Raw genomic sequence first — 126923 nt, 5'->3', positions numbered from 1 at the left:
AACAGTTTCTTTTCTCTGTAAGGCATAGGAAAATGTTACAAGTTGTACATTGTGTTCTTGTTCTTTCTCTGCTTTCCCTTTTTCGCCAGTCTTCAACATCAGAAATTGCTGACATGTGTGCAGATTTTGATTTTCTAACATTTTCGTGAGGAAGTGGAACAGGCACTTTTCTTCATTTTTTTACTTGACTGTTCTTCTTCATCTTGTTCACTGACTTCTGCATTGCTTGTTACTTCCTCAATATCAATGTACAGAAGTGCTTCTCTGAGCATAAGTTTGCACTTTCTATCTTGAGGAATATTTTTTCAAGGTACCCTCTCTTGAATTTGGTCCGTTCTGAACTGTATCCCAGAATTAACTACTGACATGTCAATCAAATGAAATATAGTTATAATAGTCCATTTCTTGGTTCTGGCTCTCATGGGACAATATGAGAGCATTCTGTCGACAAGGTCCACTCCCCCCCCCCCCATTTTGTATGCTTGGATGGCTACTGGTCTGGTGACTTCAATCTGAGTCTTATCTTTTTTGCTGTACTGTAAGCACTTGTCTGTTGGGTCCACACCATCAGCAGAAGACATCACCATTACATTCTTTCTGGCCATCCATTTAACTAAACATGTATTTGCATCATAATGGACAAGCATATCTGATGACCCTCCGCCTTCCATAGTAAGCTCCTTGTCTGTTTTCAGTCTTGCCCCCTTCGATTTCCTGTTTTTCTGGATAGTGCCACTTGAAGTGAAACCTCTTTTCAGTAGCTCACATACCAGCATCAGACTGGTAAAAATATGTCATGAGAGACTGAATGTCCAGGGGCAAGACTTTTGATCAACTGGAGTACAGTCAATTCACCTAAGCCAAATCCTTGGTATGTGGTCTTACCCTGATAAAATGTAAAGTCTATCACAAGTTCATTGTTATTTGCAAGAACAAACTCTTTCAGACCAACTGGATTTAGCTTGTTTGGGCAGTACTGCCACAGACTACTTGCACCGGAAAATGGTACCATCAGCTCATCTACTGCCACATCTGCCTCTTTTTCTTGCTTCAGACACACTTCTCTAATTTTTGTGATCAGTGGGTGTAATTTCCAAAGCCTGTCCTTTTTTCTTTCTTTTTCTTTGACATCATCATCAAACACTACTTTCAAACTGGTCCTAATGATAAATAATCCGTTCCTAGTCATGTTATCACTTATCACAGATATTCTCCATTTGTTATCCCAATACATGTGGATAATAGGATATTGTAAGCAGCTCATGATCAGACATATGGCAATAAACATCTCCAATTCAGTCAAATCTAAACCTAAAGGCCTTCCATTCACTTAAGTGTAAGTTTGACAGGTTTTCTAAACTGTTAGTTGCAATATAACATCCTTCAGGTACTGTCTACAATAGTCAATGTATTTATAGTTGCTAGTATCTGTTGGAGGCAGTGTTGGTTGCGAAATTGTTACTGAAGCTGGGTTGAAAGATCTTCTTCACCAGTGGCACCTCAGTGCAATCAGAAGAGAAACCTAGAATTTGAAATAGATTAATTTAATTTATTTGAATACATGTTAATTCTTTGTTATCTGTTCATACATTAGCACTTATTAAAGAAAGGGGCAAATCCTTGCGAATCTTTGCAGAATTTTGGGGCAGTAGAATTATTGTTTAATTGCCATTCTATAAATATGTTACCTCAAATTCCTCCACTGATTCTTCACTGTCAGTTTCGATTTCATTTATATTCTGTATCAGTGGTGGAGTCATTGTTGCACTGGTGTTACCATTTTATGACACATTATCATCGTCAGAAATATCTCCTTCAGACTCATCGCAGTGATCTAGAAATTCCTCCAGATATGATAAAATTTCATAATCTAAAATAAAAGTTATTACCGCTATTATATTTATATATTTTAATTTAATGTTCACTATTATGATTATTAACAATATTAACAACATATTATAAATTAAACAAACAGTTTTTGCATATGAAACATTAATGTAAAATTTTACTAATGAGATCACTACAGGACACTGAATCTCTCGATTGGTGAAGGTCAATACCTCAAGTAAAACTGAACACAAAATTATTTCTTTCTTCTTAAAATAATCCTCAGACATTTATAAATAAATCTAACTTTGTCACATGTGCTAAAACTAAAGTGATAACTTGTAATTCATACTTACCTCAAAGAATGTTTCTTTCACAGCGGGAACTGGTTGCTGCTATTTTCTAGAATGATGGTTTAGAGAGACACTGTGAACAGAAGATCAGGTTCAAGTACACAAAATGCTTCCTAGATGTCAGCTGCAACTGTTGTGCAGGGAGAGAAAGACTATTTCATGCTGCCATCTGGCGGAGAATTTTTTAAACTTGAAGTACAGAATACTGTTCCAGGGTCCCAGGAGGTTATTTCATGTCTACACGGTACTACTGCCATCTGTGTATGTGCTTATCGCTATCCCACGACTTTTGTCACTTCAGTGTAATTTAGCTGTAAGAATTTGAATACATGTGCTTCATTTTAGATTTCTCTGCAGATGTTTTCCTAGGAATTCCACATCATCAATAAATTTTAAACTTTTGTTATTAATTTTAAATGTGTGGCCATTTTGCTGCTTTTCATGGGATGTATGAAAGTTTATGGCAGCAGTTTTTTTCAGTAATTCTCAGTAGTTTACAGAGTGTTTTAGCTCCATCAGTGATATGTCTGCTGGCGACTGAAGGTGTTTTCGGTCCACCCCTGCAAGCAAAACGCAGGTGTCATGAACAAATACAGATTTCTGTTTTCAATGAATAGTTTTAGTCGGATCATTGATATGCAAGGGAAACAATATTGTCATAGTACTGACCCTCGTGTCACATCATATTTGAGTGACCTTTTTCTGATGACTATGTTGCATTATGATGACAAAATCTATGTCATTGTGAGATGAGGGCTGCTACTGTTAGTGTTGAACTCGCACCCGAACTGATTATCAACTACATTTTATATTAATTGTGTTAATGCTGACTTCTCCTTTACTATACATTCGAACACTCACACAGTTCAACGCAATTAATGTGATGCCACAGCTTCCAAATACAGACGTAAACAATCTGGTGGATGAAAACTCTTCAGAAGGCATCAATACAGACTGGCAAGAAGTGAGAAACAAGCGAGGAGGCAGAAGAAATTCGACTGTAGCGAAACAAGAAAATGAACTGGCCAAAACAACTGAAGACACAGAAAAAGAAAAAAAAGGCCTTACAAGACTGGTGAACAGTGTTTGAGGCCCACTATACAAACTTTTGTGAATGCTAGTACTAAAAACAGAAATAAAGCCATAATAGGTATTGGCGATGAAAACGAATGCTGTATGGTGACAAAAAAGCCTGGTTCCACCTAAGCAAACTAAGAGGTGGCACCACAACTGAAACTGTAACTAACTTCTTATAGAACACTTTCCCAAATCACATCAATTTTACAGTTGAAAAATTGGAAACAAAGGTAATAAATAATAGCTTCAAAATTGGTGCTGATTTCGACCTAAAAGATAAAATAATGGACAACAGTATATGGCCGAAGAACATTGTGATAAAACATTACGGAGGGTTCCCAGTGCACCAGTGGTATAAACTAACAAGTCCAAGAACATTCCAGTGAAAAAGGAAATTATATCATTGAAGAAAATGCTGTCTTCGTTATAGCGAGTGTAAATGCTCAGTGCCTCAGAACAGAACGTGATACATTATCACTGTCCATTGACGAAGTGAGACCTGATGTATTGTGTATATGTGAACACTGGCTAGCCCAACCAGAAACAGCATACTACAGAAACATTGAATATTTACAAATGTTGAATGCATGGTGTAGAAAAATTACTATCCATGGTGGTGTAGCTGTGTATGTAAATAGGAAACTCAGTGCCAATAAAATTGACTTAAGTAAATTTTGTGTAGAATTATACCTAGAATTAGCTGCTTTGTGACTGTCAGATGCCAACTTAATTGTTGTTTCAGTGTACCGTTCACCAGATGGAAATTTTGAAAATTTCCTCATCCAGTTGGAAAACTGCCTGTGTTACCTAGTGCAGTTAGGGAAAAAAATTGCTTTATGTGGAGACTTCAACATTCATATCAGAGAAGGTAATGATAAAGAAAGAGCTTTCATGAACTTAGTAAGCAGCAATGGGCTATTCTCTCTACAAACAAGAGGAGCTATTTGTCTTGACACAATTGTGACAACTAACTAGTTGGGACTACAAAGTACGTGTGGTAGACCCTATTCTAGCAGATCACCCTGTAGTAATCATGAAGTTAACGACAAACACAGTAAGTACACAACAAATTCCCAGCTGACATTCAAATTATGTATTCAGAAATAGAGTTATTACAAAGAAAAGCTTAGATGATTTCAGAAGTACATTGTCTTCTATAGATTGGCACCAAATAATTGATGAACTGCCACTAAATTCTGCATTCAATCACATGTTCCAGACTCTTAAACTGAAATTTGATAAACATTTGCCTTTAAAACCCAAGAGATATTCAAATGCTAAATCAAAATGTAGACAAAAAACTATCAAAGTAAAGAGGTGATATACTTCTAGACTAGCCAAAGTAAAATGTATTGTCCAAATACTAAATGACAAGGTCAAAGCTGCTAAAGATAGAGATATTAAGGATAGACTGTACTCCAGTTATTTACATACCAAAAGTAGATACGGAGAGGAAGTGGAAACAGCAAGGTAGGAAAGCAATGCCAGATTTATTGAAGAAGCTCACAATCCTTGTAAAGCAGCATGGGATCTGGTTAATGAGCACAGGAAAAAGCCCATCTCTTGCTCTAATTCTTGCAGTCCAAATGAGTTTAATGACTATTTTATAAAAATAGTGGAAAACACAGTAGATGAAATTACTGACTCTGGAATAGATCCTGCAGTTGTTGTGAAATTTGAAAATAAATGCAGCATGGTAATGTGGAAGAGAGTGTATCCAAAAGAAATAATAAAACTTGTAAAAGAGCTACAAATCTTCATGGAGCACTGATATTTATGGCATGTCATATACTATGTTAAAAATAATAATCAGTGAAATTGCACAGACATTAACAGTAGTAATAAATAAAAGCCTCCATGCAGGGGTATTTCCAGACTATCTGAAAGTGGAACGCACAGTGCCTGTTTACAAAAAAGTCAGTCCACATGAAGTGACAAGCTACAGGCCCATATCTATAATACCAATACTATCGAAGGTGATGGGGTCGATAATGAAAGAACAACTATTACATTACACTACTGGTCATTAAAATTGCTACTCCACGTGCTACATACACGAAATTTAACCGCCAGGAAGAAGACGCTGTAATATTGAAATGATTAGCTTTTCAGAGCATTCATACAAGGTTGGCGCCTGTGGCGACACCTACAACGTGCTGACATGAGGAAAGTTCCCAACCGATTTCTCATACATAAACAGCAGTTGACCAGCATTGCCTGGTGAAACGTTGTTGTGATGCCTCGTGTAAGAAGGAGAAATGCTTACCATCACATTTTCGACTTTGATAAAGGTCGGATTGTACCCTATCGCGATTGCGGTTTATCGTATCGCGACATTGCTGCTCGCGTTGGTCGAGATCCAATGACTGTTAGCAGAATATGGAATCGGTGCGTTCAGGAGGGTGATACGGAGCACCGTGCTGGATCCCAATGGCCTTGTATCACTAGCAGTCGAGATGACAGGCATCTTATCCGCATGGCTGTAACGGATCGTGCAGCCACGTCTCGATCCCTGAGTCAACAGATGGGGACGTTTTCAAGACAACAACCATCTGCACGAACAGTTCGACGACATTTTCAGCAGCATGGACTATCAGCTCGGAGACCATGGCTGCGGTTACCCTTGACACTGCATCACAGACAGGAGCGCCTGTGATGGTGTACTCAACGACGAACCTGGGTGCACGAATGGCAAAACGTCATTTTTGTGGATGAATCCAGGTTCTGTTTATAGCGTCATGATGGTCACATCCATGTTTGGTGACATCACGGTGAACGCACATTGGAAGCGTGTATTCGTCACTGCAATACTGGCGTATCACACAGCGTGATGGTATGGGGTGCCATTGGTTAGATGTCTCGGTCACCTCTTGGTCCCATTGATGGCACTTTGAACAGTGGACGTTACATTTCAGATGTGTTATGACCCGTGGCTCTACCCTTCATTCGATCCCTGCAAAACTCTACATTTCAGCAGGATAATGCACGACCGCATGTTGCCGGTCCTGTACGAGCCTTTCTGGATACAGAAAATGTTCGAATGCTGCCCTGGCCAGCACATTCTCCAGATCTCTCACCAATTGAAAACGTCTGGTCAATGGTGGCCGAGCAACTGGCTCGTCACAATACACCAGTCACTACTCTTGAGGAACTGTGGTATGGTGTTGAAGCTGCATGGGCAGCTGTACCTGTACACGCCATCCAAGCTCTGTTTGACTCAATGCCCAGGCGTATCAAGGCCGTTATTATTGCCAGAGGTAATTGTTCTGGGTGCTGATTTCTCAGGATGTATGCACCCAAATTGCGTGAAAATGTAATCAGATGTCAGTTCTAGTATACTGTATCTGTCCAATGAATACCCATTTATCATCTGCATTTCTTCTTGGTGTAGCAATTTTAATGGTCAGTGATGTACTTTAACGAAAATAGTCTCTTTTATGATGCGCAACATTGCTTTCGGAAGGGCAGGTCAACAAAAACAGCTGTACTTGACTTAGTTACATACATAAGTCAGGGTTTTGAAGACAAAGCGTCTATAGCCCTAGTACTCTGTGACCTTAATAAGGCATTTGACTGCATCCCACATAAGGCCCTGCTCAGAAAGCTAAAAACATATGGTATAGGGGGATCTGTCCTCCAAGCTCTTGAATCCTACCTGAGAAACAGATGACAAATTGTCTCCATGCAAGGAGCTGAATCATGTGAGAAGAAGCTACAGCTTGGGGTGCCACAATGATCGGTAATAGGGCCCCTGCTGTTCCTTATCTTTGTAAATGACATAGGCTCCAATAGACACACCTTGCAGTTTGTGGATGGTATAACCTTATTCTCAAAAGGAGAGAATATTGTACAGGCAGTCCAACAAGCAGAAGTCTTGTTCAATGAAGCTAAGGCCTGGTTTATCATGAACAAAACGAAAATTAATGAAGAAAAAACTCAGAGGATGATATGCAACCTCAGCAATACTGGAGCACTGGGTAACGCAGCAGATGTTAAACTTCTGTTTTTCTCATTGATACCAAATCAACCTGTTCAAAAAAATGGTTCAAATGGCTCTGAGCACTATGGGACTTAACATCTTAGGTCATCAGTCCCCTAGAACTTAGAAATACTTAAACCTAACTAACCTAAGGACATCACACACATCCATGCCCGAGGCAGGATTCAAACCTGCGACCATAGCAGTCCCGCGGCTCCGGACTGCAGCGCCCAGAACTGCACGGCCACAGCGGCCGGCGATACCAAATTAACCTGTCAACAGCACACAAAACATGTATGTTCCAAATTTTCATGGGTCGTGTACCTCTTGAGGAAACTGAAAAGTATAGTACCAGAACAGTAGCTGCTAACTGTGAACTGTGGAATGTTTCACAGCCACATCAGTTATGGGCTGTTGTTTTGGGGCCATTCTGCAGGCTGCAAGAATGTGCTTTTACTGCAAAAGAAAGCAATGAGGATCATTACTTCAAGCAAAAAAAAAACATTTTTTTTTTACCATAGGAGCAGTATAAAATGAGTATTTTGTGTAAGCTAAATAGCAACCCTTCTACAATATTGAATAATTCTTCTCTAGTAATAGCATAGTGTTTACTTGAGCTGCAAGCTCAGTTCCATAACTCCAGCAGCAACAGTTATTTTTAATTTCATTACACACCTGTATCTATTTTATTGGTGTGAAATTATTATAATCTATTTGATAACTTAAATATGTCTTGTGGTATTAAATTACTATCATAGTACAGTTGTATTCATGTATTTTAATAATGTATCTTGACGCTGTCTGTCCAGCTGTGGCTGGTGAATGACATAGAATTGGTAGTAAAGGTAAGAATAATATCAGCGAGTATTGATGTTAAAGTGCAGGTTACGGCATTAGAGCTGTGACAAGAGTTAAATAGAAGACAGATGAAATACAAATGTTACATTCGAAAATAGATATTGCACAAGGATAAATCAGGAGCCACAAAGACATTTACAAAAGACTCGAAGACGAAAATGCTGCCTGCTATGGTAAACTAACCAACAGCTGGCGTGTACAAATATCCTCTGCAGCCATGCCACTCTTACAAGATGTTAGTATTCGTTGATCCAGGCATGTCTAACAATTAATTTGTAGTTTAACAGCTGCCACATGACACTCCAGGACTATTTCCCACATATAACCCATAATTTATTCAATGTTTGGTCCCACAAATCACAAAGTTTATGTGACTCCCTTTTTAGTTACGCATTAAGTTTTTTAAAATTATTTATCCAAAAACTCTTTCGACGAGATTGTGGCATAGACCTACAACACACACACACACACACACACACACACACTACAGATTGTTATTGGTGTAGTTCTAGAAGCTGTGAAAGTGTAACTGCTGACCACTATTCTGACTTTTTGTCAGCGCTAAAATGAAAACACATTGGAATTCAATAGAGTACACCAGCAGTTGCTCCACGACAACTGCAACAGAATTCTCGTGTTTCGAAATACAGCCCCTAGGCAGCAGTGATGGAAGTGGCTTAAAAAAGTACAGCCAAGTTGAATTTTTTTGCGCCATGATGAAGTTGCATATCTTAAGTTACTCCACTAAAAACTTAGCGATGGCGCATGAAACTTCATTGCAAATGCAGTGTTCCACTAGCTGTAGCTACACTTTTGTTGACTGTGTGAACCCGGCTGGTAGTAAACTGATTTACTGGACCAAAATATATACACAAATAAAACTACATGAATTTATACAGATTTGATGTAATAAGTGTGAAATGTGGAATTGGTAACTGTTTTGAAGGGAACGTTGAATGGCAAAAGGAGAGTACGGAGAAAGTATCAGATGAGGGATAGTATTAGAAAATGACATAATTACTAGTAAACGAAGAAGGTAGCAAATGACAGGAATGCATGGAGAGCTGCACATGAAAACCTACCCTCTAGGGCGGAACACAGATGATGATGACCTCGAAGTCCCTTTTATGGAGATATTAATTCATTGCTGGGCGATAAAGATCTAGTAATGCCTTTTAATTTATGATATGTTGTTCTATATTACAGAAGATAACTATTTCTTTTAAAACAGTAAGTTTTTGAGTATTAATGCCGTGCTTCTTGTGTTATAGGCATGGAGGTAAAATATTTTTACCTCTATTGTTATAGGTCGATCTGTCGACGTGAATAACATCTGTGAACACTGCACGGATTCAGGATTGTATGTTTGTGTTTTGAAGTGGTGTAAGGGTTTGTTGACTTGTTGTCTTGCCGAGAAAAACGCGTGCGGAAAGTTGTGTATGACCTACATAAATAAAACAAATTTACCGGCATGTTTGGTGTAATAGTTTCTGGAAGACTGGTGAGATATTTCATAGTGTATGACCATATCTTATTCGATAGTGTTCTGAACATATATGAACTTGCACACTGTTTTCAAAACTTAATAGACAATACGAACACTCGAGAAGGTGTCTTAATTAAGTGTTTTTTTTTATTCTTAGGCAATATGTTGAAAACAGGAAGCAAAACTGAATACACGACATAGTCATCGAATTTTAATGCTATTGTATTGGGAAACGCCTATCAATGGTTAAACTTCTGTTGTTGTTAATAGCGCATCCACATTTTATATGTCATGATTAAAAATGTAATGCACCTCGACGAAAAAAGTGACAGGTCTAGTTTTTGATATGTTGTGTAAAACGGGGAATGATAAACAATTGAGCAGCAGAAACCACTAACACCGGCAGGTGATGATAAATTGATATGTTTGTATTAGAACCCTCGTGTATAGGAGCAGGATTCAAATCTGCATTGTGCAGTGGAATTAATTACTGTTTCCACATCGCTTGAGACAAATGCCTAGATGATGTCTTCAACAAGAACTCAGCCATTTTTTTTTTTCCCTCCTGATCTTCCACAATTACGTTCGCCATGTATGTTAGAACATCGACGGAAATCTGATGAATGTGGTAGCAGGCTGACCTGGCGATCCCACCTCATCTTATTGCCCTTGCTTCACTGGAGAATCAGTAATAGACTGAAAATATTAAAAAGTGTGAATGATTTCCTCTCTTAGTGATTGGGAACAACATAAATGTTCATCCGAAATTGAATCTAATACTAACATATACACTCCACTTGCAGAGTTCAGCATTAAAATATACTTATTCGTGCTTTCAAGTGCATTTGTGGGGTGTAACCTACCTTATGGCTGCCATCCGGAAACCACAGGTTGCATATTGCAACATCTGTTATTAAATAAATTTCTCAACACGAATGTAATTATTTATTTATTTGTATCATCTTGAGAAGTCAACATTCTGTTTTCATGATTTTTCTTACATTTTCGGTGATAGCATTGTGAAGCCATCACAGAATTTCAGTTATCTGTATACAGATTTTGCGTCTGAAAATGTGTGTTTTTATCAGTCAGAGAAATAATTTGATGTGAAGTAAGAGTAGAGTGGTTTACACAAGTTGTTACTGGTATTACTCTTCTTTCTCTCTGAGAATTAGCACAGGAGGAAATAAAAAGTATAGCATCAACTGAGCAGCAACAAAATCGGCACCATATATAGTGCTCGAATATTTCTTTATTAGAGTACAGTGTAATAAAATTGTGTTTGTCTGAGCTAAGTATGAATATTTTGTGGGTCCATATGAAAGAAGCACCTCTGTGTGTGCGTGCATATGTGCTAAACTGTCGGTGAATAATAATATACTCTTCAAGTGTCTTTCCATTAGGGACACTTTGCTCCACGACTACATTAATGAGATCCAATATAGGAGGTAGGGCAGCATCGGTTGTAAATTTTTAATCTCTTTATTGCAGATCGATTACAGCTTCTATGTAGCTATCTTCATTGCTACATGAACAAAAGAGCATAATGAGAATCAGACATTAAAATATCAATTAAAACCTGATCACAAATACAGCAGCTTGCAAACCATAAATTTACATGTACCATTTATATTCAAGTCATGACAACTCATCATAAACAAAATCGCATGTGTACCACATTGCCATTACAAATAACAAACAGTTAAATGAGTTTGCTGCTTACATTTCCCTCCAGCTAACCTTGGTGTGTGACGTCAGTAGTAACTAGCACCCTCTTTATAACTGTCATTTGTATACAATATTTATTAAAATATATTTAAAAAATTAAATGTAGTAGCTTTACATAAAATTACAATGCCATCCTTAAATACTGTACTAATATCATTGGTTTTTGTATGAAACCTATAATCATTACCAACATTAAAACAAGTTATACGTTATGGATACATATCACACACTGAGTGCATAAGTCTCTCTTCCAATTTGGCTTAAATAACAAAAACTAACTTATATGGTTGTCAAGTATGAACCAGTGTTATGATTTCAAGGAGGTACAATATTCAAATTTACTTATAAAAATTTATCAATCTTTATTATACAATAACAGTGTTAATAATAATGCAGGTGCATGCACTGTATGTGGCTGCTGGAAAATGGCTTGGTTCATGAGCTATGAATTTTGTTGTCACTTAATGAGCCATCACACGGCACTACGTAAAGCTGTATTTACGAGGTATTGTGTGTCTTTCTTTGAACCTCTGAAAGCCCCTTGTTTTTATTAGTTAGGGGCCTCTCGAAAATCTCCCATAATTGGTTGCTTCTCATTGCTACCTGCTCATTCAGCAAGGTGGGAAATTCTCTGATAACAAAATATCTCCATTTCCTCCAGGAGGTCCAAAAATCTGCCCATATCCCCTCTATGTAGCAGCTTCAGTTGCGACATCAGACCAGGAGGATCATTCCAATGTCAACAAGATGAGCAGTAAAATTTGGTTTTTTGTACTATATCCCTCCCCTCTAATGCCACACACTCACAAAATTTCATCTCGAGCCTTCTCCCAGTTCGCCGTATGTAACAGGCATTGCGATTAGGACATTGTAATTTATATACTCCTAATTCGTGCTGAAGAAAATTTGTTTTATGTCTATTATTAGCTTTCAGACACACAGTCTAACTTCAGTTGAAAAAGAAATGATAATTTTTTTTCTTTTCTTTTTTTCTTTTAAAATATCTGCTGTCCTTGTGCTCATAGTCCCATAATATGTCAACATAATGAACATGTTGTTGCCATCAGTATATTCTTGGCAAGAGGCTATAATCGATCTGCAATAAAGAGATGAAAAATCTATGAATTGAATGTGTTTTCGATAAGCAAATGTATATTTCTGTGCTATTATTCTGAGCATACTTACTTGAATGTTTCAAGTTGTTCTACGTTATTTTTGATTTGTTCCAGTACAAACTTTTGTATTCATCTCTCTTTCTTTCTTTCTTTCAACAGCATCTATTGCTGATGTTCTAATTCGTAGTACATATTCCACTTTGACAGTTTGGTTTGATGAGTACATCAGACAGTCACTCCACTGCTAGCCGTTTTTGTTGGTGCCAGTTCCATATGTTAAGAGTTCTTAATGTATATTTTGACTAAGTGAGCAGAAGGCATGTAGTAATTATTTTTGATACTTCTGTAATACCTGGTGTGGGGGTGTACAACTGTAATTTTGTTTGTGATACACATCTACACTGAGTGTTCATAAAGAATTGTTACTAAATCAGTCATGACTGAGAGGTGCAGCTGCATTTTATGATTCTGTTCAACATAATCACTGCTAGTATGCACAGAGTTGCTCAGCTTGTTGTAGTACGGTATAAACTCACAGAGTGCTCATTTATCTTGTAGTTCATAGTGAAGCAGTTTCAGCTGAGTGGTAGTTCAAAGTATACTAAGAAAGTATTGTAACACAGCCCAATTTATTTTATTTTGCAATGTAATTGCCAGTAAACTCAGTGCATCTCTTCTTCATCCATAGTGACCATTAAATTGTTTTTACCAAGTGTGTTCATGGAGATGGTATATACTTGTGGGGGTTTCACTCATCCCTCTGTAGTAGTCTGTTGCTGACTTCCATGGTTTGCAAATGCGTTTCCATTATAATTGTGATATTAATAAAGTACATATAACTGTATCTTGTAATTGTACTGTAAAGTACATATAACTGTATTGGAGTTTTATTCAGTTCACTTCTCACATGGTAGACCCACACAAACATTTTTAAACAACCTCCTTATCCATGGTAAAGCACCATGCTATCATTAGAGTCTTTGCACACGAGCAATATCTGCAGTGAGTGTGTTCAAGAAATGTGAAGTCTACTTCAACTTAACAATCTTGGCTGCCCATCAGCACTAGCAGTCCATTATTAGAGCTAGTGTAAGATCAAGTGGCCTGTGTACAGAAGTCACATTCTTGCCCAGAGCATTGAGCAAGCCCTTCTTGTTCTATTGGTATAGCCCACTCGGCTGACTGTTGGCCAGTATGCTTTGAGGTACTGTTGGTAATATCTCTATCGAACATATTGTGTACAGTGTGAGAAGAATCTACTTCATTGCCAGAAAAGCAGCTAAACCAGCTGTAAACAAATAAGACACCAGACCCTAATTCAGCTGAAATTTGGTTTTACAGAGACTACTCTGCTTACTGGCTCCTTTCTTAACTCATATTTATTGTGGATCTCTTCCATGGTGAATAGTCCCAACAGACTGGAATAAAGTGCTAGTTGCACCTGTCTATAAGAAGAAAAAAGAGAATGACTTGAGTCTACAAGCTTTATATTGTGTTCAGTTTCCAAACACCCACATCTTATTCTTTTAATTGTTTGGAAGAAGTATCCTAGTAATGAAACTAGATTTCATTTAATGTCCTGATAGTCTTTTGTGAGTGCATGCCTGAAGAAAATCTTCTCTGTATTCAAGCCACAACATGTCAGATAACTACTAACTGTTGGGCTGGTACAATGGACTGCATATATAGGCGAGACAGCAGCCTGATGTCCTCTTTGTTGTGTGAGAGTTGCACTCTATTCCACTAATGTCATTCAATATTGGCAGTCATTGCATGGCTGAAGAAAAATTAAAGCCTTTGCTCATTGATGATACAGAACTGTTATCCAGTTCTTGTCTGGTACTCTTGTATCACAATGGATATTATGAGGTTACAGTTGGATCAGCAGTGGGACTCCCACTGCTACTGGCTACTGTGTCACAGTACAAATGAACGCTGAACAGTGAACTTTTTTTATTGAATCAAACACAAGATGACGCAGAATAAAACAACAAGAAAGCAACAGCCAGAGGCGATACAAGGTCCATAACAAAGTTCTAGTCCAGCGTCGCCTTGCAGATATCTGTAGAACAACCAAACAGCATAGCATTTCAAAATCTTGGGTGTGGCACAGTATTATGACAACAGAGAATTGAGTCTTGGAAGCTGATGTTGGCCTAGATATATGCTATCATAGTGGTCACCAGCATTGATGGTGGTAGTGTTGAGTAGATGCACGCATCCAGTGTCATAAACTCACGCCTGGTTGGGGGGGGGGGGGGGGTGATGGTGGATTGGTGGATCCTAAGGTGTCAGGCCCCAATTCTGCAGCTAGCTAGCCTCAGCTCAGTGCAAGGGGCCAAAACAGTGGTGTGCTGGAACAGAGGACCACTCTTGAATTGTGCTGGGCGCCAAATGGTAGTGGTAAATGGGCATTACAACACTCCTCCCCTCTGGATGGGGGGCGGCCCCATCCCGGTGCATGACCTCCATATCATCTGCAGTACCTTTCCCCTTGAGACCTCAGGCACCAGGAGCCTCCTGATCTGACCCAAGTGTAGTGCTGAAAGTGGCCTGGGTGGCAGCATTGGCTGGACTGCTGGGCAGTGGCGGGGATATGGGTGTGACAGCTGAAGCGGAGGTGAGATCATGACAACGTCTAGGCTCCCGAGTTGTGGCCATCCCTTAGTTGTGCCCTCTGTTGATGTCCTCGGCTGAGGTACCTCAACTTCAAGCATCTGTCTTTCCTGTAATGGGGAAGCCGGAGGGAAGGCTGGATGCTCCACCTGTTGCCGTGGTGGTCTGGAACAGCTAACAGTAGGATAAGAAGGGAGCAGGTGGAGGAGGATAGGGGGAGTGGACTCAAGGTTGAGCTCCTCTTCAGCCAAAGAGTGGGAAATCGAAGAGCAGTAAATGGTTGGTGAAAAGAGAAATGCAGACTGAAGTTGCATAATCAGAGCTGGCTGTGGTGTTGGAGATAGTTTGCTCTCCAGTATCTAGTGTGAAGACCCTTCATCCTCGTTGCTGACTAATGTTGGCAGCTAAACACCGATCTTGTCGGCTAAACCCCTGGGCCCATACCTGTGTGCCAGGCTAGAACTCGTTGTAGGAGGAGTGATTGGGGGACTGTGTGCAGGCATTAGCACAGGCAGTAGAAAGCTAATTCGTTGTCCTTTTAAAAGGTGCTGATGACCGCACAGTTGAGTGCCCCACAAGCCAAAACCGTTTAATTGCTCCAGCAGGCTCTTCTCCAAACGGTGTCACTCTATATGAACTTAAGAGAAGTGTCAGAGTGTGTTCCATGGGTGCATCTTGTATGTACTTCTCTACTTGCTGTTTGAATGTCAGAACCACATCTTACTTCTCCATGGATTGGGGATGAGTGCAAAGTGAACAGATTTGCTTTACTCCATTCTTAGTTCAAAAATTTTCAAAGACCTGTGCCTGAAATTGCTGACTGTTGTCAGTGACTTAAATCTGTGGCATTCCCTCAGTGCCAAAAATCCTAGACAGCACCATGACTGTGTATTGCACTGTGGTTGTGCAGCAGTTGCCATGCATGAGAACATGGAGAAGGCATGTATTATGATGAGTCATTTGGTATTCAGGAAGGGTCCAGCAAAATAGAATAGCACCCATTCCCATGGTTAGAGGGGTGCTGGCCATGGTAAAAAAACATGATACTGGCTGCTTGCTGTTCCGCACATCTGTGCATTGATGAACTAGGCACTCTATTTCCTGGTCGATGCCTGGCCAATAAGTGTAGTGCTGAACCAGTAGCTTGGTTCTGGAAGCTCCCGAATGTCTTTGATGAAGCAACTGTAGGATCTGTTGGCGTAATGATTTTGAAATTACCGCTTGTGGCGAATTGTATCCCATAGTTAAAAGGACCACACCATCTACCAGCATATATTACATAGCACATAGTAATGTCAAAGTGGATTAGATTTTTTGTTGGCCAGTTGTTCTGGCTGCCACTTCAAGGTGCTAACTTCTTGGAGAATGGCGTCTGCTCTCGTGATTTCAGGCTCCTGTAATTGGAAAATCATTCATGGCTTGTTGAGCCTCGTTGTCCAAGACAAAGAAAGGAATTCCTACTAATCAAACTTGTAGTCTGATCCCATGGGTAAGCAGGAAAGATCATCTACACATGAAGGCATGCTGTTATGTGTTGGATCTCATATCTTGATAGTGGCAATGTCCAGCATTGAAACTGATGAGCTGTACGATCTGGTAAATGAGCTGCTGGGTTGAACAACATTGTGAATTAGCTGTCCCAAAAATCTCTTGAAAATTGCAGTTCATGGTTCAGAGTAGTTTCAGGGGTACAACAAGGATGCAACCTGTCTCCACTGTTGTTCATATTATATATGGATCATATGTTGAAAACAAGAGACTGGCTGGGTGAGATTAAGATAGGTGAACACAAAATAAGCAGTCTTGCATATTCGGATGACTTAGTTGTGATGGCAGATTCGATTGAAAGTTTGCAAAGTAATATTTCAGAGCTAGATCAGAAATGTTAGGACTATGGTATGAAGATTAGCATCTCCAAAACGAAAGTAATGTCAATGGGAAAGAGATATAAAGGGATTGAGTGCCAAATAGGAGGAACTAAGTTAGAACAGGTGGACAGTTTCAAGTATTTAGGATAGTGAAAGAACTGGAAGCGAGGTGTAGCGAAGCTAACGCAGTGACCGCTCAGCTACGATCTACTCTCTTCTGCAAGAAGGAAATCGGTACCAAGACTAAGTTATCTGTGCACCTTTCAATCTTTCGACCAACTTTGTTGTATGGGAGCGAAAGCTGGGTGGATTCAGGTTACCTTATCAACAAGGTTGAGGTTACGGATATGAAAGTAGCTAGGATGATTGCAGGTACTAGTAGATGGGAACAATGGCAGGAGGGTGTCCACAATGAGGAAATCAAAGAAAAACTGGGAATGAACCCTATAGATGTAGCAGTCAGGGCGAATAGGCTTAGATGGTGGGGTCATGTTACACGCATGGGAGAAGCAAGATTACCCAAGAGACTCGAGGGTTCAGGAATAGAGGGTAGGAGGAGTCGGGGCAGACCAAGGAGAAGGTACATGGGTTTGGTTAAGAATGATTTTGAAGTAATAGGCTTAACATCAGAAGAGGCAGCAATGTTAGCACGGAATATTTTGAAGTAATAGGCTTAACATCAGAAGAGGCAGCAATGTTAGCACGGAATAGGGGATCATGGAGGAATTTTGTAAGGTGGTCTATGCTCCAGACTGAATGCTGAAAGGCATAATCAGTCTTAAATGATGATGATGATGATACTGGAGACCCCAAAGACCAACCACTTAAATATGTGTACACCGTACATTGTGTTGATTTCTAAAATCTTGAGAGAACTTGAGTCTAATGGGAGCTTTAACTATGCCTTGGCGAGCTCAACTTTGGAGAAGTAGCGTCCGCCTGCCAACTTTGTATATGTCATCAGGCTTCGGGGTTGCGTATATGTCCATTTCAGTGTGAGAATTCACCATGACCTTGAAATCCTATCAAAGCCTGAGTTTGTTGGATGGCTTCTTGACGATAACCTGGCAAATTGCCCACTGACTTGATGAGATAGGTAAGATCACATCTGTTTCCTGCAGCCGGTAATTCCTCCTTGACTTTGCTACATATTACCAGTGAAATCACATTGGGACAACAAATTGAGGTTGTGCTGTAGGTCTTTGCAAAATATAAGTTTCGAAATTCTTTGCCTTTCCCAAACCAAAAGGAAAAAGTCGTGGAATTCTGCCAAGAGTTCGTCCAGTTATTGATAAGGTGCATTCTTGGGTCCCAGATCGACTGCGCCATTGCATTGCAGAAAATAAACTAACGCTAAATCACAGTAAGACTCAGTTTTTACAGTTTCTATCAAACAATTCTCCAAACGTCGATTTTCAATTTCACAGAATGGACATAGGATTAGTGAAACTAAACAGTTCAAATTTTTATGCGTTCAGGTACATAGTTAACTGTCGTGGAAAGCCCACATTCAGGACCTTGTTCAAAGGCTTAATGCTGCCATTTTTACTATTCAAACAATATCTGAAGTAAGTGATAGTTTGATACAAAAAGTAGTCTACTTTGCTTATTTTCATTCACTTCTGACATATGGTGTTATATTTTGGGATAACTCTTCCCATTCTCAAAGGATATTTTTCGCTCTGGAATGGGTGATTCGGGCAATAAATGGTGTAAGTTTGCAAACACCTATTCACTAGTCTGGGTATTCTGATATTGACTTCTTAATGTATGTATTCTTTAATATTGTTTCTTGTTAACAATATCAGCTCATTCCCAAGACTTAGCAGCTTTCACTCAGTTAATACTAGGCAGAAATCTAATCTGGATTTGGATCCCACTTCCTAGACTCTTGTGCAGAAAGGTGTGCAGTGTACTGCTGCATCCATTTTCAATAAGCTACCTCAAGAATTTAAAAATATTTGCAGTAATCCATGCACTTTCAAATCAAAACTGGAGAGTTTCAGCATGGGTCACCCCTTCTATTCTGTCGAGGAGTTGCTTGAAAAATTAAGATGATGCCTGTGTTATATTGTTGATTGTGTTTACATGAACTTACGGCTTGTCTTTTTTTGTTTCATAAACATTTTATTTTTATCTGTTATTACTTCTATGTTGTATTTTCATGTAGTGACACATTCCATGAGTTGGAGATTTTGGTCCTATGGAATTAGACGTGTAAAATAAAATAATTTGATGGAAAATACAAAAAACGTATATGTGTTGAGGCATAAATGGTTCTCCATATTAGCACTGTTTACACCTGAGATAATTATTTCTCTTGTCACAGTTTTGTAAGTGGGTTCTGTGTTCAATGACTGTTCAACAAAATTTGTTGCTGGTTATAATTGCCAACTGTCAAGATGACAGAATTGTGGATTATTCATCTCATGACATACATTTGGAATCCATTTGGTTTGCAAAGTTAGTGCAGGTGCTCATAATTGTAAATATAGTTGAAAATTGATGAGACTTGTAGTGGCACCCATATCAACTTGGAAGTTTACTGATTTGCCAGATACTCTCAGTGAAGTGAGTAGTTTACTGGGCAATCTTTCATGGGTTGATGGGCTTCTAACTGATAACATTTATGTCCATTTGATCTTGTGATGGTGAAGGCAGAACGTCTGCCCTACAGACAGATAACTGGTGACCGTGTCTTGCTTATTTAGTACAGTCTGCTTGTCTGTGTGGACAGCCTTCTGCCTCTGAAAACATTCCTCGCAGGAAGGATATGCCCGTCTAAATGTGGTTCATCTTGGGACCCAATGTTTATGTGCAGAGGATGAGTGTGCTGCTGTTTGTGGACTACAGTAATTTCCCTATTGGCCGCCAAATTGTAAACTTTGCCAGGTTCGCTGTTTACTGGGACAATATCCACTTGGGAAACTGAGTGATGACATGCTACTTGTGTGACCTTGTATGACTGTGCTGTACGCAATACGTCATCAAAAGAAGTGCATCAAACTGTAAAGCCTTTCAGTGAAAACCTTTATCAGGTGATGCACAGATGAGTGCATCTCTAATCATCACTTCTGCATACAATTCTTTCTTTCATGGAATGAGAAGCTTGAATCTGTGACTTAGCCCCCAGAGTTCTGCTGCCCAAGCTTGATAAGGTTGACTCATATGCTTGCACCCTTGGTAAAACTTGAGGTGAGCAGAATTCAAATTAACGGTGCCATTGGTAGTGATAACTTAATTAGGAACACATTTCCTCAAATGTCAGTTTAGCACCTTCTGTCAGAGGGTCTAGCTTGCATAGTAATCAATAAGTTTGCAGCTGAATTCAAGAAAAGAAAAGATATTTAGCTGTATCGTTATCCTTTACCTGAAGCGGCATAAAGTGCTGTCACAGCTGTTTTTTATATATGAGTCCCAGTCTTCCGAATGCTCTTCCCATGATGGGAATGGCAAAGGATTGGCTGCCTATTGCTGAATCGGTACCCAGGGCAGGAGCTCTTCAATATGTTTTTGACTTCCCACCTGTTGAGCCATCAGCTGCTGTGGAATGGCTGCCAAAAATGGTTTTTCCATGGCGACTGGAAAGAAAGAAATCCATGCACTGTTCACCTCTCAAAGCACCGAGAACCAAGGTCCCTGGTGCACAGAAACATTCACATTCCAAACACCAGTGCTTGAAAGAATCCATGTTCATAGACCACAAGTAAATTTCACAGTTTCAAAAATTTCCTAAAAATTGCCACAGCCCAAGTGATAGAGCACATGCAAAGTTCAAAGTTCTGTCCCCCCTGCGGGTCCGGGGGTTAGAATAGGACCGAAGTATTCCTGCCTGTCGTAAGAGACGACTAAAAGGAATCTCACATGTTTCAGCCTTTATGTGATGGTCCCCTGTGGAGTTTGACCTACATTTTTCAAAATTTTCCCGAAGAGCAAGCCAATTGGGGAAGGGTGTCTTACATGGTGCATAGTGTCCATCATGCGCTGAGACCTCTTGCATTCTTCATCAACATGGATCTGCACTTCCACTCATTCCCCAGTTGTTGGGCGAGGTTGGCCTCCTGGGTGTGTTTTCCCCCATCCTCTGTGCAGTATCGCTTTCTGCGCTGTTGACGATAATGAACTCCTTAGCTCGTTTGCGCCTGACATCCAGCCCATGAGGCCACCATGTACCATGTTGGTTGTAGCCCCCTGAACACATAGGGACCACTCTGCTGATGCCTGTGCCGTTAACTCCCCACGTATGCCAAGGAGTAGATGCCTGTCAACCTGGGGCATCGGGACTCCCGGCAATGGCCATCCTGCTAGATGGCCTTTGCTGCAGCTTGGTGGCGCCCATGAGGAGGCCCCCTGGTCAGAGTGGGTGGCATCAGGGTGGATGACACGCCAGGAAGTGTAGTACGTCATGTCTTGCTGGTGGTCAAACACCAGCAGTCTCGAAGCAATCAAGGTCTAACTTCAATGCTACAAAATACGATTCCAAATTGTCCCCCCTCCCCCTGGCCACACCATGGGAGGAATGCCTGGCTGAGGATGGCAGTGAAGCTTATTCACCGCAGTACCTCCTATGTACGAGAGTTGTTGGGAAATCTTTCTTGTCAATGAAACCTTGGGTTGTTTTTTTATTTTTTTAAGGAGCATTTAGAAGACAAGTTTCGGGAGGTGGAGGGCTTGTCCAAAATGCGGTCAAGTTTGGTCTTGATAAAAAAAAAAAAAAAGCATCCTCTGGCCAGTCACGGGCACTACTTGCCGGTGACAAGCTGGGGGATATTTCTGTTTCCATCACACCCCATGAGAGCTTAAGTATGGTCCAGGGTATCATATTTCATACGGGCCTTCTCTTGCAGTTCAACGGTGAGCTGCACACCAATTTAGAGTGCTGAGGTGTCCATTTTGTCAGGCACATCTGCCGGGGCCCGAGGGATAATCAGGTTGCAACTGGTGCCTTCATCTTGGCCTTCAAGAGTGACACATTACCTGAAATGGTTAAGGTGATGGTCTACTGCTGTGACGTAAAGCCATATATCCCCTCCCCAATGTGGTGCTTTAAGTGCTGGAAGTTCGGCCATATGTCTTCCATCTGTACGTCCAGTGTCACCTGTTGGGATTGTGGACGTCCTTCACATCCTAATACTCCCTGTGCTCCGCCTCCCATCCGTGTCATCTGTGGAGAGCACCATTTACCTTGCTCACCAGACTGCAGGATTCTACAGAAAGAAAGAAAAATAATTGAATACAAGACCCTGGGCCGACTGACCTACAATGAGGCTAAGAGAAAATATGAGAGGCTACATCCTGTGCATATGACGTCAACCTATGCTGTCGCTACGACAACGGTTCTACCATTTTCCGTTATGCAGCATACAGTTGGCTCTAAGAACTGTCAGACTCCACCTGCCCCCTTAATGGTGGGGGGCACTTCCCTCTCTGTTGCTCCTGCACAACCTACTTCAGGAACAACACCCCTCTCCCCCCTTCTAACCATCGGGGACGTCAGTCCTCACTTCTCAGCTGGAGAAGTGTAAGTCTTCTTCGGCTCCTCTCGCCAGGAAGGGATCCCTTGTGTCATTCCCTTCCCAGGTCCTACCCGTGGCAAAGTTGACACCTGCCAGTGGCTGAAGCAATGACGGGTACCTAGTCTTAGGGCTTCACGGTCATCCTCAGTCCATGAGACTGACTCAGTGAAGCCCTCCCAGCCCTAAGTAGCAGCGAGAGAAACCTAAAATGAAAAAGACCCCCAAGAACCAAGGCACTGCAGTCGCACCTGCACCTCCACTACCTACATGTTCTGTGTTTGAGGATGAGGTGAAGATTGCTTTCTGCATTGCCCTCCAGGAAACCTGGTTCCCGGCAACTATAATAGAATGTCAGACGGATTTTATGTCTATGTCCTGAACTCAGTATGTAGTGAACCTCGTTCTTTCAAACCCCTCTTGAAACTGTGGGTGTCAGGATAAGGACGATGCAGGAAATAACTGTCTGCAATGTATATCTTCATCCCGATGCTCAGTACCCCTGAACATATTGGCTGCACTGATTGATCAACTCCCTAAACCTTTCCTACTTTTGGAAGAGTTTAACGTTCATAATCCCTTGTGTGTGCCGAGGCAGAGATGTTGAAAATTTACTGTCACATCTTGACCTCTGCCTGATAAATACAGGTGCTCCCACACATTTCAGTGTGGCACATGGCACATATTCGCCCATTGATCTCTCGGTTTGCAGTCCTTGAGTTCTCCCATCTATGCACTGGAGAGCACATGACGACCTGTGCAGTAGTGACCGCTTCCCCATCTTCCTGTCACTCCCCCGGAATCATGCCCAAGAACGCCTATCCAGATGGGCTTTAAACAAGGCAGACTGTGGGAATCTTTCACCTCTGCTGTCACCACTGAATCTCTCCCACACGGTTCCATTGATGTTGTTGTTGAGCAGGTCACTGCAATGATCGTTTCTCCACAATCCCTCATTCTTTAGGGTGCCCCCGGCGAAAGACAGTCCCTTGGTGCTCACCGGAAGTCGCTGAGGCAATGAAAGAGTGTCGGTGAGCTCTACAGGGACATAAGCGGCGCCCTTCCGTAGAGCACCCAATAGCTTTTAAGCGGCTCCATGCTCACTTTCGCCAGCTTATAAAATGACGGAAACAGGAGTGTTGGGAGAGGTATGTGTCGACCATTGGGTGCCATATGTCACCTTCCCAAGTCTGGACGAAGATCAGATGCCTTTTTAATACCAGACCCCAACAGGTGTCCCTGGCATTAATATCAATGGCGTGCTATCTACCGACGCAAATGCGATTGCTGAGCACTATGCTCGAGCCTCTGCATCGGAGAACTACCACCCCCCAGCCTTTCGCACCCTCAAGCGACGGATGGAAAGGAAAGTCCTCTCGCTCACTACTTGCCACAGTAAACCCTATAATGCCCCCTTTACAGAGTGGGAGCTCCTTAGCGCCCTTGCACATTGCCCCGACACAGCGCCTGGGCTGGATCGGTTCCACAGTCAGATGATTAAACATCTCTCGTCTGACTACAAGCAACATACCCGCGTCATCTTCAACCAAATCTGGTGCGAAGGTGTCTTTCCATTGCAATGATGGGAGATCACCATCATTCCGAAGCTCAAACCCAGTCAAATCCCACTTGATGTGGATAGCTGCCGGCCCATCAGCCTCACCAACTTTCTTTCTAAGCTACTGGGACATATGGTGTGTCAGAGATTGGGTTGCGTCCTGGAGTCACGTGGCCTACTGGCACTATGTGAGGGTGGCTTGCGCCAGGGTCACTCTATCAATGATAAGCTTGTCCCTTGGTCTTCCATCCGAACAGCCTTTTCCAGATTCCAACATCTGGTTTCCATCTTTTTTTATTTACGTAAAGCATACGACATGACCTGGTGACATCATATCCTTGCAACATTGTATGAGTGGGGTCTCCAGAGCCCGCTCCCGATTTTTATCCAAAACTTTCTGTCGTTCTGTACTTTCCGTGTCCAAGTCAGTGCCTCCCATAGTTCCTCCATATTCAGGAGAATGGCATTCCGCAGAGCTCTGTATTGAGTGTCTCTGTATTTTTAGTGGCTATTAACGACTTAGCAGCAGCTGCAGGACCGTTGGTCTCACCTTCTCTGTATGCAGATGGCTTCTACATTTCATACTGCTCCTCCAGTACTGGTGTTGCTGAGCAGTGCCTACAGGGAGCCATTCACAAGGCGCAGTCATGGGCTGTCGCCCACAGCTTCCAGTTTTCAGCCACTAAGTCGTGTGTCATGCATTTCTGTCAGTGTCACACTATTCATCCAGAAACAGAACTGTACCTTGATGACAATCCACTGACTGCAGTGGAGACATATCGATTCTTAGGACTGGTTTTCGATGCTCGATTGACTTGGCTTCCTCACCTTCATCAGCTTAAGCGGAAGTGCTGGCAGCACCTCAATGCCCTCCGCTGCCTGAGCAACACCAGCTGGGGTGCAGATTGCTCTATGCTTCTGCAGCTCTGCAGAGCCCTTGTTCATTCTCACCTTGACTATGGGAGTCTGGTTTACAATTCGGTGGCACCCTCAACATTGTGTTTACTCTACCCAGTGCACCACTGTGGCATTTGCCTAGCGACGGGAGCTTTTAGAACGAGTCCAGTGAGCAGTGTCCTGGTGGAGGCCGAAGTCCCTCCAGTGTATGTTAGGTGTACACAACTGCTTGCCAGTTATGTTGCACACGTTCGTAGTTCTCCTGCGCATCCAAATTACCATCTCCTTTTCCCAACCTCGGCGGTTCATCTCCCGCATCGGCGGACTTGGTCAGGACTTATGATTATATTTAGCATCCGGTCCTTTCTGTCTGAACTGGAGTCCTTCCCATTATCACCTTTCCTCGAGGTCCATTCACATATACCTCTATGGTGTACACCTAGGCCGCAGATTCTTCTGGACCTTTTGCGTGACCCTAAGGTTTACATTAACCCTGTGACTTTCCGCTATCACTTCCTCTCGATTCTCGACATGTACTGGGCCCATGAAGTGGTTTACACCGACAGCTCGATTGCTGATGGTCACATAGGCTTTGCATATGTTCATGGAGGACATATTAAACAGCACTCCTTGCCAGATGGCTGCAGTGTTTTCACTGCAGAGCTGGCGGCGATATCTCTTGCTCTTGATCACATCTGCTCATGCCCTGGCGAGTCATTTGTCCTGTGTACCGACTCCTTAAGCAGCCTACAAGCTATCAACCAGTGCTACCCTTGCCATCCTTTGGTAGTGTCCATTCTGGAGTCCATCTGTGTCCTGGAATGGTCCCATCTTTCAGTGGTGTTTGTGTGGACCCCAGGACATGTCAGAATCCCAGGCAACGAACTTGCCGACAGTCTGGCCAAACAGGCTATGCGAAAACCACATCTGGAGATTGGCATCTCCGAAACTGACCTGCATTCTGTCTTACGCCGCAGGGTTTTTCGGCTTTGGTTGACGGAATGGCATAACAGTGCGCACAACAAACTGCATGTCATTAAGGAGACAAAGAATGTGTGGAAGTCTTTCATGCGGTCCTCTCAGAGGAAATCAGTTGTCCTCTGCCGGCTCCACATTGGCTATACATGGCTATCACATGGTTACCTCCTCTGTCGCGAGGACCCACCTTGGTGTCGCTGTGGCTCACAAATGATGGTCATCCACCTCTTATTGGACTGCCCACTTTTAGCCGCTCTGCGGCAGACTTTTAACTTTCCCAGCACCCTCCCTTCGGTGTCGATATTTGATTTAATTTTAACAGGGAAGCTAAAACAGCTTAGGTCTAGCCCACCATTGCCCGCACTGAAACTAAGTTTATTGTGTGGTATCACTCCCTGTATATCTAGTAAAGCCAACCAATGCCCTTAAATAGTGCAAGGAGTCCCTCTACCAGTTTTTTGTTAGACTCAATTTCTTCAGATTCCACTGTCCCGAAGATTCTGTATCTTTTACCCTCCAGTGCCATGCATTAAAAGATTAGGTGTGATGCAGTTTCTTCACCCTCATCACAGATTCTACATTTGGGGTCCTGCTCCATTACACCCATTGTGTGTAGGTGTTTTTTGAAATTCCCATGGCTGGTCATCAGTTCACTCATGAGTTTGATCTCTTTCCTTTTCAATCCCAGGATTACAGAGCTTCTTTTAAAACATGGCTTGAGTATCATTACCTTACCATGTTTTTGTTTATGGACCTTGGTCCAATTTCCTACGTGCTGTTTCCTAAGCCAGTTCCATAGTTCTAATTTGATCATAGCTTTGGTGATTGTCAGGGCAGGTTCTGGTCCAATAAATGGAGTTGTTGCCCGCATCCTAGCCAATCTGTCAGCTTTTTCATTGCCACAGATACCTGAGTGGCCAGGGACCAACACTAGGTTTACCCTATTGCTTCCCCCCTAGCTCCACCAGAGCCCTATGGCATTCTGCAACAATCTTAGATCTTGTTGCAGGAGCTGCCTGACTGTCTGAATAGATGTAGATGCTACGGTCCTTGTAGCACCTACACATATTCTCCTCCATAAATGCCCTGATTGCAGTAATTTCAGCTTGAAATATAGAGGCCAGTTTTCCTAGAGAGATGCCCTCCAGTCTTGGCTGAACCCCGTACACCCCTGCCCCAATGCCTTGATCTATTTTTGATCCATCGATGTAGAGCTCTTTTTTCCCACTGCTCCCTGCTTCCAGTTATTATATTGTAAGGCTTGTTGAAGCAGTTGGGAGTTATTGTATAGGCGGCAGGCATTTCCCCAGCCATTCCTATATTTACCTCACTCACTATGTTAGTGTGTGACTCTGGATATCCGAATGAGAGCCAGTTTTGTCAGTTTTAAGACTGTGTGCCCCAGCTGCTGCCTCCATCTTGACCCACAGGTGTAGTGGAGGCATGACCAGCATGGCTTCCATTCCAACAGTTGGTGTGCAGCTAATTCTGCCTGTTATGGCTAAGCAGGCCAATCTCTTGACCTTAGCAAGCTCCTTAACTGCAACCTGCTGTTCTACCTTCTTCCACCACACTACGGCCCTGTAGGAAATCCTTGGTCTAACCACAGTGGTGTATATCCAGTGCGTACCCCTGGGGGCTTAGGCCCCAGTTTTTGCCACAAGCCCTTCCAGTACTCACTAGAGTACTTTTTGCCTTGAAGCAGATGCTCTTAATGTGAGGGGTCCACGTTAGCTTCTCGTCTAAGGTTAACCCTAGGTATTTCACTATCCCCATCACAGGTAGAGTTTCATCGAGGAGCTTTAGATTCCAACTTGAGTGTTGAAAGTGTGTCTTCATAAATGGCACCACAACAGTCTTCTTAGGATTAACCCTCAGATCCTGTGGATTGCACCAATTTTGCACAGTGTCAAATCCTCCTTGTGCTATATTTCTAAATGTGTCAGTAAATGTGCCAAGTATTATGATGACAAGGTCATCTGTGTATCATTGACAAAGACATTGTCTGGAATGTAGTTCCTCAATAAGTTTGTTCACCACTAGATTCCACAATAGAGGGGACAGAACTATGACCTCTAGTGGTGTTAATTACCATCTTTTCATTCATCATGGTAGCCTCTACCTTCCTTCCACTAAGCATGGCGCTGGTTGATGTGTGTCTTGGTTTGAATGTAGAGGGGACCTACTTAGCCGCCTCTCCCCAACATATACATTAACCAGTTCTTCCAATGTTTTGAGAATGGAGGAGGATAGACTGATTGGTCTCATATCCTTGGCCTTGGTATGATCAATTCTCCCTGGCTTTGGGATGAATACAACCCTCACTCCCCTCCCAGCAATGGGCATGATTCCTTCTGCTAGGCACACCCTGAATAGCTTGCATAGGACTCTTATGAGCTTCTCACCTGGCTGTTGCAGCAGAGCTGGAATAATTCCATCTGGGCCAGGTGACTTGAACGGTTGGAATGTTCCCACCACCCATTGGATTTTATTAAACTTCACACACTCCTTAGCCGATTCCCAGTCCTCTCTTCGAGTGCCTGAGAACCACTGTCTCTCCGTGATCACATTCTGGTCTGTGTTGTCCAGCAGAGCATATTGAGGAAAGTGAGTTTTGAGGAGCATTTCCACTGTCTCATGTGCTGTCTTTGTATATTCCCCATCCTCCTCCCTCTACCTCCTGGATTGGTTGGTACTCTAGTGAGAATCATGTGAAGTCTGACTTGTGCAGCCGTGCTCTCCACTTCCTCACAGAATGCCTTCCAGGATGCCTTCTTTGCTTGTCTGATTGCAAGATTGTGATTAACAAGGGCCTCATGATATTTAGTCCATTGTCCTTTACATCTTGCAATAGTAAACAATCTCCGTACCTGTTTTCTTTGCATTTCCAAATTGTTGTTCCACCAAGGCTCACTCCTATTTGTGCACTTCTGGGTGATTGTGCAGTTGTTGTGATATGAGGTCCTCTGCTACTTCCTCAAATTCTACTGGATTCCTTATCAAGGTTTTAATTTCCGATAAGCCCAAATCAAGGTCCCTCCTATATGTCTCCCAGTCTGTTTTCCTGGGATTCCTATAGGTCATGGTCGGTCTGATTCCCATTTCAATGTTGAATTTAATGTACATATGGTCCAATGAGGGTGGCTTCATCACCACATGCTATTGTTTGACATAGCTGCCCATCATCGTGGAACCAAAGGTTATGTCAATTACTTCCTCCCTTCTGATATTCCTGAATGTAGGTTCATTGCCCCTATTCAGGACCTCTAAGTTGTTAGCTAAAAGAAATTGAAGAAGGTACTCACCTCTACTGGTGGTGTCCTTGCTGCCCCACACTAGGTTGTGGGTATTGGCGTCGCATCCCACCAGCAGTTGGTCACCTTGTTGATGGCAAGTCTCTACCAGTCTCCTCAGCTCCAAGGGAGGTGGAGAGCTGTCTTCGTAAGCAAGGTATACTGAGGCCAAAACAATTTCCCTTGGGATACCTTCCTCACATTGCTGCGTTTTAATGGTCACCAAGACCCTGGAGCAGAAATCCATCACTGGAATGAAAGAAATTCCATCTCTTACATAGATGCATGTTCTGGAGTTTCTTAAATTTATAGCATAAATCAGCTTACCTACAGTGCCATCAAGGCCCAATACACCCCCTATATATAAATAGGGTTCTTGTATCAGGGCCATGTCCACTTCCTGCCTCCCCAGGAAGCGACTCAGGGGCCCCTTTACTCTGCTGCAGATTAATCTGCAGTATCTTCAGTCTCTATGTTGCTGCCATCTTTAAGGTCTCTGTGAACCCTGACGGTGACCCGCGAGAACCCGAAAAACAATTTCAGGTCCTGCTCCCACGTTGCCTTCAGGGACTTCTCTCCGACCTTCACCACCAGGGTTCGTCCTTCTGGTTGATCACTCTCCAGTCTCCTGTCGAGACTTTTGGGTTCTGGGCCTCTATTTCCCCAAACAGAATCTTAGGAGAGACTTCCTTAAGAATCAGTAGTCCCATATTGATATCTTTGCAGTCTTAAGACGCTTAGCTGCCATCTTAACCAGCAACTTCGCATCTTCCCAGGGGGATATCATGGGCACCTTGTCCTTGAGCCATTCCACCGTGTGCACCCCTTCACAGACAAAAATGAGGCCACCACGATCTAGATAGACCCTCCTGAAGTTGGATCCTGGGCCATCGTCCCCCCCCCCCCCCCCTCGCAAATCTTTTTAAAGAGGGCCATCTGTACCAATTCCTCCTGCTGTGAGGTGATGGCCACCAGTGGATAGCCTTCCTGGATAACTGCCATCCTAAAAACCGAGACTGCAGTAATATAGGTCTGTTTTCCTATTTCTTGCCTCTGTTGGTTTTTTTTGGACTCACGTATCCAGGGGGAGGAAGCCTTTGATTCCTCCCTTATTCTTTTGCTACCTGTCCCTAAATAAAAGCCTTATGCTGGGATCAGATTGACCTAATGCCAATAATGTTTTTAGACTTTTAAATAGTGATGTTCAGGAAACCTGAGGCAGAGAATTTATAAAAATCAGAACTTGCAAGATGTGTACTATGCATAGTGTCAATTTAAAGGCTATGGAGTGATTATGTGAAGAAGCATCTGAATATCTTGTCAATATTTACCATTATGTGGACAACCTGTTCGCTGGGAAAAATTTGATGGCATTCAGTGTAAGTTTAACATTCCGCATCACAAGTTTTGGAGGCATACAGCCACAAGGTGACTTTGTTTCGGACCTTTGGCCATCAAAATTTTGAAACAGTGAAATGGTACACAGTATTACTTTCCTAGACGTATACCTCTAAAAAAAAATTTAAAAAATTCTGCGGCTCTTGAATCCAAATCCTACAATTGTGCATGCTTTAAAAAGCCTTAGCGAAATCAGGACTTTATTTCACCTGCAGAACTATTAAGTAAGTTCACACTACTTTTTCAAAGCCAAACACCCTTAATTCACAACATACACAAATACAAAACATACTTCAAATATTTTTGGCTCATGTTGTGGAGTTTTCTGCTTTGAGAAAACTTGAGAGTATTTCTGAAGTTCTTCATAATAAACCACGGAGTCCTTACATAGGATAATCTGCTTACTCATGAACAACTAGTGTTTATCAAGGAAGTAACAGAATAACTTAGTAAACTGGAAGCTGCTGACAAATTGTAGTTTCTAAAGAAGGTCCAAAAACATCGAATCACAATTGGCAAACATGTGATGGAAAATACACACTTATCAAGTGCTCCACCGAAAGGGTTTACATTTTTAGATCTGAATCAAAGAATAAAAAAACAGAAGATGCAATGACATGGTAAATGTTGCAAAAAAGATGCCATGTGATGTCTAGCAAGATCACTTATTAATTGAATGGAAAGTTCTACAGTTTTAAAAAGATGACCCACTTTTCAATAACAAAGGAATTGACAATTAGTAGCAGTAAAACATTTCAAAAAGAGACTCATCACCCTTTAAGTATCCAAATGTTTCAAAATTTAAGAACCTTCAACATCACAGCGCGTCAGCAATCATTACTTAATATATTAAAAAACTAGAAAAAAAGGTCTTCTTAGGCACTTGTGGGTTTTATTGTTCTGAAGAAGGTGTAGTTATCTACGCCGAAACCTAAGTTAACACTAGGTGCTTTTTTACGCAATTGAGGCGGGTTTCTAGTTTTTTAATGTTTCAAGATTTGTTAAGGTTCCTCTTACATTGTTGCATGGAAATGCAGACATAGAGGGAAGATATTCCTTTTCAAAACACACATAAGGAGAAGACAAGGCACCAATGACTAAAAGATTTTTTACAGTGCTTTGACTGTGAGGGATGCTTTGGGACAATACCTCCAGTTGCTTTCTGTGCTCATTGACTCGCAGCTCATTAGATATCGACAGCAAGCACTTGCAAATTATACTGCATATAAGGAAGAATGTGATTGAAAGATAAAATGTAAGTTAGAAGAAAAAACAGAAAGAAGAACAAAACCAAAGGCATCTTGAAGAGCAGATTAAAAAGATGGATAACATGAAAAACATCAACTGACTCTGAGACAGGTGCTTTGAAAGAAAAGAAAAAAGAATGCCAACTTTCTAAAGAGGAGCAAGAAGAACTTCTCAACTAAGCTGAAGAAAGCACTTGAAAAAATGATTTAAAGGCAGCAAAATTGGCCCAGGGAGTGCTTGAGGATGCACAAATCATGAAGGTAGAAGAAAGGGTGAAAGAAAGAAAAGTATAGACTATGGAGGAAAATTTTGAGAAAATAAAATCTACTTCATTTTTTGCCAAGATTTGTAAGGAACCATACTCTAAAAATATTTTGTTGATCTTTTTCAAATATTTACGTGTAGAATGTAATTAGTCATAAAAATGTGATTCAGGTGGCGTTTATGAATTACAATTACCAATATCAAATTACCATTGTACATGCATATATTAATAAATGTGTGCAAAAGAAATAAATAACCATACCCCAGCCAGGATCACAATAGTGAAATTTATTAGTGCTTTAACCAGCATTTTTGGGAGGGATTATCAAAAATTGAAAGAGTTCATGTGTGACATATCTGTTTATTGAAATAATTTGTCACTTTTTCATTATCTTTTTATAAAATATTTTATCACCTTTCTCGAATATTTTGTCATCTTGCTCACCTTTTTCAAGTGCCACAATGCCTCGTCACCCTGCGTGAACACACAAGCTCAGTCTACTGTTGCTAATTCTGTTGTGGCACACAATACAAGTGAATACTGAACAGTTAACTTGTTTATTAAACCAAACACACGATGGTCCAGAATACAGTAACAGGGAAGTGACATCTGGTGGTGATACCAAGTCCATAGCAAAATTCTAGTCCAGCATAGCATTGCAGATCTGTAGAGTAATCAGGAGCAACGTCTAAACAGTGTAGCATGTCCAAATCTTAGGTGTTTCATGGTATGATGACAGTAAACAGCACAACAAAGAATGAGTCTTGGAAATGGCGTCAGTCTTAGATGTAGGCCAGCATAGTGGTCACCTTTGTTTTTGGCACTAGTGTTGAATCAGCAAGCACATGTGGCATTATAGACTTACACCAGTGTGGGTTCCAAATCTACAGCTAGTGAACCTTAGCTCAGTGGAAGGATCCATGACTGTGGTGTGCTGGCGTGACAAACTGATCTTGTGGCTGGCATAGAGTACTGCTATGGAAGCATGATGAATGGTAAATGCAGATTTACCACTCTGGCGACCACTATTTCATGGAACATTTTGAAGAACAGATTCTGAACTCTGTAATTCTTTGCTCATCTTGTTTCCACCAATGTGTCACAGTTCCTTCTTGATGTTGCAACATCCCCTCACGATACCAAACCTCCATAAAAGTTTCTTAATTTAGCCTTGAATCTGTAGAAAGTGTTGTAGGTGACATACAGTAAAACTGATCATGCCCTCCAACCTGAGACTGCACGAGTTAAGCTAACCCTTTCTCGGATTACTTTAATGAATCAGCATGTAGGTTTTCCTCCCACCAGTCTGTGCCTCTGTCATTGTTGATGTCCCTCAAATCAGTTCTTGAGTCTGAAACAGTTCACCTCAAAATGTTAGTAAAATTTAGGAGCATGGTGAAACCGATTGTCACAGAGGGACAGGCTCTAAGTACGTCCTATCAGTGACTGGTGAGATAGACAAGCAGCTGAGATCTCTTGCTTACATTGTAAAACTTTGTAGCCTTTTCTATGTCTTCACTGATTTAACAACGTTCATTTCTCCACTGAATTAACTGATTTACGTCATAGTAGTATCATTGTATCAAAGTTTTGACAACCTCTAGGCCCTTCCTAGTGTTTGCTATGCCAAAAGTGGATTTTGATGATTAATATTTAATAAAGAAAACACACCAGAACACTTTGGTTTCCTATGTATTGATTGCCAAGCAAGATTCATTCTCAAGACTCATCATTTATCTCCATGATTCACTGCAGTGCCATATGGTTCATTCATCACCCATACCTATGTGGGAACCAGCTTCCTACTGGGTGCTATTGTATTCTGCTCACTGCTTAAGACAACGAATTACTTATGCTATCTTCAGAGTCCAGCAAAATGTAACATTTGGAAAATAAAATACAGTGCAAAACAGGAGGAACTCTACGATGTGGCCTCTCGATAAAAGTATACTGCAGATGTCCGTGCATCCCAAAATTAATTTTTCGTCAAGTTTGAGGAGGATGACAGCTTACCTTTCTGGATGTGTTAGTCTAACAGAAGGAATGTGGCTAGCTTGGTCATTAGGTGTGCAAGAAACCTACCCACACCAACTGCATGAGAATGAAAATAGGCTTCACTATCCTGTGCATGAAAAGTCAATCTTGAACATAGTGGTATACAGAGCTAAGATTTTTTCGTGTGACGCTCATCTACAGTTTAAACTTCAGCATTTGAAACCTGTGTTCAGAGAAAAGAAAAAGTTATAGCAAAATAGAAATTGCAGATTATTTCAGGTACCAGTGAAGAAGGGACACTTCCTGACTTGCCAGAATAGGCCAAACTGGCAGCCTATATTCTGTAGTTTCTAAAAAAGCATTCCTTAGCCCTGTGACACAATGTAGAGCAGTGTGGTCTCCGTGGAGATTCTAACTACTACATATTTGGGTTTTCATTTAGAATGATATTAATTGCAGATGCAGGCATGCCCAAGACACTATCCTTATGATGGTATCACACACATCTTGCTTCAGTACTGCAGGAATATTCTTTTCATTAACTAGTGGAGGTTGTCTATGTGATTTGGTCGAATTTACCATTCTGAGGACTAAGTAAGCCATCTGAATAATGTAGAGGTCTTATGGATGGTCTTCATCTATGCTGCACATACATCTAGATTTCACACTCCACCATAATGTGTGGTGCTGTGAGGGTATTTGGTGTAAATAACTAGATGGTTCAATAGTTAAGATACTTTTTCCACATACAACCAAGATTATCTAATTTTACTGTCATTATCGTTATTCAGTATGCTTGCCAGAGGAAGTAATAAGTTTATTGATTCTTACTGAATCACACTCCAAAAATTTTGATCGTGTGAATCCTCATATTGTGTAAAATTTATTTTCTGAAATGGTTCTCACTGGTGACTGTTTAGCATTTCTGTGCAGCGATACCAAATTTTGTGACAAATTGAGCATCTGATCTTTGAATTCTCCCTCTATCCTCTGTCCTTCCCCTCAGAAATTAGTTACACAGGTTAGCTTTGTACACTGTTCAGCATCCAGTGTCTAGGGTTGTGAATGTTTTTTGCCACAGTGAATAAATACCTTCATTTCAGTACCTATATTGGAAAGAGGACAGAAACCTCAATCTGAAAAGGAACAACACATCAACTGCTTATATGCTTTTATTGTAACTGAAGTTATTGTTTGTGGTGTCATTGGTAGGAATGTGAGCATGTGTGTGATTACAACAACCATGTTTACTTCTGATCGTGTCAGGTACATTTGATTAGCTTTGCCAAAGTGCAACGGTCTTTTCTTTATGATACAACAATATTTATTAAACTGAAAATACTGGAAATGACAGTGTTTGAATATTCTGGTGCATGCTGTATTTGAGCTGTTAACACAGTATATTACTCAAAGTACATACAAATATATTTCTTTTATTTGCTTTTTTATTTTTTTATTCTTATTCCATTGAACCACTTTTGCAGTGACAACTTTTGCAGTGACAACTTTTGCAGTGACACATAATCATCAGTGGTGCCAGTACACATCTGTAACTTACTAAAAGCAAAAGATCAGAATAGTAATATGCTGAATAATGAGACACTAACATGCCAATAACAATTAAAATAATAATAATAATAATAATAGTAGTAGTAGTAGTAGTAGTAGTAATAATAATAATAATAATAATAATAATAAATACAAAGCAAAAGAATTTACTTCTGTTTTCTCTTCCTTTTCCATTACCTTTATCTAGCAAGCAGGAGATTGGGAGTGGTATGTTTCTTCTCCAGATTTGCAGAGAGGCAACCATACCATAGGCTGTTACTGTGATGGGGTCGCCTCTCCTAAAGGCATTTTAGAGCTACTGCAAGTTCCCCACCCTCTCTATGGGGAGAAATCTGTGTATGCCTTCTGTTTGTTTGTACTGTTATCATATGACCAAATGTGAAATTGTGTTTCCAAGCATTTGCGCATCATGTGTCTGAGGTGAGACATGGGAACTATACAGTATTTACATCAGCAGATGTGGAAAACTGCCTAAAAACCACATACATGCTATCAGGCACACTGGCTCCCATTGTTAATCCATGAGGTGCATTGAATCCAGGGCCAGCCACCCTATCCAACACCCCACCCCACCCCACCCCCCTCTCCCAGAAGTGGGCACTTTGTGCTGGCCTATCCGGATGGATTTGCTTTTCTTCATCAAAGTTAGTAACAGGTAAGGAGAAGAGAAGGTGTCAGCCATGGCCTGTTGGTAGGGACAACATGCCTGAAGTGATATCTAAAAACCCAAACCTAGGTGGCATGATTACAGTAAGAACTTTTCTGCTCATTTCAGTGAATTACATTTAAGTAATTCAGTTAAGTGTATGCAGTAGCAGAGGCTTTAAGCACCTGGGGAAGGCCCATAATATGATAAACCATAACAGCATATAAAAGATAGAAAAGTAGTGCTAGCAACAGAAGAGAAGATTTTTCCTCCGTCATGTTCACTGAATAGTAATACCTATTAAAACAAAATTCATACTGTCAACCAGAAATTTTACAAGCAACCCGATGTACTGTGATGTTGGTTTGAGATTCCTCAGCTTATTTGATGCTGTGAGTAAGTTTTTTTAATTAACACCCATGTATGGCATTGATAAACACGAGAAGATACCTGGTAGTAAGTATATATATATCACTGCCCCATGTCAGAAGGAAAGTATGCCAGGTCAACTGATGAGCCTTCCTTAAAGCTTCAATGTGAATCTGTTGAGTTTGCTCAGAGAAAGTGCAGCTACTGTGATCTACATTGCAGTTTTTCTGTCATCATCATCATCATCATGCCATTTTCCTATTTGTAGTCTTCTGGCATACATTGCACCTGAGACATCTTGATCCCAGCTCCTCCTAGTTTGAGAGATCAGTGGCCTTTGTGGTCTGGTCCCTTCAAACCCCACAAACCAACCATCCTTCTAGTTTGCTCACACTTTCTTCTTCCCACTGGAGTCCACTGCCAAACTTTCTTGGACCATCAGGTATCGTCCATCCCTTGTAGATGGTCATACCATTTTAAACATTTTTCCTTTAAATTTCTAATAACATAGACCTCTACTTACAATCATCTTTTCCCCTTTCCTGTTTCAATGCTTCACCATAGGATTTTTAAGCTTGTCTGGGATAAGACCAATCTGAAAAGACAATCCAAAGTAAATAACTATGATGGGAACATAAAATGTGGAAATCTTCAGTATCTTACTTGATACCTTGATCATAAAAGAATGTTTTGTAAACGCAATTTTACACAAGCTAACAGGGCTCACTACTGTTTATTTACAACAAGAAATTCAGGATACTCCTCAGAAACAGTGGAAGTTAATGAAGCCCATATTCCAAAGTGAAGTCCTTTCTATGCCATATCAAAGTTCTGCCTATGACAGAGTCCACGATAGTAGCACGTAAATCACGCTGGTTGCACACTCTGCTGATCACATCACTGCTGATTAAGGCTGGCTTATATTCTGGATTCTGGTGAAGTTTTGTCAAACAGGGCTTTTCATGACAAGCACATTCTGGGTAGTGGAGTTCAGGCGGAAGGGGGGGGGGGGGGGTGGCAGCACGTCCAGGAGGGTGCAGAGATGAGTTGCCATGAAGCCACTCTGCAAGGCTTTGGCCTTCAGTCGGGATGGCCCTTCAAGTTAATATAAAACCAGAGAACATGGCAGGTGCAGTGTTAAGCATCATTTCCATATGGTGATGTATACCTTCATTGACACAGATCCATTTGTCCGAGGCTGAAATCCCAAATATAACAAGAATGAATGCATGAAATAACACTTGTGTTGGTTGCATTTGAGTCCATTTTCTGCAAACCTCTGAAACAAAAGCTCAAGATTGCAGAGGCAGTCATACGGAGTTATACCTGTGACTAAACTGCCGACAGTGTAATACATTGAATACTGAAATATGACAAGGCTGAAGCAATTCCAAAAGCTAACGTATTATAACTGTAAAGGCCATATAGTGTATTTATCACAAGGTAAGGCTGTGATACTGCATCCAAGGGGACCTGAAAATCAATTTTACTGAATAAAATGCCACGGCCTAATTTTACAAAGAGTTCATCTAGGTTCCATGAAGGGTAAGTTTCCACTTCTACCTCTGTGTTGGTCACTACTTTGAAATCACCATGAAGTCTCAAGGTGCCATCAGGTTTGCATATGCATACTGTTACTGCACCAGAGGAGTGGCCATTGACTATGGGGTATGGGCATTACAGAAGTCATCATGACCGAGTCTGCCTAGCTCTGTTTTGAGGGGGTCCTTTAGAGCCAAGGGCACCGGATGAGATTTGAAAAAACGTGGGGCAGCTATTGCTTTCAGATTGATGTGAGCTTCAAAATCAGTTGTCTTGCCTAATCTGGTTGAGAATGTTTGAACTTGTCAATCACAGAGTGTCTTTCAGGTGGCACAAGGCCTTTGTATTGTGTGGTGTGCTTTGTTTCTCGAATCTTAAATCCAAAAGTGTCAAAAGAATCTATCCCGAAAACATTGTATACCTTGGGATCAGCTATCTAAAGGAAATATTCTGAGCGAGTAATATGTTAGTGAGTGAAACTGGAAGTTTCCCCAGCAAGTATACTTGTTTACATCCATAGGCCCAAAAGGTTTGTCCTGGCTGCCTGCAAAGGTTGCAACCCTAAAGTTAACTTAATTTGCTTAGCAAGGACACAAATACTCTAGTGTCTAGATCACAGGATGTTTTCCAATGAAAGTATCTTAAGTACATTTGCTGGATTGTCTCCCAAAAAAGCTGCACTACCATTATCATCACTCACTTGGTACACTTCCATAGGTTGGGGCATATCTGCATTGGAACTGCTACAAAATATCTCTTGCTAGTTTCCCTTTTTTCCGAACCCATGGCATTGAGGCACACACTTTGTACCTGGCGAAGGAAATAGTGTTTACAGCCAGGCAACACCACCGCCACAAACATGGTGGCCCATCACCACAGGTGTGGTTGTTTATGTTGTTGTCTGGGTGTCTGTTGAGCAGGTGTGGGCCCTGTTGGAGGTGCCATGACATCCCACATGGCCAGAGAGCTGAATGTTGCAACATCTTCTTCTACCATAGACAAACTCATGTCGGCATTAGTAGTTTATAAGCTTGAAATATTCACATTACTTCCATCAGAGAGGGATCAAATTTCTTCAGTGTGTGGTTCATCACTTCCAGGGTGGGAGTAAAATGCTCTGTAACTTCTCTGTTTAGAGAGCCCACTTAATTCCGTCTGCACAAACATTTAAAGTGCAATTTCTACTTAATCCCCATACATTGGTGGTCCAGCCTGCATATGATTGATTGGACCCCTTACTAAAATGACTGTAATAATGTGTTTCTTTGTTGAAAAGTGTTCTTGTAATAAATGAAATATTCTAGACAATTCAAGTTCTGCCAGATTCATTAATGTTTCAATTTTTTGTATTCAGTGGTGCAGTTTGGGGTTTCCTGACAAGGACAAGGCCTCTTGTCTTTTGGAATCAGAAATTTAACAAATTGCAAAATATAGCTGTGATTGTTGGCAGTAAGCATCCCACTTGAAATGTTGTTCATTAAATGGTGGAAAAATTGTAAACTTGGGTAGCACAGGAGACATTCCTGCTATATTCCCTAATGCTTTCACTGAAGACAATATAGCTATTGTTGGCTTCTGATAACTGTGAGCAGATTGTGTTAGTAGTTGCTGTAGTTCCTCCATGGTTGGAAAACGCACATGTTCACGTAATCATAAAAATGTTCAGAGTCGATTTGCAAGTGTCACAGGTCCCAAACGTAGCCGCTTTTGTAAAGGCAAGCTACAGACAAGTTAATGGGGCTCATCCTGGTGTATCAACAGCAAGAGATGTATATATGGCGTACTCTTTCCATCCTGTATCGAAGTTCTGTCTGTGGCAGAGTGCATGGTGGTAGCACCAAAGCCAAACTGGCAGCACAACTGCTGTACACTGCACAGGTTTGATAGTTATTTGTCTACAGTAGCTATACCTCCTATCTTTCTCTAAGAAATTGGTGTAGTTTTGATTTAGTGTATGCGCAACAGAGAAGAATTTACCTTTGAAAATTTTACATATCTTAGTAATACCCATGACGTCTTCATTTTCCAGTTCAATTAATTTGTTAACAGGATCTTTCTTTTGCCTCCATGGCACTGTCTTTGCTGAATCCCACAATGTTTTATCTTTTATATATTGGATGTATTCTGCATGCAAAACTCATGCTCTTGGCCTCTTTCATAATATTTTTTCAAGACCTTGCTGTATTTTCTGTAAAAATCTGCAGGTGGCTCTTGATTATGCTTTAAGTGTTGATAAATTCTCAAATTCTTTTACATGAGATTCTGATTTTTTTGTGTTACTCACACTGGCTACTTGTTATGAATCTGTGTGAATCCATTGTATTTATCATTTTAGCTTTAAGGGCTATTCACCATTGACACTGGCAGTTTCTCTAGAACTGAATAAATAACTCTACTGCAGATAGGTTAGGTTCTTTTTTTTCTTGATTATTAGTGTACTAATTTCCTTCTCAACATTAAACTCAGTGTCTCATGGACTGATAACCCATTAACAATAATTTACACAGTGAGATTATCCTCTTACGTGGTGTCAGTGAATGTATACTATATTTCTATGCTACTACTTCCGGTTATTCTTTTTTAGAAATGTTACAGTTAAATAAATTAAATGAAACAAGAAATATTCTATTTTTTCTCATCTGTAGACTGTCCAATAAATTTTATGTTGACGTCCACAGTATTGCTATAATAGCATTTGTGAATAGAAGTTAACAAAATTTGAAGTTAGCTCAGAAGGATTCTGAGATTAGAACTGGATGATCTGTAAATAACAATCAAAAAATGATGCTAATAAATTCAAATATTGCAGCAGAGCCCTCTAGCTATCACTATACAGTATTTCACAACACCAATCTGCTCAAATGGAATGTTATCTTTGGTGAAATAACAACTTGTCCTATCTGCAAGGAATATCTGGGGAAGAAATTGTATGTCATATGTCCCCAAATGAGGGAGTCACTCTTCACTTGAAAGATGATGTTCCGAGAAACAGGTAAGATCAGATTCAAGTTCTACTTCTAGCTCATTAACTTTTCCCTGCAGTCACTTATTGTTTTGATAAAAACAGCTGCAATTATCTGCAGTTGCTCTTTTCTGTAATCACTGAATGAACTTCCTGAATTACAGAGGCTGCAAGTGTATATTAGCCAAATGAGCTGCATTCTTATGAAATATGAACTGTGGCTCATTTACAATACATCTGGAAACCCCCACATGGAAACATGCAGATGTGGTGGCTAACCCAAAAACCAGCAAGGACCCATGTCAAGCAGATAGCTACAGGCCCATCAGCTTGCTCTCGTCTCTCTCGAACGTGTTCAGGAGGCTATACATGAGGAGGCTTACGCAACACATTACATGAGAGAGCATCATACCTGACAAACAGTTTTTGATTTTGGAGCAGTCACTCCACCTCTCACTAGCTGCTGTGGCTGGTGGATGCTGAGGGTGCTGAGGAGTACCGTGGGGTGGCATGATGGCTTCATGTGCAAACTCTTTGTAATTGGGATACCAATTTTGCACGTGGTCCTTCTTCAGTCCTACCTTGCTGGGAGGAGCTTCTGTGAGAGGGCAGACAATGGGTCGTCCACAGAGCAGCAGATACTCGCAGAGGTCGGTGCCCGGCCCATTACTATGGTCTCTCTGCGCTGCCAATGCACCACTGGTGGCGTGCATAGAACTGGTGCTTTACCCTGTTGATACAGCACTTTTTACCCATAGCATGGATGTCCAGACAGATGCCACCTGCTAGTCGGTTGCAACACACTGGGAGCATGGGCAACAAAGTGGCAGCTTAAATTCAGTACTGCCAAGAGCCAAACAGCAGTCTTTAGCCGAAGGGTTCTGACACCAGATCTCTCACCTGTCAAAATCATGGGAAGTCCCATCCTAAGGACAAAGACTGCAAAATACCACTGAGTGACTCTCGAACCAGAGGCTCATGAGGGTCTAGCGTATACTTGAAGCAGAGCAGTAGGGCACCCTGTATCCTGTGTTTAACCCCTGGTCATCACTGCCTCTATACCCGACATTATACTGTACCTAACACTGGTCAGACCAGTGCTAGGGTATGCAGCTGTGGTATGGGGAAAGGCCGCTCTCTCTCACACTGCAGTGCGGCAGAGGGTGCAGAACCGAGCTCTGAAACTCACTGTGTGCCTCTCGAGCCTATGTTCAACTCGTCTTCTGCACAAAGAAACAGGCATCCTGCTGCTGCAGGACAGAATCTGGCAGACAGGTCAGTTCCGTGATCAGCTCGTCCTGGAACTGGGCTACCAGTAACACTGCAGGCTGACAACATGTTTGCTGGATCTGCTGCGAGAATAACTTCCTCCGCAGCAGCCTGAGGACGAATCCCCTCCAGATCAACAGAAGGCAGTCTTACTGCGAGAATAATTTTTTCCCACAGCTGCTTCAGGACAAGCATCTCCAAATTACCTGAGGCCAATCCAACAGGTCAGGTAATAACAACACCACATCGAGAGCTTCAGCAGGAATAACATTCTGATATTTAGCCTGCTCACATGTCGAGCAAAGAGTGCTCACCAGATAAGCAACTAGTGACTGTGTTACTGAAAGTGACATGTACTTACATAAAAACAAAAGAAACTGAGATTTCGTTAGCACGAAGCAAATACAGGATATTTTTTAAAGTGTCTCATAGTCTTACAGGAAGCTTTATGTTGCGACCCCTCATTGTTACACATCCCTCAACCTTCCTTCTCAAAGAATCATGGTCTCATGTTAACACACCTGGCTTTCCTTGGATTTCATCTCATGCATGAGTCACAGGCTCTTGCATTGTGTGCACATTGTTTATGGTGTGGGATACACCAGCCTCTGCAAATGTCCCCATAGCTGGATTAATGTTAGGTGAACAGGGAGACCATGATGCTGGACTTGACCATTCCATCATTCATTAAACTGTGGGCTAGATACTGTTTTACAACGTGTAGAAAACTGGGCAGTGGCCAGCCATGCATAAACCACATCTGCTGTCTTTCTTCAAGGTAATAGATCTCCAGTAATCTGAATAATATGTAGTGCAGGAATTAATGGCAAACAACAGTACCTGTTTATTTGTCTAGTCAAGTGTATGACCTTTTAAGTTTATCATCTACAGTTCCTGGCCACATATTGTTATAGAACAAACGTGAGGCTTTCTTCCCATTATTACTCAGTGATTTGCATGTGCTCACATCTGATAATTTATCATCCCACTCTGTGAATCCCACCTCATTTGCAAATAAAATTCAAGTTGTGAATTGTGAATCTTCAGTGCTCCAGCTTCAGATCCATTATTAAAACTGTACTCTAACACAGGGGCCTTGAAAGCTTGTACACACACTGTAAGTGACGTGCAGAATTGACCATTCAAGAGCATGATTTATGCCTTCTGCAGCTCCAGTTTGTTCACTTTTTCAGGATCATCTTTTAATTGTTGCACCGTTTGTTTATCCATATCCGACATGCAAGTTCAACTGCAATTTCTTGCCCTTGTTGCAAATGACTGTATGTCTACAAGTTGCGAATCAGGCTATTGGACTTTTTTTTAAACCATAACAGACTACCATGTATGTCATTTCTTGGATGGAATATTCACCCTCCACAAAATCACTAATCTTGTTCTGATTCCAGCACAATCTCAAAATGATATGTATGGAATGTCTGATATGAGTGATATGTTTGACAACAGCATCACAGTCAGAGGGTTAATTACAGAGACAAGCACAACCTTGAAAAGAGTAGAATGTCAATGCTACTGAGAATTGGCCATTCTTCACACAGGTAAAATGGCCCATATCTCAACCAGTATTTACTTGCAGACATATATTTATAGAATTTTTCTTTCTAGCGTCGACCTGTACAAATCTGGAATACTTCTTTTCTTTTCCAAACACTTTGTATAATCTAAAGCAAAGGTAAATAATGGTCCAAACATCCTTATGAAATGCATGGCGTCAGTTAAAAAGTAATAATAAAATTGTGACTGACTAATTAAGTAATTCATTTTGTAGTTAAGGTACCATTTATAAATGAAATAAGAGAGCCCCAGTGGTAACCGTTATACCTTAACTACTTACTGAACAATTTCATTTTGGAGTGAGACTCTGTAAAGTTCATTGACGAGAGAAACACTTCAAGAAATTGAATTTAAAAGACTTAATTGTATGTTCAATCCAAGATGGCTTTTAAGACTTTAAGATAATGCATAAGTACGTCATTTGCATTTACACTCATGAAACCTGCTATAGGAACCAGTGTCTAAACCTAGCCAGAAGCAACCTATGCTACACCGAAGCACGGAAAAAACTGCTATAGGCATGCAAATTCAATTACAGGAATATGTAAACAGGCAGAATACGGAGCTGCGGTCGGCAATGCCTATGTAAGACAACAAGTGTCTGGTGCAGTTGTTAGATGGTTACTGCTGCTACAATGACAGGTTATCAAGATTTAAGAGAGTCTGAACATTGTGTAATATTCGGTGCATGAGCGATGGGACACAGCATCTCCGAGATAAAGGTGAAGTGGGGATTTTCCCTTACCGCCATTTCACAAGTGTACTGTGAATATCAGGAATCTGGTAAAACATCAAATCTCTGACATTGCTGTGGCCGGAAAAAGATCCTGCGAGAATCGGACCAATGATGACTGAAGAGAATCGTTCAGTGTGACGGAAGTGCAACCCTTCCACAAATTGCTGCAGATTTCAATGCCGGGCCATTGACAAGTATCAACGTATGAACGTGTACCATTCAACGGAACATCATTGATATGGGCTTTCAGAGCTGAAGGCCCACTCGTGTACCCTTGATGACTACACGACACAAAGTTTTACAACTCACCTGGCCCCATCGACACTGACATTGGACTGTTGATGACTAGCAACTGTTGCCTAGTTGGATGAGTCTCATTTAAAATTGTATCGAGTGGATGGACGTCTACGGGTATGGAGACAACCTCATGAATCTATGGACCCTGCATGTCAGCAACTGGTGGAGGCTCTGTAATGGTGTTGGTCATGTGCAATTGGAGTGACATGGGACTCCTGGTACGCTATATATAACTCTGACAGGTGACACATACGTAAGCGTCCTGTCTGATCACCTGCATCCATTCATGTCCATTGTGTATTCCGACATACTTGAGCAATTCCAGCAGGACAATGCAACACCCCATTTGTCCAGAATTGGTACAGTGTGGCTCCAGGAACACTCCTCTGAATTTAAACACTTCCGCTGACCTCCAAACTCCCCAGACATGGGCATTATTGAACATACCTGGGATGCCTTGCAACATGCTGTTCAGAAGAGATCTCCACTGCCTCATTCTCTTACGGATTTATGGACAGCCCTGCAGGATTCGTGGTGTCAGTTCCCTCCAGCACTACTTCAGACATTAGTCAAGTCCATGCTATGTCATGTCGCAGTACTTCTGCATACTCACGGGGGCCCTACATGATATTAGGCAGGTGTACCAGTTTCTGTGGCTCTTCAGTGTATAACCAACAGTTCCACATGCATTTGCACATGTGAGGCAGAATGTAGGAGATGAGGGGGGAATCTGGGTGTCCTATAATCTGATTCAAGCAACTAATGACATCTATGAATCATAGGTGGCCAAACAGGAGTTAATATAGATAGTGCATTTCCCTCTGCTCTTTTGCATCCACTCACCACAGAGGGAGGGAAAGTAAACGGAAACAGAATATCAAGAGAGTAAAGCCAAATCTATAAAAGTCACAAACCTCTTATACTGCTGACAAAAGAATGAACTTAGAGGCATTAGTAACAGACCATTTGCTTTGTGTCTCCTTTCATGCATCTGATCCATCTATATACACTCCTGGAAATTGAAATAAGAACACCGTGAATTCATTGTCCCAGGAAGGGGAAACTTTATTGAGACATTCCTGGGGTCACATACATCACATGATCACACTGACAGAACCACAGGCACATAGACACAGGCAACAGAGCATGCACAATGTCGGCACTAGTACAGTGTATATCCACCTTTCGCAACAATGCAGGCTGCTATTCTCCCATGGAGACGATCGTAGAGATGCTGGATGTAGTCCTGTGGAACGGCTTGCCATGCCATTTCCACCTGGCGCCTCAGTTGGACCAGCGTTCGTGCTGGACGTGCAGACCGTGTGAGACGACGCTTCATCCAGTCCCAAACATGCTCAATGGGGGACAGATCCGGAGATCTTGATGGCCAGGGTAGTTGACTTACACCTTGTAGAGCACGTTGGGTGGCACGGGATACATGCGGACGTGCATTGTTCTATTGGAACAGCAAGTTCCCTTGCCGATCTAGGAATGGTAGAACGATGGGTTCGATGACGGTTTGGATGTACCGTGCACTATTCAGTGTCCCCTCGACGATCACCAGAGGTGTACGGCCAGTGTAGGAGATCGCTCCCCACACCATGATGCCGGGTGTTGGCCCTGTGTGCCTCGGTCGTATGCAGTCCTGATTGTGGCGCTCACCTGCACGGCGCCAAACACGCATACGACCATCATTGGCACCAAGGCAGAAGCGACTCTCATCGCTGAAGACGACACGTCTCCATTCGTCCCTCCATTCACGCCTGTCGCGACACCACTGGAGGTGGGCTGCACGATGTTAGGGCGTGAGCGGAAGACGGCCTAACGGTGTGCGGGACCGTAGCCCAGCTTCATGGAGACGGTTGCGAATGGTCCTCGCAGATACCCCAGGAGCAACAGTGTCCCTAATTTGCTGGGAAGTGGCGGTGCGTTCCCCTACGGCACTGCGTAGGATCCTACGGTCTTGGCGTGCATCCGTGCGTCACTGCGGTCCGGTCCCAGGTCGACGGGCACGTGCTCCTTCCGCCGACCACTGGCGACAACATTGATGTACTGTGGAGACCTCACGCCCCACGTGTTGAGCAATTTGGCGGTACGTCCACCCGGCCTCCCGCATGCCCACTATACGCCCTCGCTCAAAGTCCGTCAACTGCACATACGGTTCACGTCCACGCTGTCGCGGCATGATACCAGTGTTAAAGACTGCGATGGAGCTCCGTATGCCACGGCAAACTGGCTGACACTGACGCCGGCGGTGCACAAATGCTGCGCAGCTAGCGCCATTCGACGGCCAACACCGCGGTTCCTGGTGTGTCCGCTGTGCCGTGCGTATGATCATTGCTTGTACAGCCCTCTCGCAGTGTCCGGAGCAAGTATGGTGGGTCTGACACACCGGTGTGAATGTGTTCTTTTTTCCATTTCCAGGAGTGTAGTTGGTGTAGCTACCATAAAACTGCATTGTTTACTGTAGGGCAATCCAGTGTACACTTGGTTAATAAAGTGTCTGTCAACATAGTTTGCATTATTCACTAACAAATCTATCATTATGTTTCATGGTTATTAATTACTTTATTTTACAAATAAGATATTTAAAAATACAGTTAAATACAGGTGCATTATTTAAAGTTTGTTTTAAAATTGCAGACATATTTTTTATATAAACAGTACTGCTAACCTCTGATTTTTCTAAAGGGAGATACCAACTGGATCGAAATTTGTCATTTATTAAAAGTTGTATTCATTTTACACCTTGCTTGCATTTATAACTAAACATATATATTTATTGTGAATCACTTGCTTTTGGCTTTGACCTATTTTGAAGTAGTTCTGTGTGGAGAGCATGTAGTATATCAGCTGTGTGTAGCACTAATGAACTGTGAAGCTCGTATTCAGCAGTAAATACTCATTTTGTTAAACATGATGTTTTACTTCCATAGAATATGTAAACGTAATATTTAATAAAGTTTTAGTACACTTACTTAAACAGTAACAAATATGCATACTTTGATTTTTGAGCCATTGTATGACCGTCACAATAAACATTACTGAAGACACTAAAATTACATTTCATAGTTGACTTTTATGAGCTTCATTAAGATAGCAACAAGAACTACTGTTTAGACAAGTAAATAGTTACATACCATCCCATTTTTTTTATCCCTTTCGAATAAGAAAGTTGTTAATCCATTGAAGTGACTATATAGCATCAAGTCAAAACTGGCAGATCATGAGGCAAGTGCCATAGACTACCCTGTAGATTTAACTATTAGTCATTCTGTTTAGACAGAACATCCACAGAAGGGCATTTATACAAAAAATATGCTGTACACCCCGAGAAAGGATATGTTTGGATTTTGCATCAGTGCAATTTGTGTCATGTTTCAGCACTCTCATAAGGATTGGAATAGTATATTCTGCTGCTGTTCTCGCTTTCCGAGTGTCTGGTCCCAGGTTTGAATCCCAGCGGGGTCAGGGATTTTCACCTGCTTAGAGGTGACTAGGTGTTTTTGTTGTCCTCATCGTTTCATCATCATTCATGAAAGTGGCTAGATTGGACTGAGCAGAGCTTGGAAATATGTACGGCCGCTGATAACCGTGAAGTTGAGTGCCACACAATCCGAAACATCATCATCTTTATCTGCTGCTGTTCGCCCTAGTCCCTTCCCAGAATTAGGACTTAAAATTTTAAAGCCATTTATTGAACAAGCATCCATGTCATTTATATCGTACGACAATACTCACCAAAGACTTGTAGTTCAGTCTTTATTGCCGACTAACAATTCTTTTTAATTTAGAAACGGAACATTCACCACGGCAGTTAGTAACCATAAGAGCAAGAAAAATCTTGAGTGCCCTCTCCACCTTGGGAAAACTAGTGCCAAGTGAATAACATGATATACCCTCAATTTATTAATGTCATGATGACATTCAGATATAGTTTCAGGTGACTTAAGTTTTCAAAAGTTCAGTGAACTGGTGTACTTCAGAATCAAGTTAGATGTACCAACCTCGATTTGGTCTGATCTAAGTGTTGGTACATACTCACCTCATTTTCTTGATAAAATGCAGTACAGTGTAAATAATTATGAGGAAAATTTCAGTTCTGAATTTTTCAGATGAACTAAAATTTTTTGCAGTATTATCATTCAAAGTAACCTATTGAGGACTGCCAAGCTTTCAGTTTTGTTGCTTTTACTGTGAGGTCTTTTTCACAATAGTGATGATAGTCGGTAATGTCTTTTACCTTATTCTCAAAATTAGCACATATTGATCTGACAGCTTCAGTGTATCCATCCAAACATTTGTATAATGAACATATGAAATTCAAATCTGTGTCTGACAGCAGTAAAGAATTACATATTGTCTGCAACTATTGTAATATCTTGTCACACAGTAGAACCATAATACCTGTTTCCATTATTTTTATGGTGTGCTAGAGCCCTTTACACAATTTTCTGATTTCTGCCTTAAAATCAGTATCCCTGGAAATATCTTATTCAAAATACATTGTGGCAGGATATTCCTCATTGAGGGCTGAAGAGCTTCTGCTTGAGTACCCAAGCAGATCTTCTAGTAGTGCACAATCTTTTGAGCAGAGGAGTGTGATATTCACAATTTGATAGTTTACTTGCTGGAAGTTCTTTCAGTGTGTGGAAGCAGAGATGAATATGTAAAGACTACACTAAATTACAAAAAGTTATTGTTGTCTATTTTTTTAGGAAATAACTTCTGGTGATATAATGCTGCAAATATGGACAATAGTAACAGTGACCCATTTATGCAAATTAAAGGTAGAATAACAATGAAGTGTTGAGCGGCAGTGATTCTGAATGAAACAAAATTGATGTTAGTAGTGAATACAACATAGATACTTCTGCAGTCCCATCAAGTCCTGCACTGAAGTGGAGCCAGGAAAGAATGAAATATGTATCCTATTTCAGGCCAATTTTTGTACTACACAGACTGATAAAAAAATGTTATCCATAATGCATGTAAACTGAACAACATAAGGAAAAGGATAGATTGCTTCTCACCATAAAGATGACATGTCGAGCTGCAGATGGGCACAACTAAAAGGCTTTTGCACATTTAGCTTTCTGGCAAAGCCTTCTCCAGGAAAAGAAACACACACACACACACACACACACACACACACACACACACACACACACACACACACCTCTACCTTCATTCACACAAGCAAACACACCGCACCTACACATGACTGCATGAATGCATTCCAATGTTGCGTGTAAAAAAAAAAAGACGTACAATAGGAAATGATTTGTACAGCGACGTTTCCTCAAAGCCAAATTAAAAGATCGCTTGAGGTGAGAACCCAACCTTGAACCGAAGTATATTTCTAGGCAAATAAGTGTGAAACTGTTCAATTTTTTGTTCAGGCATTTCTATCTGAATGAAATTACTGTTTCAGTTCTTGCTCATCTGGAATGGCTGGTATGTGTGTGTGTGTGTGGGGGGGGGGGGGGGGGGCGCATTGTTCATGTTGAGGGAAATAATGCTCCTTGACAAAAAATGATTGTCCAACTGCATTGAGTGACAAGCAGGTGGCACCATGAAAATTCAAAATCAACGTGTCTGCCAAAAATGTAGCTGGATTTTGGAGTGCAAGAGCTGAAACTAGTAAGATTATGAAGTCGACACTATGGATTGAGTATCAGAACCATATAAGCCATTCCACATCATCATCAAACTCTAACAATCTTTTGAAAATATTTCAGGATGATTTATGAAAAGTATGATTATTTTGACTCATTTCTGGCAAAGGATATAGTTCAGCTAATGACAGAACACTCTATCAAATATACCAGCTCAACTAACTATGGTTACACATTTTGTCTGCAGTTTGAAGCTGTAGAGAGGAAATTGCTGAATTTTATTTAGAAGAAAGGGAGATTAGGATTTAATGTCATGTTGACAATGTGATCATTAAAGAAGTAGTAGCCGGCCGCGGTGGTCTAGTGGTTCTAGGCGCTCAGTCAGGAACCGCGCGACTGCTGCGGTCGCAGGTTCGAATCCTGCCTCGGGCATGGATGTGTGTGATGTCCTTAGGTTAGTTAGGTTTAAGTAGTTCTAAGTTCTAGGGGACTTATGACCACATATGTTGAGTCCCATAGTGCTCAGAGCCATTTGAACCATTTTTTTGAAAGAAGTAGTACAAGCTTGGACAGGACTGGATAGGGAAGGAAACTGGCCATATCCCTTTGAAAGCATGCATCCTTGGGGTCACCCCACATTTTTTTAAGGAACTCACAGGAAACCTGCTCTTGCCAAGTGTAAGTTTGATGCCTTGATCATGCCACTGTGTCTGGTTTTTTACCTTTATCACCACAGAATTGTTCAAGTGTCGATCCACAACATGGGAACTGGAATCTTCTAATAGTGTGGATGCTGTAGTTTCTTCCATTGGAGTGACTGAAGTGGTGTAAAAATTGGAGATACCACTCTGTTAGGAAACAAAGGGCGTCAATATAAGATAGAGTACTGTGTTAAGATATCAGCTAGCATCCAGGTGGGAACTAATTACATTTTGTGTCCAACAATGTCCCTTACTGTTCCTTGAGTTTATAATGACCTTTCATCAGTGTCATTATTAGAGTCCAAGTGTGTTTTGTTTGCTGATGATACAAACATTGCAATAATCAAGAATAGTTTTAGTAAGATCGGCTAGTGAATTTTCATGGACATTAGTAAATGGTTCCTAGTCAATTCTTTGTCACTAAATTTTGAAAAGACATGTTATATGCAGTTCAGACCTTGGCTACATGTGGTTAGACTGACATCAGCATCTGAGAATGGTTCACCAGTTAACTATAGTGACTATTCTGGTCTTGTCTCCACCAGTGCTTTGAAACAAAGGTACATGCAAAAAATTGAATGAATCTGTAAAACAAGGAATTATATAAATGTTGTTAACTAACTTTGCATCAAGATTTTAATGTCAAGAAATACACATACCAAAATTGCTCCAGTAACAACAACAAAAGGATAAATTACGAAAGTATATGGTCATAAACATGTAATTAGATTTCCGTTTCTGTCATCAAGTGTTTGATATGCCCACCATCCACTGCAACACTTGTTAACAGTCACTGGTGCAAGGACTTCTGGACAGAATGAAGAGATTCCTTCTACATCATTGCACATTCTGCAACACTGTAATGTTTTAAATCATCTTCATTCATTGGAACTTGTGCATAGGCTTCATTTCTGAATTTATTCCAGAGAAAAAAGTCCAGTGGCATCAGATGAGACAATTGTGCCAACTCATAAAGCCTTCACATCCTATTTAGCAACCAGGAAAGAGTTGGGTGAACACTTTCTTGGCCACAAGTCAGTAATAATGTGGCAGACATCATACTGGTGCCACATAAAGTATGTATTTAATGTGGTGGTTTTTCTAAGAGAACCTGTAGTACTTTAGGAAGAAATTGTGTACATCTTTTATCCGTTACAGTTTCTTCAATGAAGCAAGGGACCAATGACGCCCTCTCCAGTAAACCATCACCAAACATTCACTGCCTCTGCTGTACCACCTGCCTCAGGCAGTGTGGATTCTCAGTAGCCCAATAATGTATATATCTTATATTCAGCTTTCCATTATCTGTAAAGATAGCTTCATCAGTAAAGAACCTATTGTCCTGAAGTCGCATCAGAATAAAGTAACAGAATCCCATGCTCCTGCACTCCCACTGTTTAATCTGCTGGTGAAGCTGTTTGTGCACAAAATGTGAACTACACTGGGCTGATTTAATCCAGAGGCATTCACCGGAGTGGATTGTGAGCAACAGCTACCATAACATTTATTTAATGTTGCCATAACATTTATTTAACTCACTTTGCTTTTTGCAGGCATGTTCCTTATCCTCTGTGTATTATTCCAATACCCTTCCAGTAACAATTATGATTCTTGTTGGACACCATCTGTCAGAATATCTTTGGGTATACAACTCAGCTGTTCCCTCTGCTTTCCTTTTGCATTCTCCATGAAGAAGTAGCATATCTCGTTTCTCTTTGTTTGTGAAAAATATTTATTTTTTTTAAATCAGAAGTGAGTGACACAGACAAAATGAAAGCTACATTTCCTTTGTGCCCCTTTTATACTCGTATCACGGCAGTGAACCCTGTTTCTTCCTAATCCAATGGTGTGCATTTCCTTTTTGTTTGTATGTGTGTGTGTGTGTGTGTGTGTGTGTGTGTGTGTGTGTGTGTGTGTGTGTGCGCGTGTGTGCGTGTGTGCGTGTGTGTGAAACCACAAACCTCCTGCATAAAATAAAAATTGGTTTCATGTTCATAACAGATATAGTTATTAAAATAGTCTTGTGTTGTTCAGTAAGTACTTTCTCACAATTGATCTGGAGGAAAACGCAATTATGATAACTTAAATGGCTCCGGAAATATTTGAGGTGAACAGTTTGGGTGAATCAATCTGTGTGTATGAAATATAATGACAAGCAGACAGAAAAAAATAAATTCTTGGGATTACAACTTGATAATAAAGTCAGATGGGAGAAACAGACCACAACACTGCTGAAGCGCCTAAAACAATCTTTATTTGTCATGTGGATGCTATCAGAGGAAAGCAATATAAAAATAAATGGTAGAATATGTTACTTATTTTCATTCCATAATGTCACACAAGATGATTTTTTGTGATAAGCAAGAAGTTTTCTGTGTTCTAAAGCACGTAGAGGCCCAATACGAATTATTTATGTTGCGAACTGAAGAACATCTTACAGTGAGGTCTTCTAGGATCTGGAGATACTAACTACCACTTCCCAATATATTTGTTCCTTAATGAAATATAGCATAAATAATGTCTCTTTTTTTTTTTCAGATGAACAGCTCGGTTCATGTAATCAGTTCCAGAAATAAGAATAATGTTCACAAAGATATAAAGTAACTTTGGTGCAGATGATTTTCACTTTTATTATGAGTGACTGCATTTACATTTTCTTTGACAAGTTTTTATTCTCTTTTAAAGTAAAAGATTTATTTTTTTTTTACTTATTCCACATTCATGATGATGTCACTTAGGATCACCGTTGGAAAACAAATAGTGCACCATGGGATACATGATCAGCCAAAATGACCGCATAGTCCTTACAAGTAATACGATCTTGCAGAGTATCCATTGGGCCCATGGAATACCGCAATGTGGTTGCATAAATCATCACCTATCTCTAGCCATGTTTCTTCCTGGGTACATAAATTCAGCCACAGGTTGGAAACAGTGTGAAACAAGGCTCATCTGACCAAATGACTTTCTTCCATTGTTCCATAGTCCAGGTTTTATGGCTTTGGCACCATGTTTTCTTGTTTTGAGCATTTGCATTACTAATGAGTGGTTTTGAAATTGCAGCTTGCCCTGCAATCCCCTGCTTAAGGAACTCCCTTTATGGGAGAATTTCTGTTCTTTCTCCAGACTGTATGTATTAACTTCAGCTGAAATAAAAGAAGAATGATTCATATTTAGGATATGTTTTAAATTTTCGCGATAGGAAACCATCTTTGTGGATTTCATCTTGTCTTTCTAACTTCCCTGTCCTCCTCATGAAAAGCACCATTTTAAAAATGCAGGTAGCATTATTGAATCTACATTTTGACAACAAACTGACTTGACTGCATTATACACTCCTGGAAATGGAAAAAAGAACACATTGAAACCAGTGTGTCAGACCCACCATACTTGCTCCGGACACTGTGAGAGGGCTGTACAAGCAATGATCACACGCACGACACAGTGGACACACCAGGAACCGCGGTGTTGGCCGTCGAATGGCGCTAGCTGCACAGCATTTGTGCACCGCCGCCGTCAGTGTCAGCCAGTTTGCCGTGGCATACGGAGCTCCATCGCAGTCTTTAACACTGGTAGCATGCCGCGACAGCATGGACGTGAACCGTATGTGCAGTTGACGGACTTTGAGCGAGGGCGTATAGTGGGCATGCAGGAGGCCGGGTGGACGTACCACCGAATTGCTCAACACGTGGGGCGTGAGGTCTCCACAGTACACCGATGTTGTCGCCAGTGGTTGGCGGAAGGCTTGAGTTACATATCTGAGAGTATTAAACACCCTGAAGTGTAATAGCAAACTAACATGAGGAACTGACTGGTCTGGAGTCCTCCAGTTTTATGAGTTTGGTTTAATATACACTCCTGGAAATTGAAATAAGAACACCGTGAATTCATTGTCCCAGGAAGGGGAAACTTTATTGACACATTCCTGGGGTCACATACATCACATGATCACACTGACAGAACCACAGGAACATACACACGCGACAGAGCATGCACAATGTCGGCACTAGTACAGTGTATATCCACCTTTCGCAGCAATGCAGGCTGCTATTCTCCCATGGAGACGATCGTAGAGATGCTGGATGTAGTCCTGTGGAACGGCTTGCCATGCCATTTCCACCTGGCGCCTCAGTTGGACCAGCGTTCATGCTGGACGTGCAGACCGCGTGAGACGACGCTTCATCCAGTCCCAAACATGCTCAATGGGGGACAGATCCGGAGATCTTGCTGGCCAGGGTAGTTGACTTAATCCTTGTAGAGCACGTTGGGTGGCACGGGATACATGAGGACGTGCATTGTCCTGTTGGAACAGCAAGTTCCCTTGCCGGTCTAGGAATGGTAGAACGATGGGTTCGATGACGGTTTGGATGTACCGTGCACTATTCAGTGTCCCCTCGACGATCACCAGAGGTGTACGGCCAGTGTAGGAGATCGCTCCCCACACCATGATGCCGGGTGTTGGCCCTGTGTGCCTCGGTCGTATGCAGTCTTGATTGTGGCGCTCACCTGCACGGCGCCAAACACGCATACGACCATCATTGGCACCAAGGCAGAATTGTCATCGCTGAAGACGACACGTCTCCATTCGTCCCTCTATTCACGCCTGTCGCGACACCACTAGAGGCGGGCTGCACGATGTTGGGGTGTGAGCGGAAGACGGCCTAACGGTGTGCGGGACCGTAGCCCAGCTTCATGGAGACAGTTGCGAATGGCCCTCGCCGATACCCCAGGAGCAACAGTGTCCCTAATTTGCTGGGAAGTGGCGGTGCGGTCCCCTACGGCACTGCGTAGGATCCTACGGTCTTGGCGTGCATCCGTGCGTCGCTGCGGTCTGGTCCCAGATCGACGGGCACGTGCACCTTCCGCCGACCACTGGCGACAACATCGATGTACTGTGGAGACCTCACGCCCCACGTGTTGAGCAATTCGGCGGTACGTCCACCTGGCCTCCCGCATGCTCACTATACGCCCTCGCTCAAAGTCCGTCAACTGCACATACGGTTCAGGTCCACACTGTCGCGGCATGCTACCAGTGTTAAAGACTGCGATGGAGCTCCGTATGCCACGGCAAACTGGCTGACACTGACGGCGGCGGTGCACAAATGCCGCGCAGCTAGCGCCATTCAACGGCCAACACCGCGGTTCCTGGTGTGTCCGCTGTGCCGTGCGTGTGATCATTGCTTGTACAGCCCTCTCGCAGTGTCCGGAGCAAGTATGGTGGGTCTGACACACCGGTGTGAATGTGTTCTTTTTTCCATTTCCAGGAGTGTATTTGCACACTATACATAGATCAGCAAAGCAGACATATGGAAAGATGCTAGATCTGTTCATTGTGTCGATATTAGACTAGTAACTGGTGAATACCAAACCAGTCCCTTACATAATACAGGGTGGCCAGCGAAGGAATCTGGTTTCAAAATTAAATATCTTGAAAACTAAGATTGGTAGATGATTGCAACAAACTGTATGTTTATTGTGAAAGCTATAGAATTTTATACAGAAGTTTCAAAATAGTTCCAAAGCTGTCAACAGATGGTGCTGTAATTGCAATATGTGGCACCTATAAATAGTGCACTGCAGCTTAGAGTGATTTGTTTCACTGTTGAAACATGAAAAGATGTTAGTGTATCAAAGGAAGTGGTTGGGAACATGCATTCAATTGAACAACATGTTTTTCTTTAACTGGAATACCACGTGTTGGAAAACTGCCCTGTGGCAGTAAGTGTCAGTTTTCAAATATGATTACTGTTCCAAAAGTACCCGATGTGAAAACCATTCACAAACTATTCACCAAATTCCAATGGATAGGCAGTATGGCTGATGAACTAGTGAGAAATGCTGGCCCCTGCAAACCATAGTTAGTCCTGGAAATGTCACCACAGTTTCTGAAATTATTCAACAAATTCAAGGAACTCCAACTGAGGAATTGCAGCAGAGACTGGTTTGAAGTGTCCCAACACACAGAAAATACTGAGACAGAGCCTACTCATGGTTTGATTCAAAATCCAAAGCCACCTGTATGAGCTGTGTGACACAAGGCTGACTTTATGAACCAGATTCTCACAATAGCTGATAATGAGGAATTTGGTGTTGTCTGCATCTGGTTCGCAGAGGAACCACACTTGCACCTGACTGAAGGCATGAATAAGTAAAACTGACAGTGCTGGGGTTCTGAAAACCCTCATTTGTGAGACGTGAAACTGCTGTTTGGGCTACAGTATGCAGCAGAGCCATTATTGGCTCTTTTTTCGTGTGAGAAATGATCACTAGTGAACATTACATTGCAATTTTGTAACAAATGTCACCAGACAGCTAGCGTTGGGGCATCAACCAGGCACTGAATGGTTCATGAGAGATGGGGCCTGACTGCATTGCATCGAACAAGTGTTTCACTTTCTTCACTTACTTCAGAAATAGAGTCACTGCATTGGTTTATTACAAACTGAATGACATGGGAATAGATTGGCCTACATATTCACTCAATCTCACTTCTTGTGACTTCTTTTTGTGTGGAACTGTCTATTAGATCCATCCCACCACACCGAATGTGCTCAATTCAGTGACCTGTGTAGCATCTGAATCCATTTCTATTGATACACTGTGGGATGTAATAACAAATGTCATTGTTTGTTTGCCACCACCTCCATACTGTGAGTGGTGGACATTTCAAAAAGGTTGTGATGTGATTGCAAACACTGCTTGCTGAGAATGAGTTTCATTATGCACACTGATACTGTGTGAGCTGCAGAGCATACAGTGCCATCTTTTAGCAACTTTTTGAACTATTTCAAAACTTATGTATAAAATTCTTCCAGCTTTTGCAATAAACACCTTTTGTTTCACTCGTCTATAGGTCTATTGAGTTGTTCTTCACCATTGATGTGATGCACTTTCTTGTCCTTGCCCTCACTTCCCAGTGTAACATAGTTGAAATTTGCTAATCTGTTTACATGTATTACACAGAGTAACTTCCATTTCTGGACATGCTAATCAACTGGATGGCACACTAGGATACAGTATATATCGTAGATGAGCACATGCAGATTTTTACTTGCACACCTCTAGCTGTCGTGCCCCCTCAGAACAAGAAGGCATCCTCAGTACACTCATGGACAGGGCTTGTGAAATTTCCAACCAAGACAATTTAGTGGTATAGTTGCAGTACCTGCAGACAGTTTTCCAGAAGAATGGTTACAACCACCACTGGATCCAGCGTACCATAAAACTGAAGGAGCCTGGGAAGAGGAAGGAGAGTAACGTGTTGCAATGCCATTTATCCCATATGTTGCTAACATATTGATGAAAATTGGGAGGATACGCTTGAAATATAATGTTGTGTATTTTGCCTCCCGCTCAAGATGAAAGCCTTGTTGAGATCTTCAAAGGATTTTAAGAGCTAGGAGCTTACCACATACCATGCCAATGTTGGAAAATGTTCATAGGTCGGATGATTCGTCGTGCGGAGGAAAGATGTGGAGATAACCCAGATAAAGAACCAGCAAAGCCAGCTGTTCCAGAGCACTGAATCTCCAAAGGTCCATCATCAGCTTGAGCCTCCCTGTGAACGAGTGCCACACTGTGCCATCCAAGCAATGTCTGCACTGTTTAACATCTGCCCATCTAACGTAAACACCTCACAGCCAGAAGAAGAGTGTCAGTGAGCTGCAGTAGGGAACTTCCGTGCTCGTCCCTTCTGTGTCATCTCTCCTAAGCTTATGTGCAGTGGTGTAAATACGTAGCAGCTTGGAGAGCAGTGCCATTAGGCACCAGAAAAATTACCATAAGGATTGCTACTCTGTCTCTTTTTCACGTAAAGACTTTACTCTGTTTTAAATAGGTTTTACCATTTAATGACCTGTATTCTACTTTCACATTTTATGAATACCTCATTGAAATTTGATTGTAATGTGTGTCATATTTTATGGTTTTTGTGATTGAAGAATGTCTTACAGAGGATGTGCATGTAGTGCAAAGAATAGGGGAGGAGGAGGAGAAGGAGATTAGTGTTTAACATCCCGTCGACAATGAGGTCATAGAGATGGAGCGCAAGCTCGGGAGAGGGAAGGATGGGGAAGGAAATCGGCCGTGCCCTTTCAAAGGAACCATCCCGGCATTTGCCTGAAGCGATTTAGGGAAATAACGGAAAACCTAAATCAGGATGGCCGGAGACTGGATTGACCCGTCGTCCTCCCGAATGCGAGTCCAGTGTGCTAACCGCTGCGCCACCTCGCTCGGTGTAATAGGGGAGGAAAAGTATACTCAGTTGTATATATATAATTCCCTAATTTCCGGTTGTATGTTTAGTACACAGTGGAAGAACACTTGTTCACCAAATGCTGCCTGTAGGCACAAACCATTTGCATTTTTATAGCACTTTACTAAGCTCACAAGTAGACCAAGTGAAAATATTTGTACTTGTTTTAGGTATCAATATAAACTTTTCTTTTCTCTATTATGGCATATAAAGATGGTGATTGTATGCCAAAACCAGTTATGATTGTGTTAAAAGAAAGTGATTGTGTCAAAAATAAAAAATAAAAGTTTGTAATAAGTCAACAGCCATCTCCTCAAATGGAATGTCCTTCTTTTTCTTTAATGCTGACATTTATCACTCGCCTATCACCCAAATATAAACTGTAACTAATTTTGAGTGACTATTAACTTTAATATCGTCATGTTAGTCCTGATTAATACTCTCCATATTATATAATTTTACAGAGTATTTTTAAATAATTTAGTACAAAATGTGAGGGATTGGTTAAGACATTCATTTATTATGGCACATTACTGTAAACTGATCATGTTACTTGTATCACTTCACATGCATAAAGTTTGCTGGAGTTGTTGTAGGAATAACAATATCCTGTAAAGTCAATGGCATGGCATTTAACTAAGGCCTTAAGCAGATAAAATTATATAAGAAATTTGCTTCTGTAACCAAAAATTGCCAGAAAAAGCTGAGGATGGGAAAAATAATTTTCCTAGCTAAACAGTTTCAGGCGTATATACTTTGGCATGAACCAGTGTCATATCATAAGTACTCTCAGCATAGTTTTGTGTCTCTTTATAATATAAACAAGCAGTGTTTACTAATGGGTCTAACCAGGAGGAGAGGGACTTCTCAATCATTTCCCTGGTCATGTCCAACCCTTTTGTGGGCTGTGGGGCATATACTTACCAGTAACTGTATATTTTTATTGCATTTATGGGAATATGTTGTACCATTTTTGTACTCTCCTGGAATCTAGTGGTAGTCTGCTGCATCATCTGTAGTTTCTATTTGTTGTGAGATACAGCTTTTAGGGCCATGGCAGCTATACAGCCCATTAAATAATATTGTTTTAACGGCCATTGGAAAGTATGCTTACCACCAAAGTAGTTTCTCCAAAGGCTTGGCAAGTATACTTACCACAAAATTCATATGTCCTTTGAACGCCTTTGGAAACATACTTACTGCCAACTTAGTGATTTTAGAAAGCTTTTGGGAATGTAACTTAATACGACTTCTGGCTATGCCTGATATCTTGTGGTAGTTCACTGTACCAAATGTTTAAACAATCAGTTTCTGTTTGACATGAGATCGCTATTCTTGTCGCTTGTGGAAAAAAATGCTTTGTTTCTACAGTGGGAAATACACTTACCACCAATATAACAGCTCCAGAAATGGCTGTGCAAGGTATACATACCACCATAGTTTTCTGGTATACATACCACCAAAGTTTTTGGCCCTAAATCACAAAAATAAAATTATCAAAAAATATAGTCTGGTGATCACAATTGTAATAAGATAAAAAAAATTAACTTTGCTGAGTTGCTTTAAAAAATCCAGCGAAAAGGTCTGTCTGACCAGTTAATGGTTTTCAGGCAAACCTGAAGGCATTGGGGCAAGTGAATTATCATCCAAGAAAGAATTTCATAATATGCTCCAATTGAGTTGTGACTGAAGGAACAGTTTTCCCTGAGTGCCTTCCAAGTGATTCAACAAATATATCCTTCAGAGAGAACCATCCAGCTAATTCAGGACATGCTTCTCCTGCTACCAAAGCAAGATTAGGAAGCAGCTTGGTACCAGGGCATATCAGAATCCAGGGAAATGAGAAAGATAGCATAACAGCCACAGAATGTACTGTGGAATGTTTTATCATTTCTTTGCAATATGTCACTTTATTGTTGACCCAGATTGTGCGCCAATGAAATGATGAATGGCTGGACATAAGAGACAATAAACTGTGACTGGTAAAATCAATGGTCCGACTGTGATATTCCGCCTTCTGGTCATGCAAGAGAGAGAAAGTATTGTGCTTTGTCCTCGGACCCATGACTACTTACACCAGTAGAGGACCCACCTTTTCATGGTGTCTCTGGCTCGTACGTTTCAGTATTCTATTGTAAATTCTAATGTGATTGCAGAAGTACATTAAAGTGGGGAGCTGCTTTCCATTTTAGTTTACTGTGAGATATATGTGATACACATTTTAAGAGTTTGTGGCCTTTCTGGACTCCATCCTCAATGTTGTGGTTGGAGACTTTAATGTATTGCATAGTGAATGGCTCATTCTTTTTTAGTTTAGTGCTTAGCTATAGTATTTTAGTCTCTCCACTATCAACTTCTCCTCTTACGTGATATTTTAAGAACTGGTGTAGTCTGCAGTTTTATGGTAACTATTTACATCTCTCTTTATACCATGTTTTACTGCAATTGTGTAATTTTTTAATTTGCCAACAAATAGGTAATCTTCAGATATTTGAAATATCACCTATTAGATTAATCTAATGGCAACTTATCTGTTTTGGAACATTGAATGATAGAGTTTGGTGGTGCCATGGTAAGGAACTGCCTCACATTTTGAAGGATAGCAGTCCAAAGCTCTATCCAGTCATCCAGATTTAAGTCTTCCACAGTTTCCGTAAATTGCGCAAGACAAATGCCAGGATGGTTCCTTTGAAAACAACATTGCCAATTTCTTTTCCCACAATTCTGCAATATGTGCTCCATTGCTAAATGACCTCAGTGTTGATTGGATATTAAATCCTAATCTTTCCCGTCTGGTTCCTTTTGTTAAGTTTATGTTGTGTCTGACATCCTCCCTAAACTGTTAGGATTAAAGGGGAGATATTAATGTGCAGTATAATGACCAGTTTATTAATTTTTATCAGTTAACCAGCCAGTTACTTTCATCTTATCTCTTGTCTCTTACCACCACCACCACCACCACCACTTCCACATGAGAAACATTCTGTTTGGCCAACATAAGTAGACTAAAAATTTGTCATAAATGTGAGAAAATGACTTAGCTCCGGAGGCTATTGTAGGGTGGGAAAAAAAATACTGCGTTTTTGTCACAACTAAAAGGTATAAAATTTTATGCCACGTTTGAGAAGAATGGGGCAGTGTATGATGTGAAAAAAGAATATACTTTATGGATAAGAACCAAAAAAAAAATGTTGTCATGTTTTCTTTTGGTCCCAATAGGAACACTTGTTAGAGCAGCTAAGCTGTGGAAGTAACAAGCTGGGGTAGTGAAATCACAAAAGCAAGAGACAACAGAGCTGGAAGGAGGTCATCGACCTCACTGCTGGTGAATAAGTGCCAAAGTAGATTGTTAGAACAAACAAAAACTGGAAACAAACCAAAGTTGGCATGAGCCATCTCTACAGTATCAAGAGAGAATTCCAAAAGCATAGTCCACAATGATTGTATTGTATGGAACTGGGGACATAGAAACGATGGAGAGGCTTTGTCCCCATTGTAGCCCTCAGTGGTTCACAACCCCACAACAGGCTACAGCTGTCCATTCAACCCATTGCCGCCCCACACCGAACCCAGGGTTATTGTGCGGTTCGGTCCCCAGTGGATCCCCCTAAGAACGTCTCACACCAGATGAGTGTAGCCCCTATGTTTGCATGGTAGAGTAATTATGGTGAACGCGTAAGTGGAGAAAGTTTTTGCGCAGCAATCACCAACATAGTGTAACTGAGGCGGAATAAGGGGAACCAGCCCGCATTTGGCAAGGCAGATGGAAAACCATCCACAGACTGGCTGGCACAGCGGACCTGGACACTAATCCGCCAAGCGAATTCTTGCCGTGGACCTGCACACCTCCCTGCCCAGAAAGCAGTGCATTAGACCACACGGCTAACCGGACAGGCAGCCACAATGATAATTCCAGGTTGCTTTACTGTACTATTACGACACTTGATCAATAGTTTCATAGGAAGACAACACAAAATGACTTGGCAAGATTGGACATTAAAGCTGCATACCAAAGGCCATACATTCCTAACAGTGGCTCATTATAGGATATGTCAAGCATACCTAGTGCTGGTGTCTCGTGCGGACATGATTTGAAGGTGCTGACTCAGATATAGCTAAATTATCTATCTCCTAATCATTATCAATATTGTAAGATACTAAATCCCTCCCCCCCCCCCCCTCCTCCCCCCCTCCCCCCATTTTAATCAGCATGTAGGGCCAAAAATGGCTGTATATGTGGAGAGAGTGGAATGACATCAGTATCTTCAAACATTACTTCCTGTGTTTGGAGGCAGGACTACCTGGTTGTCGATGTAGGTGCATGTGCTGGGCTTTGCTGGCCCAATGGTTACAAATCACCGTTCGACCCTACATGTGGAGCAGCTAATGCCTGGAGAGGCTGGGATGGAGAACAGAGCTACAGCTCCATTGTTACCAATATTTGCTCCACCACTTGTTTCATGGGTCATTTTGGCTCTCAGCATAGTAGGAGGTTGTACCTCGTGTAAGGCCAGCACATTCGGGTGGCTGGTGTCTGGGGGCAGGGAGGGCCTACACCTGCCACCTGAGCTATTTGTGTGTCTGGCATCCTGTGTGTGTCCATTGCCAACTAGTTGTGGCCACAGCTGGCTCTCGTGACACAGCAACTACTGCCGTTGGCCCACGAGTGGAAAGCTGGCTCCCCTCTGAGATCGGTCACAACACCTCAAATCCACTCAACTGAAGTTGTGAGTCCAGCACAGTTGTAGGTTGCATGTGGGTGGGAGCTCCAGGCTTGCTGTATGGGGTGTACAAGGTCAAATAATGTATAGGGTCTGCACCTGTCCGGAATTTTGGCTGGGCTTTCTATGTTGATGGAGGTGGATCTATAGGTGCCCAGGAACATGAACTGTCCTGACCCTCCACTTTGCCCTGGAATTACTTGCTAGGTGAAAAGGATGCAGTGATTGTGTGCTTCATTCTTCTGCACTGCAGAACTGTTAAGATGTGGAAACGACAAACTGAGAGGCATTGTTGGACAAATCACGTGGTGGTGCACCCCCTATTGCCGAAATTTAGGACGGTCAAATCGTGCCAGGCCCTGAAGTGCTGGACATGTGTGCCATGTACGGAAACTTGTAGAGTGTATCAGCCACAAGCATCCACATCGCTCCTTGAAAGTGGGCTGTAAAATCTTTGTGACATTACCAAGTGGAACGTGTGAAACAACTGGAGCATGTGTGGGTGGATTGAGGGCAAAATAACAACATTCTTCTTCTGTCATTGTTAGCATAACAGCATCGTGAATTGATGGAATAAGTAAATGAAGCTTCTGTATTGTGAATCGGTGCCTTTTTGTTGGTGTTCTGGCCATTCTCCCTTTATTGTCAACATTATCCTATGGAGTACTGATTCCTGCACAGTGTCTGTAGCTACCTCATTTCCAGTGATTAGTGATTCATCCAAAACCTGATGCAGCTTGTTGCTGAGTGCAAAACATAATGTCTCATCATCATACTCATTTGCCTGGGCCCATCAGCACAGGGATAAGGTGTCTGAATTTTCATGTTGTGTGGGTGGGGTGCTAATGAATGTTATTAGTGTAATTGCTGAGATAGATGATGATGATGATGATGTTTGGCTGTGGGTTTCTCAACTGCTCAATTGTCAGCACCCGTACAAAGTCCCAACCTTTGCTCAGTCCGATCTCACCACTCTCATGAATGATGATGAAATGATGACGACGACACAAACACCCAGTCATCTCGAAGCAAGTGAAAATCCCTGACCCCGCAAGGAATCGAACCCGGGACCCCATGCTCGGGAAGTGAGAACACGACTGCAAGACCATGAGCTGTGGACTGCTGAGGTAGAGGGCACATTGTTGAAAGCATAGCACTGATACTTCTGGGAGTTTGGGACTGCTTATGACTAGTTCAAAAGTTTTTCCAAATCACTAAATGGAATTACTATGGTTGCTAATGCTACATGATCATCAATTTGGAACACAAATAAAGTAAAAATATCAAGTCCAAATAGCTACATTAGTTGTTGCCCGTGAACTAACTACCAGCTATGTTAGTGTGTGAGGTACTTTCTTGTAAATTATTGGCACCTTAATTTGTCCTCTTAGTGTTATCCCCTGGTCACTGCAGAATGCCCTGATGCCTCTCTGCTTTGTGGTCCCCAGACGCTAGCTAGGATGCCACATTTATGGCTCGCATTGTACTTCATGCCATAATATTGACACTGTCAATTTTCATGTTTGTTGTAGCATTTGGGGCAGATGTATATAACTTAATAACATGGGATCAAAAGGCAGTGACATGGGGAGCGACTATGACATGTAATAAATACTGATTTTCAACAATGAGTTATATGCTCCCTTACAGGAGCATCTACCAATGCAAATGGGGAATGGACAAATTCTTGGCTGCTTTGTAATATACTGGTGAACTGAAAATTAATTAAATCTGAGGATGGTTACTATGAATGTGTGTCATTATTTAACTGACAACATTGGCTACTCTACAAAGTACTTACATCAATTCTTTTTTCAAACATTTGATGAATAGAAGCGGCTACTTCGAATGCTTGCACTGTTGGTAAAGACCTCTTCAAGTGATGGGTCTGAAAATGCTAAATCTTTCATCTCAACCTGTTTGTCTAGCATTAATCTGACAATTACACCAGGAATTACAGATATTGCATGAGACACATTGCAACATGCACATACAAAATTGCACTGGCATGATAAGCCTTGCAATTTTTTGACCTACACTGCATAGGATGAACGTGGCTGTTTTGTATGTTGTTTGAATTTGAACTGTAATTTGACTTTGGCAATGTAATGTTTAGTCAGTAACAGACAACAGAAAATTCTAGCATACTGAAATCAACAAGAGTGTATAAACTTTGATCAGTTTGCATAAATGACTACTGGAATACCGTAATATAACACAGTGATGAACTGAATCAGATATAGCAATTGTCGTGGTGGTGGTGGTGGTGGTGGTGGTGGTGCTGGTGCTGCTGCTGCTGCTGCTGCTGCTGCTGCTGCTGCTGGAGCTGTTGCTGCTTCTTCTGCTGCGTTAGTTGAAACAGTTGTTGCTACTGTTGGAACTGCTGTTGAGACTATTCCAACTGCTGTTTCCACAATGCAGGAAATTATGGATCCATCATAACCAGTTCTGCATGCTGACAATGTCCCTTGTTGTCAAGTTTTCAGTCAGTCACAATAGAAAAACTTGCTTGTGGCGACTGTCTTTGATCAGCAAAGCTGCGAAGTTACAAGCCAAAGTGATGAAATAGCACTAGTGTGAGACACTGGAGTTGGAGGCAGTCCAGCCAGCAATTGCGGTGCTGAAGTAGACTGATAAAAGAATCAAAAATCAGAAACAAGCCAAAGTCATTACAAGCCAGGTTCGTAGTACCAAGAGAGAATTCTTAAAGCATAGTTCAAGATGATAATGCTGGTTACTTCTACTGGTGGTGTTATGGTGTGTTAGGACACATTCATTGTATCTGCCACTGGCACCTCGTGTGTAAGTGATTGGAAGGTGCCAACTCAGATACATTTAAAGTTACTGTATCCATGTTTATATGGCATCAGTGAATATTAGGCTATACTACTACAAATATCCTCAAGTAATCTTAATTGTTTATAGTATCACTTGTGTAAGTCAGTAAATTTTAAAACAAAGAAAATGATGGCCTACATTTCCAGATTGCTTCGTACACTGAATTCTGCTGCCTTAGATAGAGATGTGTGCTACTACAGACAGAGTGGCACAGCTGACGATCATTTTTCTAGATGCAGCTGTTGCAACCTGTGGGAAATTTGTACTATTAGTTTTTTTAGCTGTTGTCATTAATATTGTGAATTTGTGATTAAGTTTGAATTATGCATAACAATTTCTTTTATGTTGCAGGTGCAAACAGATTTTCAACAGTGTGACCAAACAAAATTTGCAACAACTATTACAGATGCAGATTCAATCAATCATGTTGTGGTTTTTCTAACAGGAGTCCAATCCTTTCCACCAGGAACTGGTGGTTTAGGTAAATTTGCTTATTGAATATTTAATGAACTGAAATTATCAATCAAATTTTTATTTGTTATTGAGGTAGTTGCTGGATTTGAAAATGACAGATAGTATGTTCCTAAGTTTCTTACAACACAAAATAGTGAAACACCTGAGTGATATATGTCATATGTTTATATGTAAAAGTAATGGACCACAGTCAGTTTGTAGCAGTAGGGTTATTCAGCATGTAAATCACACATTTTTAAGTAACATACTAATTGTAACAATTTGCTCTCAAATCTTATGTTTTGCAATTTTTATTTGTGGATTCAGATAATAACTGCTCTCTCACATTTCCTTGGCATGATTGATTAATGATGTGCTTTTGGGGATCCAGCAGAATTGTTCCTTCCACAGCTCGACTGAACACCCAAAGCATGTGATTAATCAACTGCACCAAGAAAACCTAATACACTATAACTTCACTCTGTGGTGACGACATGTTCCACAACTTACACAATGTGGATAAGGTCTACCAGAAGGAATGTTGGCTTCTCAGTACTCTGATTTTTTTGACGAGATGTCAAGATGAACAAATTATAGCTGTGTTTGCCAAAACCAGAATATCATATTAACACACCAGTAGCCAATAGGACTATGAACCATGCAAGCTTGGTACTAGTACAAGAGAGAATTTGTGACACCTGACAAATGCTAGATATCACTTCAAAAGAGCTCCTTCATCTCCATCTTTACATGTCAGCTACACTGTCTGCAGATTCTCGGAATAACTGGACAATATGACTTGATCACAAGTAGAGTCAATGCCAGAAAGTAAAATTTGTGCACTTACACAAAAAGCCAAGACAGGAAGCAAGAGGCTGTTCAGTAATTTATCTCGCTGATCAACATTACGAAATTTCAACCACCAACTTCCTCTTCCAAATGCGAAAATATTTTGTTGACACCCACCTACATAGGGAGAAATGATCATCATAATAAAATAAAAGAAATCAGAGCTCAAACGGAAAGATTTAGGTGTTCCTTTTTCCCATGCACCATTCGAGAGTGGAATGGTAGAGAAGTAGTTTGAAAATGGTTCAATGAACCCTCTGCCAGACACTTAAGTGGAATTGCAGAGTAACCATGTAGATGTAGTTCAGGATGAAGATATAGTTATCCCTTGCGAAAGAACAAAGTTTTGAGTGCACTTAGGAAATGCTACCAGTAACAGATTACATCAGCTCCCTGCAGCATGTTGTAACTTTGCTCCCATTGGAAACAGCTGAAGAGGTTCACCATGAAACCTGTAGAGCATTTACCAAAGCTCCACTGATTAGAGCCAGCATCTCCAAGAAAGGAGAAATAGCAGTTGGAAATCTGTGGAAGGACAAAGCAACTGTACTTCTGCTACCTGACAAGGGCTGAGGTTGTAACGTTATGAGTGGACTGGATTAAGAAGATTTTCAGTCTTTTGAATGGTATAATCTACAGTAAAATGTTGATTTTTTGAATAAAATTAAAAGGAAGCTGATGTCTCTTCTCAGTGTACCGGGCATGCCACATAACATTATTAAGGGTCTTAATACAAAAACACCTATACTGCCACAACCATATAGCTTCCCTAAGGTAAACAAGGAGTCATTTCTCAAAGACCCATTATTACTAATATTGATGCACCAACAAACCAGTATGTGAAACACATTTGTATCAAATGTGTGGGGAAGTGTGAACACCACATTTGCAGCTCACACACTATGAACACCACCTCCATCCATCGTTGCATGAGGATATGGTTAGGTCAGTTTCTATATGTTCTCCCTCTTAACAAGAGTCCCACTTTCTCAATCCTTTGAATTATTTGTGTAGAAGTTTGACAACTGTTCCACTAAAATACTGAGGCAGAGTCTTACATCAGCTTATTTCCTGTTTGAGAGAAAATCTAAAATCGATGTTAACTAATTGATGGTGTGACGATGGATAGTCTGTTATCATATGTCATAGTCCTCCTGAATGTGGACCACTTTGAAGCACACACACTAGAATGTGTCAAGTTCGAGCCAATGTGTTTCAATTGATGTGTGAACAACACATTTGTGGTGTAGACACATGAAGTGAAAAAACTTGAAGAGTTCCTGTAAAATTTAAGCACTATCCATCCTAATAGACAATTCATAATGGAACTTGTAGAAAAAAAAATTAGAGCTATCTTGCCTTGATGCATTAGTTAAGAGAAGGTGCTATAACTTCAAGTTGAACAAATATATTTCAAGGAAGACACTATACATGTAAGTCACAGATCAAGTAAACACAGTAAGACGTGTGTACACTTTAACAGTCAAATCATAACTGAGTCTGAGTCTAGTGGCCGCTGGCTGGCTGGCCGCTTAGGTGGCGCTGCTGCTGCATGGCTGGCAGACAGCGCCACATGTAGAGGATGCGCATAACTGCGCCGCGGCACTTTGAAAGATCGGCGAGTCACAACACTTTTCCCCCCTTTGAAGTTTTGACACAGTTCTTGATGGAGGTGGCTTGTAGATTGCTAACGTCCATAGGTGTTGTTTGACTGGCCGTAAAGTCTCAAGGAGGAGGCTTCCCGTATGGAAGGAAGTGTCCCCGATGATAACAGGTCGAATCTGCTTGGGCCCCATGTACCAATCGGCCCGTTGCGGCTAGTTCGGTTGTTATAACAGGAGACATGGGCGATGTGTCTGCGTCCGTAGGAGAAGGAGGCGAGTAGAATTGCTCCGACAGATGATGGTCATCTGGTTCCTGCTTGGGCACGTCTCCTGGTGGTGTCAGTTCTTGTGCTAGCACCAATATGATGGTGAGAGGACTGCATTGTGAGTAGTGAGAGATTCCAGTATCCCGAGCGTCAGGTAAAGCCGAAGGTGGTGTAGCGACATACGGAAGAGGCATTGCCAGCACACGAGGCGGAAGCTGGTCCGAATGACGCACTGCAACACACGTGTCCGTCTGGATTTCAAACAGGCGTCGCCACACACCGTCAGGTGGCTTGCGGAGTATGGCTGTAGATGTAGAAGATGCAGCCAGGACTCCATATTGACCGCCTGCCATATCCCTGTACCCATACAAGGACGGCGGCAGTGAACCGGCCAAGCGAAGGCACCCACGGCCGTGAGGTGGAAGGGCACAGAAGATGAAGTAGCATGCGGGGCTGTCGGCCATGTAAGAGTTCAGCCGGGCTGTGGTCGCCCATGGAGGTGAAACGGTAAGAAGCCAGAAATTGGAGAAGCGCTTCGTCAGCAGCAGAAGAAGTCAGGAGTTTCCTCTTCTGCACCTTAAATGTGCGGACCAGTCGTTCAGCCTCACCGTTTGACTGTGGATGGAACGGAGGGGCCGTGACGTGCATGACGCCGTGACAGGCACAAAAATCCGCAGAATTGGAAGAGGCAAATTGTGGACCATTATTAGTAACAAGAGTAGAGGGAAGGCCTTCCAAAGAGAAAATGCGAGCTAGAGCATTGGTGGTTGCCGCGGTGGTAGGCGACGTGCAACGGACAATGAAAGGAAAGTTAGAGTAGGCGTTAATAACTAGAAGCCAATAAGTACCTAAAAAAGGACCTGTGAAGTCAGCATGAATACGCTCCCGGGGCTTCTCAGGCGAAGGCCACGGTGACAAATAGGACTTCGGGGCGGCGGCCTGGGACACACAAGGGCCACAGGCAGCGACCATGTGTGCGATTTCAGAGTCGATGCCAGGCCAGTACACATGTCGGCGCTCCAGAGATTTTTTGCGAGAGACACCCCAGTGCCCTCGGTGAAGGAGGCACAAGACTGAAGCATGCAAAGACGCAGGTACCACAACACGCGGCGAAGCATTTTCGGTGGAAAGAAGGATAACACCATCCCTAGCCGTGAGGCGGTAACGCAAAGCGTAGTAATTCCGCAACGGATCAGAAGTATTAGTAGACATACGATCTGGCCAACCCTTCTGAATACAGCGTAACACCCAGGAGAGGGTAGTGTCAGAACCCGTAGCAGCCGCCAGCTGGTCCCCGGTAATGGGGAACCCGTCCACGACCCGCTGCTCGGCAACATCCAGGTGGAAACACAAAAGTTCGTCCCTATCGAATGCCAGATCAGGACTCATGGGAAGGCGAGACAGCGCATCAGCATTCGCATATTGAGCCATCGGCTGAAAATGAATCTCATAATTGAAACAAGACAAGTAAATAGCCCAACGCTGGAGGCGGTGTACAGCCTTATTGGGAAGTGGCGTTGGTGGATGAAACAAGGAAACAAGGGGTTTGTGATCCATAACAAAATGAAATTTGGATCCATAGCGAAAAACACCAAACTTATGAAGAGCATAAATAATGGCCAAAACTTCTTTTTAATTTTGAGAATACTTTTGTTGGGCATCCGTGAGCGTTTTGGAGGCATAAGCAATGGGTTGTTCAGAACCATCAGAAAAATGGTGTGCAAGGACTGCACCAACCCCGTATTGAGAGGCGTCCGTCGCAAGAACAAGATGTCAGCCAGGTCGATAAGTAGCCATGCACGGGGCATATTTCAGCATAGTCTTCAATTTCTGAAAAGCCACATCACATGACGTGGACCAGTGAAAAGGCACATTTTTATGCAACAGGCGATGCAACGGCTGAGCCACCGAAGCAGCAGATGGTAAAAACTTCTGATAGTATGCTATTTTCCCCAAGAAGGCCTGCAGTTCCTTAACAGATGTAGGGTGAGGAAGGGCATCGATCACAGTGACAGTTTGCTGAAGCAAATGAATACCATCCCAAGAGAGTTGAAACCCCAAGTACATGATAGATGCCTGAAAAAAGTTTGATTTCTGAAGATTACACTTAAGACTGGCAGTATGTAAGACATGAAAAAGTGTGCGGAGATTCTGAAGATGTTCTTCAGTGGTGGAGCCAGTGGCAACAATGTCATCCATGTAATTTATACACCTAGGGACAGCGAGCAACAATTGTTCCAAGAATCACTGAAAGAGAGCAGGGGTGCTGGCAACCCCGAATGACAATCGTTGGTATTGATAGAGGCCGAAAGGCGTATTAAGGACCAGAAACTGCCGGGAAGCAGCGTCGGGAGGAAGTTGATGGTAAGCTTCTGACATGTCAAATTTAGAAAAAGACTGGCCTCCAGCAAGTTTAGTGAACAATTCTTCAGGTCGAGGCATTGGGTAAGTGTCGATAAGGCATTGAGCATTTACAGTGGCTTTGAAATCGCCACAGAGACGAATATCACCATTTGGCTTAGCAGCGACAACGACAAGTGAGGACCACTCACTTGAAGTAACAGGAAGCAAGATCTCTGAAGCAGTGAGACGATCCATCTCCCGTTTGCGTTTGACCTGATCACGGAGGGCCACAGGAATGGGCCGAGCGCGAAAAGACTTAGGCCAAGCAGTGGGTTTGAGCATGATATGAGCTTCAAAGTCGTTTGCACAGCACAACCCAGGAGAAAAAAGAGACGAAAATGTCGTCGACAAGGAATCCAATTGAGCATAAGGAATAGCATCAGAGATGATATTGACAGAGTCATCTATGGAGAATCCAAAAACGCGAAAGGCATTACTATGGTCGACCACAAATATGGGAACAGTGCGAACGACAGATGTGTAAGATACCTCAGCATCAAATTGTCCCAAGAGCGAAATCTGTTTATTGTAAATCTGTAATTGCCTAGTGACAGGTGACAGGATTGGAGAACCCAACTGAAGATATGTCTGAGAATTGATGATAGTGGCAGCAGAACCAATACCCATTTGCATGCGAACATCTCAACCACGTATTTGGACAGTGAGGAATAACTTCCCTGGAAGGGGATAAGTACAATTGACAGACAACATAGAATAAGAATCAGCGTCATGTTCATGAACATCATGTATGCGGTCGGATTTGCAAACGGATGACACATGACCCTTTTTTTTTTTTGCATTTGTGACACATGGCCAATGTTGTGGACAATCTTCTCGTGAATGTTTTGTGAAACACCGCGGACATGAACGCAGTTGCCGTGGGTTTTGCTGCAGTTTCTTAGAGGTTTGTTTACGGTTAGGCCGAGGCTGCGCTTGGGAGCGTACTGCGGCCACGTCGGCCAGTGGGGAGACACCACACGCTTCGTCAACATTGCACAGAGGCTGTATTTCCCCGACGTCGCCCCATGCCTGTATTTGCGTTCCAGCGGTGCGAGAAATTTCAAAAGACTGAGCGATGGATAGGGCTTCATCTAGAGTCGGATTTGCCAACTGAAGGGCACGTTGCCTAACTTCTTTGCCGGGCGCCGATTGGATAATAGCATCCCATACCATGGAAACGGTGTAGGATTCATTGTGAACTTCAGTAACAAATTGACACTTTCTGCTGAGGCCGTGAAGTTCAGCAGCCCAAGCGCGATAGGATTGATTCGGTTGTTTTTGACAATGATAAAAGGCAACACGAGAGGCTACCTCATGCGTTTGCTTTTGAAAATAGACGGACAGAAGTGAGCACATTTCAGCAAAGGACAAAGACGCAGGATCTTTCAAAGGGGCCAATTGCCACAACAACCAATACATTTGAGGTGAAATCCATGAAAGGAACAGAGACTTACATGTTTGTTCATCCGCGACATGAAATGCCAAGAAGTGGTGTTGAAGACTTTTTCGTAATCAGACCAGTCTTCCGCCGTCTCGTTGTAAGAAGGAAAAGGAGGTAGAGACGACTACGAGAGACGCCCCGCATTTGATGCTGCGACGAAATCACGAATCGTATTTGTGAGAAGCATTTGCTGTTCTATAAGACCTTGCAATAATTGCTCTAAAGTAGCCATGGAAACATGTGGGTCAACAATGGAAAAGAAAAATCACTATCTCGCCACCAATTATAACTTCAAGTTGAACAAATATATTTCAAGGAAGACGCAATACGTGAAAGTCACAGATCAAGTAAACAGAGTAAGGTGTGTGTACACTTTAACAGTCAAATCATAAATGAGTCCGAGTCAAGTGACCGCTGGCTGGCTGACTGCTGCTGCATGGCTGGCAGACAGCGCCGCATGTAGAGGACGCACGTAACTGCGCGGTGGCACTTTGAAAGATCGGCGAGTCACAACAGAAGGGTCGACTGATCCCTGGATCACAATGTATATAGGATACTTACACACACTGACTTTTTATCTTCACACCTCAGACCATCAACGTTCTTCGTGAAAAATTTCGTACTACACACCTCAGACCATCAACATTCTTCGTGAAAAATTTCGTACTAAAGACTCTGGACCATAGAGCTTGAATGCTGTCAGAAAAGGACAGCCTCATCAAGGAATTACAGTACTTACAAATAGTGTTCAGAAGAACTGGTTACTTAGATCGAGGAACTGAGTGTATGATGCAGTCAAAATCAACAATGCCTAAGGCAGAGGTTGAGATTGAAAAAGAAAATGAAAAACCTAGGATTGATTATCTGCCTTATGTTGGTTCAATCTCAAGAAAGATCAGTAAACTCCTATGGAAATATGGCATCCACTTTATTTTGTTCCCATTAACAATGGTAAAAAGTCTTCTGTGGAATATCAAAGGTTAACTGGGTCTCCAAAATCTAGGTGTAGTACCACAGTCCATGTGAATCTGGCCTATCTTTTGTAGGATAGACCATTAGAACAATTGAAGAAAGGTATTAAACATGATAAGAGCAGTATTATTGTGGTGCAAACACCAAGTTTCTAGGACAGCTTAATGAAGGAGCCTGTCAAAATAAAAATGCCAGGAAACACAATAAACAAAGACATAGGTTTCAATTTAAGTAAGACATAGGATTCATCACTCAATTTATTAAGATCTTACTGTCCATCTCATTTGACAGATATGGAAATGCTGAGAGAACTTATATTTCACAGAATAACAGCACGGGATCCAAATAACAAATGAGCACCACAACTCATTGTTTAACTGGAAGCTGAACTCTGCTAACACCTGAAGAAGAAAACTAAGTCAGTTGTTGAAATTTGTGCTGGAAATGATATCAATAACTTAGCTTAACAATCAAAAGCACACTGACTGACTGACTGAAATTTGTGACAAAAAAAAGATTTTTGTAATTGTTACAGTTGCCAAAAGAATGAAACATCTGAATAATCACTGATGAACGATTTTGTGTGTTGACTTGAGTGTTGTATTCATTTCTTTGCATTTTACTTTGGAAGTGGAAGGTGTTACTAAATGTTGACAGTAGAAATAATATTCTTACCATTGCTTTTACACTGAATGATTAATACCATCAACTTTGGAGATAGTGAATCAATCATGAACTGCCTTACATTGAAGTAATACCAGGAAACAAAGGAAAGTATAAATTGTAATGCATTGTTAAAAAACTTCAAAAATCTGCTGTTTCAGTATAAGAAGTTGATTCTGAACATCACAAAATAGTTACATTATGTAATTCACATTACTAGGTGACACACATGCACAAATTATGTATCAGAGAGAGATGGACTTTCCATGAGTTAAAGGATATTTGTGAGCTTGAAAGAATGGAGGCTGTTACTGGACACTCAAAAAAGATTGCTCAAAATTATTTCAGAAGGAAAATAAAATAACTGCACTCCAGTCAACTTTACAGGACTCCCACTATACGAAGCGTGATCAAAAAGTAACGGATTTTTTTGTTTTTCGTAAAGAAACTTTATTTATTCATCAGCATCAACTTTTTCCCCATCAAAGTATTCCCTGCCAGATGTAATATACTGGTGCCAGAGCTTTTTACAGACTTGGAAGTACTTCTGGTACTCACTTTTCTTTATGGTGCTTAGCTCCTTAAGAGATCCTGTTTCTTTCTCATTACTGATGGTGAAATGAGAGCCTTGGGAATAGTAAGAACTCACTGGGGCGATTTCCGGTGAATACGGTGGCTTAAGCAACATGACAGCATTGTTTTTTTGCCAAAAAATCATGAAAAAGCATTGTGATGTGATTGTCCTGATTGGTTTTGCCACAACTCTTAGTCATTTTCTTCAGATTGCTGCACACAAATGGCACTTAATTCTTAGATAATATTCCTTATTGGCTGTATGATTATAAGGCAGGAACTTGTAATGCACTAGCCCTATGACAAAAAAAAAAAAAAAAAAAAAAAAAAAAAAAAAAAAAAAAAAAAGAGAGAGAGAGAGAGAGAGAGAGAGAGAGAGAGAGAGAGAGAGAGAGAGAGAGGGAGAGAGAGAGAGAGAAGAACCTTCAACTGTGATCAAACTTTTAAATTTTATTTTGGTCTTTGCTCTTGTAGTGATTTGCTTTGAGCCATTCAGATGACTGGGTCTTGTTTTTTTGCCAAAAAATCATGAACAGGCATTGAGGTGTTATCGTGATGCAATTTCCACAAGTGGTTTTGCCACAGTTCTAGTCATTTTCTTCAGATTGGTTCACTCAAATGGCACATACCTCCCAGGTAGTATTGTAGGTAGTATTCTTTATTGATCATATGACTGTAAGGCAGGAACTCGTAATGCACTAGCCCACTGTAATCAAAGAAAACAGTGAGAAGAACCTTTACATGTGTTCAAACTGGTCTCTGCCCCCCCTCTCTCCAGACAGTTTCCATTGGGATGATTGGGCTTTGCTATCAACATATCAACATTGTACTCATATATCCATGCTTTGTCACCTGTTATAACCTTCTTTTGAAGGTCAGGATCATTGTGAGCTTCATTCAGCAATTCCTGAGCGATATCTGTGCGACACCTTTTAGGCCAAAATTCAACAATTTCGGAACAAACTTTTGTACATCATCAGCAACTTCTCTGATGTGACTCAGTGACTTTCCAGAACCATTTTCTTTAATTCTTCCTCATTTTTGTCAGTAATTGATACGCTAGGGCATCCAGGGCACTCTCCATCTTCAACATCTTTCCTACCCTCGTTGAAATGTTGATGTCATTTGTAACGTTTCTCTTACTCGTAGTAGATTCACCAAAACCCACAGTCAACATATTGAATTCTGCGCTGCACTTTATTTCATTTTTCAAGCAAAATTTAATGCAAATTCATTGATCATCTTTTTTGAAAGAAAAAATTAGCCAAGCACTTGAAAACATGTATAACCTTTTTGAATTTTGACAGTAAGCTAAATATTCAAAATGGCTGTAAAAGCAAACATACCCGAGGAACATTTGTACCAGCAAGATAAATGGAAAAAATGTTGAAAATCGGATGTATAAAGCCCATGAAATTAAAAAAATCCCATTACTTTTGATCACACCTCGTACATCTCAGACATTATGATGAGGCAGGTTCAAATGTTGAAACTGGTCCCCTATGTTGAACTCCTTGCAGACGTGTAGCACACTGCTGATTAACAGCTAAGCAGATTGGTCAGGAAAAAGGAAGATATGATAGTGAAAGGATAAATTTAAAGTAGTGCCGGTTGTGGCACTCCTTTAACTCGTGCGTCTCATCACAGCTGTCATGCTAGGTCCTTTTCTTCATTGTCATTACTGTTATCTGTTTGGAATGTGCTGAACCTTTTCACAGCCCACCCACATGTTGCCAAGGATGTTTCAGTTATGCTGCTGAGGTTCGCTGGAAAGCCCATACTTATCCTCCGTTCTGTCCCTATCTCTTCCCATGCAGTTTCCGTATTTTTGTAGCCCTGAAGAAAGACATTCATGGCTGTTGATTAACTTTGGATAATGAAGCACACACCAGAGTGCAGTCATTGTTCTATAGGTCACTACAAACATTTTCCATGAAGGCATTGATCATCTTGTCTCACAGTGGGATAAATTTATTAGCAGTTATGAGGATCACTTTTGAAATACACTATTGGCCATTAAAATTGCTACACCACGAAGATGACGTGCTACAGATGCAAAATTTAACCAACAGGAAGAAGATGCTGTGATATGCAAATGATTAGCTTTTCAGAGCATTCACACAAGGTTGGCGCCGGTGGTGACACTTACAACATGCTGACATGAGGAAAGTTTTCAAACCGATTTCTCATACACAAACAGCAATTGACCAGCATTGCCTGGTGAAACGTTGTTGTGATGCCTTGTGTAAGGAGAAGAAATGCTTACCATCACATTTCCAACTTTGATAAAGGTCGGATTGTAGCCTATTGCGATTGCAGTTTATCGTATCGCGACATTGCTGCTCGCATTGGTCAAGATCCAATGACTGTTAGCAGAATATGGAATCGATGGGTTCAGGAGGGTAATACAGAGTGCCGTGCTGGATCCCAATGGCCTCGTTATCACTAGCAGTCGAGATGACAGACATCTTATCCGCATGGCTGTAACCGATTGTGCAGCCACGTCTTGATGCCTGAGTGAACAGATGGGGACATTTGCAAGACGACAACCATCTGCACGAACAGTTAGACGACGTTTGCAGCAGCATGGACTATCAGCTCAGAGACCATGGCTGCGGTTACCCTTGACACTGCATCACAGAGAGAAGTGCCTGCGATGGTGTACTCAATGATGAATGTGGGTGCACGAATGGCAAAATGTCATTTTTTCGAATGAATCCAGGTTCTGTTTAGAGCATCGTGATGGTTGCATCCATGTGTGGCGATATCGCGGTGAACTCACATTAGAAGCGTGTATTTGTCATCGCCATACTGGCGTATCACCCAGCGTGAGGGTAAGGGGTGCCATTGGTTACATGTCTCGGTCACATCTTGTTCGTATTGACGGCACTTTGAACAGTGAACGTTACTTTTAAGATATTTTACGATCCGTGGCTCTACCCTTCATTCAATCCCAGCGAAACCGTACATTTCAGCAGGATAATGCACGACCACATGTTGCAGGTCCTGTACGGGTCTTTCTGGATACAGAAAATGTTCGGCTGCTGTCCTGGCCAGCACATTCTCCAGATCTCTCACCAATTGAAAATGTCTGGTGAATGGTGACCGAGCAACTGGCTCGTCACAATACGCCAGTCACTACTCTTGATGAAATGTGGTATGGTGTTGAAGCTGCATGGGCAGCTATACCTGTACACGCCATCCAAGCTCTGTTTGACTCAATGCCCTGGCGTATCAAGGCCATTATTACGGCCAGAGGTGGTTGTTCTGGGTACTGATTTCTCAGGATCTGTGCACCCAAATTGCATGAAAATGTAATCAGATGCCGGCCGCGGTGGTCTCGCGGTTCTAGGCGCTCAGTCCGGAACCGCGCGACTGCTACGGTCGCAGGTTCGAATCCTGCCTCGGGCATGGATGTGTGTGATGTCCTTAGGTTAGTTAGGTTTAATTAGTTCTAAGTTCTAGGCGACTGATAACCACAGATGTTAAGTCGCATAGTACTCAGAGCCATTTGAACCATTTGAACCATGTAATCAGATGTCAGTTCTAGTATAATATATTTGTCCAATGAATACCTGTTTATCATCTGCATTTGTTCTTGGTGTAGCAATTTTAATGGCCAGTAGTGTAATAAACAGTATACTTTTTTCCCATCGTTCTCGTTTTCATTTGACTGCCCTTATACATAAAGCAGATGAAATAAATGTAATTTTTTGTAAAAATTAAGTGATTAATAGAGGAATATAATTTAAGTAACTGTAGTGTTAAAAGATTATTTGTAGTAGTTTCTTTGAGGGAAGTATTGAAATTTGTGACACAGTATTTAAGATGATTTTTTTGTTATGTGTACATTACAGATGGAGGAGAAGTGTGTGAAACAGGAAAAAACTATGGAACTGGGTGAATGTCATCAAATTCCATCATTACTGTTCTCTGTTATACTGCATTTTCTTGAAACATCTTAATTTGTAAGCATTCTCTTTGCATCCTTATCCCTTTTTATCTTTTCTGTTTTATTTAAACTTATAGCATTTTTTTATCTTGTTCTTTTTTAGCTCTGTCCTTCTTCATTACTCCATTGTTTTTTCTGTTATATTTATTTGTTACCGGATTTTCGTTTGATCAGTCTATCATGTTGACAGCACTCTAGGTTTTCTTTACTTATCTACATTACTAAATGGGTAACCTGGGACATGACCGTGGTGCAGGTCACGTATCTAATGACTTCCAAAGGCAACAAAAGTTTGAGTTTCAGTATTTCATACACTTATCATGGAAGTTTAAAATGCTGTCATAATGTACTCATTAAGAGCTATAACCTTATGTTAAAGGTTGAACACAATAAGTTAATTATCAGAGGTAGAAACATTGTATATCTCTTGACACAGTGTAACTCATGCCACGTAATTTACCCAGACTATATTCATACAGCATTTGAGGAGGAGAACACTTGATGACTTTCAACAAACTTTGCAGACAATGTCAAAGAAACTTTCTTTTTCTCTCTGACTAACCCCACCCCCATCCTCCCCCTACAAAATGACAGGAAAAAACTTTATCGGTTACTACATTTTCACTGTTTGTGCTGTAAAATTGCAGCATTGGGCATGACATTTTAGTTTATTTCTTCTTTACTACTAAGTATTGACAACGAATTTTGCAGACAGTATCCACATATATCATTGAATGTACCTGTGAAATTATATCAGTGAACAACAGAGTGTGTGAGGGATATGACATTTTATACATGGGAATTCAGTTATGTAAAGAATAGAGGCCATTATTTGATCAGTTGCTGTCTTCTATTTTCCTCAGCACTATTTACACCTTTACTTATTAATTTATTAATGTTATCTTCTGCATCCATTGGTTGCTAATACATTAGTGTCATTTGGCTCAGTTGAATTGATTATCTAAGTGACTTATCCCAATATCTAGACTTTTCACATTGTTTTTTCTCTCATGTTCTTTCAATAATTTTGACAGAGAAACCTTTGATGTAAAATGTTTGTCATCCAATTTTGCGTTCTGTGTGTTGCTATTGATAAGTGTTCACCCACGGCATTGTGGGTAAGAAGTAGGTACACTACTTGACATAAAACCTGGCTGGCAGCCAGCTACCTCAGAGTCTAAGCCCGCACTGATTGCAACATGGGACAAGTAATATGACCACGCTGATAATACTCATAAGTCTAGCTATCTACATGAATTGGCAACATTATAGGTTATGGCAGTATGTGGAGGAAGTCTTTTCTTCTGCTTAAGCTGTTGCGCTATGTGTACATCATGGTCTAGCGGTAAACCTCATATTGTCTGAATGTGATGCCTGGTGGCTGAAACCGCTCATTGCCTAAATTTTTATAGTGATTCTTGTCTGAATGCTGAAGCCTAGAGTGTAATAGTAGCACAGCTACAATGCCTAAATTTTTATGGTGCTTCTTGTCTGAATGCTGAAGTCTAGAGTGTAATAGTAGCACAGCTACAATGCATTCCACCTGTTGAGACACTGGTAATAACAGTTCCATCTAATAACATTTTTGAGAAAGATTGTGTGCCTTTCAGTGCCACAGTTCGCCAGGTCCCAATTTGTGGTACCTAGTCACAACTGTAACTATGGCACTGCACTCCTTCACCCTGTGTCGAAAGTGTCAGCTACCACTTGTCATTCTCTTTAGTGTAGAAGGTTGAATGATTAGAGGGATTAAGTTATTCAAAGGTAAGGTTTTACAGTAATAAAGTTAGTTAAAATATGGAGGAATATTGGAAACTAGAGATTGTATGTAGATTACATTCTGTTGCGCAGCTCAGTGGTGTGGTACCATGACGCAGGTGGGTTGCTGCAGCACTGAGTTAAGCAACACAAAGGAGAACACTGTGTCACCAGCCAGCAGAGAACATGACATGCAGCAGCTCACTGCATGCCAAGGTGTCAGCATTGATGGTGGTAATCAGGTCAGTTACACCAGAATATTGTACTGACCTACTGGGGAGGAAAAACTGCAAAAATTACCAGCAGATAGCCACATTTAAGAACTGGCAACCAGCCCTTCATCATCAACCATTGTGAGACCTTGGAGTGACACATTGCCTGTACCACTCAGCACCACCACCGGTTTGGAGTTGTCACTGTCATCATAACTGTCGTTGCAGTGCAGGTCATCACCTAGGAGGTGCTAGAGTGATGCTGCCACTCTAGTCGGGAGTCATCGCCTGGGGTGTGTTGTGGTCATTGTCCTGGGGCAGTGCTTCCAGAAACACTGTGACTGGGACTGAAGCCAGGGACCCTGGCCCGCCAACACCAGCCAGCTGCTGCTGGGGATGGTCACTGAGACAGGGCATTAACCTGTTCCCACTGGCGCCACCGCCGACCCCCACCCCTCCCCCTCCCCACCCCTCCACCTCCCCTCCCCTCCCCTCCCCTCCCCTCCCCTCCCCTTCCGACCACGATCAGAACAGATCCAATGGTATGATCCAGCAAGGTATAGTGCCACTGCCGAGGCAATGGATTCCAGTTATGCTACACAGCTACAGTCGCAGTGGTGGGCACACGTGTGAGCATCCACTGGCCACCTTCATCATCACTGAGAATATTGAATATTATGAGTGGAAACAAAACTCACGCAGAGGGCCAACAACCAATGTATTGCAGATGATCAATAGATGTTGTTATTCCCTCTTCCTCACACCCAGCAGAGAACCCACATTTGAATCTGACAATGGACAGTGGAGTCCCATGCATATTTACACTGGTGTCAGAAAGACTGCTGAGGTATCATGGAGGCCTCCAAACTTGGGGGGTGGAGTAAGGAGCATTTATTGCGTGTTGCCAGACTGATGTTAACAGGAGATGCCAGAGATATGTTACATGTAATGAGAATCTGATGGAGGCTAAAACATTTGAAGATTTTCAGGAAGGGATAATAGAGAGATATCAGAAAAAGAACACGCAAGATATTGTCAGAAGCAATTTACTAGGTTTTTTTGTAAGCAGGATAAATCGACTGAAAGTTTCATTGACCGTATTTGTAAAATCAATGTAGGTACCTATGAGCTCACAGATTATGTTCGGGTTCACTTGGTAATTTTGTGGGAAGCAGAGCATAGGGCTATTGATGCATTTTTGATGGGGCTGCAACCGGATATTTCAAGAAAGGTTCATTTGGAATTTTCTAAGTAATTGAATGAAGCAATGGATATTGCATTATCCTTAGAGGGAATTAAATTATTGGCTAGGTCACATGAACATCAGACAGTGTTTACTACGGACATAAATTGTGTTTGGTGTGGACAAAAGGGTCATGTACAGAGAGAGTGCAAACAGGAACATTTCAGGTATTGTAAGATGGTCACTCGGATTGGTAATACTGTAACAGAAATCAGCAACAACAGAAGTCTCAATCATGGGCTAGATCTTACGGGCAGCAGTTAAACGGCACAGGGGATGGGATGTCCAATGTGCCATGCTCACAGTAAGAGCTAGCACATGTAAGAAAGCAGCAGCAGACTTTTTTCTGACTGTCTGTGTGGGGATAAATAATTTAAAATGTTACTGGATACCAGTTCTCAGGTATCAGCTGCAAGTAAGTGAATATTTGAGTCTAATAGGTTGAGTGCATCACACTGGAATTTGAGTAGTGTAGGTGGAGGGCATGTAAATTCACTCAGTGCTGGAGAGTTGAAGTTCCAAGTGGATGCAGAAGTTCTTCCCGTGGTTAGCAGTAGGTATGACATTATTCTTGGACTCGATTTCCTGATTGCACATCATGCCATAATTGACCTGGAAGGGCATACAATAGAACTGGATGGGACTTTGTTTTAGCTAGGCTCTGCAGCCAGAATACCTCCATTGTTGCAAGGTCCACCCTATGGCCAGCTGAAACTAGTTAAACTGCGTACAGGGTCCTACAAGGTCAATTCATGGGATCACATATTGAAAGGTACAGGAGAGGTAGACTGGATTGATGTTGGTAGTGACATGCCAGTGAACCCATTGTGTATCGTTGAACCTTTGGTAGATAATGAAGTACTAGATGCAGTTAGTTGTTTTATACAACATAGTATGTCCTATGTTTGGGAGGTAGATGGCATGAGGATAGTGCCTGACAGTATTGATCATTTTGGCCCAGAGGTAGCAAAGTTGCTGCATGGTACCCTGGTTGCAAATTTAGAAGTGGTAGATGAGGATGAACTAGACCATGATTTTACAGTGAATTACACAATTTGCGGAAGGTCTGTTGACTGGTCAGTGCTAAGGACTAGGGTAACACATCTTGAAGCACAGAATAGAGCATGAGTGGAAAACTGTTGAGTGAGAGTGTGGACTTATTCAATATATCTGGTCCATTACCTGCAACACCGCTTCTGCTTCAGATTCCTACAGGACTGAAGCACCCATCTACAAATGACCGTATTGAGTTCCAAGGCATTTACAGCCAATTGTGGAAGAGTATATAGATCAGCAACTTAAGAGATGGCATCGTAGAACCTGGTTGTAGTCCCTGTTATGCTGTCATTGTAATTGTGAGCAAAAATGCCTAATATAACAGAAATATTGGTCAACTTGGGCCAGTGTCAGTACTTCACAACACTGGATATGTGTAGTGGTTACCACCAATTGGAAGTGATGCCAGAGGACCAACCAAAAACTGCATTCTCAACACCGACTGGACACTTATCAGTTTCGCCACATGCCTCATACCTTTTGGACTTAAAAACATGCTGCCAACCTTTAGCATTTGTTGGATAGTTTGTTGCAGGGATTAAAACCAAAACAGTGCATGATGTTCTTGGATGACATAATTGGGTATTCAGAGGATATTCCAGAACATTTGGAGCAGCATTGCGAAGTGTTTGATCATCTGCGTGCAGCACGGTTAACATTGAGTTTAGGGAAAGTCATTTTGTATTGCAAGTAGTTCAGTATTTGGCTCACATTGTAGGACAGGATGGAATTTGTACCAATCCAAAGCTAGTTGATGCCGTTCAAAATTTTCCAACACTCACCAAGATAAAGGAATTACATCTATTTTGGGGCTCGCAAATTTTTGCCCTAGGTGGGTTGCAAAATTTGCAGAAATTGCAAGACCTCTCACACATTCGCTACGGAAAGGTGTGAAGTTTCATTGGACGACTGGGTGTGAGGCAGCAGTCTAGAAGTTAAAAGATCTTTTGACATCTAGTCCCGTTTTGGTCTATCCAGATTTTGAAAAACCATGTATTCTTTCTTGTGATTCAAGCGATTTTGCGCTAGGGGTTATTTTGAGTCAGGAAGTAGGTGGACAAGAGCACCCTATTGTGTATTCTTCAAGGCAGCTCAATAATGCTGAATATAATTATTCCACTACAGAGAAGAAAATGCTTGCAGTGATGTTTGGAAAATGGTACTTCCATTTTTACCTGTATGGTAGATAATTTAAAGTGGTAACTGAGTACACAGTGCTTAAGTGGCTTTTAGGACTTAAAGATCCAAACAGTAGATTGTCGATATGGATCATGCAGTTAAGTGAGTTCAATTATGAAGAAGTACATTGGCCAGGAAGGTCACGTGCTAATGCACATGCACTCAGCTATAGGATATGTGCTATGGAATGCACAAGTAATGATGAAAGTGAATGGAGCCCAACACCAAATTCTGATGTGGACTATCAGCAGTTTGCTAAACAGCAGCTGTTCTGCATGGAGGATGAAGTATTGTATCGAACGGCATGAAGTAGGCCATGGGTAGTGGTACCGCAAAGCTTGCGTGATGAAGTGTTGAGCAAATTGCATGATTGAATTTTAGCAGGACATTCAGGTCGAAGAACAATGGAGGGAAGGATGGTGTGGAATTATTGGTGGATGACGCATAGGACCATTATGTGGAAAATTGTGTTCCATGTGCTCAAAGAACAGAACATAATCACCAGAAAAGTAAACTACACAGATTACCGGAAGTTGATAAACCATGCCAAATGGTAGGGTTGGACATCCTATGACCCCTAGCACGAACACCAGCAGAGAATTGTTACGTATTAACCGTTATTGACCAGTTTTCATGTTATGGTTCCATGAGAGCTTTTATCAGACCAGCAAGCCAAAACAATGGCTCAGGCACTAGTCAGCCAGTACTTCGATTTGGGAGACCTAACGCCGTAATCGTGGATCAGGGCACGAATTTTATGTCAGAATTAATGCAGCAGCTATGTATGTCATTGTGCTTTAAGAAATTATGTATGAGTGCTCTGCATCCATAAGCTAATGGTCACACGGAATGTGCCCATGGGAAAATTGCAAAACTGGTGAGGTTTTACATAAATTCCCAGCATAAGAATTGGGATGTACTGTTGACCTGTGTCATTGCTGTATACAATTAGGAAGTTCACCAGAGCACAGGGTTATCCCCACATGAAGTACTTTTTGGGCACAAGATGCCGTTGCTATTTGAGGTTTGCAAAGCCCCGACACTTGACATCTCGTCAGTGAAGGATTTCACCAGGAGAGTGAAACTTATCTGGAGTCAAGTACAAAAAATGAATACAAAAGCTTTATAGAAACAGGCAAAGCCTCATGATGTGAAAGCAGTGTTACCTAAGTACCATGTGGGTCAGTGGGTTATGTTGGCGGATCCATATGTGCCAAAGGGGAAAATGAATAAGTTTGTTTCATGATATAATGGCCCTTACCAGGTAGTAGAGATGACCTCCAATTGACATTAAATTGCAGCCACCCAAACACCCTCCAACAGTCCACGTAAGCCGAATTCAGCCATTTAAGGGGGATATGGGCAGTTTGCCTTGTGTGGCCCCCATTTTTTGTAGCTGGGGGTAAGAGACAATGGACAAGGAGCAGATAAAGGAAAAAGTAAAGCGAAGGAAACAGGATAATATGGCAAGACATCGATATATGCTAAGAACTAGAGCAAGAATGCGGGACTGGTATTAGGATTTCCTTTACCCGCAGGGTGCATGTTCCTACCCTGGGGCGGGAGAAGATGGAAACAGCATCCAGGACCACATTCGGTCCATAGAGGACTGATGGATCATGGAGTCTTATCATGTTAGGCCTATTGCACTATGGGTGTGCCCGAAGCAGTTAAGGTATGTTCTGTGTCAGGACGTGTCATGTTTTCCAAGCAAGTGGATATGAGTGTGTCGGATCACCAGTGGACATTAAGGGTAAATTGCAACATTTGGGCACTCGAAAATGAGATTCGCAGGCTGGAAGAAACGTTTGGGAAATTGCACAGCATGATGAGTACTCAGTTAGGATATAACAGTACACAAGGACAGTTGGAGTTTGCAGAGCTACAGGTGCAACTACAACAGACTACAGAGTTTATCCCATGGGTCAGACAGAAAAGAGGATGGTTGGATGCAGGTGGTAGGATCCTAAAGACAATGTTTGGTACAGCTGATGCAGATGACATTGCTAATGTCAATAAAGTATTACAGGAGGTTTGGAAGGAAGCAGAAAGCAACCAGGAGGCAGTGAATTTTCACGCAACCCAGCTCGCCTTGTTGGAAAGCGGTGTGCTGAACAGCACTTGGCAGCTTTGTGAGTTGCCACTGCTTTAATGTCATATATTAGGTCATCTGCTGAAACCATCAATTGCAACTTGCATGTTATTGGTGATTACTTGGACAATACTGATGCACAATTAATGATTACCACATTACTATGCAATCTTGGTGACAGCTTGACGGATACTCATATTGAAACTGCGGGGTTGCAGGAAGCACTGTTGCCCGCCACACACGTGCACCTTACACCAGTTAAGCTACCAGCAGAATCATTGTTGACGTGTTTGAAAGAAAACCAGACTGCTGTGCTAGTGCTTTTAGGACTTATTAAACCAGCAAGGGAGGAGTACTTGACTGTGTACTATCACCGTTACGGGCCAGCCGAGAGGGTCTCACCTGGAAGTCAATGTATAAATACTGCTAACTTGTAGAGACTGCTATTTGGAGTGCTATGCAGTACACACACACACCCAGTAGCATGGGAGTCTTTGCAGAAGTACATCTGAGGTGCAGGTGCAGGAGATCTTACTAGTGCCACCAGACACAGTCATGCGTAAGAGTTGTTACACTGTCGCACTGGACCAGTTACCATCTGCTCTTCAAAGTTAGTTCTTACAGTGCTGAAGTGTTGTGAGTTTGCATTGTTTCATTCCCAGTTGGGGATCACAGAATGCCCTAAGGAAGTACTGCCGGAGGAGGGGAAATTCTTCCAGTGTGTAGGACAGCACAGGTTATACTCCGTGGCAGAGCCGACAGTCGTTATTTGTACATGTTACAAGCAGGGGAAGTTAGATGAGACACAAAGGTTGGTTGTGCACGGTCAAGGATTTATACTCAATGGAACTCATTGTGGGATATGTGGACCCATTTTCCACTTACCAGCTGTGTTAACAGGAACCAAAACCATCAGTATGGTCAATTCCTTAATGTATGTACCTGACCTACCTTCCTCAGTTTTGCTCTCTGAACACCTTTTGTTTCTTAATGATACCATTGATGAGGACCTGCTCACCTCTCTGGATCACATGATCGCCAACCAACATGGTCATGTTACCATGGAACATCTCTTAAAGCACATGAAAAGCTACAGAAGTAAGCAGCAGCAGCAACAATTGGTAGTCATTGGTTCATCAACATTAGTGTCTTATGTATTCCTTCTTGTGATCGGAGTTATATATTTCTTGTTCAAGAGAAGAGTTGCCCAAATTCCACCCCTTCCAACCTTCAGCCCCCTGCCCCACTTCTCGACAAGGCAGTGTAATGAGTAAACAGTCATGAAGGCAAAGACGAAGTGTGCTCAAGGACCATAATGAACCATAGTATATGAGAGGGAGAATTGTGGTGTAATTGGTAGTGACAAGCAAAAATATATAGTTTCAAAGGACGTGAACTGTGTAAATATGGTACAAGTTCAGTATTGTTAGAGGGTTCAAAACCATGTAAATAGAGTCAAGTGTAAATAGATGTAGAGGCAGAATGCTGGGACGCATTCTTTCCGTAGAAGGGTGTTGGATGATTAGAGTAATTAAGTTAGTTAGAGGTAGGAGTTTTACGGTAATGAAGTTAGTTAAAATTTGAAGGAATATTTGGAGCTATAGGTTGTATATGTGTTACATCCTGTTGTGCGGCTAAGTGGTATGGTACTGTTTATACTGGTGTGTCAGCGGAGCGTCGAGTTAAGCGAAGGAGAACACTGTATAACCAACAAGTAGAGGACATGACAAGAAGCAGCCTGCCACGCACCAGGTTTCAGCATCAGTTATGCCAGCTGAGCAACAGCAGAATATTGCACTGACCTACTGGGGAGGAAGAAATACAAACATCAGTGGCAGAAAGCCGTATTTAAGGTCCAGCAGCTAGCTCATCATCGTCGACTGCCTTGAGGCATGTAGAGTAATGGAGAGCCTGTGCCACTCAACACCACCACCAGCTCGGAGTCGTCGCTGTCATTGCCGTCATCATACTAGTCACTGTTGTAATGCAGGTCGATGGATAGGAGGTGCCACTGTGACACCACATCTGTAATTGTCACTGCCGCTATCGTCAGATGCTGTCAGCAGGCAGCCACATGTAATTGGAGTCATTGCCTGGAGTGCATTGTTGTAATGTATTGTCACCATCATCCTGAGACATTGCCTCCACAAACATGATGACTGGGACTGGAGCCAGGGACCCTGGTCTGCTGCCACCAGATAGCCGCCACCAGGGTGGTTGCCGAGACTGGGCACTGACCTGTGCAACTGCCACCCAGCCACAATCACAACGGGGGCCCACAGCACATGTTTCCAGCCACTGCAGTACAACACGGCAAGGCTGTAATGCCACTGCCAGGGCAGTTGATTCCAGTTACACCAGAGCAGCTACAGTTGCAGCAGGGGCACACATGTAAGTGTCTGCTGGCCCCCTTCAACGGTGCTGAGAATATTGCGAGCAGAAGCATACCTTGCCCAGAGGGACAACAACCGATGTATTGCAGTTGATTAATAAATGATGTTATTCTGTCAACAGGAGTCATCCTTGTACACATCCTCACTATCCCCTTCCTCACGGCCAGCAGAGAACCTAATGGCAATGGGCAGTGGAGTACCATGCCTGTTGACAGTAGTATAGTAAAAAGTGACAGCTACTCCTCGTCACTCTGAATAGTGTAAAATACTTAACTGTCATTGAGTGTTGCTGTACTGAAGTGTCTACTATTTTCATTTCATGCTTGATAGTACCAGGTACAGACTACCCATTCAATATGATGAACATTGTATTATACTAATATATAAGACATAAGTATCGCTCAAAATTAAGTTTTGTAGTTTGTGATCCAATCAGAATATTTCACTACATTGTATAATGTTGTTAGTAATGTTTTATATCTAATTTCTTTTGCTTTTAGAAGTGATTCTTCATGCAAACTTTTTGTCAGGAATTTGTATGCTTTCATCAGGCCTGGTGAGTAACTGTGGTGTAATGCTTTTTACTGTCATTTAATTTCTTACAGTTCATGTATGCATTGAACTGGTGAATACCTTGCAGTTCGTCCTCTATAGCAAAGCCGGCACAATGGTCATTTTGACATCCATGTATGGAATCATGAAGAACTTAATGCTGATCAAAAGTGATATTTAAGGTATTCAAGTAGATTTAAGTTAACAAATTTGCCCATTTTTGAAGCAGGGATGGAAGTTGCTATTGCTGGTGTTGGCAAACATTTGCAGAGGCATCTAATTCCTATTACATAGATTTAGCACTGTGAAACCGTATTCACTTCGCAACTGTTGCCCTGACATATGAGTCCACCATGATGAATAAATCTCAAGTTCATATTGTTGACAGTCAAGTCAGAGCTCTTCACATACATTTGTAATGGAAGAAGCTTTGTATTTACAAAGCAGACATCTGTGACCATTAACACAGCTTACTGAGAAGAGCTTCTGAGGAGACTTAAGGTGTAAAGTTTATTTTCATATTTAGATGAAAGGATTTATTTTAGCAATTTGCAGCTGCATTAAATAAAATGGAAAATAAAATCCTAGAATGCACTTGTGCACAATGGGATTAGAACTGACTACTCACACTGTGCTTGCATCACAAGACATGTGTAGAACCACTGATCTAATGAAACCTGCCGACAGCAGCTCCCTTTCATTGTGATACTGGTCACTGAGCCTCATAACGCAACATTAAACCGTTGTTACTTATGTGCAGTGCAGCATTCCTGGAGCCCCTGTCTCTGTGTCTCATATTACATGACAATTATGCAGCATAAGTCATTGAAGTGTTAACGGAATGTGGAGTCAACTTTGTGGAACAACTCAGGACCACATGTGGAAGTGTGGTAGGAGCAACTATTGTGTTGTATTGGTTCCCAGAGAGAAGGCACCGTGAGCATGTTTTGTTTTTATGCAGTGTTATCTCCTGACACTTTCTAACATCACTTTTCATGCTATTGATATTTAAGGCATTCAATTAAATTTAATCTAGAATTTCTCATGTTTTAAGCTGTCCTGCATAGAATGGGGCTGTTAGCACAGGTATATAATTTCAGCACAGGGATAGCCAAGGTAGTAATGTTAGTTTCTGCTCATGCAGCATATGGCATACGAAATATTGAGATACATAATCTTCCACGAGGAATAAAATTTCTCCAAAATAGTTTCAACGTCAGACACTTTGCACCTCTAATTTGACTGTGTCTACATCAACTGTGTGTACATGCGGTCTTGTGCCAAACACCAAATAGAATTTCACAAGTACCACAAGAAGGCAGAAATACAAGTATGTTTTGGGGGATGGCAGCAAGAAAAAAATGCAATCAACTAATTATTCAGTGCTATACAGCAATCAGTTCATTTGAAAATTCAGAAGAGAAGAAACTGAAAATGATATTCATTATAACAGAAACCAAACAGTAGATGTGGTTAGTGTGCAGTTCTTCTTGCATTTTTGACCTTGAGATCTATATATTTAATGCTTTTGTTGTGTTCCTTTCTTCTTTGGTGCCTAAATGATAAAAGGAATCCTACAATGAAGGCTTTCATGGCTGGCTGTTTCAGCTGCCGAGAATTCGTCTTGGTTGTATGGCCGTGGTCCATGGAACTCTTCTATCCCTGACAGATCATCCAAAGCTGCGTTGGACATCGGAGGTGCTCCAGGTTGTGCTGAGGAATCCTAATCCACCTTCGAACCTTTCAAATGACTTTTTTTGCATGTTGTTACTTGGTGTTCATAAAGCAGACCACTATGCCTGCTCCCATGAGGTACTGCATCGAGGTTGCCTGAAGGGTTACGAATTGTATTCAAATTTGGATGTCACAAGTGAAACACACACTAGCTGTGTAAATAAAAACAAGAAGAAACCCTAAGTTATCCATTGGAATAACACATTTGAATAGCAGCAGAACAAAGGTATCAAACTTAGTCTTCCATTTACGGTTGTAACACTATAACCAGGAGGTGAAACAATGGTAAACCAAAGTTGGTCACAAATGCATAGTTGTCTGTAGCAGTTTCAGAGTCCATACTACAAATTCGACTGTTGAGTAATACACTGTAATATGAATTTATCTATCTTCACAGTGTTAAATCAGCAGAAACTGATGCAGAATTCTGCCTGCTTCACTGGCCTCCCATTGTTGTCGAGCAAATTTTATAGGATAAATCAGGCCACACCCGCAAATCACTGTAGTGAAACCAGAGTTACCAAACAATGCCTACAACATTCCGAAGTCTTGATTATGCTTGTGGTAAGAAGAATGAGCTATGATAGCTGGAATCCTGCATGATTGGGTGTGCTCTCCAAATTTGAAGTATGTGTTGTGACTAGGTATGTAAAAAGAGTAGAAAACTGAATAATACTCAGAGTGTTACTCCCATTTCTGTGGCTCTGGTTATGGATAATGCATAGCTAGGGATATCATTTACATATACTGACAGCAACCTACACGATTAAACAACATCCGGAAGGCTGAAAAATACTTTAAGGAAAGGCTTCTTAACATTGAAATTTATCTCTGATGTCAGCATGTTTCTTTTGAGAAAAGCTGTTCTTGCTTTTAAACATTTTGTATTTGTTATACTTATGCCAGCATCATGCATTTTGCTGCTTACATGAAAAAAACTTCCTCTGCATCGTCCGACTTAATTCAACTACAGTTTATTGCCCCTCTATTTATGTACGTACCTCAAAAGAACAAAAAGTGTCATCTACACATAATGTTTACTGTTTGGTCACTTGGGAAGCTTTGCCAGTATATGCGAACAGCGTCTGGTGAACGAACTTTTCAATTTGCAGTACACTTCAGACCAAAAGAAACAAAATAATAGGAAGAGCAGCAGGTTTACTGTATTGAGCATGGGCAGAATTGGCACAGTGCTCTGAAGTGGGTACAATTTTCTCCCAATATCTGATTGCTCCTATAGGTAAAAATAGTAGAAAAATATTGGCATATTCATATGGAAGTGTCTAATTCATGATGTAATCATACAAACTGTCAACAGATGTCTGTATGATCATGTTCTGCACAAAAGATGGCATTCTGATTTATGTCCGCTGCCGCCAATGACGACGTCAGGACACTTACCAAATGAAGTAGTATTTCGCAGTTAGTCCCACACCCAAAATCATTGTGTACATAGTCACAGATGGTGCAGTATGGTACAGAGAAGACACCTACCAGGCTCTAAGCAGTGGAGTGCCATCAGAAGAATGGAAACAGGACAGTCGCAAGCTGATGTGGCCAGATGGCTTAATGTGAATCTTCTGTTGTTTCATGGATGTGGCGACAGTTTATAGAGATCGAAACTGTCCCAAAGATCAAGGCAGAGCCAACCACATGGGACATAAGAGGGAGAGGACTGTTATTTGGCTTTAAAGGCATGACAGTACCACCTTAGTACTGCACAGCAACTGGCATCTGACCTCACTGCGCCCACTGGACATGTTGTACTGAGGTGAACGGTGTACAGAAAGCTTCAACAGAGTGGGCTTTAGAGACCTGTTGTATGTGTACCTCTGATGCAGAGAAGGGAACTTCTATAGTGGAGTTGCAACATGCCTCCTGGATGGCCAAACAGTGGTCCAATTTTCTTTTCACAGATGAGTCCCAATTTGGTCTGGGAGTGATTCTCGATGGTTCACATGTGGAAAAAGCCCGATATCGAGGAGCCCGATATCATTGAAACAGCTTCCATTGCAACCTATCAAAGTAAGTGCCCATAATATTCCTCAGCGTATGTAATCACATTGTCAGTATGAAAAATTCTTTGGACATTTCGGCCATTGTTGCAGATGGGTGTTGGAAGAATTTTACATATTAACAATGCAGTCACAAATCTTGAACAATTTTGTGGATATCAGCAGTGGCTGCAGAAGCATAAATTTATATCAGAGTAAGTGTTTCATTCATTTGTATTTTTGGGATATTGTGATCATAGTGGAAAATTTTATACATCAATATTTCACACACTGTATTCTTCATGAGCAGAAACTAATATCACTAGCTTTGCTATCCCTGCACTGATATTATATAACACCTATGTTGACAGCCTCTTCTGTGCAAGACAGAACATTCTAGATTAAATCTAATTGAATGAATTAAATACAGATAGCCTTAAAGGTGACATTAGAAAGTATCAGGAGATAATGCTGCATAAAAAACAAAACATGCTCATGCCTCCCCTCCAAGAGCCCATACAACATGAGCGCAACAAGCATTTCACTACGTAGATGCCCCTTAGCCCTGCTCCTTGATAGTGCATTTACTTCATCATGTTGTCTTGAGTTTTTCTGTCAAATTCACATTGCATTCCCTTTCCACGTCAGTGACTTATGCTACTTGATGCTCATGTAATACGAGACACAGAGACAGAAAATTTAATTTTTGGATGCCACGAATGTTGTACTTCACATAAGTAACAACTGCTTTTATCTATAACATTGCATTGTGAGGCAAAATGACTAATACCACAATGAAAAAGAGCTGCTGTTGGCAGGATCTCATTAGATCAGTGGTTCCACACGTCTTGTGATGCAAGCATGGTGTGAGTAGTCAGTTCTAATCCCACTGTGCAGAAGAGTGTTCCAGGATCTTATTTACCATTTTATTTTAATGCAGCTGCAAATTACTAGAGTAAATTCTTTCATCTAAATCTGAAGATGAACTTTACACGTTAAGTCTTCTCACAAGCTCTTCTCAGGAAGCTGTGTTAATAGTCACAGATGTCTGCTTTGCAAATACCTAGCTGCTTCACATGAAGTGCTCTGACTTGACTGTCAATAATACAAACTTGAGTTTTATTCATTATATAGGACCCATACGTCAGGACAACAGTTGCGAAGTGAATATGGTTTCACAGTGCTAAATCTATGTAATAGGAATTAGGCGCCTCTGCAAATGTTTGCCAACACCAGCAATAGCAACTTCCATCCCTGCTTCAAAAATGTGCAACTTTGTTGACTTAAATCTACTTGAATACCTTAAATATCACTTTTGAGCAGCATTAAGTTCTTCATGAATCCATACGTGGACATCAAAATGACCATTGTGCCTGCATTGCTATAGAGGATGAGCTGCAAGGTATTCACACAGTTTATCGCATACATTTACTGTAAGAAATCAAATGACAATAAAACACATTACACCATAGTTATTCTCTGTAGCTTGGTGAAAACATGAATTCCTGACAAAAAAATTGCATGAAGAATCAGTTCTAAAATGAAGCATTACTAATGACATTAAACTTCATAATGATATACCCTGATTGGATCACTATCTACAAAAATTAATTTTGAGCAAACTTGTCTTATTGAACAGTTCGTCTGCACCTGGTGCTATCAAGCATGAAATGAAAATAGTAGACATTTTCTATAGAGCAACACTCAATCACAGTAAAGTATTTTATGCGATTCAGAGTGACGAGAAGTAGCTGATGCTTTTGACACAGACAAGGGAGCACATTGCCGCCATGGCTGTCGCTACTGAGTCCCAGAAAATGTTAAAAGGCAGAGAGTCCGCCCAGAAATCTTTCTCAAAACTGTTATTGGATGGAACTGTTATTACTGGTGTGACAGAAAGTGAAATACATATTTTGCTGTGCTACCATTACACTCAGAACTTCAGCATTCATACAACGGAGCTTTAAAAATTCAAGCCGCAAGCAGTTTCAACTGCAAAATAATACATGTAGATGACACACAGTGCACTGGAAGACCACATGTGTACATGTGCATAACAGCTTGAGCAGAAGACAAGACTTCCTACAGGAACTGGCATAACCTACGAACTTCACAGTTTGTGCAGATAGTTGGACGTACAGTATTATAATTGTGGCAATGTTATTTGTTTCATGTCGTGATCAACATAGGCCTAGACTTTCCGGTGGCCGGCCGCTGGCTTGGTTTTGTGTCAAAGATTATACCTATCTTTTATAGTTGAAGCATTGATGCTTTTTTTTCCATGTCTATTCTCATACCTGGTGTTTGTATGTAGTCTATTTCAGCTGGCCAGAACCAAATGCACCTCCTACATGGCACTTACTCGGCTATATAGCAAATGAGAAACCTTCTGCTATTTTCAAGATATCTGGATTGAAGAAAACTGTTCCCCATAGTGAACTGACACCATTTGCGTTTGGACAGCAAATGATGTCACACAGTGCACAAATTGGAATATCTGTGGAACCTCTTTCAAATGTTCATCAGCAGGCGGCTCTCATCACTAATCAGGCAGCATCGTCCTTTTTGGAATTTGGTCAGAAAATGATCCAGAACTTCATAAACTTCACATCTAGTTTTGCTGTAACAGCCCAGCAGATTAACCCTGTGTTAAATGAGACATATGTGCCTTTATCTACTTTGCAAACTTGGTATACCAACTTCGAACGCCGATTGCAACAGAATCCATATTTTTGGAGATGAAGTGACATGTCTTTAGGCTTGGCTACATTGTTTGACCTTAGATGTAATTTGTATGCCACAAAATTTGAAACATAAATTTAATTTCAGGATAAAATGGAGGTGACAGAATTGGTACTATATTAATTCCTTCAAATGTCACCTTTTCTGTAGTATGAAATTTAAATAACAATAAATTGAAATATTTAAGTGTGTGTTTTATAAAATTGGATTGTTGGAAGGTACTTTAATGTGGGCAATATACTGTGTTGTAGTTTCTGACATTATTGAATAAATAGTGTGTTACTATTTATTCATATATTTTTTTTGCACTATCAGAGAGAAGTGCAGAGAGCAGAAGGTATTAGTCATGCCCAGCACAAAAAAAATATTGTAGTGAAAGGACCAAGAAAGAGGCGGCTTCTCTACATCATGCTGGTAACTGAACCTAAGAAACTGCACCTTTGTTTACCCCCTTCATTGAGAACAACTATGGATTTACAGCCAGCCTGCAAAGGCAACAAACAGTCATATAGTCCATGTACACTGCAACTTGAGACTGCTCAAACACAGTTCTAAGAAGCAGCCACCAACTGTCAACAGTACAACGGCTAGCAAAACCCGAAGCATGTACAGCGCATGCCCAAAGATTCAAACTTTTGCCAACTACAACTTACGGAGCCAAGAGCTAAATATAAAGTGAACAAATTGTATGTGATATTATCATTTTAACATAATTTAAATAATAGTTTACTTTTTATTGTGCATTTTATCCATAATTCTGAAAGAATGTTTTTTTTTTGTCAGTTGATGTACTTATTTTAACGATAGTAGTTTGAGAATGTGCAATGTATACAATTCATTATTTTTTGTGTGTACATATTTTGTTTCTATTTGATTGTTGATTGTTGATTGTTGTCTTTGATTATGAGAGTCCATGTTGAATGTTGTGCTAACAACAGTTTCAAGAGCCGATAATTTGACATGTACAAATTATTTTTTGATGTGATATTATACTCTCCAGTTGCTAACACAGGCTCTCGGACTAGTCCTAGCAAAATAAACTGTGACTGGTAAATTTCATATTTCTGATTAGCTTAGTGATAAGGTTGATTCACACTGGCTGTCGTACAATGTCACATCAAAAGTTTCCATAATTTTTTTTTTGCAAATTTTAGCAATTGCATCAACCGTTGATGGAACTTCAATGTAAAAGCAAAGGTTGTCTAGTGTTTTGACTGTTAACGGAATGATGGCATATCATGACTGCATGATCTAGTACAGTCCCAGTATTTTGTATATTAACCTGTTATCATCGTGCTTATTTATGTTACTGACTTTTGTCCTTTATAATCTTTATTTTATTGCTCACAAAGCAAAAATTTGTATATTAGTGAGAACTTCTCCATCAGTACACAGCTCTCATTACCATTTAGTCAGTGTTGTCCTTCTTGGAATTTCCATAATCCTGAGGCTAAATCTTGATGTTCTGTAAGACAGATGGTTTCACAACACAACTGATGTGACTTTTAACATTCCATCTTGTGTGAGCCAGTTGCCACTTACAGGAGTAGTAGTGTTCCATGATGTGACATTCCATTGATATCCAGTGTGAATTACTGATTGCTCTATTCTCAGTCTTTATGTTCCCCATGAATTAATTTTATATGAGTTCATAACTACAGTAAAATTCTAATTTACATACATTTGTTCTCTGTAAACTTGTGGTCGACAAATGACTGTACTTTGATAATAGAGCTCTTCCACCCCCACCTCCCCCCCCCCCCTTTCCCCCAAGAAGCAGAAAATCACAAATGTTCAATCAGTTTTCTGTTGTGTGGAAATTAATACCTCAGTTTTGTTTGAATTACTGTGAGAATGTAAGTTATAAGCTCTGAGTTTCCATTATTGTTATTTCACAGCTTATTGTATCCATAGTGTTTGTCTGGATATTATTATTTTTGTATTCAGTGAAGAAAGTTAAATTTATTTTTGTGCTTCCCCCCCCCCCCCCCTCCCCCCCCCCCTTTGTAATGCTGGTGTACTTGCAGAATACAAGTTTGCATGTTTTAAATATTGCTGTATAAACAGACAGTTTGGGAACTTTTAACTATATTTAAGGTGAAAATTTGACAGACTTATGTTGGTGTGAACTAAAATGTTTCTAAGAAAAGTCAGAAGTACTCAAAAGCATGAATAACAATACAGTATAACCAGAAACAAAGATAATCATTACAAAGGAAATATATGTAGCCACATACCAGAGCTGCAATCTATCTTTAGCCTACCTTTCTGTGGAGGGACAGGTGGCCATATCTTCACTTATTCTCATTGCACAAGAATTGAAGTTTAATAACAGTGATTGCAGCAAGTCCTCGTTATATGTAACATTTCTGAAATCTGTTATTTAATTATGGGAGTGTAGGCCATATTTCTATATATGGTCTGTGATACATGTTTATAAAAAGTGAGTCACAGTTATAGAATCGCATGGCACATCAATCTTTATTGATCCAATGAACAGTGGCATTTGTTCTTGCTTCGTGTGTGAAAGCTTTCTTGACATGTATGTGGTGTTAAAATAATAGTAGATTGGTGGTAAGAGGTAATTCATTTTAAATACTTTCTACATAATATTCTTAGAGAAATATTTTTTAAATGTTTAAAGATAATCTTTTCTGGATAGTAACTGGCCTTCATAATTTTTCTGAGATATAGAAAGTAGATTTAGTCCAAAGCTTATTAAACAACATAAAAACACTTACTTTAAAAAAATTGAAATATCATATTTTGAAGAGATTTGCACAGCTATAGTAGCAGAAGGCAAATTTTATGGACAGTGACCTAATCCCAGCTCCTTATACTACCCTTTTTTTTTTAATTTGCAGTCATTAAGTAGTGAGTAAATAAAGTGAGTGTAATTGGTGAGTAAGTTGTAAACCAGCTGTTGCATTGTCATAAATTATATGCCTGAGGGTGGGGTGTCTATGTTGAGGACAGGGGGAAGGGGGGGGGGGGGGGAGAGGACGTGTGCGCATGTATGGGGGGAATAAAGAGAGATTTTGTGCATTGTGTTAGCGGGTGGTCATGAAAAAGTAGGCAGCCATTATTGTTTTCACAATAATAGTTTTTCTGAAACTTTGTAATGTAAACACATATGAGAAGAGGTGGTGCAGGGCATTTCAGTTCAGTTTGGCCCCAACTTTGGGCCCATCTGTAATTAATGAAGGAAGAGAATCTCACATGCTACATTGAAGTAGATTAAACTTTTCAGGTTCTAACCTAGACTACCTGAAATATTATTCCTTTATTTAAATTGTAATTTGAAGATTATCTTGAAAAGTCACTAACCTCAGGAGAGAATATAAATTCCTGTTGATATATTCCATTACAGATAACTGCTAAGTGGCACAAATTTGGTTGACGTATAAAAGTAATTTGCCCAGACATTTTATACATTTCTGGAAAATGCTTCTGTTATTTTGTACTTTTCTTCTATTGTCAAATCTTTATTATGTTTGCTTTGTGTCTCCTTTCATAGTATTTATGGTATTCAGATAATTCCAGAGACAGAAATACGCTTATACCAACCCAGCAATTCTGGCTCACATGTTCATTGTACACTACATGGGAAGCAAAGAATCAGTCATGTACAGTAGAATGGTCTGATAGTAGACTAAACTATATATACAAAATAATTGAAGGATGGAAGGAAATACACAGAGTTTAGGTATGCAAGAGATGTAAACGTTCAGTATGTGGTAAAGCAACGCTTGATGACAAAGAGTATTTCTGTGGTGTGTTAATCTTTAGTTCAGTGGGTTCCGTTACAGAATTGTTAAATGGTGGTAGACAGTACACTGACAGTATACTGAAATAAAGTTCCAGTCAGTACCATTTTACAGAGAGTATGTTTCTGTATGGTCAGTGATTGCAACTTTATTTATTTACTAAGATACTTTGGTAACTGTAGTTTTCTTGAATATTTCTATGCCTCCTTATATTGATTGTATCTGAGAGCCCTCAAGTACAGTTGCAAACATGTATTGTGATTTACAGTGCAATTTTTCAAAAAACAGTCAAGGGAAGTGCTAAATATGAAGGAGGGATAGGGACAGTCTATGTATTGAGCAACAGCAGTAGTTCCTTATTTACAACAGTATTTTGTCTATTTACATAATATCTGTTCCCTGTATAGTTCCTGTGTTATACATATCAATGCAAGTGATTTGTTTTGAAAGAATTAGTGTGCTGCTGAGAAATTGTGCTTTTAAGCAGTATAGATTGAAAAAAGATAATAACCAAAGTGGAATTCGAGTTTCCCAATTTGCAAACATTTATGGAATTGAAATAGAAACATCAGTGGCTCTCTGGTCTTGGAAGCATATGGGATGCCATTCTACATTCACCATCATTCAGCAACAGTGTATGATCTTCCAGACCCTCCAGTCTATTACTATGATTTGTGGTTTGCAGTTTATAAATAATTCAGCAGACACAGAAAGACTTTTAATTTGACTAGTTACATATCAGCATGGTAAATGTATTGGTTTTTAGACTCTTGCATGTATACTGTCTCTTCACAGTGGATAATTGTTTGTTTCTGTGTGTAGCACTAAAATAGTGTATTTTGTAACTTTGCCATGTCTTATATTTTATTAAAAAATATGGCAATGCATCATGTACTGTGGATCTCACTTTGTGTACTACTGTTCACTGACGTTTCAGGGATCATACTAATCATGTAACATTTTGTGAGCAACTAATTATGCAAGCTGATAATGGAAAGTTGTAGAAGAATGTAAATAATTTAGGAGCAAAGGTAACAACTCACCAAATAGTAGTCATTGAGTTATCAACAAGCACATAAACAAGACTCAAAACTTTGCATGACAAATCTGTTTCAGGCTGAGTGTGAACGAACAACTCTCTCTCTCTCTCTCTCTCTCTCTCTCTCTCTCTCTCTCTCTCTCACACACACACACACACACACACACACACACAAGGATTCGTCTAACAAAGTTTTCAATTTTGTTTATGTGCCTGTTGACAACAAGTAATGTTAACGTTCAAAACTTTGTTTTGCCAATAAGATTTAATTTCTTGTCATTAGGTGTCAAAAAGACTGAAAATATTGTGTTGCTATAGTGTGCCCAATATAATTTCACCTCCATTGTAATACTCATTTTAAATTAATAAAAGTAATTGAAATGTGCTTGTAATTGTTTCATTGCACAAAAATGTATGTGGCAGTGTCATAGATGCAGTTGTGTATTAGAAATTGCATAGACATAAATAATCTTCCTTTATCATCATTATTGAGGCAAGTTGTTATAATTGGAAAATATTACAACTATGTCATCATGGAATTTTTTTATGTGTATGTGCTCAGTGAAAACATGGAGTAATGCATGAATAATGTAACAAATCAATAAAGGTATTGATTAAACTTGACAATAAAATGTGTATACGTATTCATACAATACACTGCATGACAGGTTCCAGGTATGAGATCCAAAGTGAATTAGCACATTGGAGGAAGAAAAGGAGTTAATCCTGTTGTGGGGTGAAGATTGCTGTAATGATGTAATAAACACACAAATGGAGACTTGTGGATGAATAGAAGCTAACAACAGTCAAGAAGAGTAGCTTGTGTGTGGGACTACTACACTTCAGTAATGAGCTTCCACAATTGGCACAAATTTCATTAAACTAGTATGTATTATGCTGCTCAAAGTGCTTTGAGAAAGCTTTTTAAACACTTATTTTGTAACTCTCTCACTGCATTTCTCATAATGGCCCAGTTTTTCTCAATGGAGCTGGTCAGAAGGGTTTCATTTAAGGGTATCATTTCCAGATATAGTCATGCATGGTGACTCAAGCACTTCACAAACAAACACTGTGGCTCAGATGCAAAAAATGAGCTGGGACATTACTCTGTTGCCAGATGCTTGAGATCTCTCAAAACACACTATAAGACTACTTCTCAATGCTCTGAGTACCACATACTTAAGAGTAGTCGATCTAAACACACCTACTGACTAGCATTTAGCACCATCTCTTTTGGCCTGATGATGGAGGCAGCACATTGTGGCTTGGACTCTATCTGATTCTGAAAACTTTGGATAGCCATTCCCATTGGTGACCACTCAAAGGCTGTCCACAATGTACAAACATTCATCAGAGCTGGATCTGAGGTGCACAAATCTCTCTTTTAATGGCATCGCAAATGTGCAACAGGAGCATCCTCCTCATGTCTGTAGAAGGTCACTCACATCATTCTGACAGTTCAAGAGTAATGGCATGGTGCATTGGCTTGCTGAAGATATAGGTTGCGTGCAGGATGCTGTGGGTGAAAATGAGTCCACATGATCAGACAAAAAATTTCCTATATTTTGCTAGTAGAAGATGATGCAGACATATCATTGGTGCAAAGTGGCATAATGGTAAAACACTGAACAATGGTGGCTGAAATCACCATCTAGTCATTCAGATTTAGGTTTCCTTTGGTTGCTGTAAATGCCAGGGTAATTAATTATAAAACAACATAGCCAATTTCCTTCTACAATCTGATTTTGTGTTGTGTGATGTCCTTAGGTTAGTTAGGTTTAAGTAGTTCTAAGTTCTAGGGGACTGATGACCATAGATGTTAAGTCCCATAGTGCTCAGAGCCAATTTTTCTGACTTTGTGCTCTGTGTCTAATGGCCTTGTCATCAATGAGACATTAAATATTTGTCTTACTTCCTCATCACCTATCCAGGTGATATCTTGTTGGCAAATGGAATACATCACCTTATATGTTTTTTGAAATGCTGATACCGTGTCACCAACATGTACCCACATTTACTGTGATTCATCAGTCCAGGCAACCTTTTGCCATGCTTTGAGCATCTACTAGTGGTGTTATTGTGCTGGCGCTAATCAGTGATCAGCAATACATCTGTTTGTGTACGCTACAGTGAGGTGTTTTTTTTTTTTTATGTGGCTACTTAATGAGTGTTGTTGTCTAGTCAGTCTGCTGCTGAAATAATGAATAGTCGATAATGAGCCCCGCCGTTAAGAGGTTTTTTCTCACAGTGGTTTACCCTGGTGACAGCAGTTTTCCCTAAATCAAGATGCTGACAGGACATCCTTGACAGAGCAACACAGAGAAGCTCAGTGCTGACATGATATCAGAGATGGTGTGTTCCGTGCACCGAGCACCCATGATCTGGACACTGTCAAATATGCTGATATGTTCTGTGCCCATGTTGTTCTTGACTATTATGGTAATGACCAGGACAAGAAGTGACAACATTCCACTTACATGGCATACATTATTTCACCAACACAGCAGGTATCTATAATTGAATTTCTCATGACTGCATATTACAATGGTGTATACAAAATGACAAGATAAATGAAAGAAAAACTTTAATTCTGTGGCGTACTCAATATATGTCGTTTTACTGAGTAGATATTTACTTGCGACTCTGTCGTGACTATACATTATCTTCCGAGTTCCAACTATGTGGGTATTTCTTAGTCATCACAATCTTGAGAAATGTTATTTGCAAGATTTTGCATTACCTATCTCAAACTTACTGCTATTCCTGCATGGACATCACAAAAACAAAAATTCCATTTGTTGTATATATTTAGAAGTAGTGCGAACATCGCTTGTGCAGTACCTGCTAATCTCATCATACATACTTGCTTGTGCTCACATGAATGCCTTGTTCTTAGTGTTTACAATTTCTTGACAATCCCTGTATTGTGGTTTCCTGTTGGTTGTGTAAAAAAAAAAAATTGTAAAGTTTTGATGAAGTGAGGCCTTTTTGTTGGTACCTCTTAAGTTATCATTTCTTTGAATAATTTCAATTTTATTCTGTGTATAACACCTGTGGGGACCTCCAAGTGTTTCTCAGAATTATGTTAATTTTTGTGTCTTATAGATTGTGTCATCAGTTTCATGCCATTAATTTCTGGAGAGATAAAGAAGATTGGATACTTTGTGAATACACTTAGTATAAAGTAGCAGTAACTGTACCAGACTTCTAAGCATAAAAATAGGGAAAGATTATTAATAGATAACTCATTCGTTAAGGGAAATATCGTTCAGTTGTATATATTGTCGATGTGAGAAGTTTCTTCTTAATTTTAGTGTTCACCACTACACCTCACTTGATAAACAAATTCATTACCAAAAACTTCAGTTGCTAACAATATTACTTGTAAATGGTTACTTCATCTTTCCTTATTGAAATTCCACCATTGACTCTAACTAAAGCCCAAAACCAAGGGACTAAAGACAGTAATAAATGTGTAACATTGCCTATATCATGAAAGCTTTGATCACAGTATATTCTGACAAGGCTGTAACTGAGGAAAGCTGTACAATAACAGTTATCATTGAGATGCTGCAGTTATCATCACGCGTAGAAGAAAGTTTTAAAACAGTTGCACATTGCTCGTGGGTAAATGAGTACAACTTCTTTATTTGTTGCAATAATTAACAGATTTTGCCAATCACAGACCAAAATATATTGCGTGTTTCAGTGCCTCAGTGAAAATGACTATTGTCCTAATCGTAAGTCACCATTTATTCACCAGCATAAGGCATTGCCTATTTAATTTTATGAGTAGATGGTAGCAAGAATCAATAGAGTAAATGAGAAACACCCTATGAATATTTGATGTGCATTCTGTCATCATTAATCATGTAGCCAGAGACAGTGAGTGTATGTGTGTGTTTGCATTTGTGCTTGAAAGGGATGGAATATTTTCAAAGTGGTATCATTGAATGCTGTTGCTGAAATATTCCACAATAGACATAGTTAAAATATCTCAAACTTAAAATCTCTTGAAGATAAAAACTATTATGACTACATTCAATCTCTTTCAAACTCCATTATTTATCCACTCAGTTGTGTGTACACAAAATACACGGTCTATCAAGAACGACTTTACAACTTGAAAATTTGTACAAACTTATTCATAGAACTTACAGACTTAATCTTGGTATCATCTTGGTGGAAAGGAGATCAAGTTTTCACTCATGTGGTACGCTATTACAGAATCATGCCGCTGCAAGCATTAGCGGCAGTTGTAGCAAGGATGGCTGGCTTTCCAGGCCCTGAGTGTCCTCCCAGTGCATTTTTGTTTGAAAATTCGAAGTCTGCAACAACTATGCAATGTAATTCCTGTACAGAATATGGTAAAGATTCTCCTGGTATGTCTACTATTTATGAATGGCATAAGTGTTTTATTGAAACTGAATGTTTTGTAAGACATAACAAATCCTTAGGTCACCCCCTGTGTCTGATGACATTGTAGTAGAACAAATGAGACAAAGCTTTGTGAACAGTCCTACAAAATTGACCCAGCATGCTTCTTGAGAGTTGGTTTTCTCACATATTATTGTTTGGCGTGTGTCAAGAAAGCAGTTGCATCTCAAAGCATTCTGGTTTATAGTGGTGCAAGAACTAAAAGACAGTGATAGGATTGTTTGTAAGGACTGTTGTGCAGAAATGTTACATTGGTCGGATGAAGATGAAGCTGTCATCAGAAAGATTATCTTTCGTGATGAGCCTACTTTTCACTGAGTTGTAAAGTTAATAAACAAAACAGTATGATTTGTGGCAGTGAAAATCCTTGAAGCATGAAGATGATAGCCCAAAACTTAATATGTTTTGTGCATTGAGCAAGAGCCAAATTTGTAGATTTTTCTTTTTCCAAGAGAAAACTATCAACAAAGTGATGTACTTAGATAGGATGGAAAATTTTTAATCTCCTGGACTGACGTTCATGATCAAGAATATAGCTTAGTTTAGGCAAGATAGCACACCAGTGCACTACCTGTCCAATGCCCGGGATATCCTGAACATCAGCTTTCCGTGTAAGTGGATGGGGTGAGGTGTGCCAATTGCCTGGCCCCACATTCACTGGATGTGACATCCCTTGACTTTTTCTTTTGGGGATTCATCAAGCATATTGTGTTTGTTCCACCCTTACTGGCTTCTCTACCAGAGCTCAGATATAGAATCTGCCTCACAGTTGAACAAGTGACTCCTGAATTGCTGTAACAATTTGGCAAGAAATCAACTTGAGATGGGTGTGTGCCACATAACCAATGGAAGTTACATTGAACCTGTTAAGGTATAGGTTAAAAACTGTATTTTTCTATAAAATTATGTCAAAACCCTATCTGTAAGTTAAATGAATAAATCAAGATATGTTTTCAAAGTTGCAAAGTTTTTTTGGGATTTGACCACATTTAAAACATTGGAATAAACAACCAACTAGATAACATTAAAATTTCATTGCCAATAATTTAATAAGCTGATTACAAAATTTAATACCTATCACATTTATCTCATAGTCTACTAAAGTAGAGGGCATCATCTGGTGAACAAACATTTGTCCTCTGACAAAGTATAGAATACAATCAACTAAAATGTGGCTTACTGAAATCTAAGCACTAAAGGCACCACACATATGTGGGTCACCTCATTGGACAAGCAATCCATGCAACAAGGCAATGTTATACATGATCATGTGAAAAGAACTTCACAAGATGCAGTCTATAGTTTCTTATTTCCAGTCACCCTTCCTCCACTGCAGTGTGACTGATGGGAGAGTGATGTGATATCAGATAAAGGGATGCATATCATGCTAAAGTATTTCCAATGCATGACTCCTTGGCTGCTATGTCTCCTGATACATTTGTCTCAGTTCTCTTGTGCCCTTGCACCCAGCACAACACTTCCTCCTCCAAACCTTGTAGATGGAGAAGCTTGTCCTAGGTCTTCCACGTTTGTTTCTCTGTTAGTTATATATTTTGGTTAAATGCTGGATTTCTCAGCATAACTATACCTCACTTGACTCGTTGCTCTACAAATCACATGTAAATCTTCTCCAAATACACTAAATATGTTTTATAAACAAATCTTAAAGACATTATCAAGGAAAATCATAAAGTAGCCAATACTGTCTTGCACAAAATGACTATTGCTGCAAATTGTGCTCATTTAAAATGTCTTAAGTATTAATTCAAACAATTCCTGGTACAGTTTCTCTTCTAAGTAATGTAATCGGGTAAACCTGAAAGACGTACACATTTGTTGTGGCTAGAGTGATGGTCTACTGCAATGCTACATTTGGATTGAGATTTTCAATAAATGCTGGGGTAGTGATAGTTTGTATTTAAATAGGTTACGATCTGAAACTACAAGTAAAATGTTCTCTGATACATGTAAAATTCTAAATAATAGGGTAAACTTGTTAGGAAAGATGGAGATGATGCCCACTGTTTGGTAACAGAAACAGTAAGACTGAAACACTACATTAGAGAAAGTATTCTTGAAACCATTGATAAGGAAGGATATTCCACATTATGCACTAGAATATTGGTTATCAAAGTGCCGATTTTTCAAATAAAAGTCATAAAGTTGATTAAAAATTATTCTTGCTGAATGTAAAAAATCAACTTTATTTGCCACGATGAACACTGACTTACATATGAACATAATAAAATTCTTAATAAAACTGAAAATTTTGAAGTAGCCAACAGCTTTTTTTGACAAGAGAAATCATATGGAGGTTCTTGCTTGGTTACTCTTTCTGATAAAATATGAAATTTGGAAAGGATTTTAATTATTTGAATAAAGAGGGTGTATTTGAGAGCTGTTTCGCCAAACTAAGAGACCTAATTGCCGTTGTATTTTCTATTTACAGAGTACTGAAGAAAGGCATGATTGAAGCTTTTCTGGTCAAATTTAAGTGCCTACTTGAAAATCTAATTACAGAAAAAAGGAAACATTTGCATAGCCACCCTCTTGCCCCTGACTGCAGACCTACACTCATCATTCCACCAAGATGCACACTGCCTCCTAGGTGTGGCTTGGTGAATCACAGCTGTAATGTGACCCATCCGGTCCTGGATGCATTCACGCTGCTCAAAACCAGCTAACTGGCTGTAAAGCATCCAGTTAGCCTTTCCAGGATTTGCTCCCTCTGCCAGTAGTATCCAGATGGGAAAGGGGTTGCTTCCGTGAAGGTTGTCTTCCACCTCCCCCTGAGCTGTCTCTTCAAGGGGCAGGTCAGCAGACGGAGAGGTTTATGGCTGTATATGAACCAGTAGATCAGTGCTGAAATGAGTAGCTTGACCCATGTTCAAAGGTATATGATGCTTTCAGTTTGCACGAGATCCTCAGTTACTTAACAACAGAGACAAGTGGTGTTGGACCCGCATAGTGCACTAAAATCTCCTAAGAGCATGTGACTTTTTTCAAAATGAGTCTCTTGGGTACATGGGCAGAAAGGTCTGTCCTGTGTGAGTAGTATCAATTCCTCCAAATTGGTCCTGTATCTGTTCATATTCTACTGAAGTATGGCAGCCATGTTTGTGTCATGATATTAATTTGCCACTGTCATTGAGCCTTTACAGTGAGACCTTGGTAGGGCAAGAGGGAGTGGAGGGGTTGTCTGGGTCTCTTGACAAGATATCGAACTCCATTACGTCCTTATCAGTCAGATGTGCTGGTATGCATCTGATGTCACATAGAACAGCTATTGACCAAAAGTCTGGGCTCCTTTCCCTGTCCTCTCGCCTTCTGAGATTGGTTGGAAAGGAGTAGTTGAGAGGCTCTCTCTTTCTGGGATACCTTCTCTATACCCACTCTTAAAGTTTTGCCTTTCTCTTTCATCTTGGCTGCCTAGGTTTCCACCTCTTTATCCTGTCTGCTTTTCAGGTACGAGTGCAAGTACAGGTGTTGTTGGTGGGTTCTATTTCAAGAACTATATTAATTTTATGTAAGTGTTTAGATCTAATTAGAAGTTTCACCTGCTTTGATCTGTTAGTTTCAACAAGCAAGGAGCCATTCTGCAACTTTTTAATAGTTTTTAAGGTACCAGCAAGACCTACTACTAAACCTTTATGAATATAGAAAGGAGACACTTTCTCAAATGTCCCCTCTTTTCTCTTGATCAGTAGAAACACATTCTGATTCACAACTTCTTGAGCCTTGTTACTCAGTTTGATTAGATTATCAGAAGGACCAGCCCCCCCCCCCCCTCTCAGCTTTTTGAATGAGTGGGTGTGAACGCTCTCAGATGGTGCACCCATTGCATTACAAGTGTTGATGTGTAGTGGATTTCCTATGGTGGTCCCACAGGCAGCAAGGGATATAAAGGCCCACTCAGACAGAGCTGCACTTAGCTGGGTGAGATGTACACAACTGAGATGCTGCAAGTTGCCCACTAAATATTGTTATGCCTCAACAGCCAGTGTTTCATTAACATGTAGCACCCATTGAGACTGTTTTTATTTAAACAGAAGTTTTCTCCTGTTCTTGTGATCTGACTGGTAAAGCCTAGATCCTTCTTCCCTGTGACACACAGTGTTCCACCACTTTGCTGCACAGATCACTGAAGCATGCCCAGAGTGTACAGTGATAGAGAACTGGCCCAGCTCAGGAAATGCGGGTTTGCCTGGCAAACAAGGTCTGAAATTCCTAAGGTGCTCACCATTTAGGATGACCTGAAGGGCACATGCAGATTTATCAAAAATACTGGTTGTGGTGAGCAGAACCCCCCCCCCCCCCCCCCCCCCCCACACACACACACCAGATCAGTGGAGAAAAGTTATTGGTACCTTTTGCATTCTTACAAAAGCCTTTGATTCCATACACCATTCCTTCATGTCTTGCTTACCTACAAATTCGATAAATTTGGAATTAAGGGCAATGCTTTATTATTCTAAATGGAATACAGTATCACAAGTCATACCACTAGACTCTATTTTGTGGCCAAACCTGTTGCTACTCTATGTAAATGACCTACCTGTAAATACAAATTCCCTATAGTTTTGTTTGCAGATAATGATTCTGTTTTAATTGAAGGTGGCAATGCAGAATATATTCTGAACACTATCATGAGCATGCTGGATATCCTGGAAAGTTGGTTCCAGTTAAATAGGTTGACACTGAACAGTGCAAAAACCCATATAGTGAACTTACAAACCAAAAATTCAAAATGTGTGGAACTTGAATACACAACATAACAATGCAGTTATGGAAGAAAGTGACAGAATCAAATTCCTTGGACTAAATGTGGACAAGAACTTAAGCTTGAATACATGTATTGACTTCCAACCAAATCAATTAAGTAGCTTTGCTTTTCCAATGCAAATACTAGCAAATTCTATTGACATGAATATATGAATAATAGCATCTTACAGTAATTTTAAATTTGTCATTAGATATGGTATACCTTGTTGGCGAAGTTCAAACAGTGCATCTTAAATACTGAAACAGCAGAAGAAAATTGTCAGATACATGTGTACAACACAACAAAAATAAACATGTCACCCATTATTTCAGAAACTACAAATCCTAATTGTTTCTTCCATATACATGGAATGATCATATAAAGTTGATCGTCGGTGAAGCAGATGCCAGACTGAGATTCATTGGAAGAATCCTAAGGAAATGCAATCTGACAACAAAGGAAGTAGGTTACAGTACGCTTGTTCGCCCACTGCTTGAATACTGCTCAGCAGTGTGGGATCTGCACCAGATAGGGTTGATAGAAGAGATAGAGAAGATCCAAAGGAGAGCAGCGCGCTTAGTTACAGGATCATTTAGTAATCGCGAAAGCGTTACGGAGATGATAGATAAACTCCAGTGGAAGACTCTGCAGGAGAGACGCTCAGTAGCTCAGTACGGGCTTTTGTTAAAGCTCCGAGAACATACCTTCACCGAAGAGTCAAGCAGTATATTGCTCCCTCCTACGTATATCTCGCGAAGAGACCATGAGGATAAAATCAGAGAGATTAGAGCGCACACAGAAGCATACCGACAAGCCTTCTTTCCACGTACAATACGAGACTGGAATAGAAGGGAGAACCGATAGAGGTACTCAGGGTACCCTCCGCCACACACCGTCAGGTGGCTTGCGGAGTATGGATGTAGATGTAGATGTACATTTATAAAATTATATTCTTCCTACACAGTAGCCAAAAATTATTTGATGAGAATAATTTAAACCACACAAGACACAAAAAGATTATATATCTATCCTTTTTCCTGTGGCTTTGCCTGCATACATGTTCAACTTTCATATTGCACACATCTCCTCCTCTCCCCTTTAACCATTTCCTTCCGCTTCTCTCTCTGACCATCTCTTCCTTCCCCGTCTCCCCGTCCATACCCTTCTCCCATCCCTGGCCATCTCCTCTTCACTCCCTCCCAACCCACTCTTCCTCACTCCCTCTTTTTCATCTCGTCCATGTCCCCTCTCTACCCATATCTTCCTCCCCACCCATATCTTCCTCCCCACCTTTCTGCCCATCTCTTCCTCTTACCTTCTCTACTCATCCCCTTCCGCCTCTCTCTCTCTCTCTCTCTCTCTCTCTCTCTCTCTCTCTCTCTCTCTCTCTCTCTCTCTCTGACCATTTCCTCTTCCCTCCACTCTCTGTCCATCTACTCCTCCTCCCTCATCTTTCTCTCTCCATCTCATCCTCCACCCTCTCCCTGTCCACTCCTTCTCACACTTCTCTCTCTCTGTCCACTCTGTCCTGCCCCAATCTCCCTATCCATCTCCTCCTGCCTCTTCTCGCTATTCATCTCTTCCCACCCACCTCACACTATTGAAATCCTACTGCCCCCTGACCCTATCCATCTCACACCTCTCTCTCTGTCCATCTCCTCCTATCCTTATCTCTCTGTGCAGATATGATACACGAGTTGGGATGGAAGTCATTACAGCATAGACGTTTTTCGTCACGGCGAGACCTTTTTACGAAATTTCAGTCACCAACTTTCTCTTCCAAATGCGAAAATATTTTGTTGAGCCCAACCTACATAGGTAGGAATGATCATCAAAATAAAATAAGAGAAATCAGAGCTCGAACAGAAAGGTTTAGGTGTTCGTTTTTCCCGCTCGCTGTTCGGGAGTGGAATAGTAGAGAGATAGTATGATTGTGGTTCGATGAACCCTCTGCCAAGCATTTAAATGTGAATTGCAGAGTAGTCATGTAGATGTAGATGTAGATGTGTCCCTCTCTCCGCCTCCCTCTCCCTATTGATCTCCTCCTCCCTTCCTCCCCTTACTGATCTCCTCCTCACCCTCTCTCTGTCCCCCCCTCTCCGTCCATCCCCTCCCACAGCCACTGTCTCTGTCCATCCTGTCATGCTCCAACTCTCTCTGTCCATGCTCTTCTTTATCCATTTCAACCTTCCCCCCCCTCCATAACCATCTGCACATGTAGCACGACAGGTCAGTGAAGCAGGATAATACTGTCCCACAACACACACATTGTGGAGGTCAGCCTAAGTCAGGGGCCTCAAAGCCGGTTTTTGCTCCTGATGAATATGGTGCAATGCAAATAAGGTTGATAAAGCAGGGGGACTTGCAAATTGTTATGCACCTCTGACATGCAGGTTGCCATGAAACCCAGATCAATAAGGCAGGCTGATAATATTCCCCCACAACACAATTGTCGTTCATGGCAGCCTATATGGCAGGTCCTATTCGAGCTACAAAGTTATAAACTTCACAGTGGTCATACTCATGAAGTATGCTGTTCTGGTGCTTAATTTGGTTGAATTCAATACAGAAGTTTGGGAGGAGATCCTAGACACCATATGTACATACAGCCTGCATACATATATATCACTTGTAATATGCATGTGTCTTGGTCCAGCTCCTCTCACCACTCTCTGCCCATCATCTCTTCACTTCCCTATCTGTTGATCTCATCCTCTCACCTATCTCTGCCCATCCTCTCCCTTCTTTTTGTCCACCTCATCCTCCACCCTCTGTCTCTGTCTTTACATCTCTTCCTGCACCCCTCTCTCCCTATTGATCCCCCCCCCCCCCCCTCCATTCGCTCTCTGTAGCCATTTCCTTGTGGCCCCCTCTCTCCACCTCCTTCTGTATGTGTGTGTCAACCTTTCCCCAGGTATACCCATCCGCATATATAGCACCTGCAGAAGCAGTCTATAAAGCGGGCTGGTACTACTCCCACAACATGTCTATCACGCAGCACAGTATATATGCCAAGGGTTTGGAAACCATTCTTGTTCCATGAAGTGTAGGTTGCCATACAAAGTAGGCCAATAAAGCAGGCTGATACTTACTCCCACACAACACGCCCAGCCTACTCGCTGGTCTCTCGAAAACCATTTCTTGTCCTTCGTGTGCAGGCTGCCCTGCAAAGCAGGTTGATAAAGCAGGTCGATACTATTCCCACTCAACAGAACTGTCATGCAGGGCACCCTCTATGACAAAGGCTTAAAAACATGCATGTGTCTATCTCAGTAAATATTAGGGCTACACTGTTGTAACCCCCCCCCCCCCCCCCCTCCTGTGTTGGGCCTCTCAGGATGTGGAGTTTGTGTGTCAGATTCGGTGCACTTTGGTACAGGGGCCTAGGAGGAGTTCTTACACATACATACACACACTCAGGTTTTGAGTTGTTGATGTGACATAGTTGAAGTTATTATTAGGATGCTGTCATTAACATCAGTTGTTCTATGTTTATGGTGAAATATTTAACCACAATTTAGACATGTCTGCGTTCCTGAATCAAATGATTTGAATTATGTATGTTATGACCCTAATAAACCACAATTCACAATTTGCCTCACATCAAGCACTACTAGGTCATATTTTATGCAGGTTCCAATTGGCCTTGTTATTTGTGGGAGATGTTTGAAAACTTGTTTCATGGTAGGGCAAATGGTAGCCAGGTGATGGAACAGCCAAGAAAACTTATATCTGATGCACCATGAGGACCTGCCATAAAATGGCAACTGATGGCTCCAGAACCCCAGCACTGGGTATGAGGTTGGGTCTAAGCACCTGTTTCCAGCCTGATCTTCTCATAATGCGTAGTGTGAATGTTCTTTAGATATACATGTTTTGCTCATTTGTATTCTGTGGACCCACAATTTAGGTGGATCACACATAGCCTTTATAAAACCCATGTGTATGTACCCTCTCTATGCTGAGATGCACTTCAGAGAGAGACCTGGCATTCAGTTATTGTAAGTGCTGTAATTAGGACACTTTAAAATCAAATATAAGGCTCAGAAACTTCACTAATTCTATGTACATGAACAGATATTCTCTCTCTCTCTCTCTCTCTCTCTCTCTCTCTCTCTCTCTCTCTCTCTTTCCTGTAAAAAAAAAAAGGTTTGTATATTTTACCCACCGCTTCTACTTTCCTAATTGTGTTTCAAAGAACAGGCTGCTCTTATATTGTTGGGGGGGGGAAGAAAAAATTGTTCATAAATAAGAATTCCATGCAATGCACATTTTACTACACTACTGGCCATTAAAACTGCTACACCACGAATATGACGTGCTACAGACATGAAATTTAACCAACAGGAAGAAGATGCTGTGATTAGCTTTTCAGAGCATTCACACAAGGTTAGCGCTGGTGGCGACACCTACAACTTGCTGACATGAGGAAAGTTTCCAACCTATTTCTCATACACAAATAGCAGTTGACCAGCATTGCCTGGTGAAACGTCATTGTGATGCCTCATGTAAGGAGGATAAATGCATACTATGACGTTTCCAACTTTGATGAGGGTCGGATTGTAGCCTATCGCAATTGCAGTTCATCGTATCATGACATTGCTGCTCGCGTTGGTCGATATCCAATGACTGTTGTCATAATATGGAATCGTTGGGTTCAGGAGGGTAATATGGAACTACTGTGTCCAGACTAAGTGCCTGCAACTGTCGCTTCCCGTGAAGCAGATCAGTACAGCGGGCCCCAGACTGAGTAGGGGTCAGCCTGGCCGGTCGTCCCGGAAACATAGACGCTTCCCAGAGATCACCAGGAGGCGTCCACGGTGCCGCAAGAGGTTGCTACAGCCGCGGACCTCTTTCCTTCTGCTCAACATGTGTCTGCAAATGAAGCCAGCCATATCCATGCACCAAGCAGTATTTAGGCTGGTGCAGGAGCCTGGAGAGGCAGTTCACGCCGAGCGAGCCAACTGGTGTCATCGTAGCTGCCGCATCATCATCCACCACCGCCAGTGTACCGGAGCCATCCTCGCAGGGCCTCTACTTGTCCTCGGACTCAGGTGACAGCAACGTGGACTCTGTGCCGCTCTTCACGAGTTGCCCGGGGCTTGGTTCGGTGAAGTTGTATGGTTACTACCGACAGTTTATGTTTGGAAGAATCTCTGATATAGTTATTGGTAGGCTTGGAGGATCAGTCATACCTCACGAATATTGGTTTGTAAATTTTGAAGAAAGACTTTTAGTTTAAATAAAAACACTATAACTCACACTCTGAAATTTTCCTATCCGCGGACGGCGGATATATCAGGAAAAATGTGCTGGATCCCAATGGTATCGTATCACTAGTGGTCGAGGTGACAGGCATCTTATCCGCATGGCGGTAACGAATCGTGCAGCCACATTTCGATCCCTCAGTCAACAGATGGGGACGTTTGCAAGACGACAACCATCTGCACAAACAGTTTGACGACGTTTGCAGCAGCATGGACTATCAGCTTGGAGACCATGGCTGTAGTTACCCTTGACGCTGCATCACAGACAGGAGCACCTCAATGACGAACCTGGGTGCACGAATAGCAAAATGTCATTTTTTCGGATGAATCCAAGTTCTGTTTACAGCATCATAATTGTAGCATCCGTGTTTGGTGACATCGCTGTGAACGCACTTTGGAAGTGTGTATTCGTCATCGCCATATTGGCGTATCACTTGGCGTGATAGTATGGCGTGCCATTGGTTACACGTCTCGGTCACCTCTTGTTCGCATTGACTGCACTTTGAACAGTGGATGTTACATTTCAGATGTGTTACAACCTGTGGCCCTACTCTTCATTCAATCCCTGCGAAACCGTACATTTCAGCAGGATAATGCACGACCACATGTTGCAGGTCCTGTACGGGTCTTTCTGGATACAGAAAATGTTCGACTGCTGCCCTGGCCAGCACATTCTCCAGATCTCTCATCAATTGAAAACATCTGGTCAATGGTGGCCGAGCAACTGGCTCGTCACAATATGCCAGTCACTACTCTTGATGAACTGTGGTATCGTGTTGAAGCTGCATGGGCAGCTGTACCTGTACACGCCATCCAAGCTCTGTTTGACTCAATGCCCAGGCGTATCAAGGCCGTTATTATGGCCAGAGGTGGTTGTTCTCGGTAGTGATTTCTCAGGATCTATGTAGCCAAACTGCGTGAAAAAGTAATCACATGTCAGTTCTAGTATAATATATTTGTCCAATGAATACCTGTTTATCATCTGAATTTCTTCTTGGTGTAGCAATTTTAATGGCCAGTAGTGTATTAATGACTGCAGCAAAAAAAATTGCACTTAAAAACACTACGTTAGGAGGGGGGGGGGGGAGGATGTCCTGCCTGTAATACTTTATAAGAAAGAAGAAAGTGTCAGGAGCTTTTCCTTTAATCTGTTCTTAGATTGTTGTGACATTGATCAAGATTTGGTGTATTATCACACACCAGCTCTCCCATGGAGAAAGGACCGTCATATCATTTCATTGTTGCTAAAGCTAAATTCCAAGTGATGCATTCTCTTCATAGTCACTCAATAGTGACAGAATGATGGATCCTGACTTTAACAGGAGCCTTGAAAGAATTCTGTTGCTTGCATACACCTCTGCCTCAGTCAAGTTGCTATCATTAACATAGCTGAAAGCTTTCAACACATATGCAGAGGTAGTGGAATGTCTGAGTGATTCTAGGCACACGGCTCTGGTGCCACTTGATCATTCACAAAGGATCAGTTCTCATGGTTTGAAAAGCTATGAGGAGCTGTCTCATTGATTCACATTTGAAATGATGGTAGTACTGTATGCTTGAGAGAGTGCAGAACACTACTTGTAACTCTGCCAAGGGGTGAGGCACTTCCCAAAAGTTTAATCTACTGATTATCCTGTGATATTCTTGCCTTGTATGCAGCCAGATCATACAATTACCTAGACACAGTATGTCAGCAAACCAACTGGCCACCATCTTAAGGCAAGAATGCTGTTTGTTGATCTTGCCAGCTCTGATTCATTCCATCAACAGTGACCTTTTCATTCACCATGGAGCACCGTACACTAGATTGTTGTTACTGCCCCGTAACACAAGTGAAGGTACAGTGCTCGACTTCCTAAACCCTAGATCATCTGTTATGAGCCAAGGAGCACTCTAAACTTGACTGAACAGTGAAATACACTTTTAATATTACAAATTTTTAAAATTCTTTCCATCTTCAAAGATATGCCCTCTACATATGGTAGGAAAGTAACTGATCTACATGCATCATCATCTTCTGGTGAAGGTACAACAGATGTATCTGCCAGTGTAGCTAATGTGCTTGAACATGAGCTTAAGATGTTCTAACTCTTGTGTGAAGCTTTCAGCATCTAAGATGGTACAAGTCCTCCTCTCCACTGTCTGCAGTCTCTTCCCCCTCCTTTCTGTAGTCCAATTGTGAATGCGATGCTGAGATGAAGGCAATTAAAATGATCCAGGGAATGGTTCAAAGTGTCTGATCCATGTGGCCGCATCACACACAGGTAGGTTTTAAAAACAACACCATTCTCAGCAGCCTGTCTTCCAAATGTTCCACTAATAAACTGGCAACTATGGGAGATAATAGACTCCCAATAGTCAGTTCTTGGGCACTATAAGACCAGGCACACAGAAGTGGGATCACTAGGCAATCTTACAAATTTCAGTGCCTTTGCTGTCAACCTATGAAACTGGATGATGGCACCTATTCACGATCACGATTAACCTCATGAGTGAAGAATTGGACAATGGAACCCTATAAGTTCTGGAGAAAGGCCTAAATTTTGTTCACACATCAAGAAGCCTTTACATCACATTAGCTCTGGAGGCAACTGATGTTCATTTTTCCTGAGGACCGAGCAGAAAAAAACCAGTAAGAGGTTTCACATAAATTGTATCAGGCTCCACCCCTCTTTCAAAATGGCAATAGATTCAGTCCATTACATAAAATCTGGATTTATTAATCCTAGCACCAAACAAAGGTAATGCCACAGTTCTTCTTTCATGGGATGATTATGCAGGCAAAATTTATCTTTTACTTAAGGAGTCAGCCTACTGAAGAGTCCACAATGACACTGCTAAACGAATAAAGTGGAAAATTCTTCCACTTTTGAAAAAGAGTTTTGTTATCCAAAAGTGTACTTAAAAAACTTCATTCTAGTGCTGTCATTCTGCTGAGATTATACAATTTGCCAAAAGTCTATAAAGAAAAGGTTACACTACGTCCCATTGTGAGTAATTTCAGTAGGCCCATTTACAACTGAGTGGGTTCATTTACAACCTGGCTGTGCATTTAGTGTCTGTGCTTAGTCATCACATCAGAAAATGTGAACACCATATTTCCAGTTCTACAATTTTCATACAGTGTTTGAAGTCTTTTTGTCTTCGTCCCTTGGAATTGCCTGTGAGCCTTGATCAGTCTTTTTACCTCGGCTCCACTTGAAGAGTCTTTGATGTTAATTAGTGAAAAACTAGATATCTATATGTTGAAGCTTATTTTTTATTCAGTATCAACAAACTGATGGAGTGACTATGGGGCGTCAATTACCCCCTTGGTCAACAATTTATGTATTTAGGATTTAGAGGACAGTGCACTGACAACAACATTTTAAAAACCTACCTGTATTTGGAGGTACATTGATGATACATATATGGTGTGGCCACATGTAATAGATGCTCTGAACCATTTCCTCCATCATTTTAATTGCCTTCATCCCAGCATCCAGTTCAGAATTGAGGTCAAATGGGATGGAAAGCTTCCATTTTTGGATGCACTGGTCGACAGAAAGGACAATGAGACATTTGAACATAGTGTTTGTAGAAAACCAATGCATATGGACATATACCCACATGCAATGTGTTGTCAACCACTGCACCAATGCATGGTGGGGGGGGGGGGGGGGGGGGGGGGGGGGAGTGGCCTCCTGCGGATATTGGCAAGGAGGGTTTATGCCATCTCAGATGCAGAAAGCTTCACACAAGAGCTATAAAATCTTAAGCTTGTGTCGAAGCACAGGGGCCATGCTGACAAACATATACTTGCCAGAACCAGATGAAGATGCATGTAGATCAGTTGCTTTCCTACCATATGCTGGGGGCTTGTCTTCAAAGATAGGAAGGGTTTTAAAAATACACTGAAGAGCCAAAGAAACTGGTAAACCCGCCTAATATTGTGTAGAGCCCCTGTGAGTGCACAGAAGTGCCACAATATGACATGTCATGGACTCAACTAATATCTGAAGTAGTGATGGAGGGAACTGACACCATGGATTCTGTAGGGTAGTCATAAATCCATGAGAGTACAAGGAGGTGGAGATAGATCCCTTCTGAACAGCACATTGCAAGGCATCCCAGATATGCTTGATAATGTTTAGTCTGGGGAGTTTGGTGGCCAGCAGAAATGTTTAAACTCAGAAGAGTGTTCCTGGAGCCACTCTGTAGTAATTCTGGATGTGTGAGGGTGTCACATTGTCCTGTTTGAATTGCCCAAGTCTCCGAATGCACAGTGGACATTAATGGATGCAGATGATCAGGCAGGACACTTATGAATGTGTCACCTGTCAGTGTTGTATCTAGAGGTATCAGGGGTCCCATCTCACTCCAACTGCACGTTCCCCACACCTTTACAGAGCCTCCACCAGCTTGAACAGTCCCGTGCTGACATGCAGGGTCCATGGGTTCATGAGGTTGTCTCCATACTCGTACACGTTCATCCGCTGGATAAAATTTGAAATGAGACTCGTCCGACCAGGCAACGTGGTTCATCATCAACAGTCTAATGTCAGTGATGACAGGCCCAGGTGAGGCATAAAGCTTTGTGTCGTGCAGTCATCAAGGGTACATGAGTAGGCCTTGAGCTCTGACAGCCCATATCATGACATTTCAGTGAATGTTTTGTATGCTGACACTTGTTGATGACCCAGCATTGAAATCTGCAGCGATTTGCAGAAGGGTTGCACTTCTGTCATTTCCTTCAGTCATCATTGGTCCTGTTCTTGCAGGACCTTTCTCCGTCACAGCAATGTCAGAGATTTGATGTTTCACCAGGTTCCTGATATTCACGGTACACTCATGAAATGGTGGTACGGGAAAATCCCCACCTCATCCCTACCTCTGAGATGCTATGTCCCATTGGTTGTGTGCCAATTATAATACCACATTCAAACTCACTTAAATCTTGATTACTTGCCATTGTAGCAGCAGTAATCAATCTAACAACTGCAGCAGACACTTGTTGTCATGGGACCGATGACCGTAGCAGTCTGGTCCCTTTAATCCCCACAACCCAACCAACCAACTTGTCTTTTATAGGCATTGCTGATCACGGCCATGCCTACACCAGTTTCTTTGGTGCTTCAGTGCATATAATATTAAAAGACTATTTCATCATCCAGCCAATACTTGTGTGTTCCTTGGCTCAATAAAAGGTGATCTAAGACTGAGAAAGTCTGGTGTTTATAAAATCCCTTGACCCTGTGGTAAAGTGTATATTGGCCAAACAATTTGCAACATTCATGACAGATGTTTTGCACACCTTCGCCACTCATGTTTACTACAATCTGAAACATGTGCAAAGGCAAAGCACGGTATGACAGAGGGGCACAGAATAATATTTTAACTGTTTTTTAAAAGTATCAATCCAAAGTAGACTAACACACAATTGTAAATAGAGACAAGGGCTTCCCATGAAGTAAAATGTGAAACCCTATTTTATTTTTGACTCAGCCTGCAGAATGTATTGACAGTGGTACTTGATAGCAGTTTGTCATTCCTGCCACCTTTCACCACCAGGGCACTTGTACTTTCACTTGCCTTAGAGGGCAGCAGCAGCTACCGTTCATGGAACAAATCATTTCTGGAGAGATTAGCAAACAGCATTCTCACCTGAAGATACAGCCAGACGGGCTGTTGAAATATTGTGTCCAGATGATTGTATGACCCAGTTGCAAATTCAACAAAAGTATCATCACTGACAAACCTTCTTTTGACTTTATCTGGAAATATCCTTTATCTGGTAGATGAATCAAAACTCGGAAACATTTATTGCACTGCAGATCATCGGTAACTTTCCACTGATTTGAATGTGTAATGTCAATACAGGTTTAGAGATAACACTGCAACCATGCTAAAGCAACCAGTGTTAAAGCTACCCAGCTTATGAGATAATTCAAGGCTCTCAGTAACTCAACCCTGGGAAATTACAAAGGTGGTAAATGAGAAATGAAGTAACTAAAGCAATGGCCCCACTTGAGTGGAGTTTTATTTGCATATTATAAAGGTTGTACATTGTATTGGTCATGATTACACAATTCTACTCTTTGGACAGACTATCTTTGGGAAAAAATCAGTATATTGTGTAGCCTTCTCCAGCTTTAATTCAGTCCTACAATTGTGCATAAAGTTGATAATTGGTCAGTAGATGCTGGTACTGCAGACTGAGATGATGCCATCCCTGCATTCAGTTGGGAATAGGTGCAGGGAGCAAACTAGCCAAAGAAGTTGGCACACACTGTTCACTGAACTATCTACAAGCACTGCAAGTGTAGGAACTTTATAAGCTATGACTGTTGACACTGTGATACCTGGAGTTGGTCAGTATGCTGCTACCAGTTTCTTGGATTAATGCTTCACTTGCAAATACCAATCACTGATGCTGAAGCAGGATCTACTCTCTCCACTAAACATAACAACATGTCATTTGGCCCTGCAGTTGCTTGTTTTGCTATACTGTTAGAGACAGGGTGAGAAGAAGACATGTTTCTGACTGCTGATGTACGAGGGTGATTTGAAAAGTTCTTGGAATGAAATAGAAAAAAGTACTTACATCACTGAAACTTTTTTTATTTTTCAATGTAGTCTCCTTATAGATTAATGCACTTGGTCCAACGATGTTCCAGCGCCTTGATACCATCTCGGAAATGATTTTCCTCCAGGCCTGCAAAATAGTTGTCAACTCTGGCTATCAGTTTTTTGTTTGAAGTGAATCTTCATCCACCAAGAAAAATTTTCAGTTTTGAGAAGAGATGGAAGTCTGACGAAGCCAATCAGGTGAAAAGGTGGGTGTGGCAACAATTCATACCCTAGTTATTGTTACTTAGCCATGTCCATTCTCATGCACTTTTGATCCAAGGTCAAGAGTCGCTGCACCCTTTCAGATGACATTTGTCAAGCATGAGCAATTTCACGCACTTTCAATCAGTGATCCTCCATGACCATTTTGTGCACTTTTGCAATTATTTCGGGAGTAGTGACACATCTTGGCCGACCGCTGTTTGGATCATCATCTAAGCTCTCCTGACCAAATTTAAATTCATTTGTCTACTTGTCAGTTGTTGAATATGAAGGAGCAGAGTCCCCTAGTGTATTCTGAAAATTGGCATGAATGTCCTTTGCTTTCATACCTTTCTTGGCAAAGTACTTAATCACTGCTTGAATCACGATTTTTTCCATCTTTACAAATCACTACACGGCAACAACAACAGAGCCACATCACTGCCACAGCTCTCTTCCAAGAGGACCGACATGGCACATCTTTACAGGCAACAGTTCAATGAATACCACATGACTGAGCGAGGTGGCGCAGTGGGTAGCACACTGGACTCGCATTCTGGAGGGCGATGGTTCAATCCCGCATCCGGCCGTCCTGATTTAGGTTTTCTGTGATTTCCTTAAATCGCTCCAGGCAAATTCCGGGATGGTTTCTTTGAAAGGGCATGGCTGACTTCCTTCCCCATCCTTCCCTAATCCGATGAAACCGATGACCTCACTGTTTGGTCTCTTCCCCCAAGCAGCCCAACCCAATATCACGTGAACAACTCATTGCGCTAGTGCTGACCTCTCATGGTGACTCCGAGAACTTTTCAAACTACCCTCGTATCCTTTTTCTTGTGGCACTTGGATATATTCAGTTATGGCACAGTGAGTCCATTAAGTTAGAATGCAGTGTTGTGCCTGAACTGCCAAGTGCTTCAAATTTGTGGATATTGTTTCATAGCGACTCTTGATGGCTTTTTTGACTGTACTGCCAGCTTTTTGCTGCATTGGTGGGAAATGATTATTTCCCAGTGGTGCATGTTTACTTCTTAAACCTGTGTCATCTGTTTCTTGTGGCAAATTTCTTGAATATTGAAGGCTGTACATTCAGTTTATGGGAGAAACAGATAGTGAAATGAAATGAGGCCCATTTGAGGAAAATAAGTCTGACGTCAACATGTCCAGTACTATGAAAGTGAGGCACAAAATAATAGAAACATTAGGCTGTCCTACATGGACACCAGCAACACTTCAAGTATCTTGTCCTTTCCCAGAATTAATTCTGTGAGGGAGGGGAAAAAAAGTTAAGCTCAAGAGAACAAGAGCTGCACAAGAGGCACTGTCAGGAAAAATGTGAATATGGACACAGAATGATCTTGTGAAATCTGTGATATTCCTTTACACATGTCACCTTAAACTAGCCAGTACCTTAGAAAAAATACAGTATTTAATGAAAAACATAACAGGTAAAATAACTGAAAATAAGTATACTTCCTGGATCTTCCAGGATGCAGCTGTTCACTTTTGTTTGATATTAATAAACTGAAATACATGCAAATATATGAAAGAAAGCATGTTGTGCATTTGATGCAGTCCAGGCTACAATTACAGTTTTTTAACCTCTGATTTGCTGCCTAAGCAAATTTCTGATTGGTAGCTGGCACATTCCATATTCCACCCTTACTTGTAATTATCTTCTCAGAAATCAACAAAAAGAACTGAATTGTTAATTATTTACTTGCCATATTATCATTCTGAAGGTGTATCAATATGCCAAAGAGCTTATCTCTTATAAATCATTACATCATTTTTTTTTTACCCCCCCTCCCCCAAATTCACGGCACATGACTATCACACATTTGCAAAGTTGTGGACAAATGGCCTCCTATCAGAGTTATTTTTAAAAATGATTATAGTACATTTGAGCATTTTGGAAATACATTTTCATATTTATCATCAAGTAATGTTGTCAACAGTTCATAGAGTTAATCCTGTTTCTTGCAGCTGCTCACTCTCAAAATATTTTTCATCCATACTTTGTCAACGTATTATGACCTAAACAGCCAAAATTTATTAACCCAGCTTAACAGTATTCCATGTCTTATCTCTGTCATAGCTGACATATATGTTTGCTAGAAGACATTCAGCAACAATATTTCTTTAATATGTTGAAAAGGACATTCACAGTAAAAGTACCAGTTCTGTTAGAAAACATGAATCTGTGAGGAAAACCTTGGCTGACATCATTCAACACCAAAAGTAACGAGAACTAGAATCTGTCTGTAAGTACTGAGACTGTGTGTTTTATACAGGCATACAAAGTTGTTTTCAATACATCCTAAGCTTTTATTGCTGTACTTCATTCTCAGTAGGAAGCCCCTGTACTTTTTAAAGATGCTAAGTGTCAGTTATCTTCATTGTCTTTATCCACAATTCAGTGCAGATGAAGTCATTGCCATTTCACACAGAAACCAATTTCAATTGTACTGTTGCTCTGTGTTGAGCAGGTCTTTCTGAGAGAGAACTGACTGTAATAACAAAGCCATCAAGAAGATGCTAAAGCCATAACTTTTTTCCTATATTCCAAGTAAGCAAATAATTGTGTTCAATTATAGATCCAGTTAGGAAACCCTGAACTTCATTTTATACTGTGACTCACACCAAAAACTGACAGCAGTGAGATTTTTGGGGTAAATCTAAGCATGTAGCAAAAGGACAAGCCACAGTACACAAGAAACTCAAATCTAGAACAATAGAAATTTAAGCTCTACGTGTTACTGTTTGAACAACACTCAACATTAATGATGGCCATAAATTAGTAATTGGATCTTTATAGCAAAACCATACTCATGATCAGATATAACCAAAAGCTTTAGAGAAAATCTTAGTTCACATGTACATATGTTCCCAATCTTACCATCATCGTTGGAGGAGATTTTAATCATCCAACAATCAAATGGAATAATTGGTGGGTATGACAAGACATCCTGCATACCATTACTAAATATCTTCTCTGTAAACTATCTAGAGCAAATAGTTCAGGAGCACACTTGTGATAGAAGTGTATGAGGTGTGTTCAAAAAGTAAGGTACCTTTATATTTTTGTGAAAAAATATTTATTTATTCATCAATATTCATGTTGCCCCTTTCAAAGTAATCCCTCTCAGATACAATACACTTGTGCCAACACTTCTTCCAATCCTTGAAGTACTTCTCATAAGCACTTTTTGGTACCGCCTTGAGTACTTCCAGCGATGAAGCTTTTATTTCCTCAATAGTTGAAAATCTTTGTCCTTTCATAGGTCTCTTCAGTTTTGGGAACAGGAAAAAGTTACAGGAGCCAAATCCAGTAAATATGGTGGTTGAGGCATGATTGTCATGTTGTTTTTGGCCAAAAAATCTCTCACAAGGAATGATAAATGAACAGATGCATAGTCATGATGCAAAAGCCATGAATTGTTTTTCCACAATTCTGGATGTTTTGTACGTATTGCTTCTCACAAATGGTGCATAATGTCAAGGTAATACTCCTTATTCACTGTACAACCTTGAGGCAAAAATTCATGTTGCACTATGCCATGG

General features: G+C 41.1%; 1 protein-coding gene across 1 annotated transcript; it reads left to right on the top strand.

Annotated features, from left to right (window-relative positions):
- The first annotated feature begins 9392 nt into the window (after positions 1–9392).
- Positions 9393–102629, top strand: LOC126297684 (protein OPI10 homolog). Its single transcript, XM_049988797.1, has 3 exons — positions 9393–9595; positions 67498–67627; positions 96850–102629. Exons 1-3 carry the CDS (start codon positions 9566–9568, stop codon positions 97275–97277), a joined length of 588 nt encoding a protein of 195 aa, XP_049844754.1. The 5' UTR covers positions 9393–9565; the 3' UTR covers positions 97278–102629.
- The last annotated feature ends 24294 nt before the right edge of the window (positions 102630–126923 follow it).

This window comes from Schistocerca gregaria, chromosome X, assembly GCF_023897955.1.
Source record: "Schistocerca gregaria isolate iqSchGreg1 chromosome X, iqSchGreg1.2, whole genome shotgun sequence".
In the NCBI taxonomy this organism is placed as follows: Eukaryota; Metazoa; Arthropoda; class Insecta; order Orthoptera; family Acrididae; genus Schistocerca; species Schistocerca gregaria.
The sequence above is the reverse complement of the archived record's forward strand: the minus strand, read 5'-3'. Positions and strand labels throughout refer to the sequence as shown.

Bases quoted from the DNA above. Each gene is read 5' to 3' on its own strand.
- LOC126297684 (XM_049988797.1), top strand. From the start codon at position 9,566: ATGTTTGGTGTAATAGTTTCTGGAAGACTG. The intron at 9,596-67,497 runs GTGAGATATTTC...TTTATGTTGCAG, and splicing joins TAATAGTTTCTGGAAGACTG to GTGCAAACAGATTTTCAACA. The intron at 67,628-96,849 runs GTAAATTTGCTT...GTTTGTATGTAG, and splicing joins ACCAGGAACTGGTGGTTTAG to TCTATTTCAGCTGGCCAGAA.